At 47.2% G+C, this 122,691-nt stretch overlaps 1 protein-coding gene across 1 annotated transcript; it reads right to left on the minus strand.

Moving 5' to 3' along the window:
* Positions 1 to 55,013: 55,013 nt before the first annotated feature.
* LOC134984671 (zinc finger protein OZF-like) lies at positions 55,014 to 107,866 on the minus strand. The gene is made up of 3 exons (XM_063950199.1): positions 107,775 to 107,866; positions 100,334 to 100,870; positions 55,014 to 56,770 (listed from the first exon to the last, which is right to left on the minus strand). Exons 2-3 carry the CDS (start codon positions 100,527 to 100,529, stop codon positions 55,608 to 55,610), a joined length of 1,359 nt encoding a protein of 452 aa, XP_063806269.1. The 5' UTR covers positions 100,530 to 100,870; positions 107,775 to 107,866; the 3' UTR covers positions 55,014 to 55,607.
* Positions 107,867 to 122,691: the final 14,825 nt, after the last annotated feature.

Below are 122,691 nucleotides of genomic sequence, written 5' to 3' on the forward strand. Positions count from 1 at the left end.
TGGACTGGAGGTTAATTGCATAGAAATCAATGCTTGTGTATCCGGTATACATATTTCAGACATTACATACACTTGTTCTTTTAACATAGCCGTGGATTTTGCTATTCGATCCACTCTGGCATTTCCTTTTGACACCTCATCTCTGCCAGAAGTGTGGGCCTGGCACTTTATGACAGCAATTTGTTCAGGTTCCATTACTGCTTCTAAAAGCTCTCGCACCTTGTCTGCATGCGCTATAGGTGCTTCATTAGATGTTATGAAATTTCTCATTTTCTACAGACAAAGCTTGCACCACACCAAACGCATAGTGCGAGTCAGTGTAAAGTTACAACAGTGTCAGTTTACAATTTTACCCTTTGCTAGTTTGCAAGCTCTGGTCAATGCTACAAGCTCAGCACTTTGAGTTGAGTTAGGGGCTGGCAGGGGTCTGGCTTCCAGCGTTTCAGTCTGTGTATACACAGCATATGCAGACCCCAGGCTGACACCTTCTCATAGTAATCAGCTTTCATCCACAAACAGTGTTAAATCTGCATGCAGGATGGATTCATCAGCGAGGCCAGGGCTGTGTGTCTTGTGTGTCCCCACCTTCCCCTCCTCCCTCTGAGTCTGGAAAGACTCATCCCTTACATGCAGAAGGGTGGCGAGATTCAATGTATTGCAGCGCTGGATAATGATATTACTGGGTGCTAGCAAAGTCAGTTCCCCCTTAGTGAGCCGTGAAGTGGTTAAATGTTGTGTCTGCTTGCAAGTAAGTAAAGTAGCTACCGCATGAGGCACATACAGATACAATGGTTGATTCAGGACAATATCTGCAGATTTGTGAACTAAGATTGCGGCAGCAGCCACTGCTCGCAAACACACCGGCAAGGCTCTGCCAACTGGGTCCAAAACGCCACTGTAGTATGCCACAGGGCGTTGTTTATCGCCATGCCGTGGAGTTAACACACCTGCAGAATGTCTCATCGCTTTATGACCAAACAAGGACAAAGCTTGTTCTAATGTGGAATGCCTAGCGCTGATGATGGTGTCAATGCCTCTTTTGTCCACAATTGCTCAGGGATTTCTGAAAGCCAGCCTGGCAGCGCCTGTGAGACAGGCATAAGCCTGTAGTCATCATACTGCCACAGGGCATCTCGTACAGCATCAGTGTGTTGCTCTGGAACATGCAGAGAGAATCCAGCAGGCGAGCAGCTGATATAACATCGAAGTTTTGAGAGGAGATCGCGACTAAGCAAACTGACAGGGGCACTGGTGGACAACAACAAAAAGCGTGTTTGTAAGAGGACATAGGAGTCAATTTACTAAGGTGGGAGATTTTTAGAACTGGTGATGTTGCCCATGGCAACCAATCAGATTATATCTATTATCTGCTAGAAGTAGCTAGATAAATGGTAAGTAGAATCTGATTGGTTGCCATGGGCAACATCACCAGTTCTAAAAATCTCCCACCTTAGTAAATTTACCCCATAGCGTGACAGTCAAGGCCTCTGAAAGCGTCATTTCAACGGGACTGTTTGAGATTCCTACTGCAGTGACAGTTTTGTCAGAGGTAGGAAAATCCTGACTACCTGCTATTGATAAAACAGAGGCTCCGGTGTCTAGTAAACAAGAAATTGGCTTATTATTTATTATTACATTTACCATGGGATGATTATCTGTAGCCAATACAGGATACACCGGAGCCTTGACTTTCTGTCAATCTCTATTCCCGGGACGGTGTCTAAAGTCCCTATGATTGTAGTTGTCAGATGATTTAAGTCTCCCCTGCACGGAGGGTTTGTTACAATCATATGACAAGTGTCCCTTTTCCCGACAGTTGTAACACAATATATCTCTCCGGGGAGCGGGCCCCCTCCCACTGGACAGTGCCTTGTGTACTGGCTGAGCACTTTGCTCAGCTGCTTTAATCTGCATATTCATTAATTTCTGTTGTCTGTTTATCCTTTTTCACTAAACTATTTTCGAAATCAATTATGGCAGGGAATGTTTTGTTAAATGCTGTTTCTAGTTCTAACCATTTGGCAACTAGCTGATCACTATTAAGCTTATCAGCAGTAGAATCCTATTTTAAATTGCTGCATCGGGGACGTATAATCATTGGGTTTAAATACAGCAAGTAATAATTGCAAAACATCTCTATATGTGGGCTGGTGAATATTTTTAGTTAGAAATAAATGATCCCACACTGTCCTGGGATCTTTTCTAGGGTCGGGCATCTTTTCTGCTAGGGATCTAAGGTCTGATGCCATCCAGGGAACATGCACGGAGTATGTAACAGCCGGCCCCACACCCCCAGCTGGAGGGGCTGTGATAAGCCTGACCGGGTATAGGGTCGGATGCAACGTACCAGGATCTGCAGGGGTTAAGGTCTGCGGTATCATGCATTGACCTCTACCTCTGCCTAAAGGTGTTACAACGTAGTCCAGTGTCCCTGCACCAGAAGAATCTGGTGACTGAACATGAACTGAAGTTTCCTGTAGTGTAGTGTTATCAGGGGTGGTCTTCTGTATGCCGGCGGCCAGGCTCCCGACGTCCAGCATCCCGGCCCCGGAATCCCGACAGCCGGAATACCGACATTTATTCTCCCTTGTGGGGGTCCACGACCCTCCCTGAGGGAAAATAAATAGCGTGCCCGCAGCGTGGTGTGCGCAGCGCGCCTGCAAGGGGCTCATTTGCGCTCGCCCAGCTGTCGGTAGGCCGGCGGTCGGGATTCCGGTGCCGCTATGCTGGTCGCCGGGAGCCCGGACGCCCCATACACTACTACACCCGTTAATATACCTGCTGCCACTAGGTGAAACAATCAGACTTCATGCCCTTGTCTACCACTGCTGTGTAGATGATCTGTCTGTTGCTCCAGGTATTGAGAACCAAATACCAATCTTAAATGGCTGTCTAGCTGAGCTCCAGGCGTGGGTGATACCAGTTGTCTGTGACTCAGTCCTGGTGAAACAGGTCATTATGGTAGAAGCTCACCAAAAAAGGGAAGGTCTACAGAGTTGCCAATCAACTGAACTTATGCATGTGGGTATCGTAGGATTCATAGAAATTGTAGTGAGATAACCAAAAGTCAGAAACAAATAGAATTTTATGGCAAATGCTTTTTAGAAAATTGTTATACAAAAACCGTAGTTGAACAAGCATTAAAAAAGGCCCTAAGTCTGAACAGGGAGGAATTATTAGAATATAAAAGTAAACCTGATAATAGACCAGAAGGGAAAGATACTTTATTATTCATTGCGAGATATAACACTTATGAAAAGCACATCAAAGAGGTCCTGAAAAAGCATTGGAATATTTTACTCCTAGACCCCGGACTTGGAGGTGTATTACCACATGAACCTCAGGTGGTCTTCAGAAGGGCTCAGAATTTTAAGGACGTTTTGGCTCCTAGTAAGGTCACTACAAGAGAGACAAGGAAGCCCTTAGATTGTCATGGGAGGGAAGAAATGGCAGCAGCAACTTAAGGGGTTTCTATGGACCTTTCACCCTCTACTCTTCTTATAGAGGAAGCAGCAGAGGCAATGATCAGGGAAGTGTCTATTGCCAGTGTCCCTTAACTCTGTGGGTTCTCGATAATCTGATGCAAATGGGGGTATAATGCCTCCTCCCTTTCTCTAATTTCCTTAACTGTGTGTTATTAAGACCGTATTTTTGCTGCATAAGGCAGAGGGTTTTGTATTGGAGGTGACAATAAAAGTGCATCAGCTACCCACAAACAATAAGATTTACATTCATTGCAACTTATCAACTTATTTCCTAAATTATTCAAAACATTTGCATCAAAGGTACCTGTAAAAGGAAAGGTTAGATAATTCTGTGTTCTCTTATTCCATTCTTTCAAGGATTTCACCGCAATATCACCATACTCGCAACTCCTAACACTAGCCGGTGCACTCAGAGGGAATCACTCTTTGTGGACTGATTCTGCCCCATTTGCCTTACCACTAGGGTACACAATTTTATCTCAAAAACCGTCTCTCACAAGCAAATGGAGTCTCCTGCCACAGCAGGGAGATGAATCAATTATTTTCAATACAGTAAAGTATACCCACAAGTGTCACGTCTGACGAGAGTGCTAAACCTCTCTCTCCTCAGGCTGTTATAAGTTTCTCAACAAAAATGATCACACAGCTCTATTTCCTATCAAGTACTCACAATGCCTGCTATGAGAGAGGGTCCCACAATTTTCCTTATACCTTCATCATACCTTGGGCAAGAAAAAGTCACACAAATATATCTCTTTCCCCCCTGCGTTATAAAGGCAGATATGAGAAGCTTTACCTTTTCTCCGTCCCTGGCACGGGTACAGAGTTCAGTTTATACACATGTACTCAGCGTCATTCATCTCTTACATACATACATCGCAACACAAAATACTTGTAGCAGCTATTTCGTCGGTTTAACCCTATACATTTCCAACCTTCAATGCTTATTAACACAACTGTAAGTTATACAATGTATACCTTTTATATTATTGATGGAAAAAATAAGGTTAGAACCTGAAAATAAGGTAAAAGCAATATATAAAGCAATATATGCACAAGTTTGAGTATTGCAGTAAATAGAAATAGTAATGCTTTCTGGAAAGAATGGTGTTAGATGTTAGTTCTAGAAAGAGAAGTATTATTCATACATTTCATACATATCTATAGACACAGAAAAATATGCTTTTTCGTCTATTCCTTACCTCAGGAGCGAGGTTCTTTTTGGAGCGAGCACTGCACACACGGGACAGACTTGCTGTATCGCTATGCCGCAGAAAAAGGGAAGGTGTGATGAAAGTTTATCACCTTACAGCGCTGTTTAGTTTCTGCGGCAGAAGACCCAGCAGTCGTTTCGTCCCGTATGCGAAGCTAATCGTCCAACCGGGCAAAAGTAACACCAAATTGTGATAGCAATCAATCGAGGAGATACGCCAGGATCAGATGAAAAAGCATATGTGGTTTATTTTGCATCTAGGCCCAGATGGGTGTCAGCAGAGCACGCAGGCTCAGTGAGACAATTTGCGTTACAGTCATTACAGCTTATATAGTATACAATACACATAACATCAGAAATGGCTTACGTGACCGGGAACACAGTTCGTCTTTATTACAGTCATCCAAATACAATACTTATTCATAATTATGGGCCAGGAATGACCCCGGGCAGTCACTTAGGGGCCACGAGTTAGTAATAAAGCACTACTCTCAGCCCCCTAATGACGCAAAGTGGCCCTTATCAGTAGATCATACACATAAAGCACAATTAGCAAAAAGCAGGTGCAGACAAAAGAACACTTTTTTATACATGGTTCAGAATATATGTTTTCTGCACCTAGGAATATATTGATACATCAAGCTTTTAACACTATAAGCATTCAGTCCCAGTATAAGGGGTCTAAATTTCTCTGACAGTTGTTTTTGTAACCCCCCTTTCAGTAATTATAAGTTGGTGTGTTGGAACCAGGCATTTTAAATACAATCTGGTGTCGTGTCTCCTTTCCCTGCTAAGGTTATAAAGTGTATTTCAATCACACGTGTAGCTGCTAAGTGCTCACGGCGTGTCTTTGGGTGTGTACGCGCTGCGTGTACTTTGTACAGCCAGCGCGGCGTTAGTACGGGGCCTTGTACGCAATTAGTGTAAAAAGTACGTAGGCTAAGGATTAATTACAGTGGCCGCAGCAGCTCCATTTAAAGTGTATTGAATGTCTTTTTAAAGTGTTGCTTTTAGTCCTGTATGTAAATCGGCATTTACAGAAATGTATCTGCCCAGTGGAGGAGTCAGGAGACATCAGCCCCTATTATACTCCTGCTCTCTCCCTCACATCATGTCACTGTGTGTTACCAGCCCAGAGATCTGACCAGTCTCCTCCCCACACTCTCTGGTGTATCTTATACATCAGGAACCATCAGCCCCTATTATACTCCTGCTCTCCCCTCACATCATGTCACTGTGTTACCAGCCCAGAGATCTGAAAAGTCTCCTCCCCACACTCTCTGGTGTATCTCATACATCAGGAGCCATCAGCCCCTATTATACTTCTGCTCTCCCCCTCACATCATGTCACTGTGTGTTATCAGCCCAGAGATCTGACCAGTCTCCTACCCACAATCCTTGGTGTATCTCATACTTCAGGAGCCATCAGCCCCTATTATACTCCTGCTTACCCCCTCACATCATGTCACTGTGTGTTACCTGCCCAGAGATCTGACCAGTCTCCTCCCCACACTCTCTGGTGTATCTCATACATCAGGAGCCATCAGCCCCTATTATACTCCTGCTCCCCCCCTCACATCATGTCACTGTGTGTTACCAGCCCATAGATCTGACCAGTCTCCTCCCCACACTCTCTGGTGTATCTCATACATCAGGAGCCATCAGCCCCTATTATACTTCTGCTCTCCCCCTCACATCATGTCACTGTGTGTTACCAGCCCAGAGATCTGACCAGTCTCCTCCCCACACTCTCTGGTGTATCTCATACATCAGGAGCCATCAGCCCCTATTATACTCCTGCTCTCCTACTCACATCATGTCACTGTGAGTTACCAGCCCAGAGATCTGACCAGTCTCCTCCCCACACTCTCTGGTGTATCTCATACATCAGGAGCCATCAGCCCCTATTATACTCCTGCTCTCCCCCTCACATCATGTCACTGTGTGTTACTGTCACAATCCTGACTGTAGGTTTTATATTTGGTGACTTACCCCTGCCATCTGTCCTGGATCCTGTGTCTTTTCACTCACGGAGTTAAACAGCTTGTCAGCACTGAGTTTTCCTGAGTTCTCTGCCTGAGAGGTAATAGTTAATTAGCTCCACCTGTGGTGATCTCCTGTGTGAGGCTGAATTCAGTAATCTAAACTTTAGGTCTAAAAGCAAGCATCCTTGACTCAGCCCAGCCCCGTGAAGAGGGGGCTCTTGCCTCAGCCCAGCCCCGTGAAGAGGGGGCTCCTGGCTTAGTTCAGCCCCGTGAAGAAAGGGCTCAGTCCATCCCGGTTCCAGCCGGTCCAGCAATACTCCAGGCCCAGCCTGGTCAGTCCGTCCCGGTTCCAGCCGGTCCAGCAATACTCCAGGCCCAGCCTGGTCAGTCCGTGTTGGTTCCAGCCGGTCCAGCAATACTCCAGGTCCTGCCTGGTCAGTCCGTCCCGGTTCCAGCCGGTCCAGCAATACTCCAGGCTCCGCCTGGTCAGTCCGTCCCGGTTTCAGCCGGTCCAGCAATACTCCAGGACCAGCCTGGTCAGTCTCCTTTGGCTCCAGCCAATTCAAGTATCCTCGGATCCAATCCAGTCCTACTTGTCCAGCCAAAGCTTTCTTCAGTTTCAGCCTCTAAGCTTTCGTCTGATGGTTTTCCACCTATTTACTTTGATGGAGACTTATTGCAATATGCCGCTCTGGTTGAACAATTTCTCTCTCGGATGGAGTCTGATCCTTCAGGTGCAGTAATTCCTTCCAACGTTACTCGATATTTGTTCCTGGCATTCAGAGGAAGAGCTTTGGAGTGGGCCAACATGCTTTTTGAGAGTAATGATCCTGTGTTCCATGACTTACAGACTTTTAGTAACGCTGTAGTTAAAGAATTTAGTCCTAAACCTTTGGATTCTGCATCAACGAAGGTCCTAAATTCTTCTGTATGAATTTCTCAAGTTCCTCTAAGATTCAAGATGGGTGTCCGGAGTCCACCCTTGAAGAGGGGGATACTGTCACAATCCTGACTGTAGGTTTTATATTTGGTGACTTACCCCTGCCATCTGTCCTGGATCCTGTGTCTTTTCACTCACGGAGTTAAACAGCTTGTCAGCACTGAGTTTTCCTGAGTTCTCTGCCTGAGAGGTAATAGTTAATTAGCTCCACCTGTGGTGATCTCCTGTGTGAGGCTGAATTCAGTAATCTAAACTTTAGGTCTAAAAGCCAGCATCCTGTGTTTTGCTGAAGTCCAGGCTTCAGTGTTCTCTCGGCCTGCTAGGCCTCATTCTACATCACAGCCTTGGCTAGAGTAGTCACATGACAGTGACTGTTCACCTGACCCAGAGTTGTTCAATCCTCTGCCAGTCTGAGACTCTTTGCATCACCTAATCCTGCTCACCAATCACCAAGGACCAGGAAGTATAAATCAGGAGTCTGAGTTAGAATCTGGGCTAGTTCCTCGTGTCACATACAGCCTTGTGTGAGTCTTTATGATGAGCTCCCTTAAGGTAACCTTTGTACCTAAGTTCCTGTGGAAACTCTGTTCCCTTGTTACCGTTTGGTTTACTTGTGTGTTGCCATTTGATTTCACCATTTCCCTGAGTCTCAATGTAAAGGCACAGCTGCAATGTTTCGTCTTAAAGGCACAGTACTGAATTCCGTGTTCTCCACTGAAAACCACAGCTGTCGTGTTTCAGTTTTACTACTGTTGTAGTTGGGATCTCCAGAGCTCAGTACCTCCGTGCCTCAGTACCTCCGTGCCTCAGTACCTCCATGCTTCCGTCATCTCTGTGCTTCCAGCACCTCCGTGCCTCAGTACCTCCGTGCCTCAGTACCTCCGTGCCTCAGTACCTCCGTGCTTCCAGCACCTCCGTGCCTCAGTACCTCAGTGCCTCAGCACCTCCGTGCTTCCAGCAACTCCGTACCTGAATACCTCCATGCCTCAGTACCTCCGTGCCTCAGTACCTCCGTGCCTCAGCACCTCCGTGCCTCAGTACCTCCGTGCCTCAGTACCTCCGTGCCTCAGCATCTCCGTGCTCCCAGCACCTCCGTGCCTCAGCACCCCAGTGCCTCTACGCACCCCAGTGCCTCTACGCACCTCAGTGTCTCCAAGTACCTCAGTGTCTCCAAGTACCTCAGTGTCTCCAAGCACCTCAGTGTCTCCAAGCACCTCAGTGTCTCCAAGCATCTCAGTGTCCCCAAGCACCTCAGTGTCTCCAAGCACCCCGTGCCCTTTAGCACAGTTGAACCTGGTATTCTTCACTGATTCATCAGCGCCTTTCCAGTTCTGTCTTTCAGGAGACCTTCAGCGCCCCCACGTGCTTCCTGTCTGCCGACCTAATCCTGTATGAGGAGAGCCTAGATTCGGCCATCTCTGCCGCGGTTCCTCTTCCCAGTCATCGGAGGAATCCTCGAGTCCACAACATTTCCAAACCAGTTCAGTGGTAGTATTCACTTAATCCTCCAGTCGCCCGCACAGATTTCACTACACCGGGTTCACAAAACCTCAGTCATGACAGTAGGAACTGGCCACATGGACCCGGCCGAAAGTGTTTGTCTGACACATGACCTTCTAAGCAATATTGCAGGACGCTTGGAAGGTCTGGAGTCGACTCAGCATCAATTGGCACAGTGTCTGCAGCGGAATTTGTCCTCCAGAGATTCTCTGACCTTCTGCTCTAAGACTCCTGACCAACTGCAGATGTTCTACCAGATGTTACTACAGTTACAAGAACTTTTGCCTAGTATTCTCTCTGTGATGCCTGATCTCCTCAGAAATACTACCAACGTTGTTGATCCTGTTTTCTCCCATCCAGTTAATAGAGTCTCTTCCTCTGCGCAAGGGAAAGTTTTTCATCAGAGCTATCCACGGCCCAAGCTCTCTGAAGCTGAACGTCAGCGGCGTAAGGAGCTACATCTCTGTCTTTACTGTGGAAATTCTGGTCATTTTGTTAAAGACTGCATTCTTCGCAAGCCAGGTAATAGTGTCAAATCTCAGTATCATAGTGCTCTTGTCTACAAGTCATCTACAGTATCCAATCCTTCTGCTGCTGACGGGGGTATCAAGAAGGCTACTCTTCTGAGAGAGACTCAAATTTATAACTGGGGTCCGGTGGTTAAAAGACCTTATCCCAAGTTGGGTGTCCAGAGAAGAATGTTCAAGCCATTTACAGTCACAGAGGAGTCCGTGTCCACAGCCCCAGGAGGGGCGTCTTCAGAGCGTCCAGCCCCAGGAGGAGCGTCTTCAGAGCGTCCAGCCCCAGGAGGGGCGTCTTCTGAGCGTCCAGCCCCAGTGAGGGGTTCAGAGCGTCCAGCCCCAGAGAGTCTTCAGAGTGCTGCCCAGCCAGAGAGTCTTCAGAGTGCTGCCCAGCCAGAGAGTCTTCAGAGTGCTGCCCAGCCAGAGAGTCTTCAGAGTGCTGCCCAGCCAAAGAGTCTTCAGAGTGCTGCCCAGCCAGAGAGTCTTCAGAGTGCTGCCCAGCCAGAGATTCTACAGAGTGCTGCCCAGCCAGAGATTCTACAGAGTGCTGCCCAGCCCCGTGAAGAGGGGGCTCTTGCCTCAGCCCAGCCCCGTGAAGTGGGGGCTCTTGCCTCAGCCCAGCCCCGTGAAGTGGGGGCTCTTGCCTCAGCCCAGCCCCGTGAAGTGGGGGCTCTTGCCTCAGCCCAGCCCCGTGAAGAGGGGGCTCTTGCCTCAGCCCAGCCCCGTGAAGAGGGGGCTCCTGGCTTAGTTCAGCCCCGTGAAGAGAGAGCTCAGTCCATCTCGGTTCCAGCCGGTCCAGCAATACTCCAGGCCCAGCCTGGTCAGTCCGTCCCGGTTCCAGCCAGTCCAGCAATACTCCAGGCCCAGCCTGGTCAGTCCGTGTTGGTTCCAGCCGGTCCAGCAATACTCCAGGCCCTGCCTGGTCAGTCCGTCCCGGTTCCAGCCGGTCCAGCAATACTCCAGGTCCTGCCTGGTCAGTCCGTCCCGGTTCCAGCCGGTCCAGCAATACTCCAGGCTCCGCCTGGTCAGTCCGTCCCGGTTTCAGCCGGTCCAGCAATACTCCAGGACCAGCCTGGTCAGTCTCCTTTGGCTCCAGCCAATTCAAGTATCCTCGGATCCAATCCAGTCCTACTCGTCCAGCCAAAGCTTTCTTCAGTTTCAGCCTCTAAGCTTTCGTCTGATGGTTTTCCACCTATTTACTTTGATGGAGATTTATTGCAATATGTCGCTCTGGTTGAACAATTTCTCTCTCGGATGGAGTCTGATCCTTCAGGTGCAGTAACTCCTTCCAACGTTACTCGATATTTGTTCCTGGCATTCAGAGGAAGAGCTTTGGAGTGGGCCAACATGCTTTTTGAGAGTAATGATCCTGTGTTCCATGACTTACAGACTTTTAGTAACGCTGTAGTTAAAGAATTTAGTCCTAAACCTTTGGATTCTGCATCAACGAAGGTCCTAAATTCTTCTGTATGAATTTCTCAAGTTCCTCTAAGATTCAAGATGGGTGTCCGGAGTCCACCCTTGAAGAGGGGGATACTGTCACAATCCTGACTGTAGGTTTTATATTTGGTGACTTACCCCTGCCATCTGTCCTGGATCCTGTGTCTTTTCACTCACGGAGTTAAACAGCTTGTCAGCACTGAGTTTTCCTGAGTTCTCTGCCTGAGAGGTAATAGTTAATTAGCTCCACCTGTGGTGATCTCCTGTGTGAGGCTGAATTCAGTAATCTAAACTTTAGGTCTAAAAGCCAGCATCCTGTGTTTTGCAGAAGTCCAGGCTTCAGTGTTCTCTCGGCCTGCTAGGCCTCATTCTACATCACAGCCTTGGCTAGAGTAGTCACATGACAGTGACTGTTCACCTGACCCAGAGTTGTTCAATCCTCTGCCAGCCTGAGACTCTTTGCATCACCTAATCCTGCTCACCAATCACCAAGGACCAGGAAGTATAAATCAGGAGTCTGAGTTAGAATCTGGGCCAGTTCCTCGTGTCACATACAGCCTTGTGTGAGTCTTTATGCTGAGCTCCCTTAAGGTAACCTTTGTACCTAAGTTCCTGTGGAAACTCTGTTCCCTTGTTACCGTTTGTTTTACTTGTGTGTTGCCATTTGATTTCACCATTTCCCTGAGTCTCAATGTAAAGGCACAGCTGCAATGTTTCGTCTTAAAGGCACAGTACTGAATTCCGTGTTCTCCACTGAAAACCACAGCTGTCATGTTTCAGTTTTACTACTGTTGTAGTTGGGATCTCCAGAGCTCAGTACCTCCGTGCCTCAGTACATCCATGCCTCAGTACCTCCGTGCCTCAGTACCTCCGTGCCTCAGTACCTCCATGCTTCCGTCATCTCCGTGCTTCCAGCACCTCCGTGCCTCAGTACCTCCGTGCCTCAGTACCTCCGTGCCTCAGTACCTCCGTGCTTCCAGCACCTCCGTGCCTCAGTACCTCCGTGCTTCCAGCACCTCCGTGCCTCAGTACCTCCATGCCTCTATGCCTCAGCACCTCCGTGCTTCCAGCACCTCCGTGCTTCCAGCACCTCCGTGCCTCAGTACCTCCGTGCCTCAGTACCTCCGTGCCTCAGTACCTCCGTGCTTCCAGCACCTCCGTGCCTCAGTACCTCCGTGCCACAGCACCTCCGTGCCTCAGTACCTCCGTGTGAGGAATCAGCGCTCTGCTACGTCTCACCTACCAGCGCGCTGGTGTGCGGGCCTCCGGAGGTCATGGCCCCAGGTGCGGCTGCAGGTGTGTATGGACCGCAAGCGTCATCTTCCACCTTGCTGAGTACCCCTGAGTCCGGTCCTATGTGCATTCTGCTGTGTGCCGGTGTCCTGCCTGTGAGGTCGTTGCCATGACTCCTGCACTCAGCTGATCCAGGTGTGCAATCCAGCACTATGTCTCCACCCAGAGTTCAGTGACCAATCACTGCAGAGCCATGGGTATAACTCCCAGTCCGTGGCTCACTCACATTGCCTCAGACAACGAGTCACATTCGGTGTGCCTTGTTCTCCGGACTCCTGTGTTCCTGTTTCCAGCGATTCCCCGTGGTTACCTCCTGTCATCTCATCTCACTACAGCTCTCCTGTTTTCTTCAGACTTCATCCACAGCCAGTTACCAGCTCATCAAGCAGTAAGAGACTCTCCTCAGGTGTTGCATTCATTATTACCTGTGCACTGCTAATTGCATACCATCTGTGCATCTCTGCAAGTTATATCATCTCATTGCATAGAGACTGTCTCCTGCTTGGGCCTAGTGTGGCCATAAGGACTTTGTTATACAGAGACTGTGTGCTTTTCAAGTCTTACCAGAGTTCTGTTTATTTTATTCACATTCAGCATCAAGTCACTTTATATTTCTGTTGCAAGAGACTTTTCAGTTGTTTTGGATTCAATTACCAATCACAGTTACTTTATTGCCTGGGTTCAGTTTGTCATTCACTGCTATGCCATTTACTCTGTGATTCCTGTATAATAAATATCAGCGCTTATGCGCTGGACTTTCATATTCCCTCCCCGCTTTATACATCGCACCAACACTGACCCACTAGCACCCCCGCCGGGGACAGACAAATCCAGAGACCTGACAGTTTGTCTGAGGCCCATGGACCCGGACGGTGGTCAGAGTGTGGGGTCAGGGACACTCCAAGGCTTAGTGTCACGACTGGATGGTCAAGAGGCTGCACAGCAGCAGATTATACAATTTCTGCAAGAAATGTCTTCTCGCTTAGATACTCTGCAACAGTAATTTCCAACCTCAGTCTCTTCAGTGTCCTCATCAGTTTCTGCTCCTGTTCCTAGTTCCACAGTTTCTAACTCTCCAGTTGCTCCTGTTCCAATGTCTCGCATCCATCTACCTACTCCAAGTAAATTTGATGGTAATGCTAAGATGTGTCGTGGATTTTTGAATCAATGCGAGGTTCATTTTGAATTGCAACCACAGAACTTTCCAACACCTAGAACAAAGGTTGCTTATATTGTTTCTCTTTTAGCCGGCTCTGCCCTGAACTGGGTCTCTCCGCTGTGGGAGCGAGCAGATGCTTTGTTGAATAACTATACAGAGTTTGTTGCCGCATTCCGACGCATCTTTGACGAACCTGGGCGTACGACCTCTGCTTCTTCAGACCTCCTTCAGATCTGCCAGGGAACACGTACTGTGGGTCAGTACGTTATCCAGTTCCAGACATTGGCATCAGAGGTGAAGTGGAACAACCAGGCATTGGTTGCCGCCTTCTGGCATGGTCTTTCTGACCGCATAAAGGATGAGTTGACTACCCGAGACTTACCAGAGCAACTGGAAGCCCTGATTTCCCTATGCGTCAAGTTGGATCTACGTTTACGCGAGCGAGCCTGTGAACGCTCTCGAGGTGATCTTCGCAAGCACCGAGCTATGCCTCCTGTACAGTCTCTACCTATTATTGCTGATGAACCCATGCAGGTAAACAAGTTTTTTTTAACACCTGAGGAGCGGTCCAGAAGATTAAAGGAAAGACTGTGTCTCTATTGTGCTGCTGCTGGTCATCTGATTGGTTCCTGTCCTGCTCGGTCGGGAAACGCCAGGTCCTAACTTGTAGAGGAGGAGTCAAGTTAGGGACCTTGAATAAAGCTCCTTCTTTTCAAGACCTTACATTACCTGTCACTTTGGAAATGCCAGATGGACTCCAGTCTCTGTCCGCCTTAGTGGATTGTGGTGCTGCTGGGAATTTTATCACACAAGCTGCAGTGGATAGACTTCATCTCCCAGTGTCTAAACTGTGTCGTCCAGTATACCTCACTGCCGTGGACGGAAGCTGTATTCCTGAAGGTTCCATCATTCAGCAAACCAAGCCAGTGGTTCTGGGAGTAGGTTTCCTGCATTCCGAGCTTATTGAGTTCCTGGTTATACCTAAAGCTGGCTATGAGATCGTACTGGGTATGCCTTGGCTTCAATTGCACAATCCACAATTTGACTGGTCTACGTTACAGTTAACAGCATGGAGTTCCTCTTGTCATCAGTCATGTCTGGCTCAAGTACTTCCAATCAAGTCTTCAAGTATAAAGTCTCAGTCTTGCCTTCCGGAGGCCTATCAGGAATTCACTGACGTCTTCAGTGAGAAAGCAGCGGATGTCTTGCCTCCCCATCGAGAGTGGGATTGTCCCATTGATTTGGTTCCAGGGAGCAAGCCGCCTAAAGGGCGTACATACCCTCTTTCAGTTCCAGAGACCCAAGCAATGAGTGTATACATTAAAGAAAATTTACTGAAAGGATTCATCCGTCCATCCTCTTCCCCAGCTGGTGCTGGATTCTTCTTCGTCAAGAAGAAAGATGGAGGACTTCGTCCCTGTATCGATTATCGGGGTTTAAATGACATCACGATTAAAAATAGCTACCCGTTACCTCTCATCACGGAGTTGTTCGACAGAGTTAGAGGTGCGTCCATCTTCACGAAACTGGATCTTCGCGGGGCTTATAATCTTATCAGGATTCGAAGTGGTGATGAGTGGAAAACCGCCTTCAATACTCGTGACGGCCACTATGAATATCTAGTGATGCCCTTCGGCTTGAGTAACGCCCCGGCCGTGTTTCAAAACTTTGTCAACGAAGTATTCAGAGATCTCCTGTATAAATGTGTGGTAGTTTACCTCGATGACATCTTGATATTCTCTCGTGATTTACTTTCTCATCGCCAACAAGTAAAAGAGGTTCTTCGACGTCTTCGACAGAATCATCTGTATGGCAAGCTGTCCAAATGCACATTTGAAGCCTCTTCAATATCTTTCTTGGGATACATTATTTCCGGAACAGATCTTCAAATGGACCCAGCTAAACTGGAAGCTATAGAGAGCTGGGCTCTTCCAACAACACTCAAGTCAGTTCAACGTTTCATAGGCTTTGCTAATTACTACAGAAAGTTTATTAAAGGCTTCTCCACGTTAATAGCTCCAATCACCTGCCTTACCCGGAAAGGGGGGAATCCTTCCCAATGGTCTGACGCTGCACTGTCTGCTTTTCATAAAATAAAACAAGCTTTTATTTCAGCTCCTGTGTTACAACAGCCGGATGTCAATAAGGCCTTCATCCTGGAAGTAGATGCCTCAACGGTTGGCGTGGGCGCAGTCCTGTCCCAGGTGGGCGCTGATGGTAAGACTCACCCCTGTGGGTTTTTCTCTCGTAGGTTCTCACCCACTGAAATTAACTATACCATCGGTGACCAGGAGCTGTTGGCAATCAAATTGGCTCTTGAAGAATGGAGGTATCTGCTGGAGGGTACGAGATTCCCTATTACCATCTACACGGATCACAAGAACCTTCTTTACCTGAAAGCTGCGCAGTGCCTGAATCCTCGGCAAGCAAGGTGGGCCCTATTCTTTTCCCGTTTTGACTTTAAGTTAATGTTTAGGCCTGGCTCACAAAACGTTAAAGCAGATGCTTTGTCTCGCTCTATGAGCTCAAATGAGGAATCTTCCGAACAGGCTGCTCGAGCAGTATTAAATCCTGTGGTTTTCGCAGCTACAGGGGTGTCGCAAGTTCCACCTCCAGGCAAGATGTTTGTCTCTCCAGAGCTTCGTTCAAATCTCCTATCTTGGGCTCATACGTCCAAATTTAATGGTCACCCTGGGGTTCTCAAGACTTTCAAGTTCCTGTCCCAAACGTATTGGTGGCCTCAAATGAAAATAGATATTCAAGAATTTATAGCTTCATGTCCCAAATGTGCTCAGCATAAAGTTCCTCGTCAAGCTCCCACAGGCCAATTGTTACCCAATTCCATTCCCAAGCGCCCTTGGTCTCACCTATCGATGGATTTTATTTCAGATCTCCCTCCATCTAAAGGGTATGACACCATCTGGGTAGTAGTCGATAGATTTTCAAAAATGGCGCACTTCATTCCACTCATGGGGTTACCCTCTGCTCCAAAATTGGCACAGTTGTTTTGTCACGAAATATTTAGGTTACATGGTCTTCCAACAGAAATTATATCTGACCGAGGTGTACAATTTGTGGCCAAGTTCTGGAGGGCTCTGTGTTCTGCGCTACAAGTAAAACTAAAATTCTCTACGGCCTATCACCCTCAAACAAATGGGCAGACAGAGAGGGTAAATGAAGAGCTTGAGACCTATTTGAGACTGTATATCTCTTCTTCAAAGGATGACTGGGTAGAATTGTTGCCCTGGGCAGAGTTTGCTCATAATTTTCGTTGTCATACTTCTACAGATACAACTCCTTTTTTCGCAGTTTATGGACAGCATCCTAGAGTACCTGATTTCCAAGAGTTACCCGTCATAGATATGCCTGCGGCTGCTTCTGCTCTTCAGCGGTTCGCTCAAATTTGGAAGAAGATTCATTTATCTCTTAAAAAGGTTTCTCAACGGTATAAAATGTTTGCGGATCGAAAGAGACGAGCAGTTCCTAGTTTAAAACCGGGCGACAAAGTCTGGTTATCTACCCGAAATCTCCGTCTCAGAGTTCCATCAATGAAATTTGCTCCACGGTTTATTGGGCCATTCCCGGTGGAAAGTGTTATAAATCCAGTGGCTTATAAGTTAAAACTGCCTGCTTTTTTGAAAATTCCCAACTCATTCCATATTTCTCTCCTCAGACCACTAATTCTCAATCGTTTCCAGAGAACGCTTCCAGCAGCTCCAAAAGTACAAACTCATCGGGGCGTGGAATACGAGGTGGAAAGAATCTTAGACTCTCGACATCGTTATGGTCATTTGCAATACCTGATTGACTGGTCTGGATATGGTCCTGAAGAAAGAAGTTGGGTTAACGCCACGGATGTCCATGCTCCACGGTTGGTCCAAGCCTTCCACAGACTTTTCCCTGCCAAGCCTCGTGGGTGTTCGGTGCCCGCCCATAAAGGAGGGGGTACTGTCAGGAATCGGCGCTCTGCTACGTCTCACCTACCAGCGCGCTGGTGTGCGGGCCTCCGGAGGTCATGGCCCCAGGTGTGTATGGACCGCAAGCGTCATCTTCCGCCTTGCTGAGTACCCCTGAGTCCGGTCCTATGTGCATTCTGCTGTGTGCCGGTGTCCTGCCTGTGAGGTCGTCGCCATGACTCCTGCACTCAGCTGATCCAGGTGTGCAATCCAGCACTATGTCTCCACCCAGAGTTCAGTGACCAATCACTGCAGAGCCATGGGTATAACTCCCAGTCCGTGGCTCACTCACATTGCCTCAGACAACGAGTCACATTCGGTGTGCCTTGTTCTCCGGACTCCTGTGTTCCTGTTTCCAGCGATTCCCAGTGGTTACCTCCTGTCATCTCATCTCACTACAGCTCTCCTGTTTTCTTCAGACTTCATCCACAGCCAGTTACCAGCTCATCAAGCAGTAAGAGACTCTCCTCAGGTGTTGCATTCATTATTACCTGTGCACTGCTAATTGCATACCATCTGTGCATCTCTGCAAGTTATATCATCTCATTGCATAGAGACTGTCTCCTGCTTGGGCCTAGTGTGGCCATAAGGACTTTGTTATACAGAGACTGTGTGCTTTTCAAGTCTTACCGGAGTTCTGTTTATTTTATTCACATTCAGCATCAAGTCACTTTACATTTCTGTTGCAAGAGACTTTTCAGTTGTTTTGGATTCAATTACCAATCACAGTTACTTTATTGCCTGGGTTCAGTTTGTCATTCACTGCTATGCCATTTACTCTGTGATTCCTGTATAATAAATATCAGCGCTTATGCGCCGGACTTTCATATTGCCTCCCCGCTTTGTACATCGCACCAACACTGACCCACTAGCACCCCCGCCGGGGACAGACAAATCCAGAGACCTGACACTCCGTGCCTCAGCATCTCCGTGCTTCCAGCACCTCCGTGCCTCAGCACCCCAGTGCCTCTATGCACCCCAGTGCCTCTACGCACCCCAGTGCCTCTACGCACCTCAGTGTCTCCAAGTACCTCAGTGTCTCCAAGTACCTCAGTGTCTCCAAGCACCTCAGTGTCTCCAAGCACCTCAGTGTCTCCAAGCACCTCAGTGTCCCCAAGCACCTCAGTGTCTCCAAGCACCCCGTGCCCTTTAGCACAGTTGAACCTGGTATTCTTCACTGATTCATCAGCGCCTTTCCAGTTCTGTCTTTCAGGAGACCGTCAGCGCCCCCACGTGCTTCCTGTCTGCCGACCTAATCCTGTATGAGGAGAGCCTAGATTCGGCCATCTCTGCCACGGTTCCTCTTCCCAGTCATCGGAGGAATCCTCGAGTCCACAACATTTCCAAACCAGGTCAGTGGTAGTATTCACTTAATCCTCCAGTCGCCCGCACAGATTTCACTACACCGGGTTCACAAAACCTCAGTCATGACAGTTACCAGCCTAGAGATCTGACCAGTCTCCTCCCCACACTCTGTGGTGTATCTCATACATCAGGAGACATCAGCCCCTATTATACTCCTGCTCTCCCCCTCACATCATGTCACTGTGTGTTACCAGCCCAGAGATCTGACCAGTCTCCTCCCCACATTCTCTGGTGTATCTCATACATCAGGAGCCATCAGCCCCTATTATACTCCTGCTCTCCCCTCACATCATGTCACTGTGTGTTACCAGCCCAGAGATCTGACCAGTCTGCTCCCCACACTCTCTGGTGTATCTTATACATCAGAGCCATCAGTCCCTATTATAGTCCTGCTCTCCTCCTCACATCATGTCACTGTGTGTTACCAGCCTAGAGATCTGACCAGTCTCCTCCCCACACTCTCTGGTGTATCTCATACATCAGGAGCCATCAGCCCCTATTATACTCCTGCTCTCTCCCTCACATCATGTCACTGTGTGCCACCAGCCCAGAGATCTGGCCAGCTTCCTCCCCACATTCTTTCAGTGTATGTTATACTCCATTCCAACCTTCATAGTATTTTTCATTAAACATAAAAGCAATGCCAGAACTATAGTACTGGTTAATGTCAGTTACAGAATTATACAATGTACCATGTAACATCCTGGGTCTTCTCTACTCATTTATAGTAATTTTCCATTTTTGAACATAACCTATACAATATTTAATTTGTTTCATGAAAATTCATATTTGCATAATGTATTTTATTTCCAGCAGATGGACACACAAGCAGGAATATTTCAGAAAGACACCTAATGGTAACCCCCGGATTGTGAAATAAAAGATGACAGTAGACAGGATTCTCCAGGAGATAACCCCATTACCCCAATTTTACATCCAGCTTTACCAGTTGATACCTCTGATCCTGGGAAATGTTTTCTGGATCATTCTGATATTGGTGCATCTGTTACAGCTCTGAGAGTAGATACAGTGTTTCCCTGTTCTATAGATGCCAAATGTTTTACACAGTACACAAAGCTTATTACCCATCAGAGAGGTAAGGCAGGTGAGAGGCCATTTCCATGTTCTGAGTGTGGGAAATGTTTTATACGGAAATCAGATCAATTTACACATCAGAGAAGTGACACAGGTGAGAAGGCATTTCCATGTTCTGAGTGTGGGAAATGTTTTACATACAAATCACTTTTTGTAATACATAAGAGAATACATACAGATGAGAAACCATATTCCTGTTCTGAGTGTGGGAAATGTTTTACATACAAAACAACTGTTGATGAACACAAAAGAAATCACATAGGTACATCTCAATTTCCATGTTCTGAGTGTGGGAAATATTTTGCATGGAAATCAGATCTTATTACACATCAGCGAAGTCACACGGGTGAGAAGCCATTTCCATGTTCTGAGTGTGGGAAATGTTTTGCACTCAAATCAGATCTTATTAAACATGAGAGAAGTCACATGGGTGAGAATCCATTTCCATTCTCGAAAGTATGAGAAAAAAATCAGCTCTGTTGCACACAATAGATATCACACAGGTGAGGAACCTTTTTAATCTCATCACCATTGCCATGCAATGTTCCTAAAAGTCCTGTCCTATCTCCTATGCTTTTTGCAATATACCTGCTGCCACTAGGTGAAACAACCAGACGTCATGCCCTTGTCTGCCACTGCTGTGTAGATGATCTGTCTGTTGCTCTGGGTATTGAGAACCAAATACCAATCTTAAATGGCTGTCTAGCTGAGCTCCAGGTGTGGGTGATACCAGTTGTCTGTGACTCAGTCCTGGTGAAACAGAGGTCATTATGGTAGAAGCTCACCAAAAAAGGGCAGGTCTACAGCGTTGCCAATCAACTGAACTTATGCAGGTGGGTATCGTAGGATTCATAGAAATTGTAGTTAGATAACCAAAAGTCAGAAACAAATAGAATTTTATGGCAAATGCTTTTTAGAAAATTGTTATCCAAAAACAGTAGTTGAACAAGCATCAAAAGAGGCCCTAAGTCTGACCAGGGAGGAATTATTAGAATATAAAAGTAAACCTGATAATAGACCAGAAGGGAAAGACACTTTATTATTCATTATGAGGTATAACACTTATGAAAAGCTCATCAAAGAGGTCCTGAATAAGCATTGGAATAATTTACTCCTAGACCCCGGACTTGGAGGTGTATTACCACATGAACCTCAGGTGGTCTTCAGAAGGGCTCAGAATTTTAAGGAGGTTTTGGCTCCTAGTAAGGTCACTACAAGAGAGATGAGGAAGCCTTTAGATTGTCATGGGTGTTTCCAATGTGGTAAATGTATCATCTGTGAGCATATTGGGAGGAATTCAGACCTGATCGCTGCTTGGTATTCGCATCACAAGTGGCGGGTTTAAGCCAAATGCGCACGCGTGAAGCCAGAAGTGCACATGTGCTGCCTCGCTGTGCGATAAATGTGCAGCAATACACATTTTCTGTTCACTGTCAGGCAATGAGGCGTAATGAAGGTGGTGCGGGGGCGTGGCTTCGCAGGATAGTGAAAAGGGGCGTGAAGGAGGGTGTCTTGCAGGGGAGTGTGCTAGGGGCCACAGGTGTCGTTTTTACACAGCTGCAAAGCAAATCACTGCTAGTGCACACTGGGCGTTCACAGCTGGCGAGTAGATCTTGGGCTGCGCACGACTTGCAAACGCTCAGCGCGGGTGTCCTGTCCGGCATCATCCAGCGATTGGTTCCAAATCACACACACCTGTATGCAATTCATCTGCCTCCACAGCTCATTTCACCTCCAGCTCCCTCTGATATGGTATGTCGGTTATGAAACCCTGCAACACACACCACACCCTGCAACACACACACACCACACCCTGCAACACACATGTGCAACACACACCACACCCTGCAACACACATGTGCAACACACATGTGCAACACACACAACACACCCTGCAACACACATGTGCAACACACACCACACCCTGCAACACACATGTGCAACACACACAACACACCCTGCAACACACATGTGCAACACACACCACACCCTGCAACACACATGTTCAACACACACAACACACCCTGCAACACACATGTGCAATACACATGATAAAGCTAAATATTTATCGTATATAAAACCCTTTATGAGGTCTAAGAACACTGTACGCTATCTACGTATGAAGTACCGTAAGGGTACGCTCGTTGCGTAACAATCGCTTAGCCGTAGTCGAGACGCTCAAGCATCACGTTCGCTCACGGCCAGGAGATCACAGGCAGGCACGCTATTGGCTGCCGACTAACGTAATGATTCGCTATAGCGTAGCGGACGCTCGGGACCACGAGGAGATCACCAGCGGCGCTGACATTCACAATGTTAAACCTTTATATCTAAACCCTAAACAGTGTGTTATGCAGTAAAACCTTAGTGTGATGATAGAATGTAAATGCAACACAGTATAACCTTATTAACTCAAAAGCTGTTTGAGCGTCACCGACGCTCTGAGAACACTTAACACTATAAGAAATACACAAATACCATGCTTAGGGTCCAACGTCTGATATATATATTATGAATGATATACTTGCAAAAGAATTGAACACAATACAAGTCATACACTACAATATAACATAGACTAACTAACCAGATAACTACACAGGAAATACAATACAATACAATTACTATTTAAGGGAAAATAAGAGAGAAAGAGGAGAAGAGAGAGAGAGAGAGAAATGGCTCACAATATCAAGAAGATCAATATGATTGCAGAGAAACACTTACGCACAAGGGGAAACGATCGCATGCGCCTCGATATCCAGCTCCCGATTATCAGCAATGAGAACCGTTGAAGAGAGTGAACTGGATATGGTCGGCCTGTCTATTTATGCCCCACACACAATACAATTCAATGGTCCCTACAATCCCATTGTTCATTGGACACAGGAATTCGGCTTCGCATTATAACAAAAGGTCATAGGTTGATTCATACAGGTGGGCTGTGACTACTTCCAACTGTTCAGGTGGGTGGGATACTGGGTTTCCCGCCGCATGAACAAGTAAGTGCAAATAATAGTAAATGGACATAAACTTCTTATGTCCATAACTATTCGCACGAGCGATTAATCCGCTCCAAACCAACACCGGAATATTGCTAATTAAATACTCTTCCGATGGATACTAAACACCACTGTATGACTCAAGTCTGACCCCCTGCAACAAATAAAGAGGGATCTCTCTGTCCAGGAACATACTACATTAACTAAACTTTCAGAATCTATCAAAGGGACCATGATCTACAAAATGCATTATATAGCGAAAATATGTAATGATTGAGTCGCACGCTACGATCACATAAACTCTACCGTAAATGCGCACATCGTGCGCCTGCGGGTGCACGCGACAGCGAGTATGCGCACGCACGGGAGAGCGTACGCATGCGCAGCACGGACATGTATGAGGTGCAAATATGGTAGTGTGCATTGAGATATTTTTCTGACTTTGACACTCTATTTCTCCTTAGTCCGCAGTATACACAGGGATCCCACCCTGACGCTCCTGATTTGAGGATCCTTTCACCTACTAACATCTTACATCTTGTACGGAAGGGTGTGCATGTGTGTTCTTCTCGCCTGATTAGGGCTCTTTATGATGCTTCTGCCTTGAGCTTTGAAAAACAACCAAATTACCTGAGCCATGAGGCGGGGATTTAGGGGACTGGCCTGTTGCATTCTGGGAGGCCGAAAGCTTTTGATCGTTGGTGCCAATCCGCTGACGCTACCTCATATCCAAATGTATATCCTGTGGATACTGTGGACTTAGGAGAAATAGAGTTATCAACGGTAAGTCTACCATAACTATTTTTCACCTCAGTTTAAACTGACTGTATGCAAATATCATTATAGTGGTTTTTTTTGTGTTTTAGGTAGATATTAAAACAGAAGACATAGAAGGAGAAGAAGAGACGTATGTGACTGACATAAAGGCAGAAGATACAGAGGGAGAAGAAGAGACGTATGTGACTGATAAAAAGGCAGAAGATATAGAGGGAGAAGAAGAGACGTATGTGACTGATATAAAGGTAGAAGATATAGAAGGAGAAGAAGAGACGTATGTGACTGATATGAAGGCAGAAGATATAGAAGGAGAAGAAGAGACGTATGTGACTGATATAAAGGCAGAAGATATAGGGGGAGAAGAAGAGACGTATCTGAAGGGTGATCAGCAGTGTAAGGAGGGGGAAATCCCTACAGATATCAGCACAGGTGAGTAATAAACACTTATTACAGAAAAGAGTCACATATTCTCCTTTCTCAGTCACTACAGCAATCTCTTATCCTACACCCTCCTCTGTCAGTACACACTAATGAGGGAAATGTATCTGCCTAGTGGGAGAGTCAGGAGCCATCAGCCCCTATTATACTCCTACTCTCCCCCTCACATCATGTCAATGTGTGTTACCAGCCCAGAGATCTGACCAGTCTCCTCCCCACACTCTCTGGTGTATCTCATACATCAGGAGCCATCAGCCCCTATTATACTCCTGCTCTCCTCCTCACATCATGTCACTGTGTGTTACCAGCCCAGAGATCTGACCAGTCTCCTCCCCACACTCTCTGGTGTATCTCATACATCAGGAGCCATCAGCCCCTGTTATACTCCTGCTCTCCCCCCTCACTTCATGTCACTGTGTGTTACCAGCCCAGAGATCTGACCAGTCTCCTCCCACTCTCTGGTGTATCTCATACATCAGGAGCCATCAGCCCCTATTATACTCCTGCTCTCCCCCTCACATCATGTCACTGTGTGTTACCAGCCCAGTGATCTGACCAGTCTCCTCCCACTCTCTGGTGTATCTCATACATCATGAGACTCAGCCCCCATTATACTCCTGCTCTCCCCCTCACATCATGTCACTGTGTCACCAGCAGCCATACTGTGTGCTAGCAGTACCCCTGCCTATGGTATTACATGCCCTGAGAGTGTCACTATTAGCACACGCCGGTCTATATATAAACCACTCCTTATTTCTTGCATGGTACGGCTGCTTGCTGGGGCACAGACTCGGGGCTCCTCATGCCACGTGACGCAATGCTTAGGAAATATCTGGTGCAGCCTCTGTCATGTATCCACATGCTCCTGTAACAGCCGGCCTCAGGGAATTGGCTTGTGAGCGGCTCCTATTACTGAGTTGGCAGCATCTGAGTCTTGCTACCGTCGTCTTAGGTATATAATACATTTATTGAGCTTGTGTATGGGAACCAGCATTCAGAGTCCTGCACATTCCCTGCTGATTACCTGCCCCCTGGCACTTGGATGACGGCCTTCTGATCCATGGCCTTAAGGGCACACCAATGGTTCGTAATGGAAGTATTTTCAGGAGCATTCACATCTAAGTAGGAGGACAGGGCCTCTTGCAAAATTCTAGTGCCTTCAGCATCCATTAATATATAATCCTGCAATCTCCAAGGTGGTAAAGGAGGAGTAGCGGGAAAAGGCGACCAGAACCCTATCAGAGGGGTGGGATCAGACCATGAAATTACTGTCTGTAGAAAAATTCAAGTGACCAGGTTCTGGGATACACTGTGATAAATATGGAGACTGACACAGGACATTTCATAAAGGAGAAGCATTTATTTCTCTAAGTTACAACAATAAGAACCTGCAAATAACAAGTTATACTCAGTTACAGTAATAGCAAGAACAAATTAGAATACTCAGCTCTTATCTCAGATGTTTCATGATCTGTCCCAGATGATGGTCATCGATTACGTAGTTTAAACAATATAGTTCAGTCGCCCCCAGGGTCCCCCTTTAATAACATCATTTATCTTACCCTGGACAACTGTCCCCTTTCACCTACTTATGAATACAATATTCCAAACATCTTACTAGACACTTTCCATCTGAGATACTGATAATAGGAAGATATATCTATTATAATCATCCAGCCTAAAAGCTGTGTATATTCTCCCCACTAATCCTAATAAAATGAACATATATAGAGCAGTGAGGACATACATATACAAAATGGAGATACACATGGACAAAATGGCATCTAAAAAGTAGTAACTAATTGTGAGGATACGGATTCTCAGATCACTCAGGTAAACAGTTTAGTAAAGTGGCAAATGCCCTTTATTGTAAATATACACACACAGTACACTAAAACAGTAACTATTACATGCCAGGATGGTATCTCACTAGGTCCCCACAATAGTATAGGATTACAGATGTATGCGGGAGTATCTATATAGCAGAGCCAACAAGTCTGCACTCCCAGGAAAAGCTTGTCATCCAGTGTCCACAATGCGTCCAGACAATCCTCACTGGCAGCCTCGTCCTCAGTGCACGTCCAGTAGCCTTTTTGGAACGAGGGGATAACAACCATGCTTGTAGGCCTCAGCACACTGGAAGCGCTATCCTACCAGTAGCTTTCAGAAGCAATACACCTCATTCCTCACAGGTCAAGAACTCCACACTCTCTGACCTTCTGGCCAGATCTCACCTCAGAAGAGCCCACTCCTCTTACCTCCCCTGTCTTTTCATCACACAAGCTGGTCAGTCAGGAGGTCACAGAGGACTGGAGACGAGGTGTCTGGGCTCCTGTACACAGTGGGGTGTATAGGATCAGATTACCTGCAGCTCCATACAGAAACTGTTTACTACTGAACCTACTCCTCCTAATCACATCTGATTGTATAGCTAGGGAACTTACATTACAATGACCTGATGTAACTATGTTACTAACACTCTGGCATACAATCACACACATTGCACACAGTATAACCAAATAACCTGTATATTCCTAATATAACAGATAAAACATAACTGTGCAATATAATAACACAATACAATACAATATTGCCTAGCATATGACTAATAACATAATGGCAATTAGTGGAGTCCATGGTTAGGACCAGGGCTAGGAAAGTAACTGCGTGTATTTCATCACTGTGCGACACGATGCGCCAGCTGTGTCGTCACACTATCACCCCATATTGAAATCTATTAATGCGAGGAATCAATTGTAACGACCTAGAAGAAGGTCTATTCTCTAATATGACCTGTGTACAGCAGAGTAATAAGTATAATCACGCACACCTGGATGTCTAATTCTCAGAGTATTATAGAGGTCAGATTCAGCTAATAAAGGGAGCATGAGGAAGCTAAGGAACGGGCGGCATTACTGGTCTGTTCATCAGTAGTGGTGGATCTATCAAGATGAGAGTCTGGAGCAAGAGTAACATCTCCCATAAGGAGAAGTGCAATTTCTTGTAGCTTTTGAAAAACAATATATAAGAAATCGGGGCTGTCTGGCATTAGGGGCATTGAGAGAAGTGAGGGTGACATATTTATGAATTTTCCCAACTAGAATCAAATATCTACCATTGCATTCCACCCACTTGCTTTCCAGGTGAAAAAGGCAGGATCTATTAGAAAGGATGGCTACACCACAGGAGATATAGCATGCTGGGTAGTTATTGGTAAACTGAGGGGGAGAGTGCAATGGAACATGTGATTCCTGAATGGCTACCACCGCCGCCTTCTGGTCAGCAAAATATTTTATTGCAATACCTCTCTTATGAGGAGAATTAAGACCTTTTACATAAGACTTAAAAACGTCACCATGATAGAGATCAGATCATGGTATGAAACATCTAGGATCATCTGTGTAAAGTCCAATAGAGTCTGTAGGGCGTGTGCATACTTCAAACTATCATAACAGAAAAAATAAAATAGGGAACAAAAATGGGAGACAAACAGAAATTGCGTCCATAAAGGAGCTAGAGATTCCGTCACTAGGGTACCGTGACAGAAAGGTGGAAAAAGGTGGCGGTCGGGCCTAAAAGGGAAATCCACCGACTACCCCAAGTAGCCATACGAGAGTGCAAAATCCAGTCATCATAGTAACAATTGTACAAAGAAATATCAAATCTCAATGTAACCCATATATCCAAAAAAGGTAAGGACCAAAAACATGGCCTGATATCCAATTTAGGTTCTACCAACACCTTTATAAGGGCAACAGGATGTTAGACAAATCAGTCATGCTTTGCCTGAACACCCAAACATTCTAGAAAGGTATAACGAAACGTAAGAGTGGAAAGAATATCAGACCATATACTATATAGTAATTAAATAGCACAGGAAATAAAGAGAAACAGAGACGTTTTAAACCCATAATAAGAATAAATAAATCTGGCCCAAAAATAGATCCATGCCCAGTAACTTAGTCCCAGTTGGCACATGTTACAGTAGCAAACAAACTCTGAGTCTCTCTAACAGTCTTACAACTTAGCATATTCCTTCAAGACGGAAGACAACTCCAGGATTGGTTTAGGTAAAGTGTCATGAAGGACTGTCAACAAAAAAATCCCACATTTTCAGAATAGCAGGGTCATCCTTGGGTGAAGGTATCACTGTGAAGGCGCCATTTCGCATCACAATAATCTTAGTAGGAAAGCCCCATTTGTATTGCACTTTTACTTGGGTGGAATAGACGTCTTTTGGCCAGCGTCACAGAAGAAATATCTGGAAATATCTGCAGATTATCCAGACACTTGGCTGTGGATGAGGAAGACAAAGCAGACTGTAGAATGTGTACTTTAATATGAAGAAAGTGGACCTTGAGCAGAGTGTCCCTCGGTGCTTGGATAGGGGCCTGTTTGGACTTTGGGAGTCTATGGATCCTATCAATAAGAAGGTTCGCGGCAGAAGCCTTCAGTGGAAGCTTCTGAATAGAGGACCATGGCATAATCATAAAGCTCAGAATTTGTAACAGAATCCGGAACGCCCATTATTCTGATATTATTTCTCTGAGACCTGTCTTCTAAATCAATGACTTTATCACGAATAGAGACCATGTCTTCCTGAAGGTTGTCATGTGCTGAAATCAGATCTTTGTGAGACGCAACAATCTCTTTCATCTTAGTCTGTACGAGTGCCAATCTCACGGATACCGGACCTCAAAGCTTGAATATTAGAGTTAAGTTCTGAGGTTATTTCAGTCCTTAAATGTAGATACCATAGAATGTATAGAGCGTAGAGTAACAGAACTATCTAGAGTGTCTTAAGACATCTTCAGCCATTACAGCTGGGCTGTGCATCTGACAAGAAGAAGCAGATGATGTTGTAGCGGTTTCAGAAGGACCACCTGAATTCGAGGTACCAAATAGATGGACAGGTGGGGCTGATGTACCTTTTAACCTTTTTTGGAGGCATGGTAAGCTGACTACAAAGAGACTGACCTCTCAGAGATAGGAACATACAAACGATCTATAAATAAAAGGAGCAGTAGTACGTTGTCAGAAGGTTACATCAAGATGACATTCTTAGTCGGGGTGACGGGGGTATCCGAGCTAAAATTTCAAGTAAACTTGATGTAATGCAACTCAAATAACACAGTAATGACCGAGAAATTCCACTAGAGGTCAGCGTGATCATAGACGTGAAGTACTCAGCACAGAGAGAAACAAATGGCAAAATATATGCAGTGGATAAATCCACAAAATAAAATACTGTGAGGTAATCAGAGTGTAATGAACTGTACTCAGACGATACTTGATACTGGGCTCTGCATGTAGACTGAGAGGAAGTAGATGATAGTGGTACCATATAAATAGAAGGTAATTTCACCTCCAGGCAAATGCCTCAATTTAGTGTAGTAACCCCGGTCCAGCCGTCAGGACAATAAATTTAGCAGCTTAAATAAATTTTACACCTTATTGAAGGCAAAGTATGCGATGGCCGGGCACCAGGATCCAAAATGGCAGCCATATCACTTCCCAATATCACTGCCGGGCTCCGGTGACTGTGGGCAGCCAGTTCTGTCCCCAGCTGTAGTGAGCGGGAGAGCAAGTGCTCCCACCTGAGGCAAAAGCGATTCCAAGTCAGGTGGCCAGAGCATGTGGGAAAGACTGGGCACACTTAGCTCCAAAATTTAGCCTGTGGCTTCAGTGGCGGCGCTAGGCTGCGGCAGTGAACAGTGCCCGGAGTGAGCAGAGTGTGTGGGTTTAGGGCAGGAGGAGTGAAGGACTTAATAGATTGGGTCTTGGTCCCAGCAGCGGCTGAGAGCTATCAGGTAGATAAGAAGCCACTTAGTGAGGAGAAATCCAGAAAGTACGTCTGGATGGACTCAGGCCACGCCACTTTTATTTATTTTAAATACTAACGGGTGACTGGTGTGGTACATTCCTGCAAAGGCAGATATAATCTTTTTCTCATCAGACTCTGCTGTCTTCCCTGCACTCTCACTCAGATGTTCACTGCTGCCAGTAGCACATGTATGAGAAGCAGAAGTATGGCGGCAGCTGTATAGATTCTGATATATAATTCTCTGTGTCATACTTACCGTACACACATCATCCTTATTACTATGATGGGGGGGGGGTAAAAGTAGATTATAACCTAGCAGATGATGATGATTGCAGGGTATTATATGGTGTATTGCATGTAAGATACTGTACTTTGTTCCACACACCTACTCTGCTGTAGCAATATACCTTATATAAGGGTGAGTAACACATGTACAGGCTTACCAGCGTATGAGCACACATATAAAGGAATGCTACCTTACAATGCTTCCAGGAGTAACATTAGGAGACATTTCTCTGATCCATCAGCTCATATGACTGATGTTATTGTTCATCTAGAATCTCCAATTCATACAATATGTTCCCCATCCATTGTTTTACATTGGTGCTGACATAGGACTTGGCGAGTGACTACATCTCCATTTATACTTCATGGTTAGTTACCAGTACAAGAGAGAGAGATATCTAAGTCTTATTATAATATTACATTTGTTATTGTGAGTGTTCTCAGGAGGGTGGACACAATGATAGTCTGAGACACAATATTATAAAGCCTTCATTAAAAGTTATGTTTTATTATACACACACATTTACAATTAAGTGTCCCAGAGAGTAGTCTTCTCCTATTGTTTACAAGATTAATATTGTTACAGAAAATGTCACATTTCCATAATGTATTTTATTTCCAGCAGATGGACACACAAGCAGGAATATCTCAGAAGGACATCTAATGTTATCCCTGGATTGTGACATAAAAGATAATGACAGTAGACAGGATTCTCCAGGAGATAACCCCATTACCCCAATTATACATCCAGCTCTATCAGCTAATCCCCCTGATCCTGGGAAATGTTCTCCTGATCACTCTGATATTTGTGCATCTGTTACAGCTCTGAGCGTAGATACAGTGTTTCCATGTTCTATAGATGCCAAATGTTTTACACAGAACACAAAGCTTATTACCCATCAGAAAGGTAAGGCAGGTGAGAGGCCATTTCCATGCTCTGAGTGTGGAAAATGTTTTTCACGGAAATCACATCTTGTTATACATCAGCGAAGTCACACAGGTGAGAAGCCATTTCCATGTTCTGAGTGTGGGAAATGTTTTATCCGAAAATCACAACTTGTTGCACATCAGCAAAGTCACACAGGTGAGAGGCCATTTCCATGCTCTGAGTGTGGGAAATGTTTTATCCGGAAATCACAACTTGTTGCACATCAGCGAAGTCACACAGGTGAGAGGCTATTTCTATGTTTTGAGTGTGGAAAATATTTTACCTGGAACTCACAACTTGTTACACATCAGCGAAGTCACACAGGTGAGAAGTAATTTCCATGTTCTGAGTGTGGGAAATGTTTTGCACACAAATCAGATCTTATTAGACATAACATAAGTCACACAGGTGAGAAGCCATTTTCTTGCTCTGAGTGCGGGAAATGTTTTATCCGGAAATCCCAACTTGTTACACATCAGAGAAGGCACACAGGTGAGAGGCCATTTTCTTGCACTGAATGTGGGAAATATTTTACACAGAAATCACAACTTGTTACACATCAGCGAAGTCATACAGGTCAGATGCTATTTCCATGTTCTGAGTGAGAAATGTTTTGCACACAAATCAGTTCTTGTTAAACATCAGAGAAGTCACACAGGTGAGAAGCCATTTCCATGTTCTGAGTGTGGGAAATGTTTTGCACACAAATCAGCTCTTGTTTTACATCACAGAAGTCACACAGGTGAGAAACCATTTTCTTGCTCTGAGTGTGGGAAATGTTTTATACAAAAATCACATCTTGTTAGACATCAGCGAACTCACACAGGTGAGAGGCCATTTCTATACTTTGAGAAATAAATCAGCTCTTGTTGCACACAATAGACATCACTCAGGTGAGGAACCATTTTAATCCTCTGGAGTATACTTATTGCCATGCGTTGTTCTTAAAGGTTCTTATCCTATCTCCTATGCTTTTTGAAATATACATGCTACCACTCGGTATAATAATCAGACGTCATCTCATCTACCACTGCTATGCAGATGACCTGTCTCTTGCTCCGGATACTGAGAACCCAGTACCAATCCTAAATGGTTGTCTAGCTGAGCTCCAGGTATAGGTGATGCCAGTTGGCTGTGACTCAGTCCGGGCGAAACAGATCCATATGATAGAAGCTGACCAACAAAGGACATGGCTACAGCTCAGCTTTGTTACCAACCAGACATACGCTTGTGGGTTCAGAGTTACAAAATGCTGATCATGTGCGGAATCTTGGTGTCCTGGATGGTGGAGTGACTCGGAGACATCAGGTATCAGCCACAATCATATCCTCATCTGAGGAACATAGCCAGACTCCAGCACTTATTTCCCTCAGAAGATCTACCTACAGTCATACATGCACTTGTATCATCACACATAGACTACTGTAATGTCCTCTACCTGGGTCTCCCAGCAAAAGAATTGCACCGCTTGTAGCTTGTACAGAATGCAGCAGCCAGGCTGTTACCTAACCAGCCCGTTCCTGCCACATAACACCCATTCTCTGCTCCCTTCACCGGCTGCCTGTAAGATGGTGACTCTGTTACATAATCTTAGTGATTCTCCCAGCCATACATGACCAGGGTCCATGTACCAGAAGCAGCTTCTGCCTCCTTACCACCCTGGTTACTTCCATCTGTTGATGAAGGACTATTAGTAGTACCATAAATCCCCAACTAGTGATTGGATGTTGGGTGACAGGTGGGTGGCAGTAGTGGGGGAGAGATGGTGGGTGGCAGTGGAGGGGAGACAGGGCAGGTGGCAATAATGAAGGGAGATGGAGCAAGTGGTAGTAGTGGAGGGAGACAGGGCAGTGGCTGTAATGGAGGGTGACGGGGCAAGTGGCAGTAATGGAGGCAGATGGTGTGGGTGGCAGTAGTGGGGGAGACGGTGGATGGCAGTAGGGGGGAGACAAGGTGGATGGCAGTAGGGGGGGAGACATGGTGGATGGCAGTAGTGGGAGGAGACAGGGTGGGTGGCAGTAGTGGGGGAGACAGGGTGGGTGGCAGTAGGGGGGAGACAGGGTGGGTGGCAGTAGTGGGGGAGACAGGGTGGGTGGCAGTAGGGGGGAGACAGGGCAGATGGCAGTAGTGGGGGAGACAGGGTGGTGGCAGTAGTGGGGGGAGACAGGGTGGGTGGCAGTAGTGAGGGGAGAAAGAGCAGATGGCAGTAGTGGGGGGAGTCGGGGTGATGGCAGTAGTGGGGGGAGACGGGACGGGTGGAAGTAGTGGGAGACAGGGCAGATAGTCACAGTGCAGTACCAGGGGCTGCTGGAGACAGTAAAGAGGTGTATGGGTCCTGCACAGAATCAGTTGATAATTAGACTTAATGATGATTATGTTTCCTTATTTCTAATTAATCCCTTGTGTGTGTTACTGTTATTTGCTGTGTCAGCCTTTATGTGTGTTCTGTGTAATAATCCTGAAAGTAGTGCTGCTACCGATCTCATATCATTTGTAGTAACTTGGAAAAGATGAGATATGAGGTGCACTCTGGAAGCTTATAGGGGGTTATTCAGAGATGAACGCAGATGTGACATCACGCAGCCCCCCGGAAAATGGTCCCAGCCCGCCCGCTTTCCCCCCTCAGGGATGCCGCCACAATGTGTGTCCACGCGGCCGCTGCGCATGTGCATTTTGCCACCACCAGAAAACTGCTGAGTGAAGTATTTTTTAAGTTTCAAATATAGATAGACAACAATATGTGAATTAAAGATATGAAATAAAGTAGTTTAAAATCAAAAGATTTCCGGTGCTATTTTGGCTGTGTCCAATTTTGACAAATCATTTGAATAGTGGGATGATATTATGGGAGGGAAGGGGGGGGGGGGTCTCTTTCTGTGTAAAGAAAGTTTTATTTGTTGGTTTTAAATAAATGATGTCTGTTCAAATGTTTTTTTACTTGTAGGGGAATTAGGGTTGTTGTATTTGGAAAAAATAGACTTACCTGACCCTTGCCTGGAAATGTCCATGTATGAAGGTATAGGAGATACCTGCTGCAGTCCCTTCTACTTACATTTGGGAGGTCCGGTTGTTTTGGGGGAATGAGCAGCAAATAGTAAATGATACATTGGCTCCATAACGTCTCGCTGACCCTCTGATTTTTACAAACATATCTTACACAAAATGACATTTGCATTAACAACTATTAATTGTCACAACTGAGGGCCTGAGCTGACGGGAGGCAGCCTCAGTTGTAGGGGCTGAGATGTACCGGAACCTGGGAGGTTGTATCAGACCCCTGGACATGTAAGTAACATGAATAATAACTGCCCGAAGGCGTGACCACGACAACTTAGATAAAAGTCAATGATGTTTATTATGACAACTCCGCATCACAGCAGCAATAAAAGAAAACGTAAAAGTCAGCAAAGAATAAATACAGTTCCTGAGTACTACAGCATGGCAGGAGCCACAGGGCACTGGTAGTGTGAGATAGTTCTTATGATCTTCTAGATGGAAAGTCCTTACCAGGCCCGGCTGTAGCAATGGAGATAACCCAGGATTGTACCAGCTGGTGTTCCAGGAAGAGCTGGGTTGCTGAAGGTAAAACAGCTGCTGTGGATACTGGCTGGAACCAGACTGTTGTTAGCACGGAGTGGATACTGGCTGGAACCAGTTAAATAATAAATGAACTTTGGGAGCGATGAAATGTGAACTGAAATGTAGAACTTGAGAGCGGAGAAATAATAATTCCGGTGGAGAGTGGTAAAGTGTAGAAAGGACACCGGCCCTTTAAGGGAAGCTGTACTCTGCTGGAAGCAGGTAGTGTTGTAGCTGGAAACAGATGAATCCACAATGGATTGGAGAGTCAGGCTACACCGCAGGTGGAATGCTGGTGCGGGTCTCTATGGTGGAAGTCTTGAGACAGGAGCTGGAACCTGGAAGACAATCATAGAAGAGAGACAAACAGGAACTAGGTTTGACAACCAAAGCACTGACGTCTTCCTTGCTCAGGTACAGCTTACTTATACCTGCAGCAAGGAAGGGGTTGGCTAGGCAATTATGCAAATCAACAACACAGACAGCAGATTGGTGGAAATTATCAGATGACAGAATCCAAGATGGCTGCGCCCATGCAGACACTTGGAGGGAAGTTTGGTTTGTAATCCATGTGGTCTGGGAAACAGTAATGGCGGCGCCGGCCACCGGAGACAGGAGACGCCAGGCTGATAGATGCACATTTAACCACGCGGGCACAGCGGAGGCCGCGGCTGATGAAAAGACCACTCTGCATGTGGAAACTCAGGAACAGCGGAATCCGGTCCTGGAACGCTGAGCCCACCTTAGGAGGCATCTGAAGGGTAAGTAATGGCGTCCAGATACCCGGATCGTGACAGCACCCCCCCCTTTAGGAGTGGCCCCAGGACACTTCTTAGGCTTTAAAGGAAACTTTGCGTGGAAATTTCGGACCAAGGCAGGAGCATGGACGTCAGAGGCATTGGTCCAAGAGCGTTCTTCAGGACCATAGCCCTTCCAGTCAATGAGATACTGAAGTTGACCGTAACGGTGACGTGAGTCCAGGATCTTGGCCACTTCATACTCAACGCCTCGTTGAGTTTGGACTTTCGGAGTTGGTGGAAGTGAGGAATGAAACCGATTCAAGATTAGCGGTTTCAACAGGGAAACATGGAATGTCCTGGGTATTTTTAAGAAGGGAGGTAACTGGAGTCTGTAAGCAACAGGATTGATGACTTGATCAATTTTAAAAGGACCGATGTAGCGAGGTGCAAACTTCATACTGGGAACTCTTAACCTCAAATTCTTCGTGGATAACCATACCCGATCACCCACCTTGAGAGCAGGAACTGCTCGACGCTTCTTATCCGCAAACTTCTTGTACCTGAACGATGCCTTTAGCAGAGCTGATCGTACGCTCTTCCAGATATTGGCAAACTGATGCAAGGTGATATCCACTGCGGGAACAGAAGTTGCTGGAAGCGGTTGGAACTCAGGGACTTTAGGGTGGAATCCAAAGTTGGTGAAGAATGGTGTTGAGGAAGATGAAGAATGATACTGGTTGTTATGACAGAACTCGGCCCAGGGAAGTAATTGAACCCAGTCATCTTGAGAGGAGGACACATAGATGCGGAGGAAGGCCTCCAAGTCCTGATTCACCCTCTCAGTTTGACCATTGGTCTGAGGATGGTAAGCCGTGGAAAACTTTAACTTGACTTGGAGGACTTGACATAAACTTCGCCAGAATTTGGCTGTGAATTGAACTCCTCGATCTGAGATAATTTCTTCTGGAAGACCGTGGAGTCGGAAGATCTCTTGTATGAATACTTGAGCCAACTTGGAAGCTGACGGAAGACCGGTGAGAGGAATGAAGTGTGCCATCTTGGTGAACCGGTCAACTACCACCCAGATGGTATTGAACTTGTTGCACATGGGCAAATCTGTAATAAAATCCATCGACAAATGGGTCCATGGTCGACGGGGAACAGATAGTGGAACCAGTTGCCCCGCAGGCGACTGGCGGGATACTTTATGTTGAGCACACTTTGGGCAAGATGCAATAAACTCCAAAACGTCCTTTTTCAGAGTTGGCCACCAATAGGACCTAGAGATAAACTCCAGGGTTTTTTGGATACCTGTATGTCCGGCAAAACGGGAAGCATGGGCCCAATGCATGAGCTTCTTCCTTAGTGTCGGCTTCACAAAACTTTTCCCTGATGGGGGCGTAGAGTCCATCCCTACCGTGGAGAATGCCAACGGATTTATAATAGGATGCTTGTCTGAAGACTCTGACTCATTTTCTTGCTCCCATGAGCGGGAAAGGGCATCGGCCTTGCGATTCTGAGAGCCCGGGCAGAACTGGAGTTTAAAGTCGAACCTGGAAAAGAAAAGTGCCCATCTGGCCTGACGAGGGTTGAGACATTGTGCGCCTTTTAGATATAGAAGGTTCTTGTGGTCTGTAAGGATGGTGATTGAATGAGAAGCTCCCTCCAACAGATATCTCCACTCCTCTAGAGCGAGCTTGATGGCTAGCAACTCCTGGTCGCCAATGGCATAGTTGCGCTCCGCTGGGGAGAACTTCCGTGAGAAGAAACTGCAAGGATGTAAATGACCATCTTTAGCCCTCTGAGATAACACCGCTCCTACTCCAATGGAGGAGGCATCCACCTCTAAGATGAAAGGAGAGTCGATGTCAGGCTGTTTCAGGACAGGTGCAGAGATGAACCTCTGTTTTAAAAGATGAAAAGCTTGCATGGCTTCTTCAGACCACTTGGACGGGTTAGCACCCTTCTTGGTGAAAGCAGTAATAGGCGCCACAATGGTGGAAAAGTCTCGTATAAACTTTCGGTAATAATTGGCGAACCCTAAGAACCTCTGGACCCCTTTGAGGGTTAAGGGTACCGGCCAATTCTGGATTGCTTGTAGTTTCTCAGGATCCATCTCTAGTCCGGAACCGGACACAATGTACCCTAGAAACGGAATGGACTTGACTTCAAAGACGCATTTCTCTAATTTGCAGTAGAGATGATTGACACGGAGACGGGACAGAACCTCCTTTACCCAGAAACGATGTTCCTCTAAATCGTTGGCAAATATGAGGATATCATCTAGATAGACCACGACATGACGGTATAGAATGTCTCTGAAGATCTCATTGACGAAATGCTGGAAGACAGCTGGAGCATTGCTCAATCCGAAGGGCATGACGAGGTACTCATAATGTCCGTCACGGGTGTTAAATGCGGTCTTCCACTCGTCACCCTCACGGATCCGGATGAGATTGTATGCACCTCTCAGGTCCAGCTTTGTAAAGATGGTAGCTCCGCTAACTCTGTCAAAGAGCTCAGTAATCAGGGGTAAAGGATAGCGGTTCTTGATGGTAATGTCGTTCAAACCTCTGTAGTCGATGCACGGCCGCAGACCACCATCTTTCTTCTTTACAAAAAAGAAGCCTGCGCCGGCTGGAGAAGAAGAAGGTCGAATGAACCCCTTTGCTAGGTTCTCTTTAATGTATTCCTCCATAGAATGTGTCTCGGGGAGAGACAACGGATAAGTTCGGCCTCGAGGTGGAACCTTCCCTGGAACGAGATCAATCGGGCAGTCCCATTCTCTATGAGGAGGAAGGATATCAGCAGAAGCTTTACTGAACACATCCGTGAAATCTTGATATGGAGGAGGTGGAACATCAGACGACCTGGGGGAGGAAGAACAGACAGGCAACACTTTAAACAAACATGTCTTAGTACAGGAGGTACCCCATGCCAGGATTTGCGTAGTCGTCCAATCAATTGTAGGATTGTGAAGACGGAGCCATGGAAGGCCCAGGACCACAGGATGTGTGGCTCTTGGAATCACTAAAAATGAAATAAGTTCGGAATGACGAACTCCCACTCTCAGACGAACTGGTAGAGTCCTTAGAGAAATAACTGTATCAAAAATTTTACTGCCATCCACAGCAGTTAAGGAAAAGGACGAAGGAAGTCTCTCGGTGGGTAGGGACCACCGTTTAACATAGGCTTCAGTAATAAAGTTCCCAGCTGCTCCGGAATCCAGGAGGGCAATGACGTTCTGATAACGTTGAGCAACTTGAAGCGAGACTGGGAGGTTACAATCTTGAGGAGATGGAGAGGAGATCATTACTCCTAGCCGGCCCTCTCCTTGGCGAGCTAGGATTTGGAGTTTCCCGGACGTTTGGGACAGGCATTAATGGTGTGAGACGGAGCTGCACAATACAGACAGAGAAACTCGGAGAGACGTCTTCGGCGCTCAGCAGGAGTTAAACGGGAACGGCCAATTTGCATGGGTTCATCTGTAGTTGGTGACAGTTGGCGAGGAGGAGGAGTAGAAGATTTTGGAGCAGATGATCTTCCACGCTCAGTTGCTCTCTCTCTGAAATGTAAGTCAACTTTCGTACAAAGTGAGATTAGCTCATCTAACTTGGAGGGTAAGTCTCTGGTAGCTAACTCATCTTTAATACGCTCGGATAAACCATGCCAGAATGCAGCATACAGGGCCTCGTCGTTCCATGCCAGTTCGGATGCCAGGATCTGGAACTGTATAAGATATTGTCCTACAGTACGTGATTCCTGGCGTAAACGGAGAATCTCAGACGAAGCTGAAGTTACCCGGCCTGGCTCGTCGAAGATGCGCCTGAATGTTGACACAAATGCAGTGTAAGAAGATAGCAGGGTGTCGGACCTCTCCCATAACGGTGATGCCCAATCAAGGGCTGAGCCACTGAGAAGAGAAATAATGTAGGCAATTTTTGTACGGTCACTGGGAAAATTGCCAGGTTGTAGCTCAAACTGAATCTCACACTGGTTGAGAAATCCCCTGCAGAATCTTGGAGATCCGTCAAATTTTGCTGGCGTTGGAAGATGAAGACGTGGAGCAGAAATGGGTAAGGTGGGTGGGGTTATAGCTGGAGTCACTGTGGTTGACGCACCAGACGCGCCTGATCCACGGAGAGTTGTCTGAATCCCATCCAGCCGAGTAGAGAGATCCTGGAGACAGCGGATGATGTGGCCCTGTGCAGCCTCCTGATGTTCTAGTCGGGCTGCCAGTTCTTGCATCGGCCTGGCCGCTTGATCCTGGTCTCCGGCTGGATTCATTAGGTCAGTGCTTACTGTCACAACTGAGGGCCTGAGCTGACGGGAGGCAGCCTCAGTTGTAGGGGCTGAGATGTACCGGAACCTGGGAGGTTGTATCAGACCCCTGGACATGTAAGTAACATGAATAATAACTGCCCGAAGGCGTGACCACGACAACTTAGATAAAAGTCAATGATGTTTATTATGACAACTCCGCATCACAGCAGCAATAAAAGAAAACGTAAAAGTCAGCAAAGAATAAATACAGTTCCTGAGTACTACAGCATGGCAGGAGCCACAGGGCACTGGTAGTGTGAGATAGTTCTTATGATCTTCTAGATGGAAAGTCCTTACCAGGCCCGGCTGTAGCAATGGAGATAACCCAGGATTGTACCAGCTGGTGTTCCAGGAAGAGCTGGGTTGCTGAAGGTAAAACAGCTGCTGTGGATACTGGCTGGAACCAGACTGTTGTTAGCACGGAGTGGATACTGGCTGGAACCAGTTAAATAATAAATGAACTTTGGGAGCGATGAAATGTGAACTGAAATGTAGAACTTGAGAGCGGAGAAATAATAATTCCGGTGGATAGTGGTAAAGTGTAGAAAGGACACCGGCCCTTTAAGGGAAGCTGTACTCTGCTGGAAGCAGGTAGTGTTGTAGCTGGAAACAGATGAATCCACAATGGATTGGAGAGTCAGGCTACACCGCAGGTGGAATGCTGGTGCGGGTCTCTATGGTGGAAGTCTTGAGACAGGAGCTGGAACCTGGAAGACAATCATAGAAGAGAGACAAACAGGAACTAGGTTTGACAACCAAAGCACTGACGTCTTCCTTGCTCAGGTACAGCTTACTTATACCTGCAGCAAGGAAGGGGTTGGCTAGGCAATTATGCAAATCAACAACACAGACAGCAGATTGGTGGAAATTATCAGATGACAGAATCCAAGATGGCTGCGCCCATGCAGACACTTGGAGGGAAGTTTGGTTTGTAATCCATGTGGTCTGGGAAACAGTAATGGCGGCGCCGGCCACCGGAGACAGGAGACGCCAGGCTGATAGATGCACATTTAACCACGCGGGCACAGCGGAGGCCGCGGCTGATGAAAAGACCACTCTGCATGTGGAAACTCAGGAACAGCGGAATCCGGTCCTGGAACGCTGAGCCCGCCTTAGGAGGCATCTGAAGGGTAAGTAATGGCGTCCAGATACCCGGATCGTGACATTAATTAAACAAGCAAAACATTTTTTTTTCAAAAATACTTTATATATATATATATATATATATATAGAAGAAAATCACCAATTCTGGTCTGGATTCAGTGACTATGATGAGAAAAAGTGTCTTAAGTAAGGGTTGGAACGATTTAGGGAGACCGGGTCCGAGACTTGAAAAGAGAATTTTGTATCAACAGGGTGTTTCCCTAGATTCAAAGTAGATCTTGACAACACACAAGCGGTCATTCCATTCACACGAAAATGCATTGCTGACAGTAAATTCAGTCATTGTTACACACATCCCTACTCTCAAGGAGGAACAGACTAATACTCAGTTTTACATTTTTTTTATCAGTTTCTAATAGCCTACAGATTCAAGGTGGAATCAATCCAATCGGTCATTGCAGGCCTAGACACGGAGGAGTTCAGGGTGTCTATGGACATACGGGATACGTTCCTTTTTGTCCTGATTTGGACTTCTCACCAAGCATACTTACCATTCATACTGGTGAAAGGTCATTACCAGTTGGGGTGTCACCATTCCATGCATCATCAGTCCCGATAATTTTTTACAAAGATCAGGGTGATAACGGTTGCAAGTTTAAGACTGTTAGGGTTCACGATCATACTTTATCTAGACGATCTGCTGATCTAGGCCACCTCTCAAACATCACTCCCGACCATTCCAGATGACTCTCATTGCTCAAGGAGCAGGTTTACACTGGTTTCTATATTGCAGTTGAAACGACTCATAAATTTCTCACTCAGCATAGGTGGATTGTAAGTTTCAAGAAATCCAACCTAATGCTAACTCAAAGGATTCAATTTCTAGGCCTCATCTTGAACACAGTAGCAAGATTCAGGACATACAGAGGTTGGTGGCTCAGGGACTACAGGCACATAAGGTTTCCCTACACCGCTGGGTACAACTTCTCTGGAGAATGGTGCCATCTTTGGAGGCTCTACATTGCAGCAGACCCTAATAGTGGTGGTTGTTGTAGACGAATTTCGCAGCGGTTAACAGATTCGGCAATTGGGATTGGAAGATCCTCACAACGGATGCCAGTCTCAGAGATGAGGGTGCTGCCCTAGATAAACATCAGTTTCAGGACAAGATGAGCATCACGAGAGCAGTCTACCCATAGAATTTCTCAAGCTGAGTGCAGTTACAATGCAACTTCTCTTTGCCGAAGACCTAGTGATGGGCCATCACTTGAAGATGCAGTTGGATAATTTCAGAATGACGGCGTACATAAGTCGTCAAGACGGAACAAGGAGCAGGATGGCATTAGAAGTAGCCACAAAGATCTCATTATAGGTAGATAATATAGTTCATTTCAGGAATGGAGGACTGGTAAGCAGATTTTCTCAGTCGCCAGGACATGCATCCAGAAATCGAGAAGGCGGTAGGGAGATAGGGCCTGACTCAGGTAGACTTACTGGCCTCTCGAAATAATCCATCAACTGCACAGGTATGTGGCCAGCACGAGAGATCCAGCAGCAGAAGGAGTGGATGCATTGACACTTCCTTGGTGTTGCAGAAGGGTTTACATTTTTCCAACTTCCCCGCTCATACCCAGAGTTCTAGGTAGGGCGAAATGGGAAAGAGTTGGGAAATTCTAATAGCACCAGATTGGCCCCGCAGGAGTTGGTGCTCGGACTTGTGGGGGCTATGAGCGAAAGACTCCAGGAGGTTACCTCAGAGAGAAGTCCTGCTATCTCAGGGGCTGTTCCTCCACCCAGACCTGAACAAGCTGCGTTTAATGACAGGGCTCTTAAGACCCGGATCTTAAACACAGGGATATAAAGAGCAGCCATTCCTACGATTATAGCCACTCGGTAGCTAGTCACGGCCATGCACTACTGCAAAAAATGGAGGAGATACATGGACTGGTGTTAGGCTCGGGAGTGGGATTCAAAAGAATTCCACTTATCCAGACTTCTAAGTTTCCTCCAAACCGGTTTTAGATGGAGGGCTAAAATTAGGTTCTTTACAGAAGCAGTTTTCATCTCTCTCCATCCTATTTCAACAGCGTTTAGCATCCTTACAGGAAGTTAAAACTTTCTTGCAAGGGATTCTGAGGATACAACCTCTTTTCCGTCCTCCCACTACATGTGGGACCTAAACTTAGTGTTGGGATTTTTTTTATTTAAACTTTTTATTAAGGCAGCAGACAAATCATCACAACAGTACATTTCAAAAAGAAGGGGACAATATCATCGCATATCATATGTCAATATAAAACATTTAAAGCACCCAAAGCATGGAAAAAAGTTGTCTGCTTATTTTTCAACATCAAAACATGTAAAAAGAAACAGCTTAGGAAAATAGGAAAGGAGAGAAAGAGAGGGATGAAGAGGAAGAAAGAGAAAGGGAAAGTTATGAAATGTAGAGGCAGGTGAGAGTATCTGCACAGAAAGAACGAATCCTTTGGGAGATAAGGGGGGGAACCTTCTCAACTAGAGATCTGAAACATGCTAGAAAGACACATCATACGTAATGGGGGAAGAACTAAGTAGTTATATAAGACCGATATACAGGTGACTCCTTGAAATCATACCAGGGAAACCAGATGGCTGTGAAGTTAATGGTTTTCTCTGATGAGGAGATAAGGTCTTCCATATCTAAAAAGTAATCAATCTTTCTTCTACGCTACTTCATGGCAGCCATAACTACTGGGAATGTATCCCATTCCTAACCTTTAGACAGGGAGTTTTTTTTTTTTACTAAGGACCACCCACTATGGGTACATAGCAGCACTCCACCCCCTTCTCCTTAGTCTTTTTCCTGTCTCCTAACTAGACAGGGTAGGAGTTGTGTTTTTCAGGGGCTTACCTCATTTGTGTTCCCAGCTAATACGTCTCCTTGGTAGCTGTGCTGGAAGAGGGTGGCTCCCTGGGTGTTTGGCAAGTGTGCTGGGGCGGTCAAGTAAGTCCCCTCTCATCAGCTTAAGGTGTCTGCCTGTCACCTCTCATTTTCTGACCCCCTCTGGTGCTAACCGCCGCCCGTGGACGCCGTTCTGCTGCCCTGTGCTGGGTGAGGCCGTCCAGTGAAGGGAACGTGTGTGTGCTGGCCGGAGAGTCCGTTCGCGGAAGCTAATGTGCGCGACTTCCGGCAGGGTCCGCGCACGGAAGGGTGTGTGCGCGGCAGTCCTCTTACTGAAGGGGATGTTCGCGGCTTCCGCCGGAAGGTCCCCGCGAGGAAGGGAATAGGCGGCGGTGGGCGAAAGTGCTAGGGGGAGGCGGCGGCGGAGGCTGGTGGGCGGAAGCGCTGTAGCAGCCGTCCGTGATGGTGTGGGGGACGGTCTGCAGTAACGCCGCAGCCTTTATAAGGCACAGATGTTTTAGGTTAAAGGCGCTGCACACAGGAGTAGGAAAGCTCCTATTTGGTTGCTGGGCTGGTCTCTGAGCTTACCAGCAGGATGGAAAGAGAGCCTTCTCCCCAAAAGCCGGTCGGTGCCCTAAAGAGGTAAGTCCTCATAGAGGGCATGGTTTTTACTCTGTTGCTGAGTGTCAGATTAGGTTTTAAGGTGGTTTTATTTTGCTATTTATAGTGTGTCTCCACCTAAGAAGAGATTGTGTAAGAAGAAGCATAAGGACATGCAGTGTGCAGCTTGTGATAAAATCTTTGCAGCTGCTGAAAGTGTTAAGTTCTGTGACGAGTGCATGCAGAGTGATTCTCAGGAGTCTGTGCAGTCCAAACAGATACGAGATTTGATGAGATGGATGAAGGAGTCTTTTGTTACTAAAGAACAGCTCTCGGAGTTCCGGGGGAATAAAAGAGCCAGATCTCTGGATAGAGTTGATGCTGTGGATGAGTTGGGCTCTCAGGATTATCAGGTTGTCTCTAGTGCAGAGTCGGTTGACATGCAAGAGGAGGATAGAAAGTTTAACCTGGAGCTGGTGGATAGTCTTCTGAAGGATATCTTTAGGACTATGAATTATAAAGAGCCTGAAGACAGACATACTGTTGAGGATATTCTGTTTGGTGATAAAGCTAAAAAGAACAGGAGTTTTCCAGTCCATAAGGCATTGAAAGATGTTGAGAGTAAGGAGTGGAAAAACATTGATAAAAGGCTGGGTAATACTAAGAGACTTGATCGTATGTTCCCAGTAGAGGATGAACAATTTACTAATTGGTGTGCAATCCCCAAAGTTGATGCAGCGGTCGCAGAGATGGTATCAAAAACCACCATTTTGCTAGAAGACGGTGCAGTCTTGAAAGATGGTATGTTCCTATTTGCAAGTGGCACAGAAAATACCTAAGGTTTTGTTTCCTCGGCAAACACTTTCAGTTCACTTGCCTGCCGTTCGGTCTGAAGACATCTCCAAGGGTGTTCACCAAAGTTCTGACGTCACTCATAGCTGTGATAAGAAGTCAAAAAGTAGCAGTATGGTCATACTTGGATGACCTGCTGGTGTGTGGAGAGTCAATAGAGAAAGTGGAGATAGCGTTAGGTGTGACGCTACAGATTCTGCAGGAACACGGCTGGCTCATAAACTGGGAAAAAAGCAGATTGTCACCAAAACAAATAATACAATTGCTAGGGGTGCAAGTAGATACCCTCGACTACACGATAAGCCTTTCAGAAGAGAGGTGTCTGAAACTTCAAAGTCTAGCTACCCTCATAAAGGGGTGCGACAGTGTGAAGATTCGTCAGGGAATGCGTCTTTTGGGGATGATGTCATCCTTGGGCGAGGTGGAGGATGAGAGATCTTCAATCGGACATCCTGAACTACATCCAAAAAGGGTATTCTCTAAATTACCGTATGAGGCTAAGTTGGAAGGCAAAAGAATCTTTAACCTGGTGGATGGACGAACGGCTGGTCAGCAGGAAGACATCTTTATCGGACCATCATTCCCTGGTTCTGACAACAGATGCGAATGCAACAGGTTGGGGTGCACATATGTCGCACAGAAGCTGTCAGGGTACATGGAGCAAGGAGGAAGCAGGTTTATCTTCGAATCACAGAGAGATGAGAGCAGTGTGGAATGCCATACAGCATTTTCAGAAACAGCTTCAGGGAAGGCATTTCAAAGTTTTCTCGGACAACGTGTCTGTGGTGGCGTATCACAATCGCCAAGGGGGCACCAGGAGTCGAGTGCTGATGGAGGAAGTGTCGAAGATATTGAGGTGGGCGGAATGCCATCTCAGAACTCTGGCAGCCCTACATGTTCCAGGGGTGAACAACATGGTGGCAGACTTCCTCAGCAAACAGGAAGTATTAGCAGGAGAGTGGGAGCTGAACGATGTAGTTTTTCAGCAGATCGTGCAGAAGTTTGGAAGGCCTCAGGTAGATTTGATGACCACACAGGTCAATGCAAAAATACCACTCTTTTTCTCCTGATATCATCTCCCAGGAACGGGGGGAGTGGATGCTTTCTCCCTTCCTTGGACATTCAAACTAGCGTATGTGTTTCCTCCATTCCCCATGATTCCAAGGACTCTCAGGAAGATCAGGGAAGAGAAGACTCAGGTAATAATAATTCTTCCTTACTGGCCGAAGAGGGTTTGGTTTCCTTCAGTGCTCAGGATGGCGGTGCAGGGTCCTTGGTGGTTGCCGTTGAAGGAGGACTTGCTGCGTCAGGGACCGTTGTTACATCCGAATCTGCAACAGCTTAATTTGTCGGCATGGAAATTGAACGGCAGTTGTTAAAAAATAGAGGCCTATCCGAGCAGGTCCTTAATTTGCTTATTCAGTCAAGGAAAAGGGTGTCCTCTAGTGTTTACTATAGGGTCTGGAGGAAGTTCATCTCATGGTCTGGATCAAGATTTAATCCATTGGAAGCAGAAACATCTCAAGTTTTACCTTTCCTGTGTGAGGGCTTTGAGAAAGGATTGGCAGTGTCCACTATCAAAGTTCAGGTATCAGCCCTGAGTATTCTATTAGAACGGAGGTTGGCTGAGGAGGACTTGGTTAAAAAGTTCTGTCAGGCAATTAAAAGAATAAGACCTCGAGTTAGGTCAACTCTGGCTCCTTGGGACTTAAACTTAGTTCTCAATGCTGTGATGCTGCCTCCATTTGAGCCTCTGCAGGATATTTTGCTAAAGTTCCTAACTTGGAAAGTAGTGTTTCTGGTAGCTATCACAACTGCCAGAAGAGTTAGTGAATTACAGGCTCTGTGGTCGGAGGAGCCTTACCTCAACTTTTTTCCGGATAAAATTGTTCTTAGAACTAATCCAGATTTCCTGCCGAAGGTTGTGTCGGAGTTTCACCTCAGTCAGGACATTGTATTACCATCCTTTTATCCAGATCCGCAGAATGAGGAGGAGAAAGCAATGCATAACTTAGACCTAATTAGAGCAGTTTCAATCTATGTGGAAAGAGTTAAGCAGTTTTCGCAAAACTGTTTCTGTTTGTGCTGCACTCGGGTGTAAAGAAAGGTGAAAATCCTACGAAACAGACCATTTCCAGATGGATAACGGAACTTTTGACGTTTGTTTACGAGAGAAGTGGACGTAGAGTTCCAGAAGGTTTGAAGGCACACTCTACTAGGGCCGTGGAAACTTCTTGGGCTAGGTGGAGTCAAGTGTCGGCGAAAGACATTTGTGCAGCAGCTACGTGGTCTTCAATACACACGTTTTCTAATCATTATGCTTTAAATATTGTTGACACCCACTTTGGGAAGCAGGTCCTTCAGGGAGCATTAAAATAAATAAGTATTATTTAGCATCAGAACAATGCTTCTTGTGTGTTTATGTTGCCCTCCCTATGATAAGCGTTGGTATATCCCAGTAGTTATGGCTGCCATGAAGTAGCGTAGAAGAAAGAAGCAAATTATACTTACCGATAATTTCATTTCTTCGAGATACTTCATGGCAGCCTACAATATACCCTCCCTGAGTTGGTTTTCTTAGAGGCAATTGTCATAGGAGACACTCAAAAGACTAAGGAGAAGGGGGTGGAGTGCTGCTATGTACCCATAGTGGGTGGTCCTTAGTGTAAAAAAAAAAACAACTCCCTGTCTAAAGGTTAGGAATGGGATACATTCCCAGTAGTTATGGCTGCCATGAAGTATCTCGAAGAAATGAAATTATCAGTAAGTATAATTTGCTTCTTTCATGCAACGTAGGCGCGCACCCCAAAAAAGGGGCATGGTCTCAAAAAGAAAAGGGTGTGGCCACACAATAGTAATAATGCCCACAGTAATAGCACCCCGTAATACACATAATGCCCACAGCAGTAACACCGCTTATACAATTCCCACAGCAGTAGTGCTCCTTATGCAATGTCCACTGTACTGGTAGTGCCCCTTATAGAGAGCCCATTAGAGTGGTGCCACTTGTGCTATGCTTGCAGTTGTAGTGCCTCTTATGTCCTGTGGAGTGATGCCCATTATTAAATGCTCCCCTGTAGTAATGCCCCCTTGTAGTAATGCTCCCTGTAGTAATGCCCCCTTGTAGTAATTCTCCCTGTAGTAATGTCCCCTTGTAGTAATGCCCCCTGTAGTAATGTCCCCTTGTAGTTTAGCCCCAAAGTAGTAATATCCGCAGTAGTTTAGCCCCCTGTAGTTTGACCCCAGTAGCTTGCCCTCTTGTAGTTTAACCCCCAGTAGTAATGCCCCCTGTAGTTATGCACCCAGTATTTAGCCCCCTTGTAGTTTGTCCCTGTAGTTATGCCCAGTAGTAATGCCCCCTAGTAGTTTGCCCCCTTGTAGTTTAGCCCCCAGTAGTAATGCCTTCTTGTAGTAATGACTCCAGTAGTTTAGCCCCCTTTTAGTTTGCCCCAGTAGTAATGTCCCTTTAGTTATGCCCCAGTAGTAATGCTCCCTTGTAGTTTAGCCTCCAGTAGTAATACCCCTGTAGTTATGCCCCCAGCAGTAATGCCCCCCTGTAGTTTAGCCCCAGTAGTAATGCCCCATTGTAGTTTAGCCCTCAAGTAGTAAAGCCACCAGTAGTTTAGCCCCTGTAGTTATGCCCCTAGTAGTTTAGCCCCCTTTAGTTTGCCCCCAGTAATAATGCCCCCCCTGTCATTTGCCCCCAGTTGTATTGCCCCCTTGTAGTTAAGCCCCCAGTAGTAATGCCCCCAGTAGATGCGCCGTTAATAAACACACATATGGAGAAAAAAAAACACCATACTTACCAAACCCACCCCCCGGCTGACCGATTTGATCCTTCTGGCGTCCACTCCTCAGCACTATGGGAAAGACATCATGACGTCTTTCCCATTGTGCACACTGACAGAGCCGGAAGCTGGAGCTCAGTAGTGAGCTCCTGCCTCTAGCTGATGCTGTGAGGAGGGAGCGGGGCGCCCACTGGTAACACAATCTCAGCAGGTGCCCGGCATCTCCGTGCAGTGCATCGGGTTAGGTGAGCTGGAGGAGGCAGAACTGCATTCCGTCTCCAAGTGGAACTGACAGAACGCAGTTCCGCCCCGTTCCGGCTCACTTTAACCCCTGGCTGGCCCTGTCTTGTATGCTGTAAAAAATCAGGGGTGCAGTTGTTAAAATAAAAGTACACTGGTCCTGTATGCTGTAGAGATACAGGAGTGCTGCTGTTAAAATAATATTACACTGGCCATTTATGCTGTAAATATTCAGGGGTGCAGTTGTTAAAATAAAAGTACAATGGCCCTGTATGCTGTAAAAATTAAAGGGTGCAGTTGTTAAGTTAAAAGCACACTGGTCCTGTATGCTTTAAAAATGTAGGGGTGCAGTTGTTAAAATAAAAGCACACTGGACCGGTATGCTGTGCAAATACAGGGGTTCTGGTCCAGTCTTGTATGCTGCAAAAGTACTGGGGTGCTGCTATTAAAATAATATTACACTGGCCCTGTATGCTGTAAAAATACAGGGGTGCTGCTATTAAAATAATATTACACTGGCCCTGTATGATGTAAAAATTTAGGGGTGCAGTTGTTAAAATAAAAGCACACTGGGCCTGTATGCTGTGAAAACACAGGGGTTCTGGCCCAGTTTTGTATGCTGTAAAAATAAAGGGGTGCTTCTGTTAAAATAATATTACACTGGCCCTTTATGCTGTGAAAATTCAGGGGTGCTGTTATTAAAAAGTACACTGGTCCTGTATGATGTGAAAATTCAGGGGTGCAGTTGTTAAAATAAAAGCACACTGTCCCTGTATGCTGCAAAAGTACTGGGGTGCTGCTGTTAAAATAATATTACACTGGCCCGGTATGCTGTAAAGATTCAGGAGTGCAGTTGTTAAAATAAAAGCACACTGGTCCTGTATGCTGTGAAAATCCAGGGGTGCTGGCACAGTCTTGTATGTTGTAAAAATTCAGGGGTGCTGCTGTTGTTAAAAAAAAGTACACTGGTCCTGTATGCAGCAAGAATACAGGGGTGCTGTGAAAATAAAGGGGAACTGTTCTGTGTGATGTAATAATAAAGGGGTGCTGTCCTGTGAAATGGAGAACAATTTGGAGGAAAAAATAGTGGAAGATCAGGAACCAGTTCCTAGTACTAGTGCTGAAGCAGCTGCCGCCACCAGTCATGACATTGACGATGCAGTTCCATCAACGTCGTCTGCTAAGGCCGATGCCCAATGTCATAGAGGGCGTGTAAAATCCAAGAAACAAAAATATATAATCAAGAAAATAAATAAATTATTTGATGAAAAACGTAAAATTGGCAATATGCCATTCACGACACGAAGTGGCAAGGGAAGGCTAAAGCCTTAGCCTATGTTTATGACTGGTGGCTCAGCTTCTCATGATGGAAGCCCTCCTCCCTCTCGAAAAATTTAAAAAAAATTAAGCTTGTTAAAGCACAGGAAAATACAACTGTGCGTTCAGAGATATCACAAATCCCCAATGAGAGTCCAAGTTTGTCCGCGGTTGCCATGTCTAGGCCTGACCTTCCCAAGACTGTATGGAAAGAGGCTCCTACCAACATTTGCACGCCCCGTGCAAGCGCTGGTAGGAGCACCGCCAGTCCAATTGCTCATATTGAGATTGAGGATGTCACTGTAAACATACACTAGGATGAGCAGGATATTGGTGTAGCTAGCACTGAGGAGGAAGTTTATGATGAGGATTCTGATGGTGATGTGATTTGTTTGAATAAGGCACCAGTGGAGACAGTTGTTGTCCGTGGGATGAGAAAGCCCATTGTCATGCCTGGCCAAAATACAAAAAAGCCACCTCTTTGGTGTGGAATTATTTCTCCACAAAGCCAGACAACAGGTGTCAAGCCATGTGTTGCCTTTGTCAATCCGTAATAAGTAGGGGTAAGGATGTTAACCACCTAGGAACATCCTCCCTTATACGTCACCTCCAGCGCATTCATCAGAAGTCATTGTCAAGTTCAGAAACTTTAGGTAAGAGCGTAAGCAGTCCACTGACACCTAAATCCCTTCTTCCTGTTGTACCCAAGCTCCTGCAATCCACACCACCAACTCCCTCAACGTCAATTTCCTCAGTCAGGAATGTCAGTAGTCCTGCAGGCCATGTCACTGGCATAACTGACGAGTCATCTCCTGACTGGGATTCCTCTGGAGGATCCTTCAGTGGTACGCCTACTCCTGCTGCCGCCGCTGCTATTGTTACTGCTGGAAGTTGATCATCATCCCAGAGGGGAAGTCAGAAGACCACTTGTACTACTTCAACTAAGCAATTGACTGTCCAGCAGTCATTTGTGAGGAAGATGAAATATGACCGCAGTCACCCTGTTGCAAAGCAGATAACTGAGGCCATAACAACTATGCTGGTGGTAGACGTGCGTCCGGTATCCACCATTAGTGCAGTGGGTTTTAGACAGTTCTGTGTCCCCGATACCAAATCCTGTCTAGATTCCACTTCACTAGGAAAGCGATTCCCGGACTGTACAGGGACATTAAGAAAAGTGTCCTCAGTGTCCTGAAAAATACGGATGTATCCAGTGTCCACTTAACCATGGACATGTGGACAAGTGGAGCAGGGCAGAATAAGGACTACATGACTGTGACAGCCCACTGAGTAGATGAATTGTCTCCCGCAGCAACTACAGCAGCGGAGGCACCAGTAGAAGCATCTCACAAATGCCAACTTGTTCCTAGGCAGGTTACGCTGTGTATCACCGGTTTCCATTAGAGGCACACCGCTGACAACCTCTTACGGAAACCGAGGGACATCATCGCACAATGGCTTACCCCACTTAGACTCTCCTAGGTATTTGTGATATCGGACAATGCCACCAATATTGTGCGTGCATTACATCTGGGCAAATTCCAGCACGTCCCATGTTTTGCACATACAATTCATTTGGTGGTACAGAATTATTTTGAAAAATGACAGGGGCGTGTAGGCGATGCTGTCGGTGGGCCAAAAAATTTATGGGCCACTTTTGGCATATAGCCACAATGTGCCGAAGACTGGAGCGCCAGCAAACACTCCTGAACCTGACCTGCCATCACCTGAAGCAAGAGGTAGTAATGAGGTGGAATTCAACACTCTATATGCTTCAGAGGATGGAAGAGCAGCAAAAGGCCATTCAAGCCTATACATCTGGCTACGATATAGGCAAAGGAGGGGGAATACACCCGACTCAAGCGCAATGGAGAATGATTTCCGTCTTGTGCAAGGTTCTCCAACCCTTCAAACATGCCACACGTGAAGTCAGTTCAGACACTGCCAGCCTGAGTCAGGTCATTCCCCTCATCAGGATTTTGCAGAAGCAGTTTAAGAAATTGAATGAGGAGCTAAGACAGAGCGATTCCGCAAAGTATGTGGGACTTGTAGATGGAGGGTTTATATCTAAAGAAGCCTTAATGTGTGGCGCACTCTTTTTTGTTTATGTTCCATGAATAAATGAAAACATAACTTTTATTATTTTTATTTAAGATAGATTTTTCAATAGGCATGACATAAGGCAATTGATTGTCAGCCAGGAAAGACAAAAACTTAAGGGAATATATAAAATAATTTATATACCAGCACTACCTATGTATGGGTATACGGGTAGAGCAATAATTGATATAAGCAAGTGAAACATTTAACATATATGTTTCTTTGTGCCTTTGAGAACGATCCCACTGTTACACATTATAGGTAGTAACACTGTCTTAACGTGTGATATGCTACGGGTAGTAACAAAGTGGTCATTGTAAGACATAGTGGTTACCAGAAAAGGCCACTTAGGTTGTATGCAGTAGTAACGCTCTGCAGGGAGCACTTAGATTGTATGCAGTAGTAATGCTCTGCAGGGAGCACTTAGGCTGTATGCAGTAGTGACGCTCTGCAGGGAGCACTTAGGTTGTATGCAGTAGTTACGCTCTGCAGGGAGCACTTAGGTTGTATGTAGTAGTAACGCTCTGCAGGGAGCACTGAGGTTGTATGCAGTAGTAATGCTCTGCAGGGCGCAGCTGTAAGTTTTTCTCTGAGATCACAATCCCGTTGTGAAAGGATCTCATAAATTTTATAAACAAAACCTGTGTTTAAATTCCTTTTATATTTCACTTGCTTATATCAATTATTGCACTACCCATATACCCATACATAGGTAGTGCTGGTATATAAATTATTTTATATCTTTCATTCATTTTTTGTCTTTCCAGGCTGACAATCAATTGCCTTATGTCATGCCTATTGAAAAATCGATCTTAAATAAAAAAATAAAAGTTATGTTTTAATTTATTCATGAAACATAAAGAAAAAGAGTGTGCCACACATTAAGGCTTCTTTAGATATAAGCCCACAAGCATTTTTTTCTAAACCCACTAGCCACTCATTGCAATTTGCTTAATGGCGCGCCTCCAACCAGATTAGCTAATCTTTGGTATTAACACTTTCGGATTATTCCCTCTATCGGTTGGTTCATATATGATGGAGCCCTTCATTCGCTTTGCCAGGATTCAAGGGTGGTCAATCTGTTGAAATCAGAGCACTACCTTTTCCCACCGTGCTCGATCCTAGGTGTAAAGCCTACGTTATATCTCTCTTTCCGGACACAAGTCTGCAGAGGTGGAAAGACCTGCTGGTGAGAAAATTGTCAGCTCAAGCGGAACGTGACCCGTCAACAGCTCCTCCTTCATTTTCTCCAGCAACTGGGGCTGCGAGGAAAAGGATAACATTTCCGAGCCCACCCGCTGGACACAAAAGTAACAATACAAGTGACACATTAACAGGAAATTGTTTCTGTCACCATAGCGACAATTATCTGGAAATAAGATAATACACAGACACATAAAAAGACTCAACGGAAATCTTTTGTTTTTAAACAACTTTATTTCATATCTTTAATACACAGATTTTTCTCTATATTTTAAACTTAAAAAATACTTTACTCTGCACAACATGGATAAAATATCCTTAAAGCACAGAAACAATTCAAGTTACATTATAGTATTGCAGGTAAGTAAAACAGATCAGGAGAGCCAAAACCCTATGGGGGTCATTCAGATCCAGCCGCAATAGCGGCCCGCAGCAGTTTGCTGGTGGTGGCAATATACACGTGCGTAGCGGCCGCGCAGACACACATTGTGGTCGCATCCCTGAGGGGTAAATGCGGGTGGGCCGGGACCATTTTCCGGGGGGCTGCGTGATGTCACATCTGTGTTCATCTCTGATTAACCCCTATGCAGATGGAAGAAAGCAGGGCAGTAAGGAGGCAGAAGCTGCTTCTGGTACCATGGACCCTGGTCATGTAGGACTGGGAGAGTCAGTAAGATTATGTAATACAGTCACCATCTTACAGGCAGCCGGTGGAGGGAGCAGAGAATGGGTGTTATGTGGCAGGAACGGGCTGGTTAGGTAACAGCCTGGCTGCTGCATTCTGCACAAGCTACAACCAGTGCAATTCTTTTGCTGGGAGACCCAGGTAGAGGACATTGCAGTAGTCTATGCATGATGATACAAGTACATGTATGACTGTAGGTAGATCTTCTGAGGGAAATAAGTGATGGAGTCTGGCTATGTTCCTCAGATGAGGATCTGATTGTGGCAGATACCTGATGTCTAATAGGCCCTACTCACTTGGCGATCTGCCGCCGAGTTGCCCGACGGCCGATGCGGCCGACGGGCAACCCGGCGGCGGGGGGGCAGTGACGGGGGGAGTGAAGTTTCTTCACTCCCCCCGTCACCCGGCTGCATTGAAGTGCAGGCAAATATGGACGAGATCGTCCATATTGGCCTGCATGCACAGCCGACGGGAGACCAGCGATGAACGAGCGCGGGGACGCGCATCGTTCATCACTTAAGTCTCCACACTGAAAGATATGAACGAGATCTCGTTCATTTATGAACGAGATCGTTCATATCTTTCAGAAAATCGCCAAGTGTGTAGGGCCTATAAGTGTCACTCCACCTTTCAGGACACCAAGATTCCATACAGGATCAGCATTTTGTAACTCTAGCTTCTATCTTAAGGACCTATTTCGCCAGGACTGTCACAGCCAACTGGCATCACCCATACCTATAGCTCAGCTAGACAACCATTTAGGATTGGTACTTGGTTCTCAGTACCCGGAGCAAAAGACAAGTCATCTGCATAGCAGTGGTAGATGAGGACATGACATCTGATTATTTCACTCAGTGGTAACATGTACATTGCAAAAAGCATAGGAGATAGGATAAGAACCTTGAAGAACAATGCATGGCAATGATAACTATACTCCAGAAGATTAAAATGGTTCCTCACCTGAGTGATGTCTATTGTGTGTAACAAGAGCTGATTTATTTCTCAGAATATAGAAATGGCTTCTCACCTGTGTGAGTTCGCTGATGTCTAACAAGATGTGATTTATGTGCAAAACATTTCCTGCACTCAGAGCAAGAAAACAGCTTCTCACCTGTGTGACTTCTCTGATGTATAACAAGATGTGATTTACTTACACAACATTTCCCACACTCAGAGCAAGAAAACAGCTTCTCACCTGTGTGACTTCTGTGATGTATAACAAGATCTGATTTGTGTGCAAAACATTTCCCACACTCAGAACATGGAAATGCCTTTTCACCTGTGTGACTTCTGTGATGTGTAACAAGTTGTGATTTCTGTGTAAAACATTTCCCACACTCAGAACATGGAAATGGCTTCTCACCTGTGTGACTTCTGTGATGTCTAACAAGATCTGATTTCAGTGCAAAACATTTCCCACACTCAGAGCAAGAAAATGGCTTCTCACCTGTGTGTCTTCTGTTATGTATAACAAGATGTGATTTGTGTGCAAAATATTTTCCACACTCAGAGCAAGAAAATGGCTTCTCACCTGTGTGACTTCTGTTATGTCTAACAAGATCTGATTTGTGTGCAAAACATTTACCACACTCAGAACATGGAAATCCCTTCTCACCTGTGTGACTTCTCTGATGTCTAACAAGTTGTGATTTCTGTGTAAAACATTTACCACAATCAGAGCAAGAAAATGGCTTCTCACCTGTGTGTCTTCTGTTATGTATAACAAGATGTGATTTGTGTGCAAAATATTTTCCACACTCAGAACATGGAAATGGCTTCTCACCTGTGTGACTTCTCTGATGTGTAACAAGTTGTGATTTCTGTGTAAAACATTTCCCACATTCAGAACATATCAGTGGCATTTCACCTGCCTTACCTGTGTGTGGGTTAATAGGCTTTGTGTTCTGTGTAAAACATTTGGCATCTATAGAACAGGGAAACACTGTATCTACTGTCAGAGCTGTAACAGATGCACCAATATCAGAGTGATCAGGAGAACATTTCCCAGGATCAGGGGGATCAGCTGATAGAGCTGGATGTATAATTGGGGTAATGGGATTATCTCCTGGAGAATCCTGTCTGCTGTCATTATCTTTTATGTCACAATCCGGGGATAACATTAGATGTCCTTCTGAGATATTTCTGCTTGTGTGTCCATCTGCTGGAAATAAAATACATTATGGAAATGTGACATTTTCTGTAACAATATTAATCTTGTAAACAATAGGAGAAGACGACTCTCTGGGACACTTAATTGTAAATGTGTGTGTATAATAAAACATAACTTTTAATGAAGGCTTTATAATATTATGTCTCAGATTATCATTGTGTCCACCCTCCTGAGAACACTCACAATAACAAATGTAATATTATAATAAGACTTAGATATATCTCTCTCTTGTACTGGTAACTAACCATGAAGTATAAATGGAGATGTAGTCACTCGCCAAGTCCTATGTCAGCACCAATGTAAAACAATGGATGGGGAACATATCGTATGAATTGGAGATTCTAGATGAACAATAACATCAGTCATATGAGCTGATGGATCAGAGAAATGTCTCCTAACGTTACTCCTGGAAGCATTGGTAAGGTAGCATTCCTTTATGTGTGTGCTCATACGCTGGTAAGCCTGTACATGTGTTACTCACCCTTATATAACGTATATTGCTACAGCAGAGTAGGTGTGTGGAACAAGGTATTTTACATGCAATACACCACATTATACCCTGTAATCATCATCATCATCTGCTAGGTTATAATCTACTTTCTCTTACGTCCTAGAGGATGCTGGGGTCCATTTAGTACCATGGGGTATAGACGGGTCCTTTGGGAGACACTGGCACTTTAAGAGTTTAACAGTGTGGACTGGTCCCTCCCTCTATGCCCCTCCTATCAGACTCAGTTTAGAAAATGTGCCGGGAGGAGCCGGTCACAGCTAGGGGAACTCCTAGGAGTTGTTTATTTTCTAGAGTTAGTTAGGTTACAGGAAGGCTGCTGGCAACAGCCTCCCTGCTTCATGGGACTTAGGGAGAGGGGGGGGGGGTAGGAACCAACTTCCTGAAGAGTTAATGGTTCTCTACTCCGCTGACAGGACACTGAGCTCCTGAGGTTGCTGATCACAAGCCTACGAGGCGACTGCTTGCTCCCGTAGCACGGGCGCCACCACCTAATAAAGCTAGAAGAAAGAAAAGTGGTGAGTACAGCGCTGGCATCCCGGTTAGCGGGTCGCCAGCGGGTATGGCGGCACAAGGGTGGAAGCGCAGCTCTGACAGGCTGCACTCCAGGAAGGTTCAGCAACACACAGTGTAGGCGCTTTGAGGGGCGTCCTGAGCCAGCGCGGATAAACCCTACACTGGTCACACAGCTAACAGGGGCTAATCCTCCTGTTATCACTAAAATCCTCAGGCCAGTATAAACAATTACTGCGGGAAGCCGGGCGTCATTACAAGGGGCTTCCTCTCAGAGCGGATCCAGGACTCACCAGCGCCATTTTCTCCCTGCAGATCATAGGAACTAGGACACTGACAGGGAGCGCTGCCCTCCCTATTAAGGTTAGTCAGTCAGCGCCGGGCTTTTATCATAATAACTACCTACAGGGGCGCTGTGTGGCTGCTCCTTATACTCTGTGACTCTCTGAAGGTACTCTGGGGGGAACCGTGTCTGACATTTTCCTGTGTGTGTGTGTGTGTGTGTGTGTGAGTATATCCACATTACCATGTCTAAGGACTCTGTGTCCTGTGCTGCAGAGTGTGTATCTTCTCCTGAGGAGTCTATTCCATGTACTCAGGACTGCAATGTGCTGTCTCGGCATTCTGAATCCAAACCACCATGGGTGGATTCTTTAAGGGGAATGATATCCCAGATTTCAACAAGGATGTCACATACTGAGAAAGAGACGCAGGTTTTGAGACAATCTGTAGTGGGTTTGAAGTATTCAGCTCCCACTACTTCATCTAAAACCCCACCTACATACCCCAAAAAAGTACACTTGCCCAGATAATGCAAGCCGACACTGATACCGACTCTGATACAGGGGAAGGTGATGGGGATATTCAGGGGGGGGATGCATCCCTTGCTAAAGGGGTGCAGCTAATGATTGAAGTCATTAGGGATGTTTTGTATATTTCTGAGAAGGTTCCGGCACAAGTAGAGGAATCTTATTTTACAGTAAATAAGAAGTCCTCGCTTACCTTCCCTGCTTCTAAGGAGTTAAACTCCTTGTTTGAAAAATCCTGAGAAAACCCAGAGAAAAAATTCCAGATCCCTAGAAGAATTCTCATTGCTTTCCCTTTCCCTGAAGAGAATAGGAAGAAGTGGGAAAACCCACCTATAGTAGATGCTTATGTATCTAGGCTGTCTAAAAAGATGGTTTTACCTGTTCCTGGTTCAACCGCCTTAAAGGAGATGGCTGATCGCAAGATTGAGACTACGCTCAAATCACTATACACTCTACAGGCGTGGCTTTAAGGCCCACTATTGCTTGTGCGTGGATCACTAAAGCCATAGTAAAGTGGTCAGGCACCTTCATGTAAAATTAAAAACAATTTATTAACACATTTTATGTAAAACAGTTAAAAGAAAAAAATTCCTATTACCACTAGGTGGCGATGTAAATTGAATCCCCAGTGACGTCTCCCTCCCCTTTTATGTGCATCAGCGCAAGAGCTGGCCAGTGACAATCTTCAGGTTGGCCCATTCTTTGCCAGGACTCACTGTACAACGGGTGGTGCTTATTGAATCATTAAGAAGGGTATAAATAGAGTACCCAACACCCATGGGATTTATGCTCCCGAGGAAGCTGGATTATACCAGTGAAATGCGTTGAGCTCATTCCATATCTGGATTCCACTCTCTGAATTGGCCTGCAAGATTTTTGTCATCCTCCGGCACTTATTGAACTTTTTCTCCCATCACTGGACATTTCATCAAACCGGATTGATCCACTTCTACAGCTTTAAATGGACATATCCTAATGCTGATGCCCATTGTCATGTGGATCTGGTAACTATTTACCTAATACAGTGAATGCATATTGGGAGGCTGTCCTAGCCTTAAGGAATGGACATTGATTGCCAATACATGAGAGTCACAAATGTATCTAATCAGTTGATCCAGATAAGACATTCTCAATTTACATCGCCACCTAGTGGTAATAGGAATTTGTTTCTTTTAACTGTTTTACATAAAATGTGTTAATAAATTGTTTTTAATTTTACATGAAGCAAACCATCTTTTTATTAATTTGTTCAGCCAGCGCTGGTATATATTCTCTCTTACTGTTTAGTTTTTATTTGAGGAATTGACCTTCCTCTTACCTGCTGCTATTGGCTGCGCACTTCCATATCTATTGTTTTGTACCTTACTAGAGGACTTAGATACTATGGATAGGAGTGACATTGACTTGTTTTTATGTCACATACAGGATTCTGCAGGTTAGATGGTGGAGGCAATGAAGGACATTGGCCTGCTTAATGCAAGGGCCACTTCCATGGCTCTCTCGGCACGCAGAGGACTCTGGCTACGCCAATGGACTGTGGATGAAGAATCCAAGAAAAGTATGGAGAACCAGGTCAGGCACTATTTGGGAACGCATTGGATGCGTGGATTTCCACGGCGACCGCGGGTAAGTCGACATTTCTTCCCTCCGCAGCAGCCTCAGCTAGGAAATCTTATCCTACACCTACACTGCAGTCCTTTCAAGCCACAAAATGTAAAAAATCCCAAAACCCTCCCACCTTCTTTAGAGAAGGTCGGGAAAGATCTAAAAAACCTGCACCAACAGGTTCCCAGGAACAGAAACTAGGTTCTGCTTCCTTCAAATATTGAGCATGATGGTGGACCTCTCAGCCTGGAGATCAGACAGGTGGCAGCGAGACTAAAAGATTTCAGTCACGTCTGGGCGTCATCATGCCTAGACCCCTGGGTGACGGATATTGTTACCCAGGGGGACAGACTGGAGTTTCAGGAACTCCCACCTCACAGATTCTTCAAATCAGGCTTACCAGCGACGCTGACAGAAAGTGCTATCCTACAGGAAGCCATTCAAAAATTGGTACGAACAAATGTCATATTTTCAGTTCCACCTCACCCAAAAACCAAGGGTTATTACTCAAACCTGTTTGTGGTACTGAAACCAGATGGTTCGGTAAGGCCTATATTGAACCTGAAGTCGTTGAACTCCTACTTGAGGGTTTTCCAATTCAAGATGGAGTCTCTGAGAGCGGTGATCTCAGGTCTGGAGGAGGGGGATTTCCTAGTATCCCTAGATATCAAAACAGAAAAAATCAGCTGCGCAAAGTATCAGGGAAAAAAACAGTACAATTTTAGGAGAGCCGATGTATGTATATAAATTGATTTATTAATGAAAAAGCATAAAATAGCAGTAAAAGATGCTATTTTACTGCTATTTTATGCTTTTTCATTAATAAATCAATTTATATACATACATTGGCTCTCCTAAAATTGTACTGTTTTTTTCCCTGATACTTTGCACAGCTGATTTTTTTCTGTTTCTATATTCTCTAACCAAACACCCACATAGTGTTTTTCAGCCGCGCACGTATCAGGACAATTTGATTATTAGCCTCCTGCAATTGAGGCGCTGTAGAAGCAGTTTTCGTTTTTTTCTTCTTTAATCCCTAGATATCAAGGATGCGTACCTTCATATTCCGATCTGGCCGCCTCACCAGGCCTATCTATGGTTTGCACTACAGGACTGTCACTATCAGTTTCAGACGTTGCCATTTGGCCTCTCCACAGCTCTGAGGGTGTTCACCAAGGTTATGGCAGAGATGATGCTCTTCCTACGCAAACAGGGAGTGAACATAATTCCATATCTGGATGATCTGCTGATAAAGGCATCTTCCAAGGAGAAGCTGTTGCAGAGTATTGCGCTCTCAACTCAACTACTCTGAGATCATGGGTGGATCCTGAACCTTCCAAAGTCACATTTGGAGCCGACAAGGAGACTGACCTTCCTGGGGACGATACTCGACACGGAAGTGCCGAGGGTGTTTCTACCAGTGGAGAAAGCGTTGGTGATCCAATCAATGGTACGGGATGTCTTGAAACCTCCCCGGGTATCGGATCGTCGGTGCATTCGCCTTCTGGGGAAGATGGTAGCCTCCTACGAGGCTCTACAATATGGAAGATTCCATGCATGGTACTTCCAGCTGGATCTCTTGGACATGTGGTCGGGATCGCATCTTCACATGCACCAGCGGATACGCCTGTTGCCGAAAGCTAGAATTTCACTACTCTGGTGGCTGCAAACTTCTCACCTGCCCGAGGGCCGCAGGTTCGGGATTCAGAATTGGATTCTTCAAACCACGGATACAAGCCTCAAAGGTTGGGGAGCAGTCACCCAAAAGACTTCCAAGGAAAGTGGTCAAGCCGGGAATCTGTCCACCCAATAAACATTCTGGAACTAAGGGCCATATACAATGACCTTCTACAAGCGGCTCATCTTCTGCAAGACCGAGCCATTCAGGTTCAGTTGGACAATCTAACAGTGGTGTCCTACATAAACTGACAGGGTGGAACGAAGAGCAGGGCTGCAATGTCAGAGGTAGAAAGACACACGCTGGCGGCAATCTTCATTCCGGGAGTAGACAACCGGGAAGCGGACTTCCTCAGCAGACATGATCTCCATCCAGGAGAATATGGCTTCCACCCAGAGGTATTCGCAGAGGTAACACGCCGATGTGTACCTCAGACCTGATGGCCTCTCAGCTCAACAAGAAGCTTCGGAGGAACTGTTCCAGGTCACGAGACCCACAGGCAGTGGCGGTGGACGCCCTGGTGACTCCGTGGGTGTTCCAGTCAATGTATGTGTTCCCTCCACTTCCACTCATCCCAAGGATTCTCAAACTAATAAAAAGATCAAGAGTTCCGGCGATCCTCACTGCTCCGGACTTGCCAAGGCTGGCTTGGTACGCACATCTTCTGGCTTTACTGCTGGAGGATCCGAGGCCTCTTCCTCTTCGCGAGGACATTCTACTGCAGGGGTCATTCACCTATCAAGACTTACCACGGCTACGTTCGACGGCATGGAGGTTAAACTCCAGATCTTAGTTCGGAAGGGCATTCTGCATAGGGTTATTCCTACTCTGATCCAAGCTAGGAAGGGGTAAAGTCTAAGCATTACCATCGGATTTGGAAAAAGTATGTGTCTTGGTGTGAATCCTAGAAGTTTCCTACGGTGGAGTTTCAACTGGGACATTTTCTCCTCTTTCTGCAAGCAGGTGTGGATGTTGGCCTAAGCTTGGGCTCCATCAAGGTCCAGATTTCGGCCTATTTTCTTCCAGAAACAATTGGCTGCTATCCCTGTGGTTCAGACTTTCTTCAAAGGAGTTCTGCACATCCAACCACCCTTTGTGCCTCCTATGGCACCTTGGGATCTTAATGTGGTGCTGCAGTTCCTGCAATCGGATTGGTTCGAACCTTTACAGGAGGTGGACGTAAAGTTTGTTACTTGGGAGGCGGTCACGTTGTTGGCCTTGGCTTCTGCCAGATGTGTGTCAGAATGGGGGGCATTGTCGCACAAGAGCCCCTACTTGATTTTCCATGAGGATAGAGCTGAGCTCAGAACGCATCAGCAATTTCTCCCTAAGGTTGTGTCGGCTTTTCATATCAACCAACCTATTGTAGTGCCAGTGGCTACTGACACCTCAATTACCTCAAAGTCCTTGGATGTCGTGCGGGCTTTGAAAATCTATGTGAAGAGAACTACTCGTCACAGGAAGTCGGACGCACTATTTGTCCTTTATGATCCCTACAAGATTGGGTGTCCTGCTTCTAAGCAATTTCACACTGGATCAGGCTTTCTATCCAGCATGCTTATTCCACGGCAGGATTGCCAATTCCAAATCTGTTTATGCCCACACTACCCGTAGAGTGGGTTCTTACTGGGCAGCTGAATGGGGTGTCTCAGATATTCAGCTTTGCCAATCAGCTACTTGGTCAGGTTCGAACACATTTGCTAAGTTTTACAAGTTCGATACTTTGGCCTCTGAGGACCTCAAGTTTGGTCAATCAGTTCTGCAGGAACCTCAGCACTCTCCCTCCTGTACTGGGAGCTTTGGTTCATCCCCATGGTACTAAATGGATCCCAGCATCCTCTAGGACGTAAGAGAAAATAGGATTTTAATTACCTACCGGTAAATCCTTTTCTCGTAGTCCGTAGAGGATGCTGGGCGCCCGGCCTGTGCTTCGTATTACTGCATATAACTCTCTCTGCAAATGTTATATCTGCCTCCCTGCAGTGCACATGGTTTTGCCCAACTGCTAAAACATTTCCTGCTGCGATCAACTTGGAATTAACCCCATGGTCTCTATTCGTGATAAAGTCATTGATTTAGAAGACGGGTCTTAGTGAAATAATATCAGAATAAATAGGATTTTAATACCTACCGGTAAATCCTTTTCTCCTAGTCCACAGAGGATGCTGGGGGTCCACTTCAGTACCATGGGGTATAGATGGTTCTGCAGGAGCCATGGGCACTTTAAGACTTTTCAAGGGTGTGAACTGGCTCCTCCCTCTATGTCCCTCCTCCAGACCTCAGTTATAGGAACTGTGCCCAGGGAGACAGACATTTAGAGGAAATGATTAACTTTTATACTAATGGTGAGATTAATACCAGCTCACACCTCAACCATGCAGCACAACATGGCATTCAACATGACACACGCCAACAGGCATGGACCATTTACAGCAACATGCTGAAAACAAATGAAACACAACTTGTGTAACTATAAAGAACAAACTGCAGGTAAAGTACGCACCAGGTCGGGTGCCCAGCATCCTCTAAGGACTAGAAGAAAAGGATTTACCGGTAGGTATTAAAATCCTATTTGCTCATACGTCCTAGAGGATGCTGGGGTCCACTTCAGTACCATGGGTTTATACCAAAGCTCCAGTACGGGCGGTAGAGTGACCAAACTTGAGGTCGTCATCGGCCAAGTGTCAAACTTATAAAATTTAGCAAATGTGTTTGACCCTGATGAAGTAGCTGCTCAGCAAAGTTGTAAAGCAGAGACACCTCGGGCAGCAGCCCAGGATGAGCCCACTTTCCTAGTAGAATGGGCCTTCACCGAATTCGGTATCGGCAATCCTGCCGTGGAGTGAGCGTGATGAATCATACCTCTGATCCAGCACGCAATAGTCTGCTTAGAAGCAGGACACCCAATCTTGTTGGGAGCATACGGGGCAAACAGAGCCTCTGTTTTCCATATCTGAGCTGTTCTTGCAACATAAATCTTCAAAGCTCTAACCACATCTAGAGACTGGTAGCCACTGGCAACACAATAGGTTGGTTTATGTGGAAAGATGAAACCCCCTTTAGAAGAAATTGTTGGCGAGTTCTCAACTCTGCCCTATCTTCATGGAAGATCAGGTAAGGGCTCTTGTGAGACAAAGCCCCCAACTTCGACTCCCGCCGTGCGGATGCCAAGGCCAAAAGCATCACCACTTTCCTAGTGATAAACTTCAACTCTATCTCCTGCAGAGGTTCAAACCAATCCGAGTGAAGGAACTGCAACACCACATTAAGGTCCCATGGTGCCACTGGAGGCACAAATAGATTCTGGATGTGCAGAACCCCTTTCACAAAGGTCTGAACTTGTGGAAAGGAGGCCAATTGTTTTTGAAAGAAAACTGATAAGGCCGAAATCTGGACCTTGATTGACCTCAATCTAAGGCCTGCATCCACACCAGCCTGCAGAAAATGGAGAAAACATCCCAACTCAAACTCTTCCGTAGGAGCTTTCTTGGATTCCCACCAAGACACATATTTTCTCCAAATACGGTGGTAATGTTTAGACGTTACTCCTTTCCTGGCCTGAATAAGAGTGGGGATGACTTCCTTGGGAATAGCCTTTCGGGCTAGGATCCAGCGCTCAACAGCCATGCCGTCAAACGTAGATGCAGTAAGTATTGATACACACATGGCCCCTGCTGCAGCAGGTCCTCGCGAGGCGGAAGAGCCCGAGGATCTTCTATGAGCAACTCCTGAAGATCTGGATACCAAGACCTCCTTGGCCAGTCTGGGGTAATGAAGATTGCTCGAACTCTTGTTCTTATTATTTTTAGAACTTTTGGAATTGGTGGAAATGGAGGGAAAACATATACGGACTGAAACACCCACTGGGTCACCAGTGCATCCACTGCTATTTCTTGAGGGTCTCTCGACCTAGAACAATATTTATTGTTTAGACGAGATGCCATCATGTCTACTTGAGGAACTCCCCAAAGACTTGTCACCTCTGCGAAGACTTCTTGGTGGAGGTCCCACTCTCCTGGATGGAGATCGTGTCTGCTGAGGAAGTCTGCTTACCAGTTGCCCACTCCCGGAATGAAAATTGCTGACAGAGCTCTTACATGTCTTTCTGCCCAGAGGAGAATCCTTGTCACCTCTGCATTGCCGCGCTGCTTTTCATTCCGTCTTGCCTGTTTATGTACGTGACTGCTGTTACATTGTCTGACTGGATCTACACGGGATGATCTTGAAGATGTACCACTTGTAGAAGGCCGTTGTAAATGGCTCTCAATTCCAGAACGTTTATGTGAAGGCAGGCTTCCTGACTTGACCATTTTCCTTGGAAGCTTTCCCCCTGTGTGACAGCTCCACAGCCTCGGAGACTTGCATCCGTGGTTATTAGGACCCAGTCGTGAATCCCAAACCTGCATCCCTCTAGTAGGTGAGAACTATGTAGCCACCACAGGAGCGAAATCCTGGCTTTGGGGGACAGGATTATTCTGGTGCATGTGTAGGTGGGATCCGGACCACTTGTCCAACAGGTCCCACTGGAATACTCTGGCATGAAATCGGCCAAACTGTATGGCCTCGTAGGCCGCTACCATTTTCCCCAACAACCGAATGCATTGATGGATCGACACGCTTGTTGGTTTCAATATTTGTTTGACCATTTTCTGGATTTCCAAAGCCTTTTCCACTGGAAGAAATACTCTCCGTACTTCTGTGTCCAGAAGCATCCTTAAAAAGGACAATCTTGTGGTCGGTTTCAACTGCGACTTTGGAAAATTCATGATCCAACTGTGTTGTTGGAGTATTGACAGGGAGAGTGCGATGTTCTGCACCAACTGTTCCCTGGATCTCGCTTTTATCAGGAGTTCGTCCAGATAAGGAATTAAATTGACTCCTTTTTGACGAAGGAGGACTATCATCTCCGCCATCACCTTGGTGAATACCCTCGTGCCTTGGAGAGTCCGAACGGCAACGTCTGGAACTGCTAATGGCAATCCTGTACTGCGAATCTCAGATAAGCTTGGTGCGGAGGATAAATGGGAACATGCAAGTAAGCATCCTTTATGTCTACTGACACCATGAAGTCCCCCTCCTCCAGACTGGAAATCACTACCCTCAGGGATTCGATTTTGAACTTGAACCTTTTCAGGTAGAGATTCAGATTTTTCAGGTTTAAAATCGGTCTGACCGAGCCATCCGGCTTCGGAACTACGAAGATAAAAATCTTCTCCTTGCTGTGAAAAGGGTACCAGGACAATGACCTGATCCTGATATCATTTTTGAATTGCCGTTGTTACTGCCTCTCTTTCTGGAATAGAAGCTGGCAAGGTCGATTTGAAAAATCGGCATGGGGGACGTCTTGAAACTCTAGTTTGTACCCATGGGACACTATTTGTAAGACCCATGGGTCCAGGCCAGATTGAATCCAGATTTAACTGAAAAGTTTCAGACATGCTCCCACCTGAGCGGACTCCTGCAAGGGAGCCCCTGCGTCATGCTGCAGATTTGGCAGAAGCAGGGGTGGACTTCTGCTCCTGCGATCCGGGAGACGCTACGGATTTCTTTCCTTTTCCCCTTCCTCTACCTGCATAAAAAGGGGGAACCTTTGGCCTTTTTGTATTTGTTGGGCCGAAAGGACAGCACGTGAGAGAGATGTTTCTTTTTTGCCAGTGTAGGAGCATAAGGCAAGAATGTTGACTTACCTGCGGTAGCCGGCGAGTCTAACGCATCCAGCCCATCACCCAACAAGGCCTCACCTTTATACGGGAGAGCCTCCAGATTTCTTTTGGAATCTGCATCAGCATTCCACTGACGAATCCACAACGCCCTCCGAGCCGATACTGCCATTGATCCCAAGAGACCAATATATTTCATGGTTTCTAGTAGGTATGCAGCAGCATCTTTGATATGACCTAACGTTAGGAGTATCTCGTCTCCATCTATTGTGTCAATGTTTAATGACAAGTTTTCTGACCACTTCTCAATGGCACTACTCACCCACGCACAGACAATGGTAGGCCTGAGTAGTGTCCCATTGGCCACATCAATAGATCACCTCACTCACTTGTGCCTGTCGGCTCCTTAAGTGAAGCCATTCCTGGCGCAGGGAGAAACACCTTTTCTCTTTTATAATAGGGCCCTGTCTAAAATGCGGGGTGACTCCCACCTTTTGGAAAAAGGTAAGCTGCCTGAATTCCTTTTGGGAACCTGAAATTTCTTTTCAGGTTAAATCAGACTCCCTCCAAGAGACTGTTCAGCTCCTGAGATGGAGGGAAAATTATATTACTTCTTTACTAAAGTAAACCCTCTCCTTGTGGTAAAAGAAGGGGCTTCGTAACTTCTAACACCTCCTTTATAGCTAAAAAATGTTTTCAATGCTTTTTTGCTAACTTAGGACCTATTCCCCTGGAATCACTAGTGTCAACACAAGAATCAGAGTCCATGTCGGTATCAGTTTGTATTACTTGTGCAAATTTGTATGTGACCCAGAGGGGTCCCTGTGGATGAAAGTCAGAACTATTAAAAATCACATCTTCAACAGATTATTTTCTGTATGAAATTCAGTCCAACCTATTACTGATATGATTCACACTATCATGTAACCTTTTACCCAGTCAGGCTCTTGGTGTCATATTACACCTCTGTGTCCCTAACATGTCTCCCACAGAGGAAGAGTTCCCTGCCACAGACATGTCACACACGTGCACAACCACACCAGACACTCCGGGACTTATAGGGGACAGACCCACAGTAAAATCTGTCAGAGGGACACAGATAGGATTTGCCAGTTCACAACCCAGCACCAGTAACACAATGTCTGTGAACACAAAATGCCCACTGACATGCAGCGCTTTTATAATGTTAATCACACAATTATATAGCACCAAATTTACTGTGGCCCCCCTCCCCCCGTTTTGCACCCTGATACTTGTTCAGCAGTGGAGGAGGACCAGCATTCTTCTCTGCAGTCTGGAAGAGAGAAAATGGCACTGAGCAGTGTGCTGGCTGACTGAGGAGGAAGCTCCACTCTTCATTTGCGTGTTTCTCCTCAGATTTTATGAGGTACATTTTTATACTGGCGGAGGTAGGATTGTGCCTCAGCAAGTTAACATAGAAACATAGAATCTGACGGCAGATAAGAACCACTTGGCCCATCTAGTCTGCCCCTTTTTTTTTATCCTTTATGCAATCTTAACCCTTTTTGAACCTTAATTCTTTGTAAGGATATTCATATGCCTATCCCAAGCATGTTTAAATTGCTCTACAGTCTTAGCCTCTACCACCTCTGATGGGAGGCTATTCCACTTATCCACTACCCTTTCTATGAAGTAATTTTTCCTTAAATTCCCCTGAACCGCCCCCCCTCCAGTCTCAGTGCATGTCCTCGAGTTCTAATACTTCTCTTCCTTTGAAGAATGTTTCCCTCCTGAACTTTGTTAAGACCCTTGATATATTTGAAAGTGTCTATCATGTCCCCCCTTTCCCTTCTCTCCTCCAAACTATACATGTTAAGATTGTCAAAGTCGGAAAAATATCATGATGTGTATGCCTTGTATTAACCCCTAATGCGTGCGCACGCTGCTCGTCGCCTGGTCCCCCGTGCGAACACATCCCCGCAGCTTGCGTAAGGGACGCTCCAGCGTCTCGTGCGCATGGGATGTGTAAATACGGCAGAGTTTGCGAGCTTGTAGCGTGCGACTCGATCGTAACATATTTAACCCAAATAACGTATATTATAGTTAATATTCCCCTAGACAATGTCAGCAAGTATGTTTAGTTTAAACCTGTTCCTGATTCCTCTTTGCATGATAGGAAGGGTCAGATAAAGGTTGGAAGGTCGTGTTTAGTATCCAGCTGTAGGGTATTTTAAGGGTAATATTCCTATGATAGTTAGGAAAGATTTGCATGTTCCTGCGCATAGTTATGCACAGTAGTAGAAAATAAATTGTATTTAAAATATATTACGAATGGAGAGAGGATGAGAATGGAATTCACACATAAATTTCCCACAGACTGAGATACAATGGCCTTATTTACACTAAGCTTTGAGATTCTATGAAGAGGGCTTACACCTTTGTTCATGAATAGGGCCAGGTTTCTCTCCAGAATAATGAGTGCTGAGTTGCCATTGTCTCAACTGAAAGAGACCTAAACAAGGATAAACAAAGCCCAGAGACAGAGTTTGTTTGGAAGATCCGAAACAATAGCGAACCACAACAATCCAGATAGGAATTTAGAATAACTGGCATCTCTAGTCCAGAACCCACCCATGGAAATAGAGGTATTCATTCATGTACATTATATATATATATATATATATATATATATGTATGTATGTATAAGTGAATATATAATTCCTAACAGATTGTAATAGCAAGAGTGTGTATATATATATAATAAGATTTTACTCACCGGTAAATCTATTTCTCGTAGTCCGTAGTGGATGCTGGGAACTCCGTAAGGACCATGGGGTTTATACCAAAGCTCCCAAACGGGCGGGAGAGTGCGGATGACTCTGCAGCACCGAATGAGAACTCAAGGTCCTCTTCTGCCAGGGTATCAAACTTGTAGACTCTTGCAAAAGTGTTTGAACCCGACCAAGTAGCAGCTCGGCAAAGTTGTAAAGCCGAGACCCCTCGGGCAGCCGCCCAAGAAGAGCCCCTTTCCTTGTGGAATGGGCTTTTACAGATTTAGGATGCGGCAGTCCAGCCGCAGAATGTGCAAGTTGAATCGTGCTACAGATCCAGCGAGCAATAGTCTGTTTAGAAGCAGGAGCACCCAGCTTGTTGGGTGCATACAGGATAAATAGCGAGTCAGTTTTCCTGACTCCAGCCGTCCTGGAAACATATATTTTCAGGGCCCTGACTACGTCCAGCAACTTGGAATCCTCCAAGTCCCGAGTAGCCGCAGGCACACCAATAGGTTGGTTCACATGAAAAGTTGATAGCACCTTAGGAAGGAATTGGGAAGAGTCCTCAATTCCGCCCTATCCATATGAAAAATCAGAATAGGGCTTTTGCATGACAAAACTGCCAATTCTGATACACGTCTGGCCGACGCCAAGGTCAACAGCATGACCACTTTCTACGTGAGGTATTTTAGCTCTACGGATTTAAGTGGCTCAAACCAATGTGACTTTCAGGAAATCCAACACCACGTTGAGATCCCACGGTGCCGCTGGAGGCACAAACGGGGGCTGGATATGCAGCCTTCCCTTAACAAAAGTCTGAACTCCAGGCAGTGAAGCCAGTTCTTTTTGGAAGAAAATGTACAGAGCCGAAATCTGGACCTTTATGGAACCCAATTTTAGGCCCATAGTCACTCCTGACTGTAGGAAGTGCAGAAATCAACCCAATTGAAATTTCTCTGTTGGGGCCTTCCTGGCCTCACACCAAGCAACATATTTTCGCCATATGCGGTGATAATGTTTTGCGGTCACATCTTTCCTAGCCTTAATCAGCGTAGGAATGACTTCCCCCGGAATGTCTTTTTCCTTTAGGATCCGGTGTTCAACCGCCATGCCGTCAAATGCAGCCGCGGTAAGTCTTGTAACAGACAGGGCCCCTGCAGCAGCAGGTCCTGTCTGAGTGGCAGAGGCCATGGGTCCTCTGAAATCATTTCTTGAAGTTCTGGGTGCCAAGCTCTTCTTGGCCAATCCGGAACCACGAGTATAGTTCTTACTCCTCTCCTTCCTATTATTCTCAGTACCTTGGGTCTGAGAGGCAGAGGAGGGAACACATACACCGACTGGTACACCCACGGTGTCACCAGAGCGTCCACAGCTATCGCCTGAGGGTCCCTTGACCTGGCGCAATATCTTTTTAGCTTTTTGTTGAGGCGGGACGCCATCATGTCCACCTGTGGCCTATCCCAATGGTGTACAATCATTTCAAAGACTTCTGGATGAAGTCCCCACTCTCCCGGGTGGAGGTCGCTCCGGGAATGAACACTGCTGACAGCGCTAACACATGATATTCCGCCCATCGGAAAATCCTTGTGGCTTCTGCCATCGCCATCCTGCTTCTTGTGCCGCCCTGTTGGTTTACATGGGCGACCGCCGTGATGTTGTCTGACTGGATCAGCACCGGCTGGTGTTGAAGCAGGGGTCTTGCCTGACTTAGGGCATTGTAAATAGCCCTTAGTTCCAGAATATTTATGTGTAGGGAAGTCTCCTGACTCGACCATAGTCCTTGGAAGTTTCTTCCCTGTGTGACTGCCCCCCAGCCTCGAAGGCTGGCATCCGTGGTCACCAGGACCCAGTCCTGTAAGCCGAATCTGCGGCCCTCTAGAAGATGAGCACTCTGCAGCCACCACCACAGCGACACCCTGGCCCTAGGAGACAGGGTTATCAGCTGATGCATCTGAAGATGCAATCCGGACCACTTGTCCAACAGATCCCACTGGAAGATCCTTGCATGGAACCTGCCTAACGGAATTTCTTAGTAAGAAGCTACCATCTTTCCCAGGACTCGCGTGCATTGATGCACCAAAACCTGTATTTGTTTTAGGAGGTCTCTGACTAGAGTTGACAACTCCTTGGCCTTCTCCTCCGGGAGAAACACTTTTTCCTGTTCTGTGTCCAGAACCATACCCAGGAACAGTAGACGTGTCGTAGGAACCAGCTGCGACTTTGGAATATTCAGAATCCAGCCGTGCTGTTGTAGCCCTTCCCGAGATAGTGCTACTCCGACCATCAACTGTTCCCTGGACCTCACCTTTATAAGGAGATCGTCCAAGTACGGGATAATTATTACTCCCTTTTTCGAAGGAGTATCATAATTTCGGCCATTACCTTGGTAAATACCCTCGGTGCCGGGGACAGACCAACGGCAACGTCTGGAATTGGTAATGACAGTCCTGTACCACAATTTTGAGGTACTCCTGGTGAGGATGGTAAATGGGGACACGCAGGTAAGCATCCTTGAGGTCCAGTGATACCATGTAACCCCTTCGTCCAGGCTTGCAATAACCGCCCTGAGCGATTCCATTTTGAACTTGAACCTTCGTATATAAGTGTTCAAGGATTTCATTTTTAGAATGGGTCTCACCGAACCGTCTGGTTTCGGTACCACAACATTGTGGAACAATAACCCCGACCTTGTTGAAGGAGGGGTACCTTGATTATCACCTGCTGGAAGTACAGCTTGTGAATTGCCATCAGTACTACCTCCCCTTTCTCCGAGGGCAGCCGGCAAGGCTGATTTGAGGTAACGGCGAGAGGGAGTCGCCTCGAACTCCAGCTTGTATCCCTGTGATACTACATGCAGAACCCAGGGATCCACCTGTGAGCGAGCCCACTGGTCGCTGAAGTTCCCGAGACGCGCCCCCACCGCACCTGGCTCCACCTGTGGAGCCCCAGCGTCATGCGGTGGACTCAGAGGAAGCGGGGGAAGATCTTTGATCCTGGGAACTGGCTGTCTGGTGCAGCTTTTTCCCTCTTCCCTTGTCTCTGTACCTGTACCTGATAATACGGTGCTTTCTTAGGCTGTGAGGAAACCTGAGGTAAAAAAATTTCTTCCCAGCAGTTGCTGTGGATACGAGGTCCCAGAGACCATCCCCAAACAATTCCTCATCCTTGTAAGGCAGAATCTCTATGTGTCTTTTAAAGTCAGCATCACCTGTCCACTGCCGGGTCCCTAATACCCTCCTGGCAGAATGGACATTACATTAATTCTGGATGCCAGCCGGAAAATATCCCTCTGTGCATCCCTCATATATAAGACGACGTCTTTAATATGCTCTATGGTTAGCAAAATAGTATCCCTGTCCTGACAGGGTAACAGACCACGCTGCAGCAGTACGATCCATGCTGAGGCAATTGCAGGTCTCAGTATAGTACCTGAGTGTGTATATACAGACTTTAGGATAGCCTCCTGCTTTTTATCAGTAGGCTCCTTCAAAGTGGCCGTATCCTAAGACGGCAGTGCCACCTTTTTTGACAAACGTGCGAGCGCCTTATCCACCCTAGGGGATATCTCCCAACGTGACCTATCCTCTGGCGGGAAAGGGTACGCCATCAGTAACTTTTTAGGAATTACCAGTTTCTTATCGGGGGAACCCACGCTTCTTCACACACTTCATTCACTCATCTGATGGGGGAACAAAACACTGGCTGCTTTTTCTCCCCAAACATAAAAACCCTTTTGTTTTCGTGGTACTTGGGTTAATGTCAGAGTGTAACACATTTTTCATTGCTGAGATCATGCTACGGATGTTCCTAGTGGATTGTGTATATGTCTCAACCTCGTCGACACTGGAGTCAGACTCCGTGTCGACATCTGTGTCTGCCATCTGAGGTAGCGGGGCGTTTTTGAGCCCCTGATGACTTTTGAGATGCCTGGGCAGGCACGAGCTGAGAAGCCGTCTGTCCCACAGCTGTTACATCATCCAGCCTTTTATGTAAGGAGTTGACACTGTCGGTTAATACCTTCCACCTATCCATCTACTCTGGTGTCGGCCCCACAGGGGGCGACATCACATTTATCGGCATCTGCTCCGCCTCCACATAACCTTCCTCCTGAAACATGTTGACACAGCCGTACCGACACACCGCACACACACACAGGGAATGCTCTGACTGAGGACAGGACCCCACAAAGTCCTTTGGGGATACAGAGAGAGAGAGAGTATGCCAGCACACACCAGAGTGCTATATAATGCAGGGATTAACACTATAACTGAGTGATTTTCCCAATAGCTGCTTGTATATACAATATTGCGCCTAAATTTAGTGCCCCCCCTCTCTTTTTAACCCTTTGAGCCTGAAAACTACAGGGGAGAGCCTGGGGAGCTGTCTTCCAGCTGCACTGTGAAGAGAAAATGGCGCCAGTGTGCTGAGGGAGATAGCCCCGCCCCTTTTTCGGCTGACTTCTCCCGCTTTTTTATGGATCTCTGGCAGGGGTATTTTACACATATATATAGCCTCTAGGACTATATATTGTGTAGATTTGCCAGCCATGGTGTTTAATATTGCTGCTCAGGGCGCCCCCCCCCCAGCGCCCTGCAGCCATCAGTGACCGGAGTGTGAGGTGTGCATGAGGAGCAATGGCGCACAGCTGCAGTGCTGTGCGCTACCTTGGTGAAGACCGAAGTCTTCTGCCGCCGATTTTCCGGACCGTCTTCTTGCTTCTGGCTCTGTAAGGGGGACGGCGGTGCGGCTCCGGGACCGGACGATCGAGGTCGGGCCCTGTGTTCGATCCCTCTGGAGCTAACGGTGTCCAGTAGCCTAATAAGCCCAAGCTAGCTGCAAGCAGGCAGGTTCGCTTCTTCTCCCCTTAGTCCCTCGTAGCAGTGAGTCTGTTGGCACCAGATCTAACTGAAAAAAACCCCCTAAATAATACTTTCTTTTCTAGGAGCTCAGGAGAGCCCCTAGTGTGCATCCAGCTCAGCCGGGCACAAGATTCTAACTAAGGTCTGAGGAGGGTCATAGTGGGAGGAGCCAGTGCACACCAGGTAGTCATAAAGCTTTCTTTAGTTGTGCCCAGTCTCCTGCGGAGCCGCTATTCCCCATGGTCCTTACGGAGTCCCAGCATCCACTTAGGACGTCAGAGAAAAGGATTTACCGGTAGGTAATTAAAATCCTATTTTTACACCCCCATCATCAGTGTCTTACCTCTATTCTCTCAATAGTAATAAGGATGATGTGTGTACGGTAAGTATGATATAGAGAATTACATATCAGAATCTATACAGCTGCCGCCATACTTCTGCTTCTCATACGTGTGCTACTGGCAGCAGTGAACATCTGACCCCGACTTAGAATATCATTTTGAATGAGTTATCTTGGTGTAACCTCCTGACAGCGTACTACTGCTCCTTTTATTCATAGATCATTTGTATGTTCCTATCTCTGAGAGGTCAGTCTCTTTGTAGCCGGCTTACCATGCCTCCAAAAAAGGTTAAAAGGTAACAAATCGTCCCCACCTGTCCATCTCTTTGGTACCTCGAATTCAGGTGGTCCTTCTGAGAACACTACAACATCATCTGCTTCTTCTTGTCAGACGCACAGCCCAGCTGTAATGGCTGAAAACATCTTAAGACACTCTAGATGGTCCTGTTACTCTACACTCTATACATTCTATGTTATCTACATTTAAGGACTGAAATAACCTCAGAACTTAACTCTAACATTCAAGCTTTGAGGTCTGATATCAGTGAGATTGGCACTCGTACAGACTGAGATGAAAAAGATTGTTGCATCTCACAAAGATCTGATTTCAGCGCATGACACCCTTCAGGAAGACATGGGCCAATATTTACTAATAATCTGAGTTTGCCCGATTTGTGGGTTTTTTTTTCAAAGTCCCAATCCGGGAATTCACTAAGCACAAATCTCGGCAGTGTCTTGTCTATTCGTAATTGTTTGATTGGCAAAGTTATGAATTACGAATGAATAGACCATCAGTCAAACGCGGCTGTTATTTCATACAATACGGGTATTCACTATTCATTCGTATCTGGGTGTTAGTCTCTGAGGGCTCAAGTGCGGGTCTATTTTTTTGCGAATCACTCTGTCCATGAGCCGGGGGGACATGCTGCATATACATTGCCTCAGATTGCTCATTCCTTCCAAAATTATTATGAGTCCCTCTATAATCTTAGAAAGGATCAAACCCCTCAGGCTGCCTCTGATCTGAGGGTATTGGTACAGAGATACCTGGCGGAAGTTGAATTTCCAAATCTTCCTGAGTCAGACCTGGATGCTCTGGAACAACCCATTACCATAGAAGAGCTGGAAACAGCCTTGGCGGCTACACCAACTGGGAAGAGTCCGGGCCCGGATGGTTTCCCAGTCGGATACTATAAAGCCTTTAAACAATCCCTGTTGCCCCTCTTCTTGAAGGCGTGCAATTCCATCTCTGCCGAGAAAGGCTTTTCTCCGCAGACCTTGGAAGCACATATAACTGTAATCCCAAAAGAGGGTAAGGACCCCACCCAGTGCTCGAGCTACCGACCTATTTCCCTCCTCAATTGCGACATTAAACTCTTTGCTAAATTGCTTGCGGGCCGTTTGGGCCGCCTTCTCCCGCTGGTGGTTCATGTAGTTGTAGTGTCTGTGAGGCTGCACACGGCAGTGTTACAATGTAGCGCCTATGCGCTCCATTGTATCCAATGGTGGGAACTTTGCGGTCAGCGGTTGACTGAAAGTAACCTCACCGCTGACCGCAAAGTTCCCACCATTGGATACAATGGAGCTCATAGGCGCTACATTGTATCTCTGCAGTGTGCTGCCTCACAGACATTACAGGAGCACACGGCCAATCAGGAGAGTGTCACGACGTGGCGCTCCCTGATTGGCTGAAAGGACCCTCTTTGACAGAAGTCAGGGGGGGTCCTGGCAGTCGGGGAAAGGGGTCCCATGTGTAAACATGGGGCCCCTTTCAGTGCGTGGTCGGGTTTCCGTTTTTTTGTTTTGCCAAGTACGTGGATTATACAAAGAACAGAAGCTACACTGGATTATGTGAGTATAATTTTTTTCACAGATACCCCAAGGATTCTACAGGAAGAAGCGGACTGACCCTCGTGGGAACATAGGTAAGTATGTATGTTTGGAGGTGTGCATGTATGTAATAAACTTATACTGTCATGGTGTGTGTGTCCTGTTTTTTGTTGGGTATTTTTTTAGTAGTAGTACTACTACAGGTACCAGCGGGCCCGGTTTTCCACCACATGCTGGTACTTGTGGTTCTCCAAGTACCAGTTTGCGGGGAGGCTTGCTGGGACTTGTAGTACTGCTACTAAAAACAATATTCTTTTTTACACAAGGCTATCAGCCCCCCATCCGCTGCCCTTGGATGGGGGGGGGGGGGGGGGGCAGCCTCGGGCTTCACCCCTGGTCCTTGGGTGGCTGGAGGGGGGGGACCCCTTGATTTAAGGCGTGCCCACTCCTCCAGGGTACCCCGGCCAGGCGTGACTAGTTTGGTATGTAATGCCAGGGCCGCCGGGACCACAATAAAAGTGTTTCCCGGCTGTGGCATTATGTACCTGGCTAGTGGAGCCAGGTGCTGGTTTAAATAAATACGGGGGACCCCTACGCTTTTTGTCCCCCGTATTTTTTGAACCAGGACCAGGCACAAAGCCCAGTGCTGGTTGATGAAATATGGGGGAACCCCTGTCATTTTCCCCCCCATATTTTGTCAACCAGGACCGGCTTAAAGAGCGTGAGGCTGGTTGTGCTTAGGATGGGGGACCCCACGCAATTTTTTTAGGAATTTTTAACACTTTAAACACTTTTAAAGGTACACAATGAAGCCCTGCACGGATCTCACAGATCCGGCCGGGATTCCTTGTGTTTTGTCAGGCAGTGTTTTACTCAAAACTCCCGTAACACACTGCCTGACATTACCAATCACATCGACATTGGAAAATACGAATTTGGAAAAGTCGTCAGCTTAGTGAATGACCGTATCAGGATTCAAAAAGTTGCAGTAAAATGCACAAGATACCATTCGAGATCAAACACCCTTAAAAATGGCAAAAACACGAATCTTTGTAAATATACCCCATGGTCTTGTTAGGGTCTCCTGCCCTGTGCTGCCACGTCGTCAAGGCAACCGGGAGACAAGTGCTAGCAGAGTAACCTGAGCGCAGCTGATACTCCGGTTCGGGTCTTTTGCTGTGCAGTGGTTACAGGCTCTGTGCACGGCAGGGGATCCGGTGCTGGTTTTTGTGCTCACAGTCTGTGAGGTCTGAGTGGGGCGTGGACAGCACCTGCTTTATAAGGCCTCTTTTCAGGGTAAGCAGATGCTGCTGAATCTTTGTTGGTTAGTCAGTTCCTGAAAGTTAGCCAGTACTGTGTAGCTTTGTATTTGTTATTGCTTACTGCAAATAGGCCTGGGGATTTGGTACTACACTCTGCCAATCCAGACCTAGCAGTAAGACTGGAGTCAGTCGTTTAACTTGCTGGGGTTCTTTTGCTACTCTGTGAACTTAGCAAGTTTGCGGCTGTATTCTCAGATTTGCCTGCCTAAATCCTGTCTCACTGTGCAAGGTGTTCAGGTGTCAGTTTAGTGGCAGTAAGCTGAACCTGTGCACTGCAAGTGAGGATTAGGATTGTGGAGACTCTCCTTGTGTCTATCATTCCATCTCTGACCAAGGAGTTTACTGCCACACCCGTTGGTAACCCTTTAGGGTTTTGCTGTTGCCCTTAGCAACAGCATTTCGGGTTCTCTACGTATTAAAACACAACATCTTGCTTTTTCCATCTGAGCTTTACTAATACTAGGGAGACACCCAGTTTCTTAGCCTCTGGGCTTCTCTGTTCACTTTGTGTTTATTTTGTTACCCTATCACCTTCTGTGTACGTAATGTCATATTCCCCAGTCTGTCTGTGAGTTCATTTGTTTTGCATCCCTATCCGTTCAGACACCAGTACATTCTTGCAGGCACTGGTGTGCATAACAGTTCAAACACCAGTACATTCCTGCAGGCACTGGTGTGCATAACATATTCAGCAGCCTAATACTCCTGTTGAAATTTTGTGGGAATATGAAGCATACCCCTCAAAATACGTTGCAACAGGTGGTCGATCAGGTGCAGGTCCTGACTCGACAATTTAATGATTTGTCCATTAAAATGCACACCTCCCAGGCCGCTGGCGGAGCCCCCGCAGCAGCAGCACCTTCAGGGGTTAAGGAGTCGAAAGTAAATCTCCCGGATCGTTTTTCTGGAGATCGCTCGCAGTTCTTTTGTTTCAAGGAGAGCTGCAAGCTATACTTCCGGCTTAGGCCTCAGTCTTCTGGGTCGGAGATTCAGCGGGTGGGCATAGTGATTTCCTTGCTACAAGGAGACCCACAGGCCTGGGCATATGGGTTGCAGCCTGACTGTCCGTCGCTTAAAAGTGTTGATGCTTTTTTTACGGCGCTGGGCATGTTGTATGATGACCCTGACAAGACGGCCTCAGCCGAGGCTAAGATTTCGATCCTTAAAGCAAGGTCGAAGGCCAGTTGAGGTTTACTGTACGGAGTTTCGGAGGTTGGCCCATGATACCCAGTGGAATGACCCAGCCCTGAGACACCAGTACCGAAGAGGTCTTTCTAACCAGTTAAAAGACCAACTGGTACAATATCCCTTGCCTGATAGCTTGGATCAGCTCATACAGTTATCCATCCGGGTGGATAGACGGCTGAGAGAGCGTAGGCTTGAAAGGGAGACCGAGGTTTCCTTCTTTCCCAAGGGAACCTCAGACTCTAAGGAATTTTCCGAGGAGCCTATGCAGATTGGGGCGACAGCAGGGGATGTGTTTGTACTGTGGGAATAAAGGTCATGTGGTAGTATCATGCCCAGAAAAGCCGGAAAACTTCAGGGCCTGAGGGTGATGGGAAATATCCTGTCAGGCCAGAAGTCAGAATTTCCCAAGAAGACTTTTATCATTCCGGTGACCTTGAAGATCCTCGGTCAAACTGTCAAGACTGAGGCCTTTGTGGACAGTGGGGCCGACTGGGTTTTTATGGACCGCCAATTCGCCCTGAAACACTCTGTTCCCTTAGTACCCTTGGCATCGGAAATTGAGATTTGTGGGTTAAACGGGGAACCATTATCCCAAGGTAAAATTACCTCTTGCACTAGCCAGATTTCTTTGTTTATTGGAGCCACACACTCTGAAAAATTGTCCTTTTATGTGACTGTCTGTACTTTTGCCCCATTGGTGTTGGGGTTACCCTGGTTAAGGGCCCACAATCCTCAATTTGACTGGGTCTCTGGGGAGATTCTTAGTTGGGGTACTGATTGTTTCAGGAGTTGCTTGAGCCTTCCAGTCAGGCTCTCGCAGCTAAGTTTGCCAGGATTGCCAGGGTGTTATGCAGATTTTGCGGACGTGTTCTCCAAAAAAAGTTGCAGAGGTACTACCTCCCCATCGCCCCTATGACTGTGCCATTGATTTGTTGCCAAATGCTAAGCTTCCCAAGAGCAGGTTGTACTCCCTGTCACGTCCTGAGACTCAGGCTATGGCAGAGTACATTCAGGAGAACTTGGCTAAGGGATTTATCACACCTTCACAGTCTCCAGTTGGGTCGGGGTTCTTCTTCGTGGGTAAAAAGGACGGTTCGTTGCGACCCTGCATCGACTTCAGGGAATTGAACCGTATCACGATTAAAAACTCATACCCACTTCCTCTCATTTCGGTCTTGTTTGACCAGCTTCGTACTGCCACCATTTTTTCTAAGATTGACCTAGGCGGTGCGTACAATCTAATCCGAATAAGAGAGTGGGATGAATGGAAGACTGCCTTTAATACCCACTCAGGGCATTATGAATATTTGGTGATGCCTTTTGGGCTCTGTAATGTCCCGGCAGTCTTCCAGGATTTCATGAATGATGTACTCAGGGAATATTTGGATAGATTCTTAGTTGTATACTTAGATGACATCCTAATCTTCTCCCATTCCCTGGAGGAACATCGGAAGCATGTACGCTTAGTCCTCCAGAAACTCAGAGGCCACCGGCTTGGGGCGAATCTGGAGAAGTGCGAATTTGAAGTTCAGCAAATCGCATTTCTAGGATATATTATCTCCCCAGAAGGTTTCCAAATGGAGGGTTCCAAGGTACAGGCAGTCCTGGATTGGGTGCAGCCCACTAGTTTGAAGGCGCTTTAGCGTTTCCTGGGCTTTGCGAATTTTTATAGACGATTTATCGCTGGATTTTCTTCTATAGTGGCGCCCTTGGTGGCACTCACTAAGAAAGGGGCGGATGTTGCTCACTGGTCTTGTGAGGCTAAAGCGGCTTTTGCCCGTCTCAAAAGGGCATTTGTATCGGCCAAGGTGCTGCGACACCCAGATCCAGAGCGTCCTTTTGTGGTGGAGGTGGATGCCTCTGAGATGGGTATTGGGGCAGTGCTCTCTCAGATGGGAGTGTCTGATAATCGCCTTCATCCCTGTGCTTACTTTTCCCGTAAATTTTCGCCTGCCGAGATGAATTATGACGTGGGTAACCGGGAATTGTTGGCTATTAAGGATGCACTCGAGGAGTGGAGACACTGGCTTGAGGGGGCTAAGTTTGTGGTCTCAATTCTCACCGACCATAAGAATCTGGCATATTTAGAGTCAGCGAAGCGTCTCAATGCCAGGCAGGCACGATGGGCTTTGTTTTTTGCTCGCTTTAATTTTTTGATAACATATCGCCCTGGGTTAAAAAACATCAAGGCTGATGCGCTCTCGCTGAGTTTTGCTCCAATCCAGGAGACCACCGAGGAGCCGTTGCCCATTGTGTCCCCATCATGTATTAAAGTGGGCATTACCCAGGACCTCTTATCATTAGTCCTTAGAGCATAGGAGCAGGCTCCTCCAGACCTTCCGGTAGGTCTTTTGTTTGGGCCTCCTAGGTTAAGACAGCGAGTGTTCCTGGAATTCCATGCCAAGAAGTCAGCAGGTCACCCGGGTATTGCCAGAACTCGGGAGTTGCTATCTAGGGCGGTGTGGTGGCCCTCGGTGGCTAAGGATGTGGATCAGTGGGTTCGGGCATGTGACATCTGTGCCCGAAGTAAGACTCCTAGAGGGGTTCCTGTTGGCCCATTACATCCACTCTCTATCCCATCTAAGCCATGGACCCACATTTCAATGGATTTTGTGGTGGACTTGCCCAAATCCTCGGGGATGACAGCCATCTGGGTTGTCGTTGACAGGTTTTCGAAGATGGCGCACTTCGTTCCACTGGTTGGGCTGCCATCGGCCAGACGCCTGTCTGAATTATTTATGCTGCATGTTGTGCGTCTCCACGGGTTGCCGCTTGATGTGGTCTCTGACCGCGGATCCCAGTTTGTGGCCAAATTCTGGAGGGCATTTTGTTCCGATCTCCAGATTTCTGTCAGCTTGTCGTCAGGCTACCATCCGCAGTCTAATGGGCAGACTGAAAGGGTGAACCAGTCCTTGGAGCAGTTCCTCAGGTGTTATGTCTCCAAGTGTCAGACTGACTGGGTTGCTCATCTGTCCATGGCGGAGTTTGCCTATAACAACGCGGCTCACTCTGCTACAGGGATCTCTCCCTTCCTTTGTGTGTATGGGCATCATCCTAAGGCCAATTCTTTTGACCCCCTGGACTCCACGCCTGGTGGTTCCTCTGTGGTTTCGGTCCTTAGAGGTATTTGGAGGAAAGTGAAGAAAGCCCTTGTGTCTGTGTCATTAGTGACCAAAAGGGTTTTTGATAAGCGGAAAAGACCCTGCAGCTTCAAATTAGGAGACTTCGTCTGGTTGTCTACCAAGAATTTGAAGTTGAGACAGCCATCTCATAAGTTAGGACCCCAGTTCATCGGCCCTTATAAGATCACCAGGGTTATCAATCCGGTGGCATTTCAGTTAGATCTGCCCCGTTCTTTGGGTATCAATAAAACATTTCATTGTTCCCTTTTAAAACGGGCGATTAGTGATCCTTCTTCCAGTGGAAGACCTTCCCCTCTTCTGATACGTGGCCAGAGGGAGTTTGTTGTTGAAAGGATTCTTGACTCCTAGATGGTTCGGGGTCGGCTGTCATTTTTGGTGCACTGGAAGGGGTATGGCCCGGAGGAGCATTCGTGGGTGCGCAGTTGTGATCTTCATGCCCCCAGACTGATACGCTCTTTCTTCTCGCAGTTCCCCGATAAACCCGGTGGCAGGGGTTCTTTGACCCCTCGTCAGAGGGGGGGTACATTTAGGGTCTCCTGCCCTGTGCTGCCACGTCGTCAAGGCAACCGGGAGACAAGTGCTAGCAGAGTAACCTGAGCGCAGCTGATACTCCGGTTCGGGTCTTTTGCTGTGCAGTGGTTACAGGCAGGGGATCCGGTGCTGGTTTTTGTGCTCACAGTCTGTGAGGTCTGAGTGGGGCGTGGACAGCACCTGCTTTATAAGGCCTCTTTTCAGGTTATGCAGATGCTGCTGAATCTTTGTTGGTTAGTAAGTTCCTGAAAGTTAGCCAGTACTGTGTAGCTTTGTATTTGTTGTTGCTTACTGCAAATAGGCCTGGGGATTTGGTACTACACTCTGCCAATCCAGACCTAGCAGTAAGACTGGAGTCAGTCGTTTAGCCTGCTGAGGTTCTTTTGCTATTCTGTGAACCCAGCAGGTTTGTGGCTGTACTTTCAGACCTGCATGCTTAATCCTCTCTCACTGTGCAGGGCGTCCATGTGTCAGTTTAGTGGCAGTAAGCTGAACCTGTGCCCTGCAAGTGAGAATTAGGATTGTGGAGACTCTCCTTGTGTCTATTATTCCATCTCTGACTAAGAAGTTTACTGCCACACCCGTTGGTAACCCTTTAGGGTTTTGCTGTTGCCCTTAGCAACAGCATTTCGGGTTCTCTACGTATTAAAACACAACATCTTGCTTTTTCCATCTGAGCATTTCTAATACTAGCGAGACACCCAGTTTCTTAGCCTCTGGGCTTCTCTGTTCACTTTGTGTTGGTTTTGTTACCCTATCACCTTCTGTGTACGTAATGTCATATTTCCCAGTCTGTCTGTGAGTTCATTTGTTTTGCATCCCTCTCTGTTCAGAGACCAGTACATTCCTGCAGGCACTGGTGTGCATAACAGTTCAAATACCAGTACATTCCTGCAGGCACCGGTGTGCATAACAATCCATAAGGAAGTTTCCAGATCTTGGTCGACTCTCTCAGTCTGTCAGTCAGTCAGTCTGGGGATGGTAGGCTGAAGAGAAGTTCAACTTGATTTCTAGAACAGAGCTGAGAGCTTTCCAGAACTTGGCGACGAATTGAGGACCCTCATCAGAAACTATTTCCTGTGGAAGGCCATGCAAATGAAAATAAGATTTTACTCACCAGTAAATCTATTTCTCGTAGTCCGTAGTGGATGCTGGGACTCCGTAAGGACCATGGGGAATAGCGTCTCCGCAGGAGACTGGGCACAACTAAAGAAAGCTTTAGGACTACCTGGTGTGCACTGGCTCCTCCCCCTATGACCCTCCTCCAGACCTCAGTTAGGATACTGTGCCCGGAAGAGCTGACACAATTAGGAAGGATTTTGAATCCCGGGTAAGACTCATACCAGTCACACCAATCACACCGTATAACTCGTGATACTATACCCAGTTTACAGTATGAAATATAACTGAGCCTCTCAACAGATGGCTCAACAATAACCCTTTAGTTAACAATAACTATATACAAGTATTGCAGACAATCCGCACTTGGGATGGGCGTCCAGCATCCACTACGGACTACGAGAAATAGATTTACCGGTGAGTAAAATCTTATTTTCTCTGACGTCCTAAGTGGATGCTGGGACTCCGTAAGGACCATGGGGATTATACCAAAGCTCCCAAACGGGCGGGAGAGTGCAGATGACCTTGCAGCACCGAATGAGCAAACTCAAGGTCCTCCTCAGCCAGGGTATCAAATTTGTAGAATTTTGCAAAAAAGTGTTAGACCCTGACCAAGTAGCAGCTCGGAAAAGTTGTAAGGCAGAGACCCCTCGGGCAGCCGCCCAAGAAGAACCCACCTTCCTCATGGAATGGGCTTTCACAGATTTGGGATGCGGCAGTCCAGCCGCAGAATGCGCAAGCTGGATTGTGCTACAGATCAAGCGAGCAATAGTCTGCTTCGAAGCAGGAGCACCCAGCTTGTTGGGTGCATACAGGATAAATAGCGAGTCAGTTTTCCTGACTCTAGCCGTCCTGGAAACATACATTTTCAGGGCCCTGACTACGTCCAGTAACTTGGAATCCTCCAAGTCCCTAGTAGCCGCAGGCACCACAATAGGTTGGTTCAAATGAAAAGCTGATACCACCTTAGGGAGAAACTGGGGACGAGTCCTCAATTCTGCCCTATCAATATGGAAAATCAGATAAGGGCTTTTACATGACAAAGCCGCCAATTCTGACACCCGCCTGGCCGAAGCCTAGGCCAACAGCATGACCACTTTCCACGTGAGATATTTCAAATCCACAGTTTTAAGTGGCTCAAACCAATGTGACTTTAGGAAACCCAACACCACGTTGAGATCCCAAGGTGCCACTGAAGGCACAAAAGGGGGCTGAATATGCAGAACTCCCTTAACAAATGTCTGAACTTCAGGCAGTGAAGCCAGTTTTTTCTGGAAGAAAATCGACAGAGCCGAAATCTGGACCTTAATGGAACCCAATTTTAGGCCCATAGTCACCCCTGACTGTAGGAAGTGCAGAAATCGACCCAGCTGAAATTCCTCCATTAGGGCCTTCCTGGCCTCACACCACGCAACATATTTTCGCCATATGTGGTAATAATGGTTTGCGGTTACATCTTTCATGGCCTTAATCAGCTTAGGAATGCCCTTTTCTTTTAGGATCCGGTGTTCAACCGCCATGCCGTCAAACGCAGCAGCGGTAAGTCTTGGAACAGACAGGGCCCCTGCTGCAGCAGGTCCTGTCTGTGCGGCAGAGGCCATGGGTCCTCTGAGATCATTTCTTGAAGTTCTGGGTACCAAGCCCTTCTTGGCCAATCCGGAACCACGAGTATAGTTCTTACTCCTTTCCTTCTTATTATTCTCAATACCTTGGGTATGAGAGGCAGAGGAGGGAACACATAAACCGACTGGTACACCCACGGTGTCACTAGAGCGTCCACAGCTATCGCCTGAGGGTCCCTTGACCTGGCGGAATATCTTTTTAGCTTTTTGTTGAGGCGGGACGCCATCATGTCCACCTGTGGCCTTTCCCAACGGTTTACAATCATTTGGAAGACTTCTGGATGAAGTCCCCACTCTCCCGGGTGGAGGTCGTGTCTGCTGAGGAAGTCTGCTTCCCAGTTGTCCATTCCCGGAATGAACACTGCTGACAGTGCTAACACGTGATTTTCCGCCCATCGGAGAATCCTTGTGGCTTCTGCCATCGCCATCCTGCTTCTTGTGGCGCCCTGTCGGTTTACATGGGCGACCGCCGTGATGTTGTCTGACTGAATCAGTACCGGCTGGTTTTGAAGCAGGGGCTTGCCTGACTTAAGGCATTGTAAATGGCCCTCAGTTCCAGAATATTTATGTGTAGGGAAGTCTCCTGGCTTGACCATAGTCCTTGGAAGTTTCTTCCTTGTGTGACTGCCCCCCAGACTCGAAGGCTGGCGTCCGTGGTCACCAGGACCTAGTCCTGTATGCCGAATATGCGGCCCTCTTGAAGATGAGCACTCTGCAGCCACCACAGCAGAGACACCCTGGTCCTTGTAGACAGGGTTATCAGCCGATGCATCTGAAGATGCGATCCGGACCACTTGTCCAACAGGTCCCACTGAAAAGTTCTTGCATGGAACCTGCCGAATGGAATTGCTTTGTAGGAAGCTACCATCTTTCCCAGGACTCGCGTGCAGTGATGCACCGACACCTGTTTTGGTTTCAGTAGGCCTCTGACTAGAGATGACAGCTCCTTGGCTTTCTCCTCCGGGAGAAACACTTTTTTATGGTCTGTGTCCAGAACCATCCCCAGGAACAGTAGACGTGTCGTAGGGACCAGCTGTGACTTTGGAATATTTAGAATCCAACCGTGCTGTTGTAGCACCTCCTGAGATAGTGCTACCCCGACCAACAACTGCTCTCTGGACCTCGCCTTTATCAGGGGATCGTCCAAGTACGGGATAATTAAAACTCCCTTTTTTCGAAGGAGTATCATCATTTCGGCCATTACCTTGGTAAATACCCTCGGTGCCGTGGACAGACCGAACGGCAACGTCTGGAATTGGTAATGACAATCCTGTACCACGAATCTGAGGTACTCCTGATGAGGATGGTAAATGGGGACATGCAGGTAAGCATCATTGATGTCCAGTGATACCATGTAATCCTCCTCGTCCAGGCTTGCAATAACCGCCCTGAGCGATTCCATCTTGAACTTGAATTTTTTATATATGTGTTCAAGGATTTCAAATTTAAAATGTGTCTCACCGAACCGTCCGGTTTCGGTACCACAAACATTGTGGAATAGTAACCCCGTCCTTGTTGAAGGAGGGGTACCTTGACTATCACCTGCTGGGAATACATCTTGTGTATTGCCTCTAGCACTGCCTCCCTGCCTGAGGGAGTTGTTGGCAAGGCAGATTTGAGGAAACGGCGGGGGGGGGGGGGAGACGTCTCGAATTCCAGCTTGTACCCCTGAGATACTACTTGAAGGATCCAGGGATCCACCCGTGAGCGAGCCCACTGATTGCTGAAGTTTTTGAGACGAGCCCCACCGTACCTGGCTCCGCCTGCGCCATGCGGCGGACTTGGAGGAAGCGGGGGAGGACTTTTGCTCCTGGGAACTGGCTGTATGCTGCAGCTTTTTCCCTCTACCTCTGCCTGTGGGCAGAAAGGACATGCCTTTAACCCGCTTGCCCTTTTGGGGCCGAAAGGACTGTACCTGATAATACGGTGCTTTCTTTGGCTGTGAGGGAACATGGGGTAAAAATGCTGACTTCCCAGCTGTTGCTGTGGAAACGAGGTCCGAGAGACCATCCCCGAACAACTCCTCACCCTTATAAGGCAAAACTTCCATGTGCCTTTTAGAATCTTCATTACCTGTCCACTGCCGAGTCCATAACCCTCTCCTGGCAGAAATAAACTTTGCACTTATTTTAGATGCCAGCCGGCAAATATCCTTATGTGCATCTCTCATGTATAAGACTGCATCTTTTATATGCTCTATGGTTAGCAATATAGTGTCCCTGTCTAGGGTATCAATATTTTCCGACAGGGAATCTGACCACGCAGCTGCAGCACTGCACATCCACGCTGAAGCAATAGCTGGTCTCAGTATAATACCTGTGTGTGTATATATAGACTTCAGGATAGCCTCCTGCTTCCTATCAGCAGGCTCCTTTAGGGCGGCCGTATCCGGAGACGGTAGTGCCACCTTCTTTGACAATCGTGTGAGCGCTTTATCCACCCAAGGGGATGTTTCCCAACACATCCTGTCCTCTGGCGGGAAGGGGTACGTCATTAGTAACCTTTTAGAAATTACCAGTTTCTTATCAGGGGAAGCCCACGCTTCTTCACACACTTCATTTAATTCCTCAGATGGGGGAAAAACCACTGGTAGTTTTTTCTCCCCAAACATAATACCCTTTTTAGTGGTAGCTGGGGTAAGATCAGAAATGTGCAACACATTTTTCATTGCCTCAATCATGTAACGTGTAGCCCTATTGGAAGTTACATTAGTCTCATCGTCGTCGACCCTGGAGTCAGTATCCGTGTCGACATCTGTGTCTGCCATCTGAGGCAGCGGGCGTTTTAGAGCCCCTGATGACTTTTGAGACGACTGGGCAGACACGGGCTGAGAAGCCGGCTGTACCATGTCGTCAAAGCTATTATGTAAGGAGTTGACACTTTCACGTAATTCCTTCCACAAGTCCATCCACTCAGGTGTCGGCCCCGCAGGGGGTGACATCACATTTATTGGCATCTGCTCCGCCTCCACATAAGCCTCCTCATCAAACATGTCGACACAGCCGTACCGACACACCGCACACAAGGAATGACCTGACAGAGGACAGGACCCCACAAAGCCCTTTGAGGAGACAGAGAGAGAGTATGCCAGCACACACCAGAGCGCTATATAACACAGGGATTAACACTATAACTGAGTGATTTTCCCTTATAGCTGCTTATATATATATATATTACTGTGCCTAAATTTAGTGCCCCCTCTCTTTTTTACCCTTTGTAGTCTTGAAACTGCAGGGGAGAGCCTGGGAGCGATCCTTCCAGCGGAGCTGTGAGGGAAAAATGGTGCCAGTGTGCTGAGGGAAATAGTCCCGCCCCTTTTTCGGCGGACTTCTCCCGCTTTTTTATGGATCTCTGGCAGGGGTATTTTTCACATATATAGCCTCTAGGACTATATATTGTGGTTTTTATGCCAGCCATGGTGTTAATATTGCTGCTCAGGGCGCGCCCCCCCCCCCCAGCGCCCTGCACCCATGGCTCTGTAAGGGGTGCGGCGGCGCGGCTCCGGGACCGGACGATCGAGGTCGGGCCCTGTGTTCGATCCCTCTGGAGCTAATGGTGTCTAGTAGCCTAAGAAGCCAAAGCTAGCTGCAAGCAGGTAGGTTCGCTTCTTCTCCCCTTAGTCCCTCGTAGCAGTGAGTCTGTTGCCAGCAGCTCTCACTGAAAATAAAAAAACTAAAATTATACTTTCTTTTCTAGGAGCTCAGGAGATCCCCTAGTGTGCATCCAGCTCAGCCGGGCACAAGATTCTAACTGTGGTCTGGAGGAGGGTCATAGGGGGAGGAGCCAGTGCACACCACGTAGTCCTAAAGCTTTCTTTAGTTGTGCCCATTCTCCTGCGGAGCAGCTATTCCCCATGGTCCTTACGGAGTCCCAGCATCCACTTAGGACGTCAGAGAAAAATCTATGAGAAAAACAATTTGGATAGCTGAGGAGCAGAGGGAAGACCGGTGAGGGGTATGAAGTGAGCCATCTTCGAAAATCATTCCACAAATGACCCAAATGGTGTTGTGCCCTCTGGAGACTGGCAAATCGGTTATGAAGTCCATAGAGATGTGAGTCCAAGGCTTTAGAGGTATTGGAAGTGGATGAAGAAGACCCGAGGTAGATGTTCGTGGACTTTTATCTTGAACACACTTGGAACAGGCTGCTACAAATTCAAAGACATCCGTTTTAAGATGAGGCCACCAGTAGAATCGCTGAATGAACCCAAGAGTCTTAAGACCACTGGCATGACCCATGAAAGATGAAGAATGAGCCCACGTAAGCAATTTCCTGCAAAATTTTGGTGCTACAAAAGTTCTCCCCGGAGGAGGTAGAGGAAGGGCTAAAACACACAAGCCGGCTTTTGCCGGCCGGGGAAAAGCTTTTCCCGTGCCGGCATTGTAATTAACAGTGTGAGGGGTAGGGTCCCTTCACACTGCACGGCCCCGGCCCGGCTGCTGGGTTGCAGCCGGAACTATCCACTGGAAGGTCCGGCTGCCGGGCCGTCTTTGCAGTCAGTGAACCGTGTGTGTGTGAAGGGGAGCTTTCACACACAACGCCTTTTTCCCAAGCCGTGTCTGATGCTGCGCATGCGCACAGCATTACACACGGCTCAAAGCCGTCCTGTGTGACAGACTCTGCCGGTTTCTCCCGGATGGCAAAAAGCCGGACAATGCTTGTCCGGCTTTTTGCCATCCGGGAGAAACCGGCCAGTGTGTTACAGCCCGAACAGTACGAGCTGAAGCAAATGAAGCCGGATTCAGAATAAATTGTTTCTCAGAGGAGTTGAGTGAATCATTCGTTTGAAAATAACGAGAAAGTGCATCTGCTCTTCGATATAAGGTTCCTGGGCGGTTAAAGAGTTTGAAGGAGAACCGAGAGAAGAAGAGAGCCCACCTGGCTTGCCATGGGTTTAAATAACGAGTTTAAACAATGGGTTTAGCTTTCTTATGAGATAATTTTCCAGTTCTGCCCATTCGTCAGCATAACATTACGGAGATTAGAGAACAAGGTCAGGAGGCCATAGCAGAAGTATTGAAGAAGTCAAACAGTATGGAGGATGTAGTTGTTATGATTCACCTGCCTCTAATTGTTTGGCAGGTGAATCACAAGGAGAGAATCACTACTGGAGGTACTAGCAGGGGCAATGTGACATAGAAATGGTTACCAATGTTACACTGGGGAATACTGTAATAACTTGAGTGCGTTTGTAGCATAATATGGACTGTCCCTTTAACAATGGAATGTGCAGCACACTTACACTGATTATGGACAGGAGAGAAATATAACAGCTAAGAGCCAGGACTTGATTACAAGGCTAGAATGTATAACAACCACTGTTGCCGGAAATGAATGTCCACAGAAGTGCAGGAATATTCAGTATTTATTATAGCAGTGGTATAATGAGGTATGGCAGAGGAATCACAGTACAATCCAGGTTACAATGTGAGCTAAGAATAAATGGGTTTGCAGACTGAGAATTGCAGCAGAGTAATGAGACAATTGAATAAAGAATCAGAGTATTATAATCCACGGAATTGATTGCAGGATTTGTATAACAAAGCAAAACGGCATGCAGGCACAGAGGAAGTCCATAGTACATGTAACACGAATAGTGAATACTAGAAGATCCAGAGATCACAGTAAAAGTCCATGATACTTAACTAAATGGTTCAGGCATGAACATGAGCTGATTAGGATGCTTGTGGCAGGATAACTTGAACAGGAAGACCAGACTTCTCGGTATGAACAGGAGCAAGAATGGAGACACCAGGCAATGCAGGTAGTTCTGGCTGGAAAGCAGAGTAATATCACCGGCGTCTGAGAACTCAGCTAGCTGGCCTTTAACAGCCACACTGACCAATGAACAAGGCCAGGCTGGGAGTGTTCACTAGTAATTACAAACCCTGTGCACCTGCTGAGCTGCATGTACACAGAGCCAGGGAACACATATGGATCAGCTGACACCAGATAAATACTAAACAGCATCCTAACATTACCCCCCCCTTCAGGGTGGACTCCGGACACCCAAACAGGACAAGGGAAACAAAAAGTCTAAGAGATAAATCATAAATTCAGGATCTCCGACGATGCTTCTTCTTACGGGACCGTTTTGGTTTTACCACTGGAAGCATAAAGACATTGTCACAACTTACAGGTGACTCCAATAACAGAGCTTCTTCAGCTACAGAGTCATAATCTGAATTGGAGTCAACGTCACAAGGCAAGACCACAGCTTTCTTAGCAGAAGATAAAGACTTGACAGTTTGAGCAGATGAGTTCAAATTACAGGAATTTTCAGAAGACCAATTGTGTGGGGAGGAAAATGACATACAGCCAGAAATTATGTACTTGGTTTGTTGTTTTGAAGAATATTTTGGAAGTCTGCAGTCTTTGGGAGATGACGAGTCATTCGTGTGCTGATTCCTCAAAAGTGATCCGACTTCAGTAATAGAAGGTTCTTTCGTGGACAAGGCCGGACTCTCAGAACATTCCAAAAAATCTTTTTCAGGATCACTAAATCTTTCAGTAACAGCATTACTGAAGGCTTTCAAGTCTTGAAGAATAGGATCGTTTGAAGAGATGAGTGGTTTAAGCCATTTCAGAGCCTCCCCCTTGAAGGCCATGCCCAAGAATCGAATTATCTCAGCATCAGAGGAAAGGCATGGACCCAATTCCCGAACTTGAAGTAACCGATCTCGAAATTGCTCCAACCTCCCATTAAAGATAATAGAGTCTGGGTCTTGGTCAGGATCAAAAGAATGAGAGTCTTTAACAGGACCCACAGACTGGACTTTCTTCTCAGACTTGACAGAAGGAAGAACTTTCTCAGGACCAACAGGACATGAAGCCCCTACTTGAGACTTACGAAACTTAAAGTTCTTCCCAGGAACTGGTAGGGCAGGAAATTTCTCTTTAGGATCAGCAACACATGGAGACTCATTAGCAGAAGCAGTTAAATTAACTTTACGGACCGGAACAGGTAGACTTTGACTGGAAATAGATACGGCAGAATTTGAAACTATGGACAACTTTGAACAGTCTGATTTTGGGGTGAATCTTTGTTGTACCGCTTTAATGAAGGCAGGAAGATCAGAGAGCAATGGATCCTTGGACTTGATGAAGGGTTTGGCCCAGTCCAAAGCTTCCCCTCTGAAGGATCTGAGGAAATAACTGCATTGGGAGGAGTGATGCTGATTGACGAGTCTGATTCGATGTATATGAGATACTGGCGAGCCAGGGCACGGAATTGGGCAAGATCTCCTTCAAAGACAATATTCCCTGGAGTATTACAATGGAGATCTTTCTTGGAACAAAAACTAACAGATCCGACATGATTGTGTTTGGAGGCATTTTGGATACAGTCTGAGAAAGCTGTGTTCATACTGGAAATCAACTCTGAGGCACAATGTTTAACAGTAGAACTAGAATCAGATGCCCTTTCTAGGGCTGCAGGATCAGATGCCCCACCCGGGGCTTCAGAACTGGACACGAAAACTGGAACCCATCCTGGGACTTCAGGGTTTGCTGACCCTTTTGGTGAAAGGCCATCAACTACCCTTTCTGGAAACTGGACAGGCAGAACCCCCTCCTGGGGCTGGGCAGGCAGAACCCCCTCCTGGGGCTGGACAGGCAGAACCCCCTCCTGGGGCTGGACAGGCAGAACCCCCTCCTGGGGCTGGACAGGCAGAACCCCCTCCTGGGGCTGGACAGGCCTTGGCATGACCTCTGGCGAAGCGGGCACCTCTCGGACCTCTGGCGAAGCGGGCACCTCTCGGACCTCTGGCGAAGCGGGCACCTCTCGGACCTCTGGCGAAGCGGGCACCCCACGGACCTCTGGAAAGGCAGACTTGGATGACTGAGTGACCCTGAAAGACAAGACAACATTTGGACTGACCGTTGACACGGCAGTCCTCGCTTGCCCGATGGAAGGGAAAACAGGGTCCTCATGCCGTGAGGCAAGGGCAGACGGGTCCTCATGCCGTGAGGCAAGGGCAGACGGGTCCTCATGCCGTGAGGCAAGGGCAGACGGGTCCTCATGCCGTGAGGCAAGGGCAGACGGGTCCTCATGCCGTGAGGCAAGGGCAGACGGGTCCTCATGCCGTGAGGCAAGGGCAGACGGGTCCTCATGCCGTGAGGCAAGGGCAGACGGGTCCTCATGCCGTGAGGCAAGGGCAGACGGGTCCTCATGCCGTGAGGCAAGGGCAGACGGGTCCTCATGCCGTGAGGCAAGGGCAGACGGGTCCTCATGCCGTGAGGCAAGGGCAGCGGGAACCCCTCCTGGGGCTTTGGCACACGAGTTCACTCCTGGGGCTTTGGCACACGAGTCCCCTCCTGGGGCACAGCCACCCGAGACCCCTCCTGGGGCACAGCCACCCGAGACCCCTCCTGGGGCACAGCCACTCGAGACCCCTCCTGGGGCACAGCCACTCGAGACCCCTCCTGGGGCACAGGCGGTGAACACCTCGCTGCTGATAAGAGACTTAATAGTCTCCTGCTGGTTCCCAAATTTAAGTTCTGAGCCCCTCGTCACAGGTCTCCAATTGTAAATAAGAGTTTTCTTTTGGGCAAGCTTTTTGGGAGAAATAGGGTCTGGAAGGACATTGAGTGATTTATCAGCTTGAACCCTGGAAAGCTGAAGTTTATCACTATTTCTGAACCTGCATAATGAACAGTCTTTAATCAGGTGTTCAGCACTCCCACAATAGAGACAGAGACCATTCTCAATACGCCGCTGGCGTTCAGCTTCAGAAAGCCTGGGTCGCAGGTAACTCCGAAATCTCCCTTCACCCCAACCTGACGAGGGAATTTCAGTAGTGGGGAAGCAAGAGTCTGTAGGAACATTGGTCTCAGAAACATGAGAGTAAGCTTTGAAAAGGTCCAGAAAACTCCCCAAAATTTCTGGTATCAATTGAGTTATACCAGTAAAAGATGTTTGTAACTGCTCAATTTTCACGAACAAATTACTCAGTCGCTCAGGATTCACTCCACCATGGGACTGAGGGGACCTGGAACAGTTGCAAGAAAATGTACCAACAATATTGTCCTCACCAGGCTGATTATGGCAAGGATTAACTGCCTCCAGGACACTTTGAGAGGTTGGAATACTCTGCTGCTGCAGCAGATCCACACGAGAAGATATTCCTAAAAAGGCTTGTAACAGCAGTGTCTGTGTACTCTCAAAGTGCTGCAGCTTGCTCAGAAGACCCGGAACTGTATCTGCAACATGAGTCTGACCGGCTGAGATCTGGACTGGACTTGAAACGACTGGGTCCATTCTGAGCATACTACTCCAGTAGTGTGTTTTTTGTGGCCGGTGATAATGTTATGATTCACCTGCCTCTAATTGTTTGGCAGGTGAATCACAAGGAGAGAATCACTACTGGAGGTACTAGCAGGGGCAATGTGACATAGAAATGGTTACCAATGTTACACTGGGGAATACTGTAATAACTTGAGTGCGTTTGTAGCATAATATGGACTGTCCCTTTAACAATGGAATGTGCAGCACACTTACACTGATTATGGACAGCAGGTGAGAAATATAACAGCTAAGAGCCAGGACTTGATTGCAGGGCTAGAATGTATAACAACCACTGTTGCCGTAAATGAATGTCCACAGAAGTGCAGGAATATTCAGTATTTATTATAGCAGTGGTATAATGAGGTATGGCAGAGGAATCACAGTACAATCCAGGTTACAATGTGAGCTAAGAATAAATGGGTTTGCAGACTGAGAATTGCAGCAGAGTAATGAGACAATTGAATAAAGAATCAGAGTATTATAATCCACGGAATTGATTGCAGGATTTGTATAACAAAGCAAAACGGCATGCAGGCACAGAGGAAGTCCATAGTACATGTAACACGAATAGTGAATACTAGAAGATCCAGAGATCACAGTAAAAGTCCATGATACTTAACTAAATGGTTCAGGCATGAACATGAGCTGATTAGGATGCTTGTGGCAGGATAACTTGAACAGGAAGACCAGACTTCTCGGTATGAACAGGAGCAAGAATGGAGACACCAGGCAATGCAGGTAGTTCTGGCTGGAAATCAGAGTAATATCACCGGCGTCTGAGAACTCAGCTAGCTGGCCTTTAACAGCCACACTGACCAATGAACAAGGCCAGGCTGGGAGTGTTCACTAGTAATTACAAACCCTGTGCACCTGCTGAGCTGCATGTACACAGAGCCAAGGAACACATATGGATCAGCTGACACCAGATAAATACTAAACAGCATCCTAACAGTAGTCAGCACAGTCTGCCACTAGAGGGAGTCAACAGAGCAGGAGTGGAGGCCAGGCAATAATAATAATAATAATAATAATAAAAGCAGTTCAGGCGACCACTTACTGCCCAGGCAGAAGTCCCTGCCAGAAATCACTGAGGCTGTAGTGAAGGGCACTGATCATGGGCTGGCAGTGTCTGTAGCTCCCAGGGAAGCGGCTGGTTTCAGGAGGGCATGTGGCTATATTGCCAGTTTTCAAGATGGCACTTCTGGCAGCGAAGCCCAAATCAAAAGAAACTGTCCGGCTATGGCGGGTGAACCAGGTCAGTAATAAGGCAGGAGCGGAGAGGGTACTAGGATGCAGTGGCACAGGGTAGCGTATCTGGATGCATAGGAACCCCACGTGTATGTCCACTATAATTCACAGCTCCACCAGATTTCCCCGTAGCACCATGGGTTAGGAGAGGGGAGATGCCGGGACACTGCTGGAGTGATGAAAGGCAATCGCTCCATGTATTCCCCGCTGCCACGACTCAGGGCTTCAACGGCCAGACAGTAGGAGAAGGCAGGCTGCGGGCAGGTGAGCTGACTAAACTGACGCGTCCCTGCTGAGGCCACCAATCCCCGTAGTATGCACCGTATCAGATGCCGGGAGAGCAGCTCCGATCCGTGTCTCCCACCGCGGTCACCGCTGATCCCCAGTCAGCCTCTCCAAACGGCTTCAACAGCACGGCTAGGCACAAGAGCCACACAGCCCTCGGTGAGTAGCAGCGCTACCTCGCTGAGGTCCGGTCCGCGGTGGGATCACTGCATAACTTCAGTCCGCGGCTTCGGATCCGGGGGTAGGCTGCAACCTGCAAAAGCCAAATGAATGGCTCCCCGCCTCCGCAACCTACAAAACACACAGAGGGGCAAGAAAGGGCCCGAAAGAGCCCGTAGAACAGCTGTAAAAGGCAGAAAGGACCTATATAAGCAGGAGTACTTTATCCTGCTTCCTGCTGCCTTTCCAGTCAGGCCACACAACCAGTGACATCATTTATTGATGTTGAAAACAAAAGTAATGTAGATTTTCGCACCAATCTAAGACCTGCAAATCTACTTTGGGAGCCATCTTCCTTTTTTTTTTTTAAACAGTCCCCAGCTGGACGAGGATAATTGGAATTCCATTTCCTGGAATACTAATTTCCTACTGGGCGTAACCCAAAATTTCCATCAGCTGTTTTGGGATGTTTAAACACAGTTGCCTTAGTTTTTTAAGGATAGAATGGCTTACATAGCACTAATTAGCTCAGATATGTCCACTGAGCTGAGACCTTCTGAAGTGCAATGAGTCCTCATCCTCCAACGAATCCTCATCTAAAACATGTGTAGACTGTTAAGATGTTGTATCATGTCTATGTGATTTACTTACCACTAGCGTTTCAGCCTGCTTTTTTGAGAGACTGACAATTCCCTAGGTGTATAAACCTCAGAATGAATGTTGCATGTAAGGGTTAATAGTGAAACCTATCACAGGTATAGGAGCTGGTATAAACTGTTCAGCTACATTGAATAATGTCTGTGCAAAGTAGCCCATGAAGGTTTACCAGAACCTGTGCCTGCCTCACTGTACACATGGGAAAGCGTTGTCGCGACCCAGCGGGGAGATGTTGGGGCGACTCTAAGGTGAGTATAAGATGTTTTTTAGAAAGATCACTCATATAAAAATAAAATAAGAAAACTTATGGCTGCTAAACATCAGCCCTCTGACCATGGTCCGGCTCCTGCCGCACCAAACAAAAAGCCGATTTGCCTGAGCCAGGAGGCGGGGATATATGGACAGGCCCGTTGCATGCTGGGAGGCTGAAAGCTTTGACTGTTTGTTGCAAATCCGCTGTCACGTCATCATATCCCAATGTTATCCTATGGATAACCTGTGGTCCCTGCCGGAGAAAGATATATATATATCTAAGAGGATAGAATTTGATCGGTGTTATTACACTGTTTTGTTGGCAGGTTACTTGATACTTTTCTCCTCATTGGTTACTATTGGTCACGTGGACGAGGTTCTCTCCGTGTCCCCGGACGTAGCGTGCGTCAGATGACGTCACTTTGATGTGCTGGAGCGCGCAACGGATGGCGACATGGACGGTTCCACCGGGTATATTAGGTGAGTGGTTGTATGTCTCTTGTGTTCTGCACCCTGATGAAAATGCCGCGAATAGAGCATTGAAACGTTGGTACACTAAACTGCCTAGTCTATTTATTCTGAGTGCCTCCTTGTATGGATTCCACATTACGTTACACCAACTGATGCAGCCTGGTTTGGAGGGCACCGGCTATTGATTCTTTAATATCAACTTCAGGTCTTCTTGAGGAGTGCCGCTTTACCAAAATATATATAAGTACAACGACATGGGACGTGCACATGTGTGTAGATGGTGACACTAAAACTACTGGATGATCATTGTGAATACAATGCAAATTTGTTGAGATATTGTTTCTTTTTCAGATGGGACCATAGGTCATGCACGTGATACGACTGGCATAAGGGAGCCATTGGTTTTGTCAGAGACCGGCATTTGTTTGCTGGTGATCCCTTGTAGACAGTGAGTAGTATCCATCTACAGTGGAAGAAGCATGGACACCAAGAATCTCAGCTGTGGAACAGTGGGCAAAAGTAGATCATGACAAATCGGGACCACAGGCATTTAGGGCGTCTAGCAACCACCAATCGTTCCAAACGCTTCAGGAACTGCACCAACAGTACAATGCCGGACCCAGCCAAACAGTCCCACAGTCCCAGATCTGGTGAATTGGAGGGCCACGTGAGATATGGTGGCACGTCAGCTGATGATCTGAAAACCAATCCGAGCCTTTCGGCAAATGTTCCGATGCGGAGAGCAAACCTAAAGTTTTACACTAATGTGATAGCTGTTTTTATGGTAATTATTTTGAGCAATAGAGTAGGACCTGCAGTATAGCGGGGTCCCTTGTCAGGGGCTGCAGGCTTAAATGCATTGAGCAATACATGAACTAAAACTCCACTGTTTATTATTGTTAGTTAATACAGTGAGTGCAAGACACATTTATGTATGTAGTAAGGCTACTGGGAGACCTTAGATTGAGCAATATTTGATCTGACCATTACATTCCCTAAAGTCATAACCTCAGAACTGCACAGAGTAGGAACTATTATTCACAAGTAATTAGGAATGTGTTCATCATGAACAAGTCCACAATTACCGTCTGAAGGTTACACAATTATTTCAAGTCTGCACAATTGATATTTGAGGATAAAGCCTTTAACAGAAAACACCCCTGAAGAAGTCACTATTGACAAAACGCATTGGGTGACACGCAATTTGGATTTAGAGTGAATTGGAGTGGATAAGAACAAGCCCGCACATGCAAGGGTGACAACAAGTGCAAAATGCTTGTCTTATGATTGTACAGATATGTACTTGTGATAAGCTTTTAATCTGTTTTACTTGAAGTTCTAGATTCAAATTTAATTTTATTTCTAAATCTTATACGAATTGTATTTGGTGAGCTCAGGTCTACTGTATAGCAGGATATATTTCATACCTGCATCATCTAACAAAATGCATATAAATTAGGCACTCCACAAAAAACAATACTAATTATATTATATACATACGTATATACACATTTATATATAATCACTAATAAACTTCCGCTTGTTACTTTTAATAACATTATAGTGCTGTGTGTAATAACTCTCTACATGTGATAGTTGTCATGGATAGCCTTGTGTTAGAAACACCCAACTGAGAACAGGGCTGATGGCGGAGGAGGGTGTAGGATAAGAGATTGCTGTAGTGACAGCAATGAGAATATTTGACTTCTGTAATAAGTGTTTATTACTCACCTGTGCTGATATCTGTAGGGATCTCCTCCTCCTTACACTGCTGATTACCCCTCACATACGTGTCTTCTTCTCCCTCTGTATCTTCTTCCTTCATATCAGTCACATATGTCTCTTCTTCTCCCTCTATATCTTCTGCCTTTATATCAGTCACATACGTCTCTTCTTCTCCCTCTATATCTTCGGCCTTTATATCCATCACATACGTCTCTTCTCCCTCTGTATCTTCTGCCTTTATATCAGTCACATACGTCTCTTCTTCTTCCTCTATATCTTCTGCCTTTATATCAGTCACATACGTCTCTTCTTCTCCCTCTGTATCTTCTGCCTTTATATCAGTCACATTTGTCTCTTCTTCTCCCTCTATATCTTCTGTCTTTATATCAGTCACATACGTCTCCTCTTCTCCCTCTATATCTTCTACCTTTATATCAGTCACATATGTCTCCTCTTCTCCGTCTATATCTTCTTCTTTTATAACAGTCACATACGTCTCTTCTTCTCCCTCTGTATCTTCTGTTTTAATATTAGACAGATGTTCTACCTAAAAAAATAGGATTTTGGTTACCTACCGGTAAATCCTTTTCTCGTAGTCCATAGAGGATGCTGGGGTCCATATTAGTACCAAGGGGTATAGAAGGGTCCACCAGGATATGGAATTATGTTCACCCCCTGTTTGCGGAGGAGAACCATCATCTCCGCTCTCACCTTGATGAAGATCCTCAGTGCTGTGGAGAGGCCAAACGGTAGCGCCTGGAACTGATAATGATCGTCCATAAGCGCAAACCTGAGATATGCTTGATGCGGCGTACAAATGGGAATGTGGAGGTAAGCATCCTTGATGTCCAGGGACACCAGGAACTCCCCCTCCGACAGTCCTGAGATGACAGCTCTCAGATGCCATCTTGAATTTGAACTCCCTGAGATAAGGGTTCAAAGATTTTAAGTTTAGAATAGGCCGTACCGAACCATCCGGTTTCGGTACCACAAAAAGGTTCAAATAATAACCCTTGTTCCACTGCTGAAGTGGGACAGGAACAAGGACCTCTGACACCACCAATTTTCTGATGGCCTCCAAAAGAATTGTCCTGTCTGCCAGCAGGGCTGGCAAACCCAACCTGAAGAAAAGGTGAGGCGGGGGATCTTGAAACTCCAGTCTGTACCCCCTGGACACTATATCCAGGACCCTGGGGTCCAGGCCAGATGACACCCAGACGTGGCTGAACGGCCAGAGTCTAGCCCCCACCTGACCTTCCTCCAGGCCTAGCTGTCCACCGTCATGCGGGGGACCTAGGGATATCAGAAGCGGGCTTCTGGGTCTGGGAACCTGCGGGAGCAGGTTTCTTTCCTTTGGCACGACCACCTCTGAAGAAGGTGTTCGAAGGCTTATTCTTTCTAGGCCTTGCAGGCCAAAAGGACTGTGACGTGGTAGATGAAAAAATAGGATTTTGATACCTACCGGTAAATCCTTTTCTCTTAGTCCGTAGACGATGCTGAGGTCATCAAAAGAACCATGGGGTATAGACGGGATCCGCAGGAGACATGGGCACTTTAAGACTTTTAAGGGGCGTGACCTGGCTCCTCCCTCTATATCCCTCCTCCAGACTCAGTATAGGAACTGTGCCCAAAGAGACGGAGATTTCGAGGAAAAGAATTATTAAACCATGGTGAGCATCATACCAGCTCACGCCTTAAGCATGCCGTACAACATGACATTCAACTGAACACGTCAACGGACATGAACAAAATTCAGCAACATGCTGAACAGAAGTGAAACACAACTAGTGTGTAACCACATCGAATACCGCAGATACAGTACGCACTGGGACAGGCGACCAAGTAGCAGCTCGGCAAAGTTGCAATGCCGAGACTCCCCGGGCAGCCGCCCAGGACGAACCCACCTTTCTAGTAGAGTGGGCCTTCACCGATTTTGGTAACAGCAATCCTGCCGTGGAATGAGCCTGCTGAATCGTATTATAGATCCAGCGTGCAATAGCCTGCTTGGAAGTAGGACACCCAATCTTGTTGGGAGCATACAGGACAAACAGAGCCTCTGTTTTCCTAATCGGAGCAGTTCTGGCGACATACATTTTCAAAGCTCTGACCACATCCAGAGACTTTGATTCAACCAAAGAGTCAGTAGCCACTGGCACCACAATCGGTTGGTTCATGTGGAAAGATGAAACCACTTTCGGCAGAAAATGTTGACGAGTTTTCAACTCTGCTCTATCTTCATGAAAGATCAAATAAGGGCTCTTTTGAGACAAGGCCGCTAACTCAGACACCCGCCTTGTGGATGCCAAGGCCAACAGGATGACCACTTTCCAAGTGAGGAATTTCAATTCCACCTTCCCTAAGGGTTCAAACCAACGTGATTGAAGGAACTGCAACACCACATTAAGGTCCCATTGTGTCACAAATGGAGGTTGGATGTGTAACACACCCTTCACGAAAGTCTGAACTTCCGGAAGGGAGGCCAATTGTTTTTGAAAGAAAACCGATAAGGCTGAAATCTGAACCTTAATCGAGCCCAATTTTAGGCCCGCATCCACACCTGCTTGCAGAAAATGGAAAAAACGCCCCTGCTGAAATTCCTCCGTAGGAGCCTTCTTGGATTCACACCAAGAAACATACTTTCTCCAAATACGGTGGTAATGTTTCAACGTAACTCCTTTTCTGGCCTGAATAAGAGTGGGAATAACCTCGCTGGGAATACCCTTGCGAGCTAGGATCAGGCGTTCAACCGCCATGCCGTCAAACGTAGCCGCTGTAAGTCATGATACACGCACGGCCCTTGCTGCAAAAGGTCCTCGCGGAGAGGAAGAGGCCAGGGATCTTCTACAAGTAATGCCCGAAGATCCGGGTACCAAATCCTCCTTGGCCAGTCTGGGACCACGAGGACTGCTCGAACTTTTGTTCTTTAGAACTTTTGGAATGAGAGGAAGTGGAGGGAATACATACACCGACTGAAACACCCACGGTGTCACCAGTGCATCCACTGCTGTTGCTTGAGGGTCCCTGGACCAATACCTCTGAAGCTTCTAGTTGAGACGAGACGCCATCATGTCTATACGGGGAACCCCCCAAAGACTTGTCACTTCTGTGAAGACCTTTTGATGGAGGCCCCACTCTTCTGGATGGAGATAGTGTCTGCTGAGGAAGTCTGCTTCCCAGCTGTCCACTCCTGGAATGAATATCGCTGATAGAGCGCTTGTATGCTTTTCTGCCCAGCGGAGAATCTTTGTGGCTTCTGCCATCGCTGCTCTGCTTTTTGTTCTGCCCTGGCGGTTTATGTATGCTACTGCTGTGACATTGTCCGATTTGATCAGTACGGGCAGAGTGCGAAGAAGACGTTCCGCTTGTAGAAGGCCGTTGTAAATGGCTCTTAATTCCAGAACATTGATGTGGAGTCAAGTTTCCTGACTTGACCATTTTCCTTGGAAGTTTTCCCCTTATGTGACTGCCCCCCAACCTCGGAGACTTGCATCCGTGGTCACTAGGATCCAGTCCTGGATCCCAAACCTGCGCCCCTCTAGGAGGTGAGAGCTGTGCAGCCACCACAGGAGTGAGATTCTGGTCTTGGAAGACAGGATTATCCTCCGGTGCATGTGGAAGTGGGATCCGGACCACTTGTCCAACAGGACCCACTGAAAAACTCTGGCATGGAACCTGTCAAATCGAATGGCCTCGTAGGCCGCAACCATCTTCCCCAGCAACCAAATGCATTGATGGATGGAGACTGTTGCTGGTTTCAGTATGAGTTTGACCAGACCCTGAATCTCCAGAGCCTTTTCCACTGGAAGAAAAACTCTGCAGGTCTGTGTCCAGTATCATTCCCAAAAACGCCAACTAAGTTGTCGGAAATTAACTGTGCTTCAACCATGTTGTTGAAGCACTGTCAGGGATAGTGCAATGTTCTGTACCAACTGATCCCTTGATCTCGCTTTTATCAGGAGATCGTCCAAGTACGGGATAATTGTGACTCCTTGCTTGCGGAGGAGAAACATAATTTCCGCCATCACCTTGGTGAAAATCCTCGGAGCCGTGGACAGACCAAACGGCAACGGCTGGAATTGGTAATGACAATCCTGAATTGCAAACCTCAGGTAAGCCTGATGTGGAGGATAAATGGGAACATGCAAGTAGGCATCCTTTATGTCCAACGACACCATAAAATCCCCTTCCTCCAGACTGGAGATCACCACTCGGAGAGACTCCATCTTGAATTTCTTCAGGTAGAAATTGAGAGATTTTAGGTTTAGGATCGGTCTGACCGAACCGTCCGGCTTCAGGACCACGAATAGGCTTGAATAAAAGCCTTCTCCCTGTTGTGACAGGGGAACCGGGATCACAACCTGGTTTTGATACAACTTTTGTATCGCGCCGCAGACCACCTCCCTGTCTAGAAGAGAAGCTGGTAAGGCCGATTTGAAAAAAAAAAAAACGGCGAGGGGGAAGTCTTGAAACTCTAGTTTGAACCCTTGGGACACTATTTGTAAAACCCACGGGTCCAGGCCTGAGCGAAACCAGAACTGACTGAAGAGCTTTAGACGTGCCCCCACCAGTGCGGGCTCCCTTATGGGAGTCCCAGCATCATGCGGTGGATTTGGCAGAAGCCAGGGAGGACTTCTGCTCCTGGGAACTCGATGAGGCGGGTGCTCGTTTACCTCTTTCCCTACCTCTAGTAGCAAGGAAGGAGGAACCTCGGCCTCTCCTGTATTTATTGGGCCGAAAGGACTGCATTTAATAGTGGTGTGTTTTTTTTTTGTTGCGCAGGAACATTAGGTAAAAAGGACGACTTACCCGCGGTAGCCGTAGAGTCTAAATCAGTGAGGCCGTCACCAAACACACCACCCTTATACGGAAGAGATTCTGCTTCTCTCCCCTAGGTCCCACGAAGCAGGGAGCCTGTTGCCAGCAGTCCTCCCTGAACATAAAAACCTAACATAAGTCTTTTCAGAGAAACTCAGTAGAGCTCCCCTGGAGTGCATCCAGTCTCACTGGGCACAATTCTAAACTGAGTCTGGAGAGGGATACAGAGGGAGGAGCCAGGTCACGCCCCTTAAAAGTCTTAAAGTGCCCATGTCTCCTGCGGATCCCGTCTAAACCCCATGGTTCTTTTGCTGACCCCAGCATCCTCTAGGACTGTAGCCTGGATATCACTAAAACCTGCACTGTTGGTGTGCCTTGAGGACCGTGGTTGGGAATGCCTGCTCTAGGACATACGAGAAAGGTTTCTTCGTAGCCGGTGCAACTGAGGGGAGAAAAGGAGACTTACCCGCGGTAGCCGTGGTAATCCACGCATCCAGCGCCTCCCCAAAGAGAGCCTGACCTTTGTATGGTAGGCTCTCCACACACTTCCTGGATTCCGCGTCCGCAGACCAGTTGCGCAGCCAGAGACCCCTGCGAGCCGAGACGGACATGGAGGAGATCCACGCAGCCATGGAACTCAGGTCTTTCATGGAATCCACCAGGAACCCTGCAGAATCCTGAATATTACGTAAAAATAAAACAACGTCACCTTTGTCCAGCGTAGATGACTCCTCCTGTAGAGTGATTGACCACCTGGCAATAGCTTTAGCAATCCAAGCACAGGCCATAGTAGGCCGCAATATGGCCCCTGAAGCCGTGTAAATGGATTTTCGTGTAGCATCCACCTTTGCGATCTGCCGGGTCCTTTAACGCGGTAGATCCCGGCCCCGGTAATACCACCTGTTTGGACAGCCTGGAGACAGAGGCGTCGACCATCGGTGGGGACTCCCATCTCTTTCTATCTTCCTCTGGGAAGGAAAAAGCCACCAAGACCCTCTTGGGAATCTGGAATTTCTTTTCCGGAGTTTTCCATGCCTTTTCAAAGATAGCATTCAATTCCTTGGATGCCGGGAAGGTGAGGGGGGGCTTCTTATTATCTGTGAAGAAGGCCTCCTCCACCTGTTCCGGAACTGTGTCTGAAATATGTACAACATCCCTAACAGCCTCAATCATCACCTGCACCCTCTTAACAAGTGATGCCGTCCCCCTCAATACATCCCCGTCACCGTCTGCAGCGTCAGAGTCGGTGTCCGTGTCATCCTGCATAAAATGCCAGCGCACGTTTATGAGAATGAACCGCAGGGGACCCCGAGGAGGCAGAATCAGACCACACCACCATAGAGGACTGGAGGACCTGAATGGCATGCTCAGTCCTAGCAACCCTATCAGAAATCTGGGAAATAGTCCTCCTCAGAGAGGCTAACCATTCCGGCTCTCTAGCTGGGATCTGCGCTAAAACAGTGCAATCCTGATTACATGGCATGGGATCTTCCTGGGAAGACAAATCCTCTGCACCATATGAAACAGTGTCCCTGGACATGTTGTCACACACCCTCAAACACCCCACATACACACAGGGTACTGGAAGAAGGAGTTTCCCCCCAAGAGACACAGAGATTGGAGCCCACCCACACACAGCGCTATTACAGGTATAAGGAGACCCCAAACCAGCGCTGACTGTGTCCATTAATAGGAGAGACAGCCTATAATACAGCCTCCCCTCCCTTCTACAACCCCCTGGTACCGTGCAGATAGCTGGAGTCATTCAGGAGAGACCTGGCATCCACTGGCAGGAAAATGGCGCTGAACGCTGCTGGGTCCGCTCTGAGGAGAAGCTCCGCCCCCTCAATGGCGATGTCTTCCCGCTCAATGAAGATTATACTGGCCGGAGGGATTTATGCTGGCCTGGATCCACAGACCCCCGACAGGCTGCTTGTGGTCAGATTAGGGTCCGAAGCTGGCCCAGGGCTTCACCGCAGTACCGCTGAGACTTCCAGGAGCGCAGTTGAGACCGCGCTCCTACCCTCTAGCCGCCCTCTTCACACTGACCCCCCGCTTGCAAGGGGGGACAGTGACTCACTCGTCATCTTCAGTTCCCTGAGGGTGTGGCAGCTGGCTGCCAGGGGGACGTGATCAGACCCCGCTGGAGCTCAACGTCCAGTCAGCAGGGGCAGAACCATGCAGGGCGGACACTACTCCTCCCCTCTCAGTCCCTCGCTGCAGGGAGGCTGTCGCCAGCAGCCTCCATGTAAAAAAATAAACTCTGAAATAAAGAAAATACAATTTTCCTAGGAGAGCTCCCCTAGCTGTGACCGGCTCCTCCGAGAACATTTTCTAAACTGAGTCTGGTAGGTGGGGCATAGAGGGAGGAGCCAGCCCACACTCTCAAACTCTTAAAGTGCCAATGGCTCCTGGTGGACCCGTCTATACCCCATGGTACTATTATGGACCCAAGCATCCTCTAGGACACAAGAGGAAAAAAAACAAAAAAACACACACTATAATGACATTTGCATACAGTCAGATTAAACCGAGGTGAAACGGTATAATATCAGTGTATAAGACACACAGCTCCTCTACAGATCATATAGTGACAGTCACTTTGGTATATTGGCGAGACCCTAAATCCCACCTACCTGATCCTCCTGTGGGATCCTGTGATTCTCCTCTGTACAGTCCTGGGAATACAGAGGACGGGGACATCTCTCTGGGGTATCTCTGTTACTGGGCCCATCTGTAGGAGACACACAGTGACTATATGTACAGTGTATATATGTGATTATCAGGTGATGTGTGTATATAGGGGCCCCCATACCTGCTCTCTCCTGTACAATACATGACAGTTTCCTCTTACCCAGTGATGTGAGGGGCCGGTGATTCTCCATCATCACGTCCTTGTACAGACCCCTGTGTTCCTCTATACACTCCACCTCCTGCATGGAGACATAGACAGTGATATCATGACACCTTATAGACACCTGACACACACAGTGATACAGTCATCACCCAGACACGTCCCCAGTTACTGTATAATGCCCCATTCCCAGCAGTCACCTCTCCAGTCATCACCCAGACACATCCCCTGGTGTTACTGTATAATGCCGCATACCCAGCAGTCACCTCTCCAGTCATCACCCAGACACGTCCCCTGGTGTTACTGTATAATGCCTCATTCCCAGCAGTCACCTCTCCAGTCATCACCCAGACACGTCCCCTGGTGTTACTGTACAATGCCCCATTCCCAGCAGTCACCCCTCCAGTCATCACCCAGACACATCTCCTGGTGTTACAGTATAATGTCCCATTCCCAGCAGTCACCTCTCCAGTCATCACCCAGACACGTCCCCTGGTGTTACTGTATAATGTCCCATTCCCAGCAGTCACCTCTCCAGTCAGCAGCTGAATGATCTTGTTGGTGAGTTCCAGGATCTTCTGGTCATTGTCTCCCTCATGTATCAGTGAGTGAGGTGGAGGCACCGGGATGGGGCTCTGGGTCCTCCTGACACGTGGGGATAGCTGGGCGCCTTCTTCACTACTGTGTATTCCTGTGAAATGCGGGAGACACCAAATATCATTGCATACACTCCTAGATCTCCTTACCTCCCCAGCCATGTCCCTGTATTATTACTATAGATATAAGTGATGTCACTGTGACACTCCCAGATCTCCTCACCTCCCCAGTCATGTCCCTGTATTATTACTATAGATATAAGTGATGTCACTGTGACACTCCCAGATCCCCCTCACCTCCCCAGTCATGTCCCTGTATTATTACTATAGATATAAGTGATGTCACTGTGACGCTCCCAGATCCCCTCACCTCAAGAAGGATGGCAGCAGGAGACAGGCTGTCGGAAGGTGAGGGGGCAGCAGGGGCAGACGGGATGGCAGGTGTAGGGTCAGTGGGAAACAGACTGGTGATAGCAGGAAAGGGTGGTTGTAGAAGACAGGTGGCAGCAGGTGAGGTGGTAGGATGGGGGGATCCGGTAGGTGAGGAGGGGTTGCAGTAGAGATGGGGTAATGAAAGGCAGGGGGCTGAATGTGTGTGTGTGTGGGGGGGGGGTAGGAGACAATGGTCAGCAGGTGAGGAAAGGAGCAGGTGAGGGGGTCAACAGTAGACAGGTGGGGAGCGGCTGGAGACTGGGAAGGGACAGGTAGGTCGCAGCAGAAAGTGGTGGCAGTGGGCCACAGGTAAGGGGGGTTGCAGGGTGAGATGGGATACGGCAGCCATCACCTGGAGGATGAGAGCGGCAGGAAATGGAGGAGGGTGACGGCAGGAGAGACAGGTGAGGAAGGGAAGCGGCAGCCATTATCTAGAGGATGAGAGCGGCAGTAGAGACAGGTGGGGATGCTGTTCGCGTCTGCCAGTCTTTTAAATGTCCCTCCAAAAATGGTTGCCATCTCCTCTAGCTACCGTCAGAAGTGTCTCCTCTGAGGCGGTGGCCATTTTGGGTGGGACACTTTCAACATTATTCCATGCGGAAACCAGACATGGAATACTGTCTCAAAGTGACCGCAGCCGCATTCGCCCCGTGCGATTGCACAAATCGCCTAGCCCTAGAAATGGCTTTGGTGGCAGAAGACTGGGGTGTGGCAGGAGATAGGTGAAGGGGCAACAGGAGAATGACAGGGAGCGGCAGGTCAGAAAGGCAGCAGGGACAGATATGGGGCAGCAGGTGAGGGGACATTAGGAGAATGTCAGAGGAAGCATGGGGGGGTATTAAAAGAATATCAGGGGCACCAGGTGATAGACAGGGCAAGCAGGCGAGATGGCATTAGGAGAATGTTAGAGGCATTAGGAGAATGTCAGGGGCAGCAGATGACAGACGGACAGCAGATGAGGGGGCATAAGGAGAATGCCGAGGGCAGCAGGTGAGGGGGCATTAGGAGAATGCCAGGGGCACCAGGTGAGGGGGCATTTGGAGAATGCCAGGGGCACCAGGTGAGGGGGCATTTGGAGAATGCCAGGGGCACCAGGTGAGGGGGCATTTGGAGAATGCCAGGGGCACCAGGTGAGGGGGCATTAGGAGAATGCCAGGGGCACCAGGTGAGGGGGCATTAGGAGAATGCCAGGGGCACCAGGTGACAGACAGGGGGTGGCAAATGAGGGAGCATCAGGAGAATGTCAGGGGCAGCAGGTGAGGGGGCATTAGGAGAATGTCAGAGGCAGCAGGAGGGGGGCATTAGTAGAAAGTGGAGGAGCAGCAGGTGAGGGGGCATTAGGAGAATGTCAGAGGCAGCAGGTGAGGGGGCATTAGGAGAATGTCAGGGGCAGCAGGAGAAGGGGGCGTTAGGAGAATGTCAGGGGCAGCAGGTGAGGGGGCATTAGGAGAATGTCAGGGGCAGCACGTGAGGGGGCGTTAGGAGAATGTCAGGGGCAGCAGGTGAGGTGACATTAGGAGAATTCTAAGGGGCAGCATATAAGGGGGCATCCTGAGAGGATAGGAGCAGGAGAGGGGGGTATTAGGAGAGTGTCAGGGGCAGGAGGGGGATATTAGGAGAGGTTGGGGCAGGAGAGGTTGGGGCAGGAGAGGAGATATTAGGAGAATGTAGGGGCAGGAGAGGGGGTATTAGGAAAGGTTGGGAGCAGAAGAGGGGGTATTAGGAGAATGTAGGGGCAGGAGATTGGGTATTAGGAGAGTTTGGGAGCAGGAGATTGGGTATTAGGAGAGCTTGGGGGCAGGAGAGGGGATATTAGGAGAGGTTGGGGGCAGGAGAGGGGATATTAGGAGAGGTTGGGGGCAGGAGAGGGGGTATTAGGAGAGGATGGGGGCAGAAGAGGGTGTATTATGAGAAGTTGGGGGAAGGAGAGGGGGTATTAAGAGAAGTTGGTGGCAGGAGAGGGGGTATTAGGAGAGGTTGGAGGCAGGTGAGGGGGTATTAGGTGATAGGGTATGTTAACCTATTCAGGTCTGATTATGAATTCTCTTCAGTCATCAGTCAGAATGCTGTTTCCCTTAGCAACCGGTTGGAGATCAGTGAATGAATAAGTGACACCGGATCATTGTGTAACCTAAGCAGTTCATAGTTGATCTGTTAGGGGGCCATCATGGCTTTATTTTTATAGCAAAAGAACAAAGGATTCATGTGTGCCAATACAATTAGCCAATCAGCATACACCATGTATGTCTTGAAAACTGAAACACGTCATCTGTCAAACAATATTATAAATTGCAATTAAAACATATTTATTGCTTTGCGATTATCAGCTTTCCCGGAACATCCCTTCTGGAGGTCAGGACAGGTCAAAATCCTCCCCAATGTTCAGAACTTTTGGCGATATGCTTGACTGGCCTTGGAATACATCTGGCATTATAACAATGAGTAATTCATGCTTTGAAATACAATGTTGCTTATAATATATCTGTGAAGCTTCTTAAGGAAACACTAACCTAAAGAAGTGAGGAGCAGTAAATATCTTTGTTAAATGTGAAAAAGCTTGAATCAATATATATTTGCCATTTAAAGGAAGCTCATACACTATCATAGGTAAGGGTGGGGGCAGGAGAGGGGGTATTAGGAGAATGTAGGGGCAGGAGATTGGGTATTAGGAGAGGTTGGGGACAGTAGAGGGGGTATTAAGAGAGGATAGGGGCAGGAGAGGGGGTATTAGGAGAGGAGAGGGACAGGAGATGGGGTATTAGGAGAGGATAGGGGCAGGAGAGGATGGGGCAGGAGAGGGGGTATTAGGAGAGGATAGGGGCATGAGATGGTGTATTAGGAGAGGTTGGGTGCAGGAGATGGGGAATTAGGAGATGTTGGGGCAGTAGAGGGGGTATTAGGTGAAGTTGGGGCAGGAGAGGGGGTATTAGGAGAGGATGGGGCAGGAGAGGAGGTATTAGGAGAGGCTTGGGGCAGGAGAGGGGGGATTGGGAGAGATTGGGGCAGGAGAGGGGGTATTAGGAGAGGTTGGGGACAGGAGAGGGGGTATTAGGAGAATGTAGGGGCAGGAGATTGGGTATTAGGAGCAGTTGGGGACTGGAGAGGGGTACTAGGAGAGGAGAGGGGGTATTAGGAGAGGATGGGGGCAGGAGAGGGAGTATTAGGAGAATGTAGGGGCAGGAGATTGGGTATTAGGAGAGGTTGGGTGCAGGAGATTGGGTATTAGGAAAGGTTGGGTGCAGGAGAAGGGGTTTTAGGAGAGGTTGAGGCAGGAGAGGGGGTATTAGGAGAGGCTTGGGGCAGGAGAGGGGGTATTAGGAGAGGTTGGGGCAGGAGAAGCGGTATTAGGAGAGGCTTGGGGCAGGAGAGGGGCGATTGGGAGAGATTGGGTGCAGGAGAGGGGGTATTAGGAGAGGTTGGGGGCAGGAGAGGGGGTATTAGGAGAGGTTGGGACAGGGTACAGGTGGGATTAGTGGACATTACCTGGAGGATGAGGGGGCAGGAGGTCACACCCTGGATGGAGGAATATGTACCGGAAGTGGGTGGGGCGGTATTTCCGAGCCATCGTCAGCATAGCGCATGGGATTATGGGTAGTGACTACCACGGCAACTCAGCAACCAGGAGCTGCCCGCCCACTCGCTGCCCATAGGCCGCAGCTCCAGTCACTGTTAGACCCAGCCCCGCCCTCTCTCCCTCTCTAGTGATGGGTAGTTCATGAATGATTAGTTCAAAATGAACTAATCTCAAAGTGAACTAGTTTGTTCAGGTCACAGCTTTGGCAAAGATTAGTTCATCAGGAAGGAGGAGTCAGACACAGACAGAATAGAGCCAGCAGCTGCATTAGGCTTCTCACTGTCTCATTCACTCACTGGATTTTCACTTCCTGAATCTGATGCTGTGAAATGAAAGGTAAAAGTACAACACAGCCCAGCAATACAGATCTAATAAAAAGATGGGATCCGGACTGAAAGTCGACAGTAACTAGGTCGACAATGTCTAGGTCGACCACTATTGGTCGACAGTGACTAGGTCGATAGGGTGTCTAGGTCGACAGGGTCTTTAGGTCGACATGAGGTTTTCACAATTTTTTTCTTTTTTTGTTAACCTTTTCATACTTAACGATCCATGTGGACTACGATTGGAACGGTAATCTGTGCCGAGGGAACTAAACGACGCCAAAATAACATTCAAAACTCATGTCGACCTTTTGATCTGCAGACCTAGAACATGTCGACCTAAAGACCCTGTCGACCTAGTTACTGTCGACCAATAGTGGTCGACCTAGACACTGTCGACTTTCAATACCACACCCTAAACAAATAGCATCTGCATTGCCTAGCCAAAGTCTATGTGTGTCTGTGAGTGAGCATGTGTGGTCATGCTGCTCACCTTTCTGTGATACAATCACTGTCCTATTAGTCCAGATGTCCGAACACTTGCTGCTACTTCTGGTACTACTGGCTTCTGTGCATACTGCTGTGCTAAACCTTCTGCTGGGTGTTGTGTAGGTGCAGCTGCAGCAGCACTGTTGTTATTCAGCTCTCACTCAGCAATACTCATGAGTCAGTACATCTCTGCTGCCACAGGGGGCACTGCTGTGATCAGACATGGAGTGGACTCACTCTGTGGAGCTGATTGAGTTACATTTTCCTGACGACTCCTTGCAAGTAGTTCATTACAGATCACTGATCAGATCTCTGACTCATACAGCCATACGAGTCAGTGCAGTACCTCTAAGCTACCATGTGTGGCACTGCTGTGCTCAGGCATATGCATTGTATGGAGCTGATACTGAACTGCATATAGCCATGATTCATTCCCCCAGTATATTAGGTAACAAGCTACACTCCCAATCAGCTACAGACACAGCGCTGAGTCCCTGTAGGGTCAGATTACTCCACACAAGACACAGGGGGATATATACTATGAACCTTCAAGTAACATAAAGTGGAGCAGTTGCCCCTAGCAACCAATCAGCTTCTGTCACTTTATATACTGTTGAAGATAAATGACAGAAGCTGATTGGTTACTTTACAACATATCCACGTTATCTCTCTCTAAGGTCTGTTACATTGGGGCAAAGGGACTTTTTTTTCTTTTAATTATTGTATTTCAAAAGCAGAAAAAGTGACTTATGAGGTTACTCTGAATTTGGGTCACTTGCATATTATGAAGTAAAAAGGAGTACCACCAATGGGAGTAATATGGCAGAGATACGTATGTCACTATAAGGTTGTTATATAACTTATTGCTTTTCTTACATATAAAACAATGTGACATATTACACCTATCTGATCATTTACTCCTACAATGAGCTAGTACTAGAAATATCTGCTCTATGTGTAATAGTCTAGACTAGTTCTACATCCAATCACTCCTCTCAGTCTCAGAGTCAGTGAGTGACAGGATGAACTACATGAACTAATCTTCTGATAGAACTAGATTTCCCATCACTACCCTCACCCTCCCATACGCCGCAGCCCCGCCCCCTCTCCCTCCCATACGCCACAGCCCCGCCCCCTCTTTCTCCCATACATCACAGCCCCGCCCCCTCTTCCTCCCATACGCCGCAGCACTGTCCCCGCCCCCTATCCCTACTATTGGTAGCAGCCCAGTCCCCGCCCACAGCTGCCTCCTGCACAGCGCATGGGATCAGCCACCAGCCCAGCCCACTCTCTCATAGGCTGCAGCATCCCGTCACTCAGCCAGCCCCGCCCCTGTCTCTACCTATTGGTCGCAGGGTCCAGTAACTCAGTCACCTTTCTCCCGCTCATTGCTCGTAGTCCAGCCCCCTCTCCCTCCCAACACGTCATGATGAGTGACGGGACGCTCAAATCAATGGCGGGTAGAATGGGAGGGGCTGGATGATGAGTATCTGCGGCCTGTGTCGGGAGACTGGGCGGGGCTGCTCCTGGTAGCTTAGTGACTGTGGCTGTCCCTACCCATAATCCCATGCGCTATGCAGATGGTGACCCGGAAACAGTGCCCCGCCCCTTCCAATACACAGAGCTCCGCCCCCGGTCTCCTCTGCTGCCGCCTCCTTCTCCAGGTAATGGCCGCCGCCCCCTCTCCTGCCGGGCAGGGTGTATGTGCTGCAGTGTGTGGTGCATGGAGAGTATATTACCCGTGTCATACACACACACAGCGTTGCTCACACTGATGTCACTGCTCATACAGGGTGTTACACATAGGGGGCGGTATACACACATAGGGGGGAGGTATACACACATAGGGAGGCTGTATACACACATAGGGGCAGTACACACACATAGGGGGCGGTATACACACATAGGGGGTGGTATACACACATAGGGGGTGGTATACACACATAGGGGGCGGTATACACACATAGGGGGAGGTATACACACATAGGGGGAGGTATACACACATAGGGGGAGGTATACACACATAGGGGGCGGTATACACACATAGGGGGCGGTATACACACATAGGGGGCGGTATACACACATAGGGGGCGGTATACACACATAGGGGGAGGTATACACACATAGGGGGCGGTATACACACATAGGGGCGGTATACACACATAGGGGGCGGTATATACACATAGGGGGAGGTATACACACATAGGGGGAGGTATACACACATAGGGGGCGGTATACACACATAGGGGGGTGGTATACACACATAGGGGACGGTATACACACATAGGGGACGGTATACACACATAGGGGCCGGTATATACACATAGGGGGAGGTATACACACATAGGGGGCGGTATACACACATAGGGGGGCAGTATACACACATAGGGGGAGGTATACACACATAGGGGTAGGTATACACACATAGGGGGCGGTATACACACATAGGGGGCGGTATATACACATAGGGGGAGGTATACACACATAGGGGGCGGTATACACACATAGGGGGAGGTATACACACATAGGGGGCGGTATACACACATAGGGGCGGTATACACACATAGGGGGCGGTATATACACATAGGGGGAGGTATACACACATAGGGGGAGGTATACACACATAGGGGGCGGTATACACACATAGGGGGGTGGTATACACACATAGGGGACGGTATACACACATAGGGGACGGTATACACACATAGGGGGAGGTATACACACATAGGGGGCGGTATACACACATAGGGGCGGTATACACACATAGGGGGCGGTATATACACATAGGGGGAGGTATACACACATAGGGGGAGGTATACACACATAGGGGGCGGTATACACACATAGGGGGGTGGTATACACACATAGGGGACGGTATACACACATAGGGGACGGTATACACACATAGGGGCCGGTATATACACATAGGGGGAGGTATACACACATAGGGGGCGGTATACACACATAGGGGGGCAGTATACACACATAGGGGGAGGTATACACACATAGGGGTAGGTATACACACATAGGGGGCGGTATACACACATAGGGGGCGGTATATACACATAGGGGGAGGTATACACACATAGGGGGAGGTATACACACATAGGGGGCGGTATACACACATAGGGGGGAGGTATACACACATAGGGGGGTGGTATACACACATAGGGGACGGTATACACACATAGGGGACGGTATACACACATAGGGGCCGGTATATACACATAGGGGGAGGTATACACACATAGGGGGCGGTATACACACATAGGGGGGCAGTATACACACATAGGGGGAGGTATACACACATAGGGGGGCGGTATACACACATAGGGGGGCGGTATACACACATAGGGGGGCAGTATACACACATAGGGGGGCGATGTATCTGTGGGGGTTGGTGCCGACTTCCCGCTTATTTAGTGTGCTATAATGTGAATTTCACCTTGTACTGTGTGCTATAATGTGAAAGAGGCACCAGTACTAGATAGTATAAGGGGTTCTACTACACTAAACATGCCCCCTTTTAAGTGACCACGCCCCCTTTTCTGGAGCGCACGCGCATGATTGAGTCCTTGACTTTTGCATACCCCCACTTCAAAATTTCCACTTTGACCACTGATGCTACCCCTGTATATTATGACAACACAGGCCGCTCCTCCTGTATACTATGACAGCGCAGGATGCTACCCCTGTATATTATGCCAACACAGGCCGCTTCTCCTGTATACTATAACAGCACAGGATGCTACCCCTGTACACTATAACAACACAGGCCACTCCCCCTGTATATTATGACAATACAGGCCACTCCCCCTGTATATTATGACAATACAGGCCAATCCCCCTGTATATTATGACACTACAGGTCGCTCCCCCTGTATACTATGACAGCACTGGATGTTACCCCTGTATATTATGACAACACAGGCCGCTCCTCCTGTATACTATAACAGCACAGTATGCTACCCCCTGTATTTTATGACAACACAGGCCGCTCCTCCTGTATATTATGACAACACAGGCTGCTCCCCTGTATACTAAGACAACACAGGCCACTCCCCCTGTATATTATGACAACACAGGCCGCTCCTACTGTATACTATGACAGCACAGGATGCTACCCCTCTATATTATGCCAACACAGGCTGCTCCCCCTGTATACTATGACAGCACAGGATGCTACCCCCTGTATACTATAACAGCACAGGCCGCTCCTCCTGTATAGTATGACAGCACAGGATGCTACCCCTGTATATTATGACAACACAGGCCGCTCCTCCTGTATACTATGACAGCACAGGATGCTACCCCTGTATATTATGGCAACACAGGATGCTACCCCTGTATATTATGACAACACAGGCCACTCCTCCTGTATACTATGACAGCACAGGATGCTACCCCCTGTATTTTATGACAACACAGGCCGCTCCTCCTGTATACTATGACAGCACAGGATGCTACCCCTGTATATTATGACAACACTGGCCGCTCCTCCTGTATACAATGACAGCACAGGATGCTACCAATGTATACTATAACAGCACAGGATGCTACCCCCTGTATTTTATGACAACACAGGCCGCTCCTCCTGTATACTATGACAGCACAGGATGCTACCCCTGTATATTATGACAACACGGGCCGCTCCTCCTGTATACTATGACAGCACAGGATGCTACCCCTCTATATTATGACAACACAGGCTGCTCCCCCTGTATACTATGACAGCACAGGATGCTACCCCCTGTATACTATAACAGCACAGGCTGCTCCCCTGTATACTATGACAGTATAATCTGCTACCCCTGTATATTATGACAACACAGGCCACTCTCCCTCAATACGATGACAACACAGGCCGCTACCACTGTATATAACAACACAGGCCGCTCCCCCTGTATACTATGACAGCACAGGATGCTACCCCCTGTATACTATAACAGCACAGGCTGCTCCCCTGTATACTATGACAGTATAATCTGCTACCCCTGTATATTATGACAACACAGACCACTCTCCCTGTATATTATGACAACACAGGCCACTCTCCCTCTATACAATGACAACACAGGATGATAACCCTGTATATAACAACACAGGCCGCTACCCCTGTATACTATGACAGCACAGGATGCTCCCCCTGTATATTATGACAACACAGGACACTCCCCCTGTATATTATGACAACACAGGATGCTACCCCTGTATATTATGACAGCACAGGATGCTACCATTGTATACTATAACAGCACAGGCCGCTCTACCTGTATACTATGACAGCACAGGATGCTACCCCCTGTATTTTATGACAACACAGGCCGCTCCTCCTGTATACTATGACAGCACAGGATGCTACCCCTGTATATTATGACAACACTGGCCGCTCCTCCTGTATACAATGACAGCACAGGATGCTACCAATGTATACTATAACAGCACAGGATGCTACCCCCTGTATTTTATGACAACACAGGCCGCTCCTCCTGTATACTATGACAGCATAGGATGCTACCCCTGTATATTATGACAACACGGGCCGCTCCTCCTGTATACTATGACAGCACAGGATGCTACCCCTGTATATTATGGCAACACAGGATACTACCCCTGTATATTATGACAACACAGGCCACTCCCCCTGTATATTATGACAACACAGGCCACTCCCCCTGTATATTATGACAACACAGGCCGCTCCCCCTGTATATTATGACAGCACAGGATCCTACCCTTGTATATTATGACAACACAGGCCGCTCCTCCTGTATACTATGACAGCACAGGATGCTACCCCTGTATATTATGCCAACACAGGCCGCTTCTCCTGTATACTATAACAGCACAGGATGCTACCCCTGTATACTATGACAATACAAGCCACTCCCCCTGTATATTATGACAATACAGGCCAATCCCCCTGTCTATTATGACACTACAGGTCGCTCCCCCTGTATACCATGACAGCACAGGATGTTACCCCTGTATATTATGACAACACAGGCCGCTCCTCCTGTATACTATAACAGCACAGTATGCTACCCCCTGTATTTTATGACAACACAGGCCGCTTCTCCTGTATATTATGACAACACAGGCTGCTCCCCTGTATACTAAGACAACACAGGCCACTCCCCCTGTATATTATGACAACACAGGCAGCTCCCCCTGTATACTATGACAGCACAGGATGCTACCCCTGTATATTATGACAACACGGGCCGCTCCTCCTGTATACTATGACAGCACAGGATGCTACCCCTGTATATTATGACAACATAGGCTGCTCCTCCTGTATACTATGACATCACAGGATGCTAACCCTGTTATATTATGGCAACACAGGATGCTACCCCCTGTATATTATGACAACACAGGCCACTCCCCTGTATATTATGACAACACAGGCCACTCCCCCTGTATATTATGACAACACAGGCCACTCTCCCTCTATACAATGACAACACAGGATGCTAACCCTGTATATAACAACACAGGCCGCTACCCCTGTATACTATGACAGCACAGGATGCTCCCCCTGTATATTATGACAACACAGGACACTCCCCCTGTATATTATGACAACACAGGATGCTACCCCTGTATATTATGACAGCACAGGATGCTACCATTGCATACTATAACAGCACAGGATGCTACCCCCTGTATTTTATGACAACACAGGCCGCTCCTCCTGTATAGTATGACAGCACAGGATGCTACCCCTGTATATTATGACAACACAGGCCGCTCCTCCTGTATACTATGACAGCACAGGATGCTACCCCTGTATATTATGACAACATAGGCTGCTCCTCCTGTATTCTATGACATCACAGGATGCTAACCCTGTATATTATGGCAACACAGGATGCTACCCCTGTATATTATGACAACACAGGCCACCCCCCCTGTATATTATGACAACACAGGCCACTCCCCGTGTATATTATGACAACACAGGCCGCTCCCCCTGTATATTATGACAGCACAGGATCCTACCCTTGTATATTATGACAACACAGGCCGCTCTACCTGTATACTAAGACAACACAGGCTGCTCCCCCTGTATACTATGGCAACACAGGATGCTACCCCTGTATATTATGATAACACAGGCCACTCCCCCTGTATATTATGACAACACAGGCCGCTCCCCCTGTATATTATGACAACACAGGCCGCTCCCCCTGTATATTATGACAGCACAGGATCCTATCCTTGTATATTATGACAACACAGGCCGCTCTACCTGTATACTAAGACAACACAGGCTGCTCCCCCTGTATACTATGGCAACACAGGATGCTACCCCTGTATATTATGACAACACAGGCCACTCCCCCTGTATATTATGACAGCACAGGATCCTACCCTTGTATATTATGACAACACAGGCCGCTCTACCTGTATACTAAGACAACACAGGCTGCTTCCCCTGTATACTATGACAACATAGGCTGCTCCCGCTGTATACTATGACAGCTCACGATGCTACCCCTGTATATTATGACAACACATGCCACTCCTTCTGTATAGAAAGACATTACATGCCGCTCACCCTATATAATAATAGTAACAAGACACCACAGGCACTTACCCCTGTATAAAAGGGCAACACAGGCTGCTCCCCCTGTGTAGTAGGATGTCATAATCCACTACCCCTGTTTAGGAGGATGCCCCAGGTCGCTCCCCCTGTAGTGTAGTACAACACATAGCGCTCCACTGTATAGTACAATGCCATTATATGTATAGAATAACGGTAGCGGCGGGGTCTGCTCCACCTGTATTACAGTAACGGCGGGGTCTGATACACCTGTATTACGGTAACGGCGGGGTCTGATACACCTGTATTACGGTAACGGCGGGGTCTGCTCCACCTGTATTACAGTAACGGCGGGGTCTGATACACCTGTATTACGGTAATGGCGGGGTCTGCCCCACCTGTATTACGGTAACGCCGGGGTCTGCACCACCTGTATTACGGTAACGGCGGGGTCTGCGCCACCTGTATTACGGTAAAGGCGGAGTCTGCGCCACCTGTATTACGGTAACGGCGGGGTCTGCGCCACCTGTATTACAGTAATAGGACACTAGAGTGTCAGCCACCTGTACAGGGATAATGCAGCACCAGAGGCTGCTCCAGCTGCACTATAACAAGGCACCAGAGGCTGCTCCCCCTGTAGTACAGAACCTGACACCAGAGCTGCTCAGCCTATAGAATAATAATAATAATATCATTACCTGCTGCCAGACACAGCAATGGCTGCTCTCTGCTCCTGCTGCCTTGTGGGAATGATAGAAGGAAGGCGGAGCTCAGACCAGGGGAAAATGGCCGCCGCTCCTGACGTCACTACACGGCCAGGGAACCTATTGCTGCAGCCGGACTGGTCTACAAGAAAATGGCCGCCGGCCTCCTGCACTGAGGACATGTATTGTAATAGTTATTACATAGGGCGGGGCTGTGGGAGTGGTGTACGAGGGGAGGGGCCAGTAACCTGTAAGCAGCTTTTGCCAATCATGCCCTACTTCCTGCCTGTGCGTTCCACCTGACTTCCGGTCTGTGCGTTCCACATGCAGGAAGTAAGTTTTCATCGACTGCTGCAGCCTCCCAGTGTCCGTGAAGATCAGGTAATGGCGTCTTACTATACAGGGGGAGCAGCATGTGGTGTCCTGTTGTTATTATTATACAGGGGGAGCAGCCTGTGGTGTCCTGTTATTATTATACAGGGGAGCAGACTGTGGTGTCCTGTTATTATTATTATACAGGGGGAGCAGCCTGTGTTGTCCTGTTGTTGTTATTATTATACAGGGGGAGCAGCCTGTGGTGTTCTGTTATTAATACTATACAGGGGGAGCAGCCTGTGTTGTCCTGTTGTTGTTATTATTATACAGTGGGAGCAGCCTAAGGTGTCCTGTTATTATTATACAGAGTGAGCGGCCTGTGGTGTCCTGTTGTTGTTATTATTATTATTATTATTATTATTATTATACAGGGGGAGCAGCCTGTGGTGTCCTATTATTATTATTATACAGGGGGAGCAGCATGTGGTGTCCTGTTTTTATTATTTTACAGGAGGAGCAGCCTGTGGTGTCCTGTTATTATTATTATTATTGTTATACAGGAGGAGCAGCCTGTGGTGTCCTGTTATTATTAGTGTTATACAGGTGGAGCAGGTTTTTGTGTACAGTTATTATTATACAGGGACACCAGCTTGTGGTGTCCTGGTATTATTATTATGTGTTGGGAGTGGTGGTGATGTCCTACAATACAGGAG

This window comes from Pseudophryne corroboree (assembly GCF_028390025.1).
Source record: "Pseudophryne corroboree isolate aPseCor3 chromosome 3 unlocalized genomic scaffold, aPseCor3.hap2 SUPER_3_unloc_71, whole genome shotgun sequence".
NCBI classification, from domain to species: Eukaryota; Metazoa; Chordata; class Amphibia; order Anura; family Myobatrachidae; genus Pseudophryne; species Pseudophryne corroboree.

What these genes read in the sequence shown, in the direction of transcription:
- LOC134984671 (XM_063950199.1), bottom strand. Translation starts at nt 100,529, where the DNA reads ATGGATATAAAGGCCGAAGATATAGAGGGAGAAGAAGAGACGTATGTG. An exon ending in CCCTACAGATATCAGCACAG is followed by an intron (nt 56,771 to 100,333) that starts GTGAGTAATAAA and finishes TATTTCCAGCAG; the next exon opens with ATGGACACACAAGCAGAAAT.